The sequence below is a fragment of the Stegostoma tigrinum genome, chromosome 13 (genome assembly GCF_030684315.1).
Source record: "Stegostoma tigrinum isolate sSteTig4 chromosome 13, sSteTig4.hap1, whole genome shotgun sequence".
NCBI lineage: Eukaryota > Metazoa > Chordata > Chondrichthyes > Orectolobiformes > Stegostomatidae > Stegostoma > Stegostoma tigrinum.
The window spans coordinates 79,112,338-79,256,516 of record NC_081366.1 but is presented as its reverse complement, the minus strand read 5'-3'; the positions used below and the strand labels follow the sequence as shown (position 1 = coordinate 79,256,516).

Below are 144,179 nucleotides of genomic sequence, written 5' to 3'. Positions count from 1 at the left end.
AAGAGGGAATCTAATTCAAACTTACAGAATGCTGAAAGGTCTGGATAGAATGGACATTAAACATAGAACATAGAACAGTACAGCACAGAACAGGCCCTTCAGCCCACAATGTTGTGCCAACCATTGATCCTCATGTAAGCACCCTCAAATTTCTGTGACCATATACATGTCCAGCAGTCTCTTAAATGACCCCAATGACCTTGCTTCCACAACTGCTGCTGGCAATGCATTCCATGCTCTCACAACTCTCTGCGTAAAGAACCTGCCTCTGACATCCCCTCTATACTTTCCACCAACCAGCTTAAAACTATGACCCCTCGTGCTAGCCATTTCTGCCCTGGGAAATAGTCTCTGGCTATCAACTCTATCTATGCCTCTCATTATCCTGTATACCTCAATTAGGTCCCCTCTCCTCCTCCTTTTCTCCAATGAAAAGAGACCGAGCTCAGTCAACCTCTCTTCATAAGATAAGCCCTCCAGTCCAAGCAGCATCCTGGTAAACCTCCTCTGAACCCTCTCCAAAGCGTCCACATCTTTCCTATAATAGGGCGCCCAGAACTGGACGCAGTATTCCAAGTGCGGTCTAACCAAAGTTTTATAGAGCTGCAACAAGATCTCACAACTCTTAAACTCAATCCCCCTGTTAATGAAAGCCAAAACACCATATGCTTTCTTAACAACCCTGTCCACTTGGGTGGCCATTTTAAGGGATCTGTGTATCTGCACACCAAGATCCCTCTGTTCCTCCACGCTGCCAAGAATCCTATCCTTAATCCTGTACTCAGCTTTCAAATTCGACCTTCCAAAATGCATCACCTCGCATTTATCCAGGTTGAACTCCATCTGCCACCTCTCAGCCCATCTCTGCATCCTGTCAATGTCCCGCTGCAGCCTACAACAGCCCTCTACACTGTCAACGACACCTCCGACCTTTGTGTCGTCTGCAAACTTGCTGACCCATCCTTCAATTCCCTCGTCCAAGTCATTAATAAAAATTACAAACAGTAGAGGCCCAAGGACAGAGCCCTGTGGAACTCCACTCACCACTGACTTCCAGGCAGAATATTTTCCTTCTACTACCACTCGCTGTCTTCTGTTGGCCAGCCAATTCTGTATCCAAGCAGCTAAGTTCCCCTGTATCCCATTCCTCCTGACCTTCTCAATGAGCCTACCATGGGGAACCTTATCAAATGCCTTACTGAAGTCCATATACACCACATCCACAGCTCGACCCTCATCAACATTGGGAGGATATTTTCACTAACAGGAGAATTTACGGCCCCAGGGCATAGCTTTCATTCTAAAAGGTCTCCCTTTTATCTCTAGAAAGAGAAAACTTCTTCAGCCAGAGAGTAGTGAATCTTTGGAATTCGCTGTCACAGAAAGCAGTGGAGGCCATGTCATTGAGTACATTTAAGACTGGGATAGGCAAGTCTTGATTGTCAAGGAGAATCAAGGATTCTGGGTGGGGGGGGGGTGGGAAGCAGCAGAATGGGGTTGAGGAACTTATCAGTCATGATTGAATGGCAGAGCAGACTCAAATGGGCCAAAATTTCTGCTCCTGTGTCTCATGGCTCTGTCATAGCACCTCAAAATGGATATCTTTTACCACTCTCTTCCCTTTTTGTCCAGAAGAATTTACTTTTATTGTTTCAAGGTGCACTGATTCCAGCATTGGTTGCATTTTAACAAGTAAATCAAGCTAAAACGTTTTGACATACTCCTACCTTGTAGGGGTTTGGTGAAGATCTGGGGAAGGATCAGCAATTGGATTTTTTTCCTAATTTCAGGCTTCCAAACTTCTGGACTACTCTGGAAAGCAGGTTTTTGTAGTGCTGGAAACTGGAGTAAAACCTGCCCCTAATGTGCTTTTTTCTTTGATGCAAGAAAATCTAGATCTTAAAATGGTCTCAAAATTTATCCAAATGCATTCTAATGAAAGATCACCCTGAAATGTAAAGTATTTTTCTTCACAAAATGAAACATGTCTGATCTGCTGAATACCCCAGTCCTTTTCATATTTGTTAAAAATTTCTAAACGCCTTTCAACATCAAGAAAATACTGATTTGGACAACAAAAATAAAAAAACTGCAGATGAAGATCGGAAACAAAAATAGGAATTGTTGAAGAAATTCAGCAAGTCTGGCAGCATCTGTGGATGGAACGCAAAAGGTAACATACCAGTCAGTGACACTTCTTCAGAAGTACGATTCTGAAGTAGTGTCACTAGACTCAAAACATTAGCTTTGCTTTCTGTCCACAGATGCTGCCAGACTTGAAGTTCTCCAACAGTGTTTTTATTTCTGGTTTGGGCAAAACTGACTACATGGCTAGGTTCAACTCAAGTCTGATTTTCTAATCTTTCATGATATTTCCATTCAAGTTGATCAGTTTACTGTCCTTTGCTATACCACAGAAACATTTGTCTCCTTCTGGCTCACAACCAAAGTAATTGCCACATTAGTCAATATTGTAAATGGTTTACCGTCTTCCAAAAAAAAACCCCTTCAAATCTGCCATTTCTGCAAATTATTTCCTCATCTCCAATCTTGCATTCCTCTCCAAAGTCCTCGAATGTGGTATCATCCCCCGATCTTGCCCATCTAAGCATGCTTGTTAAATGGATGCGAGTTTGCTCGCTGAGCTGGAAGGTTAGTTTTCAGACGTTTCGTCACCATGGTGACGAAACGTCTGAAAACTAATCTTCCAGCTCAGCGAGCAAACTCGCATCCTGAACCTCAACCTGAGCTACAAATCTTCTCAAAACTCGCAATGCTTGTTAAATCTTTTCAATCAGGTTTCCAAACCTATCACAGTTCCAAAGTAGCTCCATTATAAACATTATTTTTGTTCAACTGTGACAAAGGCCGTTTCCCTTGCTGTCCTTTTCATCTCCGTCTGCCACATTAACACAATATACCATCATCCTGGTCAACGGGAAGCCCCCAGGATGTTGATAGGGTGGACTCAGTGATGGTAACACCACTGAATGTCAAGGAGCCGTAGACAGATTCTCTTATGTGATGGAGCATGTGTTAGTTGCCGCTTGGCAGCCCAACTCTCCTACAAATTCCTCTCCAAGATATGCACCATCGTAACTTGGAACTACATTGTTATTTCTTGGCTGTTACTGGATCAAAATCCTGAAGCTCCCCAACAGCACTGTGGTTGTACCCACAACCCAAGGATGGCAGTGAATCAAGAAGGCAGCTTACCACTACTTCCTCCACAGTAGACGAGCGAGCATTAAAAGGAGACCAGTAAATGGCAGAGGACGAATAAACAAACTGTATTGGGCTTCTGGTCAGTAGTCACTAATCACATTCCAAAAAAAAAACACTAGGAAAGAGGCGGCGGCGGGGGGGGGGGGGGGGGGGGGGGGGGGGGGGTGGTGGAGGGAGAGAGAAATAAATATTTTGCAAAAAAGGTACTGGAGTATTGGGGACTACCAATGTAACAGCTTTATTCTGAAAAAAAGGGTAAGTTTAAGAAAAATATATGTTACTCTAGGTCAGTCTAGGTAATACCAGTCATTGATTAAATTATGTATTTTAAATTCTTTGCTGTTGCATTCTGTATAATAGATTCTAGCCTTTTATCAGATTCAGTGTGACTCCACGAAGCTGCACAGAATCATGCCCGACAAATTTAGAGGTGGTAACATGCAAGGTAGATTAAGAGGAAGCAATGGATGAAACCTATTTAGATTTCCAGAAGGTGTTTGACAAATTAACATACATTAGGCTACTTAATAAGTGCCAATGGAATTACAGATGGCATATTAGCTTGGACAAATGTTAGCTAACTAATAGAGGACAGTTGAGATAAGAGGAGCATTTTGACACTGGCAAACTTGTAACTAACAGAGTGCCACAAGGACCACAATTTTGATTTTGATATATGTTAATAAATAGGATGAAAGCGTATGTACTATCACAAGGCTTCCAGATGACAAAATCAGAAGTGGCAAGGATGACAGACTACATAGGGATATAAGATAACAAAGTGTGAAGCTGGATGAACACAGCAGGCCAAGCAGCACAAAAGCTGACGTTTCGGGGGGGGGGGGGTGTGAGAGAGAGAGAGAGAGAGAGAGAGAGAGAGAGAGAGAGAGAGAGAGAGAGAGAGAGAGAGAGAATGGGGAGAGGGTTCTGGAATAAATGGGGGGGGGGGGGGAGAAGAGGGGAGGAGAGACAGAAGAGGCGGACCGAAGATGGAGAAAAGAAGATAGGTGGAGAGGAGAGTATAGGTCAGTGGGAGAAGGATTCCCTGAGGTTGGTCCGGAGGGAGGAGGGTAACTTCTTCAGGTTAGGCATCCCTGGAAGAGGCTTCGCAGTGAGGTTAAAATTGTGATCAGAGATAATGGGAACTGCAGATGCTGGACAATCCAAGATAACAAAGCGTGGAGCTGGATGAACACAGCAGGCAAAGCATTATCTCAGGAGCACAAAAGCTGACGTTATAGACAGGTTAAGCAAGTGAGCCAAAACTCTGCAGATGCAATATGATGTAGGAAATCATGGGGTCATGCACTTTGGCCCAAAAAAAGAAACAGCAAGGAGCTGAATATTATTTAAATGGAGAAAGACTGCAGAAGACCGTAACACAAGAGGTTTAGGAGTCCTCATGCATAAATCTCAAAGCTTACGCGTCAAGTCCAACAGGTACTAGGGAAGGCAAATGAAACATTAGCCTTTATTTCCAAGAGAACAGAGCATTAAAATGGGGACCTCTCCTTAATTATACTAATTGTAAAAATAATTGTACTAATTAGACAACTGTAACACTACAAACAGTTTTGGAGAATAAAGATATACTGGTAATGGAGACAGTCCAGAGAAAGTTCACCAAGTTGTTCCTAGGTATGGAGAGATAGTCTTGGAGAGATAGTCTTGAAGAGAGTATTTTGGAACTGTCAAGTAATCTTATTGAAACATTCAAGATTCTTAGCAGCTAACCTGCCCCCTAAGAGGTTGCTACTCTTCATGGAACAGTTTAGGACCAGGGGATCATAATCTCACATTAGGGGCTCAACTAGTTAAGAAAGTCGTCGTCATTTATCTTGAGGAAGAATTCTTTGCCAGAGGCAGCACTGTCAAGGCTCAGTCATTAAAGTATATTCAAGATGGAGGTAGATTTGTAAATCAGTAAGGGAATCAAGGATAATGGGGAATGTAGTAAAGTTGAGCACTCTCAGATCAGCCATGATCTTGTTGAATGACAGATCAGACTTGATGGACTGAATGGCTCATTTCTGCTTCAATAGCTTGTGGAGCATTATATGCTGTGTTAACCACTGGTATGCATATCCCACAAATGAACAAACATTAGGTACTGCTACTCTCACCTGTTCAATTCTTAAGTATTAATCTTATACATAGTACCTCTTGGAATGGCCCACCTCTAAAGGGCAGCACAGTGGCTAGTACTACTGCCTCACAGAGCCAGGGACCTGAGTTCAATTTCAGCCTTGGGTGACTTATATGTCAAGTTTGCACATTCTTCCAGGGTCTGTGTGGGATTCTTCCCATAGTCCAAAGTTGTGCAGGTTAAGTGGACTGGCACAGTAAATTGCCCATAACATCCAGCGATGTGCAGGCTAGGTGGGTTAGCCATGGGAAATACAGGGTTATGGGGACAGGGTACGTGGCAGGTCTGGGTGGGTTGCTCTTTGAGGTTTGGCGTACGTGATGGGTTGAATGGCTTGCTTCCACACTGCAAGGAATCTATATACACCTTTTGACCCACCTCTCAACACCATCATTGCTACATTACCAAATACTTTCTAAACTCCAGTTCCGAATGCGCAGAAATGTGCACTAAATATTCACAAGACTGAAGACATATTTCAATCCCACTCCAAATAGTTTCAACTCCATTCCTCTGCCCAGCAAGTCCAAGATTATACCAGTCCATTTGCAACTTTGACATCACATTTAATCCTAATCTTGACATGATTGCACAGGCACCGAGACCATCTTTATTTTTCATTTCTATAGCATTGTTCAACTTCATTCTTCTCTGCTCATTTGCTGACTCAAGCTCATTCAAGCTTTGGTCACTACACTACCAGAAGGAAGCAGATTGTTGGACAGTGTTCATAAAGGTTTAGCTGCCTGGTGTGGGGAATTTCAGCTATGAAGATAGGTTGAACAGACTGGATTTTTATTTTTTTTCAGTGGACACTGGTTCAAGATGCAGTGGGGCTGCTGGGTGGTGGTGGTGGGGGGGGGGGGGGGGGTCCCTAATTAAAAAAGAAAAAGAAAGAAAGAGAAAGATGTGCAAGGCAAGGTTTACCACACAAAGGACAGCAAATACCAGGAAAGCATTGCCAGGTGGTGGTGGTGGAAGCAGACAACTGCAGCAGTCAAGAAACATTTGGACAAATACATTATTAGGTAGGGAGTAGTGGGATATGGGTCCTGTAAGTGAAGACTGTTTCAATGTGGAAGAGCAAAATATGCTGGCACGGGGTTTGAACAGCCAAAGGCCCTTTTGTTGTGTTATATTGTTCTGTGTTCTTTGTCGTCTTTAGACAATTCCAATATACTTATGACAGTAAATAACATTCATTCAATCTTGCTTAAACTAGAGGCCATTCCAAAACTCTGGAACAAGTGTCCTTCACTCCTCATATCTCATTCCCTCAAGCAATATATAGATTTTTGAAACTCTCATTCTTGCTTTCAAGCCTCTCCATGGCCTCACCTCTCCCCTTCTATACAACATGCTCCAGCCACAGGCTTTTCTCATTAGGAAATCGGTTTCTTGAGCATCTTTAATTTTATTCCACCACTAATGGCCATGTCTGCAGTTGGCTTGGCCTTAAAATCTGAAATTGCATCTTAACATCTTTGTGCTAAGGGGACTGTGACACTGTGGTAGCGTCTATACTATTGGCTGACGTCCCATCTGCTTCAGATGGGAGCCAAAACCTGTCAGAACTCATTGATTAACAGAAAAATCTATTCATTTCTGCTGTATTTTGCCACATTTCATTCAAGTCTCTGCATTTCAGATTTTTTGATTTCTGAACAAGTATCTTTTGCAGTGCAGTATCACTTTCTCCCCTCCATAATACCTCAGTGAAATGCTTTGGGATTTCTTATATTTCATGTCCGTTAAGCCATTGATTATTACTTACTCTACATATGGTCACTCAACAAATAAAAACTTAAAAACTACAACTTCTCGGAAGGAACTCCCTTGCATATTTACAGAGCTCAAATTTCCTATTCAATCCCTAAGTTACATGAATTGCCACACAGCTGTCCAACAGGGTGAATGCAATTCGTGGACCGGCATTAAGCAATGTTTGATTGAGATTGCTAAAAGCAGCCCTTATAAATGTATACCACATTCATTAATTTCTCAATATTTATATCAAAGTCAGACTCTGCATGCAAGCAAAACTCACGGTCTTCCTTCCGTCCACTGGAACAGGTGGTGGATAAAAGGATATCTTGTCCACTTTCTGTTCAGATTCATGGGAGGGACTGTATTTAATGTTTTTCTTTCTCATTCTTTTTGCTCTATGCGATACTGGTATTTCAACCTCTTTGATGATAGACGAATGATCTTGAGAATCCTTTGCATCCTCTGTTTCCACCTCATTACAGATGGATGATTCAAACATCATCTTTCCATTCATAACCAACTTAGTTATCTTTAACTTTAGCTCTGGAGAACCATTTTGGGTAGAATCAGATACTGGAGGAGTGCGTCTGCCTTCATCAATTGCACAACAATCCCGGATAGGAGAGCCCTCAGGTGATTCAGGCCACTGTTTTGTCTCTGAGGTCTCAGAAAACCTTGTAGGAATCATAGAAGCCAGATCTTGAAGTCGGCGCAACGGAATATAGGGCGGTGCTGAAACATGTCCATTAAATGCAGATGGTGCACCATCCTTTGAGTCAGTAGACAATTGAATAGCACTTCTGTCCTGCAGATTACAACATTCTTGTTCACAAATATTCTGTCCTGGCCTGCAACTTCGATCATTAATTTCAGAAACATCAAAACCCAAAGAATTTGGGAACTGCTGCAGATTAGCAAACGGCAAAACACTGCCTGACAATTCATATTCACAGGAACGATCCATCTTGTCCTCGAGATATTCTAAGAGAAGAAAAAGTAATAGGTTATAGGACAGTCAAATCTATAAGCCTTTAAAAATGTTAAAGGACAGTGCACGTGAAATAGCTATTTAGAAGACTTTGAAAGATAACCAGAAATAGGAGACCATTTGGCCCCTCAAACTTACTTTGCCATTCAATAAAATCATGGATTTAATTCTGCTTTTCTGACTCCTCTCATCTCGTGACTCTCATTTCCCCACCACACCCAACCAGCAACCACGGACGTCTCTGTAGTTCAACAATCTGTATAACTTGGTCTTGAATGTATCAGTGTTGCAGGGTTGATTAGTGTGAGCCAAACATCTACAAACTACACAGAACTTGAGTGTATGCCCTCAGTTGTCCTTTAGGGAAACGAGTCTGTTGTTCTTACCTGCTCGGGCTAAGATGTGACTCCAGACCCACGATATGGATGACTCCCAACTGGTTGCCTCAGGGCCATTTCAGGGAGCAGACAGCACAAACAGTTCAAGTGCAACTAGAAATGTACAACAAATGCTGGGCTTGCTAACAATACCCACACCCATACAAGAATAGAAAAGTGAATCAAAATTTACCTCTTCCAGCGATAATGGGAACTGCAGATGCTGGAGAATCCAAGACAACAAAGTGCGGAGCTGGATGAACACAGCAGGCCAAGCAGCATCTCAGAAGCACAAAAGCTGACATTTCGGGCCTAAACTATTCATCAGAGAGGGGGATTGGGAGAGGGAACTGGAATAAATAGGGGCAGAGGGGGAGGTGGACCGAAGATGGAGAGAAAAGAAGATAGGTAGAGAGGAGAGTAAAGGTGTGGAGGTAGGGAGGGGATAGGTCAGTCCAGGGAAGACAGACAGGTCAAGGAGGCGGGATGAGGGGGTAGGTAGGAAATAGAGGTGCGGCTTGAGGTGGAAGGGATGGGTGAGAGGAAGAACAGGTTAGGGAAGCAGAGACAGGTTGGGCTGGTTTTGTGATGCAGTGGGGGGAGGGGAAGAACTGGGCTGGTTTTAGGATGCAGTAGGGGAAGGGGAGATTTTGAAGCTTGTGAAGTCCACATTTATATCATTGAGCTGCAGGGTTCCTCCCAGTCGCGAACCATTTCAACTCCCCCTCCCATTCCTCAGACGACATGTCCATCATGGGCCTCCTGCAGTGCCACAATGATGCCACCAGAAGGTTGGAGGAACGGCAACTCATTCTGCTTGGGAACCCTGCAGCCCAATGGTATCAACGTGGACTTCACAAGCTTCAAAATCTCCCCTTCCCCTACTGCATCCCAAAACCAGCCCACATCGTCCCCTCCCCCCACTGCATCCCAAAACCAGCCCAGCCTGTCTCTGCTTCCCTAACCTGTTCTTCCTCTCACCCATCCCTTCCTCCCATCTCAGCCGCACCTCCATTTCCTACCTACCACCTCATCCCGCCTCCTTGACCTGTCCGTCTTCCCTGGACTGACCTATCCCCTCCCTACCTATACTCTCCTCTCTACCTATATTGTTTTCTCTCCATCTTCAGTCCGCCTCCCCCCTCTCTCCCTATTTATTCCAGTTCCCTCTCCCCATCCCCCTCTCTGATGAAGGGTCTAGGCCCGAAACGTCAGCTTGTGTGCTCCTGAGATGCTGCTTGGCCTGCTGTGTTCATCCAGCCTCACATTTTATTATCTTGGAATTCTCCAGCATCTGCAGTTCCCATTATCTCTGCTAGTCACCTATTTTGCTTCTGCCGAGGGACATTGCTGTGAAAATTGTTGCCACATTTCCCTAAATTGGAAAAATTATTGCAGAAAGAGAAAGACACGTCATTGAAGTGGTTTGCTCTGCACTCCTAAAAGGGCGGGGGGGAAGAAAGTATGAATGCTAAAATTTAAAAACTTGCTGACCAAATTTAACCTGTGGAGGAACAGGGTTGTTGTGCTTGTTTGAAATTTGACCTTCTTGCATGTGTCTTGGAAGGAAGCAAGTCAAAAAACTCCAGCATCATGTTTTGTTTCAGTAATGTTGATTTATTGTTCAGCACTGCTTAAGTTTTGTACTTTAAGAGTTGGTCAGTTCAATTAGCTGGATGATTGGTTTGTGATGCAATGATGCTAACAATATGGGTTCAATTACCACACTGCCTAACGTTACCATGAAGGACTCTCCTCTTCAACTTTTCCACTCAGAGGAGTGATGACTCTCAGGTTAAACAACCATCATGCATCTAACAAGAACAACCTTGTAGGACTTTATCCAACAGCCAGTTGAAAGTACTTCATTGACTGTGAAATGCATTGGAAAAATCAAGTTCATATGTTTTACCGTACAAAATCATTGTCTGGGACTGGCAAACCCACAAATTGTCAAATCAATATTTTTATGCCAACTACACTTCTTTAAATACAAAATTTCTATTCATCCTTTTGACAAAGAAATGATCAGAATCAGGGCTTCTGAATTTTGGAAAAGAACTACTTAAAAAAGATGTCTGCATATACACAGGTCCCAGCAAAGCAACCATGGCCTTGACGAATTTGTTATAAAATATGCAAATCTAATTGGAAAGTATTTTTGCCAAAGTTGAAGAAACAACTTTCCTGATCCATCAGTGAAGGTAACATGTCACGAAAAAGATTTGTGCACAAAGTGATAATGGGAACTGCAGATGCTGGAGAATGCAAGATAACAAAGTGTGAAGCTGGATGAACACAGCAGGCCAATCAGCATCACAGAGGCACAAAAGCTATTTCTAAGTCCTTGCTTAGAACTGCATTTCATAAAAACAATCCGACTGCTTCGAGCTATGGCATATACAAGTTACAGCGTGTAGAACCTCTGGATGGTAGTCAGCATCTTTGTTAATTGAATAATGCTGATTTATTCTCTAGTCACCCAATTGGTTTTCTAGAACTTTTTCACTCAGTAATCATGAATAATTTTTGTACAAAGAATAGTTTTTGAATGACAAGTTGAATTGTAGAGTAGAATTATCTCAGAATCCCTACAGTGTGGAAACAAGCCCTTTGGCCAAACAAGCCCACAGAAACCCTCAGAGCAGTGCATCCAGACCCAGCACGCCACCACCCTTTCTCTGTAACCCATCTAATCTACACATCCCTGAACAGTATGGAACAATTCAGCATGGCCAATCCACCTAGCCTGCACATAATTGGACTGTGGGAGGAAACCAGTGGAACCCTTGCAATCGTAGGGAGAACATGCAAACTCTAGACACACAGTCACCAGAGGGTGGAATCAAACACAGGTCTCTGGCGCAGTGAAGAGCAGTGTTAACCACTGAGCCACCATGCCACCTAAAGGGGCAGTCATTTCACCCTACTCAAATTCCATTATCTTATGCACCACTTTCACACATTCTCTTTGCCCCTCCTGCCCCTCACGCTAACTGTTTTTACTCACGATCTTCCTTTCCTTGGTTCTTGACCAAACTGTATTACCTCAGCCATTGCACATGTACCGCAGCACTCCATGCGACACTTGTTACCACATGCACTAAACTCTGTGCCCTAAGTAAATCCATTAGGTTTCTCCATCTGACTAATCAAAACAGTCCACAAACATTCAAACAAAAAGACACAGTTGGAAAACTCAGATCTGACAGCATCTGCGGAGAGGGAAACTAGAGACCCTTCTTCTGGAGTGAATGCAGCTAGGAAAAGGTTGGTATATGCAAAAGAAGTAGTGAACAATAGGACAAGGGACAGCTTTATTAGACACCACATGGCAAAACGGTCAACTTAATCCAACAAAACTAGGAAGCTTTGTCATTTCAATAGTGCAGCATAAGACTCACATTTATTGGAAATATGCCTCCATTGACAGACTGCACAAAAGATAAATTGGGTGCTTTGACCATTGCCATCAAATCTTAAAAAGAAAAAAAACAAAACTGAAAAAATGCAAGAGTGTGGACTTTCAGAGACCTCTTTTACAGTCAATACAAACCAAATGAACTGAGTATCAGCCAGGCAATCTTATGATGCTTTGAAAGCAGGCAATCATATTGCAAGCTCATCCCAAAAATTGGCCCTCAATAATCAATGTTCTAGGTTTTGTAAACAGATAACCCACAGCAGGGTTGAATGGAAAGGAAGCGAACAATGATCCAGCATTGAAATCTTCAGTACAAGAAAGGGACAATCAAGGCACAACTTAAAAGCCATCATTTCAATGACATCTCCACCAGTTCAATGTTTAGTTCGTGATCAATCTCTATTAAAAACATTCCTAATATGTTTTTAAAACAAAAAAAATTAGCAATAAAACAAAATAACTTCCAAGACTAAACAACTAGTTCAGACTAAATCTGGACAGAACAAAATTTTTAAAAATGCATTGAAGGTTGATAATTTACTTTATAACAGTAACAAATTGCCAAAAAAAAAATCTGGAAAACTCTGGGTACAAAATGTCTAAAAAGGGAGAAAAACCAATATACGTAAAAAAAAATTTCTGTTTGCAGCAGAACCAGTACATCAGCATGTAAAAAGGTTATAAAAACAGAAGTTGCTGGAAAAGCTCAACAGGTCTGGCAACATCTGTTAAGAGAAATCAGAGTTACTGTTTCAAGTCTGGTGACCCTTCCTCAAAACTGTTCTGAGAAGGGTCACCAGACCAAAACATTAACTTTTTCTTCAGATGCTGCCAGACCTGCTGAGCTTTTCCTGCAACTTCTGTTTTTGCATCTGATTCACAGTTCTGCAGTTCTTTTGGTTTAAATTAGTTGGTCATAGTAAGTGATCCGCTGGGAAACAGTAATCATATTACAATGGAATTACCTATTAATTTTGAATACAAAATCTGAGGAGTTTGACAAAGTCAACTGGACTTGACAAAGTCAGAGGCTCCTTTAAACCCAAAATACGTTTGAATAAATATTTTTAAAATTCCATAGAATGATAAAAATTGGCAATAAAGATCTATTACAGTTTACTAAAGTAGCTTAAGAGCAGCATTAGATTAAATGACATAAAAGGTTACAAAGATTAGCTGCAATGCACGAGGACAAATGATTTTAAAAAACAAAAGGGGAGTCACAGTTAACAGGGAAAATAAGTAACAAAGGTAAACAAGCCAGGAACAGAAAACCACATTACAAGGAAAGTGTCTAAAGCAAGCATTAGCCCGAGATATAGAGGCAGCAGGAATTAGTGTGAGGAATGAGGAAATGGCAGAGACAGGCAAAAATATTTATTCAATATCTTCATAGTCAAAGACTCAAAATTATTCAAAGAAGGTAACATACGAAACAGCAAGAGTGAATACATTGGGATATTAATATCAGGTAAGACAAAGTATCAAAAAATTAACAAACTAATATCCAAAAAATCACTAGAACACAGTGGCATATACCCAGAACTCTAAGAGACACTTCTTCAAAGTGGCAAACAAATGTTGAGAGAGAGTCAGGTATATATGCAGAAGTGTTAGATGCAAGCATAACAAGCAAATAGAACTTGACCTTTATTCTAGTACTCAAATCACCTTGCAATAAAGGAGAATTGGTACCATTGTAGACAGCTGAAAAGAGTGTAAACTGAGTCTAGTGACACTTCACGAAAAATTCTGACAAAGGGTCAATGAACTTAATGTTAGAGATAATGGGAACTGCAGATGCTGGAGATTCCAAGATAATAAAATGTGAGGCTGGATGAACACAGCAGGCCAAGCAGCATCTCAGGAGCACAAAAGCTGACGTTTCGGGCCTAGACCCTTCATCAATAACATTCATTAATGTTAACTGTTTTCTCTTTCTCCTACAGATGCTGCCACACCTGCTGTGTTTCTCCAATACATAGTTCTTGTTTAAGATTTCTAGCACCTGCAGTTCTACAGTTAGTTGAGGAAAGCACATCTAGAGCACTACTTGCAATGTTTGTCTCCATTTTTGAAAGGGCACACCCGCAGAGGCAAGGATGTTAACCAGATAGGACAATCTGTCCATCCCTAAGGCTAATACATGGCAGAATAAGTTGGGCCTGTCATTTCTAGAGTTTGAAAGATTGAAAGGTGATAGTGTATCTTCCAAATTTACATTGATGTACATACAATTCTAAATACCTCAGAAGTAGAATTAAAACAGAATTCAATAGCCTCAACATTAAAAATTGAGATCACAAAATGCAAGGAACACATTCATTTTCTAGACTGTACTTGGATATGTACACGAAAACGCACATAATTGACACATACCTGCATACAAAAAACCATTCCTCTAAACATGCCCTCCACAGACTGTCAAGGTAACAGATAATGTGCTTCCATGATTTATGCAGAAAGCTGAAAGATTTTAACCAGGCAGTTACTGCATCTCCAATAACAATTTCTTTTAAGATCAAGCCTGCTTGGTTTTTATTTCACTGAGTATTTCTTTGGTTTAAAACAAACAGTCTTCTGATTTTTGAAACTTCTTTCTCTCCCTCCCTTTCCTCCACCCATTGTAGTGCCTGCTTCTTCATCAAGTCTTTAAAAGATAGTTACACCAAGCTTCCTGTATGGTTGACTGTGCCATTGCACTTTAGAAATCATCTTCAAAAGCTGGTGAAACATTGCAGTTATAATGCAATGGGTACTACAAACATCCTTGGGATCTTTGTTGCATAACAAACTAATCCAACATGGTTTGATCCGAGAAGAAACTATGCTATTTTCACATTTGTTGGAGAAGAGCATACATGATGTTGAGGTTAAAACACACTGCATCTACAAAAGAAGCCAGCTGGAAGAGTTTACTCAACTGATGCCTCATGTGCCCCAAGGTCATCTTCCATCTGGAAACTGTGCCCTCTGACAGTAAGGCTTGAGAATTATAGACTTATCTTGATATTTGTATTTATCCAATGACCTGGCTGAAATCATTGCAGAATGCTTCTTTCATCAGATCTGCACCTAGAATTGTCACTGATGAGTGTTGCATATGGACTTCTACAAGATGTGTTTTAAGTATCATGATGGCCGATGCCTGCAGAAGTGAGCGAAACAGGCATGCCAATTCTATCAATGGCAAAATTTGAATCTCACTGCAGAGGCTGGTCCCTGAACTTGCCAATCCAGCAGAACGTGGAGCTTGTACCTACTTCCTCAATAAGGCTGATTACCCATTTAAAAATCTTAGTGACAAGAGACAACTGCCAACTTTTTCTGGCTTTTGGGGTACCTAGAACTTGCATATACACCAAGATAAAACATGGAAGATATTGTTATTGCATGTCAAAAATCACCTAATACAATAGATACAATTATAAAGTAGTCTTCAAATTTCAGCCTTAAAAATAAGCATCAATGTTCTAGATTGCTCATCCAGGGGAAACAACTTCTGTCTGCCCTGACAAGTTGCAGAGATGCTATGTTTCAACATCACCACGCATTCTTTTAAATTTGAGAAAATACATGGCTCATTTACTCAGCCTCTCCACACAGGACAACCCTGTCATCCCAAGGGCCAATCTAGTGAACATTTACACTGCTGCCTCGGATGAAAGGGTGCCCTTCCTTAAATACAGGAACAAAAATTGCATGCGTTATTCCAGTTGTGCTTACCATAAAGTTCTGAACAACAGTACCAATTGTCCTTTATTGCAAGGAGATTGGAGTACAAGAACAAAGCCCATTATATCATTTCCTAACTGGTTTAATGAGCATCCTCCATCACACAATACAATACATCACAACAACCTCACACTACCCTCTCCCTAATCTTTTGTCTGCAGAGAACAGGCTTCTACTGCAAATGTAATAAAAGCCATTTTTAAGGGTTCAACTGATTATCTTAAACTGGTGTTAGCATACATATTCACACACTTAGGACTACTGACCAAGACCTGCACAACCCAAATAAGGCCCAACAGCACATTTTATTGTGTTTCTCAAGGACAGGCTGGTTGAGTATTGTCTGCACTCTGTTCATTAGTAACAACAAAAGGAAGATGTTGGTTTATTCAATCAGCCAGTGGGATACAAGATCTACGTACGTGGCATCATTTTGGCACTAGATTTCAAAACATTTGTGCTGTAATGACAGAGCAATACGCAGTGCAAAATATTACACAGTGGCAGTGTATGCTTTGGCCTACCTATCCAATGAGCATATGAATTTCCAAAGTACATAAAATACACTGATCAAATTAAACAGTATATTCCTTCTACGTTCATAATAGGCAAAATACAGACCAGATTCAACAAGCTAGCACTTGCAAAACCAATAATAATACTTCTGCTAGACTTGACTAAATTGTTCAGCAAGTGCTGTCTAAAACCAAGTGTGCTAATATTTGCAATCAATTTAAAATGTCAGTCAAGCTCCTAATGATGTGCAATTTCACTTACTAGAAGCAACATACGTTCATACTTGAGGAGCCATTGTCTGCAAAATATAATGCGTTTGAGCCTTTAAGTACATGGAAACTTGGAGTCTGTAGCACCCCTCCCATTTCCTTCTTGGGGAAGCCTCAACCAACTGACTTGGTTAACTACTGAGCATTTCCTACTGCTCCACATGCAGTCAGTTATACAGCATAAAAACAGACCCTTGAGTTTAACCTGCCCATGCTGACCAGGTTTCCTAAACTGAGCTAGTCCCATTTGCCTGCATTTAGACCCATATACCTCTAACCGTCCTATCCATGTACCTGTCTAAATATCTTAAATGCTGTAATTGTACTGCCTCTTTACATCGCTCTGATAGGAGGTGGTGCGTACATGTAACGAGCTGTGTGAAAATGCTGGTCCTCGGGTCCCTTTTAAACCTTTACCCTCAGACGGTAAACCAATGCTCTCTGGTTGTGGATTCCCCTACCCTGGGGAAAGGCCTTGGCTATTCACCTTGTCTATGATCTTATAAACCTCTGTAAGGTCACCCTTCAACATCCAATGCTCCAGGGAAAAAAATTCCCAGCTTATCCAGCCTCTCCTTAAAACTCGAAACCTCCAGTCTCAGTAACATCCTTGTAAATCCTTTTTTGCACCCTTTCCAGTTTAATAACATCCTTCCTATAACAGGGTAACCAGAATTGTACACATTACTCCAACAGCAATTTTACCAATGTCTTGTACAACTGTAACAGAACATCCCAACTCCTGTAGCGAACTCTCTGGCTGACAAAGGCAAATGTGCCAATTCCCTTTTTCACCACTTGTCTACCTAGGATGCTACTTTCAAGGAACTACGTACCTGCATGGAGGTATCCCTGTTCGACAAAGCCTGAGGACCCCACCATTAACTGTGCAAGTCCTGTCCGGATTTGCCTTATCAAAATGAAACACCTCTGATTTATCTAAATTAAACCCTACCTGCTGTTCCACAACTGATCAAGACCCCATTGTATTTAGAGATAAGATGGTACACATATGTAACCAAGCTGTGTGAAAATGTTGCTCCTCAGGTCCCTTTTAAACCTTTACCCTCACACAGTAAACCGGTGCCCTCTTCGTTGTCCACTGTAATGACCAATTTTGGTGTCATCGGCAAACTTACTAATCATGCCTCTTATATAAAGAATTTGGATGAGAATATAGATGACAAATAACAGTGGACGCAGCACTGATCCTTGCAGCACAATACTGCTCACAGGCCTCCAACTTGAACAACAACCCTCTTCAACCACCCAGTCCCCTTACCATCAAGGGAATTTTCAACTCTGAATCCCACTTGATCTAACATTACTAGCCAGTCTACCATGCGAAACCTTGCCGAAGGCCTTGTTAAAGTTCACATAGGAGGCAGAACAGTGTCTATCTTGTTGGTCACCTCTTCAAAAAGAAAAACATGCCACTCAATTTATGAGATATGATTTCCCTTCCACAAAGCCGTGCTGACTATCCCATATCGATTTTTGTCTTTCCAAATATATGCAAATCCCATCTCTCAGAATCCTCTCCAACAACATTATCCAGCACTGATGTCAGGTTCTGTCGTCAGTAGTTACTTGGCTTTTCCTTGCAGCCTTTCTTAAATAATGACAACTTTAGCTACCGTCCAGTTTTCTGGCAACTCGCCTACGGTTGACAATGATACAAATATCTCTACAACGGATCATGCAATTTCTCCCTGGCTTTCCACAATGTCCTGAGATATACCCGATCATGTGTTTCAACATATCCAGCACCACTTCTGTTACGTTGACTCTAAGACATCACTATTTATTTCCCAAGATTCCCTAGCACCCATGTTTTTCTCCACATTAAATACTGACAAAATATTTGTTTAGGATCTTGCCCATCTCCTGTGGTTTCACACAGATGGTCTTGCTGATCATTAAAGAAACCCTATTCTCTTTGTTCCACTTTTGCCCTTAAAGTTGTAAAAATCTCTTTGGACTCTCTATTTGTTGAAACACTCATGTCTACCTTTTGTCCTCCTGATTTTCCTCTTAAGAATATTCCTACACCCACTATACCCTTCAAGGGATTCACTTGATCCCAGCTGTCTAAACCTAACAAGTGCCTCCTTTTTCTCGAGCGGAGCTTCAGTATCTCTAATCATCCCCCGTGTTCCCGACTTCTGCCAGCCTTGCCCTTCACATTAATAGGAACATGCTGTATCTGAACTCTGTACCCAACTTTTGAAAGCCTCCCACTTGACCCGTTAAGAGCCTCCCAGTCAACTTTTGAAAGTTGCTGTCTAACACCATCAAAAATGGCCTTGTCCCAGTTCAGAACTTGAGACTGGAGATCAGGCTTATCCTTTACCCCAACTATTTTAAAAATGACTAACAGAATTATAGTCACTGGTTGCAAAGTGTTCCCTCCGCCACCCCTGCAACTCCTCAGTCACTTGCCCTGCCTTATTTCTAAGAAAAGGTAGTGTTTTGCCTCTTCTAGTAGGGCTTTCTACATATGGATTAAGAAAGTTTTCTTGAACACGAATTCCTCCCCATCCAACCCCTTAACACCATGAAGTCCCAGTTTATATGTGGAAATGTTCTATCAAAGTTAAAATTCTCTACTATCAGAGCACTATCATTCTTACAGCTATCAGTGATTGCCCCACATTTGTTCAATTTTCCCCCAACTACTGGTACAATCCCAAAGTGATCACTCCCTTATTTCTCAGTTGAACCCATATAGCTTCACTGAACGATCTGCCAGTAGTCGTCATGTCGTTTTCCCTAATCAAAAATACAATTCCCCCATCCTCTCTCTTTCTATCCTTCCTATAGCATCTAAATCCTGGGACAGAGCTGCCAGGCCTCTCCCTTCCTCAGTCATGTTTCCAGATTAGCTACAATATCTTAGTCCCATGTTCCCATTCATGCACATATTGATGAGACTGCTTCAAATTTTACACTGATAAACAAGATATTTTAGTAATAGGCCTCTTTACAGCCATACCGATACAGTACCCGTAAAATGAAAAACATCCTGAGGAAAGCAATGGAAAATATGACAGAGCCACAAGGTGAGATAAATTTGTCCAAGCTATTAAAAGCCAAAGACCTCCGGATGCTGTAAGTCAGGAACAAAAAACAGAAGTAGCTGGAAAAGCTCACAGATGCTGCCAAATCTGCTGAAAAAAAAATATCAGCGTTAACATTTCTGGTTTTTGAACGGTCACTGGCCCCAAAGCATTAATTCTGATTTTTTTCCTTTACAAATGCTACCAGACCGGCTGAGCTTTTCCAGTAACTTCTGCTTTTGTCCGAATTATTGCTCATTTAAGTACAGGAGAAAATGCAATACCAGTATTGAATTATATGGACTGGCGCTCCTTATTCTCACATTGAAGCACTTAAACTCCTCTCAGGTCACCTCTCAATCTCCTATGTTCTGGTGGAAAAAGTCCTAGCTTATCCAGTCTTGAGCTCAGATCTTCTACACCGGCAACAGCCCGGTAAATCTCTTCTGAACATTTTCAAGTTTCACAACATCCCTCCTATAACAGGGAGACCAGAATTGAACGCAGTATTCCAATAGTGGCCTAATCCATGTGCTATACAGCCATAACATGACCTCCCAACTCCTGTACTCGGTGCACTGTCCAATGAAGGCAAGCACACCAAATGCCTTCTTCACTATCTTGTCAATTCATGACCCCACTTTCAAGGAACTATGAGCCTGCATTTTGAGGTCTCTTTGTACAGCAACCTTCTCCAGGACCTTAACAGTAAGTGCATAAGTCCTGCCCTGATTTGCCTTTCCAAAATGCAGCACCTCATTTATCTAAATTAAACTCCAAGTGCCACTCCTCGGCCTTTCAGCCCATCCAATCAAGGTCACGTTGAACACACAACCTTCTACGCTGTCCATTATGTAATTGGTGTCATCTGCAAACTTGCTAACCACATCTCCTATGTTCACATCCAAATTGTGACAATGGACTTTAGTACAGCTTGCGTCCATGCCCTATCAGCAATAGAGGTGTGGAGCGAGAAGGCTGTACATGGTAATCAGCAGGAGGTTTGCTTGCCCATATTTGACTTGCTGCCACAACGTTTCATATGTTCCAGAGTTAATGTTGAGGACTGCTCAACCGAAGATTCCCCACCACTGTGGTTGTCAAGTCCTTCAGCTTCGTCCTGACTCATCTCTACACTTTGTCATTGCCTTATTCCCTATTTACTTATTAGAAATTATAAAGGCCTAAATACACAAAGTTGCTCAGCACACAATCACTGCTACCTAGCACGTGCTATAGAATTAGCAACTTTACAAACTTTCCTGGCTTTGATATTTTAATACAATGAGAAGCCAGGCCATAATCACAGCATACACTGAATTTAGCCCCAGAACCACCATATCAGTTGATTAGGGAAGAAAACAGGATCAGCGACTCCATCTTGTCCTGTGCCCCTACATGTAAAAAAAATAGAATCAATGACATACACATGGACAAGGTACTGAAGGGTCTCTAATAATATATTATCACACTATACCATTGGATCAGTAGCTTTGAGGAAAAGTTTGGCATAGCAGAAAAGATGTCCTTTCAAATAGGTTAAAATTGATTGCAACACCTACGTGAGACTTTTATTTCACAATACCTCCAGAATGGCTATTTTGGCATACAAGACATTCTTAAGAAACTCAAATTCTCATTTCACGGTTAAGGTGAAAAAGCATCCATTATCGATCTTTGAAGCAGTTTGCAAAATCACAAATGCTTTTCCTCCTCCTGCAATTTTCATTGAAACATGGGAAAAATAAGAGAAGTAGGCCATTTGACCTACTAAGCCCATTCCACCACTGAACTAGATCATAAAATGATGCTCAAAACCACAATGTCTCTCTTTTGCTACATTTGAAATCTAAAAAAGAGATCAGTTTTCAATATACCATGGACTGAGTGACCACAGCTTTTTGGGTAGAGAATTAAAACGACTGACTAAGTGAAAAAAATTCCCTCCACATATCAGTCCTAAATAGTCTCTCAATAAAAGAATGCCCCCGGTTCTGGGCTCCCTCAGTCAGAAGAAACACTTTTCCTGCATCCTTTTGGACAGATTGGAAAGTTTGAAGGGCAGATAACAATATTGTTTCTCCTAGGGGAAAACAAAAAGGTTAATTGAGAGTCAGAGTTCTGAGTTACCTCAGTTAAACACCATAGTCTGTGAAAAGTCTAGAGCAGGAGTGTTTGGCTAGAAGCCTGAATTGGGTATTCAAAGCCGAGAAAGTAAATAATGTCTGGGACAGAGTGGTCAAAGGAAAAAGGGCTCACAGTTCACTGGACCAGGACTGAGACAAGGCAGTTAAGTCAAGCCTATAGGTTTGACAATGAAGGGAATTTTTCTAAATATTTTCAGTAACTGTAAGATTATAAGTGTTCTGGGTGCATTTTGAAAGAGTCATAAAGTCAGGGAGATATGCAACATGGAATCAGACCCGTCAGTCCAACTCATCTATGCCAACCAGAGCCTATAAATTTAGTCGCCTTTGCCAACATTTGGCCCATATCCCTCCCAAACCCTTCCTCTCCGTATACTCATCTAGATGTCTTAAAATGTTACAATTGTACTTGACTCCACCACTTCCTCTGGCAGATCGTTCTATACACACACCACCCTCTGCATGAAAAAAAAAAGTTGCCCCTTATGTCTCTTTTAAATTTTCTCCCTCTCACCTTAAACCTATAGCCTCTAGAGTTTTGGACTCCCATGTCCTGGGGGAGGGGGAGGGGAAAGATTTTGTCTATGCACCCTACCCATGCCCCTCATGATTTTACAAACCTCTAAAGATCACCTCTCAGCCTCCAACACTCTAGGGAAAATGGCCCCAACCTATTCAGCCTCTCTCAAGCTCAAACCATTCAACTCTGGCAACATCTTCGTTCATCTTTTCTGAACCCTTTCTGGTTTTCAACATCTTTCCTAAAGCAGAGAGGCCAGAATTGCAGAATCTTTTCAATGGGGTTAAGCAGATAGCTTGGTTTGTTACTGTTTCATTGTTTTATTGTTTAATCAACTTCTTTATTGTTGAAACCAAAAAATGCAGCCGTGTGTTTTGTGTTTTTAAAAAAAACCACCATACTGAACAGAAGCAAAAAATATGATCTATTAAGCCAGATTTAATTTTGGATCTGATTTTTGAAATTTGACTTCTCTTTTCTGATAACTTTGAACTGCGTTTCCACCTGATTTCTTACAGGAACCTTTTGCACCTTAGTTGGACATGATAACCAGTACAGTTCAGAAACACTGCTAACAAGAATTGTTGATCTGCTTACTTGCTCATGACTCGAGGGTGTGTGTGTTACCACAGGCCTGAGAGCTTTTGTGCTCCTGAGATGCTGCTTGGCCTGCTGTGTTCATCCAGCCTCACATTTTATTATCTTGTAATTTTCCAATTCTTTGTTTCAGAACAGCTCTTTTCTCCCCAAGGCTAAGTAGGCCATCCAGCCAATCGCGTCGGCTCCACTATTCAATGTGATCATGAATAATCAGAGAATCTTCTACTTCCCTTTTCTGAATGCCAGAGAGATTCACTACCTTTAGGGAAAAGAAACTGCTTCATCTGGGTACTAAAATGTGTAATTCCACACCACAATTCTGAGATTATGCCCTCTGGTCCTAGATTCTCTCAAGATGAAGCAACTTTGCTGCATCTACCCTATCAATTCCCAAGAACCTTTTATGTTTCAATGAGGTCACCTCCAATGCTTCTACATTCCAGCAATTAGAGGCACAATTCACACAACCTCTCCTTGAAGACAGACAGTCTCTCCATATCCAGGATCAGCTTAGGCAATCTTCTGTAGATGCCTCTAATGTCAGCATCTCTGATTAAAGGGATCCAGAGATAGCTGGAGTATTCCAGCTAAGGTCTGAACAATACCTTCCTATTTTTAAATATTCCATTTCCTCTTTAGTCTAGTTAAAAATAGGAGAAAAATAAGAGAGACATGGTCTTTAATAATCAAAAGAATTCTGGATTTTGCTTGTCCAGCTGTGATCTCTTAACTTTAATAAGAGTACATCATTACTTTACGTTGATTTATTTTAGACATTGGTCATAGCAAGTTAGCAGCATTAGCAAAGCTGCCATTTATTGCGCATTGCTACTTGACATTAGGTAGTAGTCATGATCCATTTTCTTAAACTAGTGCAGTCCGTTAGGTTTAGTTATATCCATAAGTGTTAAGGAGCAGTTCAAGTTTTTGATCCCATGACAATAACAGAACAATTATGGGCTTGGGTCCGAAGAAGCAATTAAAATGCTCATGCAATTGAGTTGTGGATTACACCAGTCATGTTGGCCTAATATTTATGATACATATGATTCCCAGACAATGTGAAACTTTTAAGGCATTTGCAGGCGGTGACATTTTAATGTGTGCGCCACCAATATTCTCTCAGGTGGTAGAAGTCATAGACGCAAAAAGGTGCCAGTAAAGGACCCTGCACCTACACCAACTTTATCTACAATGGAATCTCTGAATCCAGCAATGAGTTCAATCTGATTGTAGTCTTTCCATTGGTATTTCTAAGAGTAATTTCAACTTATGTATCATAAATATTAGGCCAACATGACCGGTGTAATCCACAGCTCAATTGCATGAGCATTTAACCTGCTTCTTCGGACCTAAGCACATTATTTCATTTTACAGTTCCCCTTCCTTTTCTTAAAAGCACACCCTTTGATGCCTTTTATTTCTCACCTCTCCAGTATTCCTAAATCTCCTACAAACTATTCATTACCTCAAAATTTCCCCATTCCACTGCCAATCCAGATTCCTTCTTGGATAAACTTAGCTCCACCAAATCTTAAGAGCTCATCTAATCTCATTACTGGCAACAAAATCAGTTCTCAATCCCATTCTCTCACCAAGATGCTCATCACACTCTGCTGGAGCTAAAATTTTACCAATCTTCTCATCAGGCCAAACATGAGGAATGTTCTATTATACTCTCCATACACATATCCAACTCACCTGTAGATTTCAAGCGATCAGAAGTGCTGTCATTTGATCAGCTAAAACGTCATGCACATCACCCCTTTCAGGTTTTTTTTGGGGAAGAGGAGGACAAGGTCTACCTGCCTAGCTATGCCAGCCTCCCTCAGCCCACAACAAGAGGCAAGTTGTGTTGTAACTCTCATCACCAAATCAGATAATGGACTCATCTCTTCATCCATTTCACGTCCTCCGTAAAACTCATTTTCTATTGATCTCTGTTCAATGTGGAATCAGAGGAGTTACGCTACTGCCACCTATCCAAGTAACATTTTTATATTTTTCATTGCCTTCCTTCTTCAACCTGTAAACCATCTTCAGTGATCTCATGCTTCATCTCAAAAAAAAAGTCACACTTTCCATGGTCATCGTTCTCCCTGAACATATCCCTCTGTGCAACTCCTGACTCATTGTCAAAGCTGTCTTCAATCTTGTTATCACAAGAGGCCTTACTAGGTCATTATACCAATTTCCAAATAAGGTCGTCATTGATCATTTTCTGATATCAGTTTCCATTTATATCCCCTTTTGATAGCTGAAGTTTATCTACTTTTGCATCAATCCCCAATTCAATTTCAATGTCCCAATAATCCCTTGAGCCCTCCATTCACATTGATTGGACTTCAGCCTTTTTGAACCCCCTTCCAAACACCTTCACCTCCATCTTTTATCTTTTACAATTCAGATCCAAATAAAACCATTATGTTTTCTTATCTTGCCAGTGTCTTCAATTCTGCCACCTTAGCTGCAAGGAACAGAGACTTAAACAGATATGGTAGAAAACTGACTTCGCAAACAAGCATCAGATCTAGCTAAACAAAGCACAGAGTCTTGCTCTTACTTGCCAAATTGCTCAGTGTGCAAGGATAACGACCAGATTTTCTTTATGCCATTGTGTCTTTTAAATCCATCTAACCACATCTTCATCTCTCAGCTTCAACAAGTGAAAGCAGCCCACGAACCTGTTATTTCGATTGAGGCCACCAATAACTCATGTCTATCATTTACCTTCTTCCCATAAGTCTCCCACCCAACCCTGAATTTGGATCTTCCTTCAGTTTCTTCCCATTCCTGTGAAGGCCTCTCTGCACTCGTGCTATCCGAGACTCACCTCCTGCTACCGCGGTCCTGTTGAAACTAAACTGCTGCCTTACCTGCTGTGTCTTAGCTCATCGTTTGGTTCTCTTCCAAGCTGCTGTCTCTCTCAAATCTCTGGAGATCAGTTCTCTCCTCAAGAAGAGGACCCTTGACCCCATTATTTATGCAAACTGCTGCTCTATCTCCAAATTCCCCATCCCTTTAACATCACTGAATGTGTTGTCGTCTCCCAAATTTGCACGCACCTTTCCCAGCACTCTTTGAATCTCCCCTAATGAAACTGCTGCGCTATCTCAGTACTGCAATGTCTCAAGGCCCCACATGACAGCCTACATAATTGTGACAAAGGTAAACAACTCATCTTTCTCAGCCTGCGCACACCCTCCGATATGACTGACCGCACTATCGTCCTCTAATACCACTCCAACATGACCCAAATGGATGACAATGCATTCGTTTAGTTCAACTGAACAATGTGTTGATAACAAGAGAATTAAGTTGCATTTGTATCTCTTCCTGTCTTTACTTCTGCTGACACTCAAAGAACGAAGCACAAGTCCATAAATCTTAACTTACGCGACATCTCAGCAACATCACATTAATTAAAAAAGCTTGCGATTATTCAACATTTTGATCATTTAACATCTCAAGGCCACTTTACAGTCAATTAAGTATTTGTTTCCCCATGTCACTAAATTGTCTACATGTAGACTTTACGGACAACCTCCCATGAGCAATGCTGCTGTAATGAAATAACCAACATTACAACAGGATTGAGGGATAGAGATAAAGTGTGGGGCTGGATGAACACAGCAGGCCAAGCAGCATCTCAGGAGCACAAAAGCTGATGTTTCGGGCCTAGGCCCTTCATCAGAAAAAGAGGGATAACTATTGACAAAGACACTGAAGCTAACTCCCCCACTTTACAAAATATGGGGTCAAGCAGGCAGACAAGGCCTAGAGTTTAGCATCTCATCTCAGACTTCTCTTCCAAAGTGATATTCTGTAAGTATCAGACTGGAATGTCGGCTTGATTTTTCACAAGTTCTGAAGTGAACTCAGAACCTTGTAACTAATAGGCAAGTGCTCAACCTACAGAGTGTCAGTTCACACTGACAGTACCCAGCTCCAAGACATGATCACCACTTCTCTCAACACCTTGGGACATTAAATTAATCAGATTGCTTAACAAAATCCAATTTAGAGCAAACACAAAATTTTCCATTAAACATTGAAAAGATTTAAACCATGGTCTTTAGTCCCTATCACAAACTCAAATCTGTCTGCCTGGTAAAAGCCCAAGGCTGAACCAAGCCATTCATGCAGGTTACATTTGTCCAAGGTAAGATTCTAAACATGTGCTCATGCCATTATCACCATAAGCAAGTTTTGTTCTGGCAGATATTTTTTGGCATTTTTGTTTTTTTTTAAAAAAACTGGAACAGTAATGTTACATGTTTACAATATTCAAAATGTTTTACTTTTGGCAAACTAGTTTTAATTTGAGAGAGAAAATTGAAAATCAACACTAACTAATGGAATGCTTGCCTCTACAGTATATAAGGTTTTGCTATATCGATAAAAAAGCTCTAATTCGACTACATCTGAAGTACTGTAGTTAGTTCAGGGCATGATACAGAGGATATACTGGCCTTGGCAGGAACGAAACAGAGATCCAAGGGTTAAATTACATGTATTATGATAGTAGGAAAGGTAAGCTATCAAATTTTGACTTTCATCACCCTGAATTTAAAAATCTAGGAACTTGCATGGACTGAAACGGTTTTAAAACATGAAAGACATTGACTTGAGGGGGCCAAACTGATTACGTGTCCACAGGTTGAGCCAGTTAATTAAAGCATCATTTAAGACAACCCAGTCTTAACTAAAATTAATAGGATCTGCAAAATGACTGAAACCAGTCACTTGAACATCCATTTCCTGTTTAGTATACCCCTTCCTGGAAATAACAAATCACCCATTTTTGAGGAGTGTGGAGAATGAAACCAGACACACGGGATAATACAAGTGAGCTACATTTCATGCAAATTTTGAGCTGAGCAGACAAAATGCTGGATGCAGAACTGGAGGCCTCACTCTCTCGCTTTTTTCCCCTCTAAGCTTCAAAGACAAAACCCAACGCAAAGAAACAGTGGGAATGCAGATATCTAGAAATTTTGTTACTGTTCACAATACTCATCTTTTAGCTAACCCTCGTTTCAGCATAAACCTAACAATTTAAAGACTAAGGATTTTTTAAAAACAGATCCACGCTCCATTTTTTTTGCTGCACACTCCCCCCCTTCAACCTTTATACTGTTTGTTTTTGATGATTTTTGTAACTTGTCTTGGTGTTAGTAAGATTATTTTTTCCTCTCTCAGGAAAACCTTATAATCAACTTGATTTGTGAGCTAAGAAATGGCATTTTAATTGAAGTACATTACGGCTGAATGCTAAAAATAATTAATGTTTGCTGTGCTTAAAACATGGGGAACTCATATGCCATCCTCACCCGGGCATAAGCAGGTAGAGAGAATCACTTTTTGTGGCTAGTCTTGGCATGGAGACATTACCTTAAAATCAAAGACCAGCCGCCTGAGTGAGAAGTTAGGCAACACCTCTTCATGAAAAGTGTGGCAAATGTAAAACTCCCTCTTACAAAAAGCACTGCAAGCCAACTCAATTTTAAATATGAATAGTTTATATTTTTGTATCCAAGGATAAGATGATAAGAACAGAGTAGGCCATTCAGCCCCATGAGCTGCCTCATCATTCTAGATTATGGTTATCTACACCATACCAATAGACCTACACTAACTCCATATCCTGGGAGTCAATACAAACTAGAAATGTGCATTTTGAACTTAAATAACTGAGCTCCCATTTCCCACTGGAGATGGGAAATTCCAAAACTTCACCGACCTTGGAGTGCAGGTTCCCCCTCATCTCAGTCTTTAACAGCTTTGCCTTTAACTCTGAGGCTGAGGCTGTGCGTTCTAGACTTCCTAGCCTGGGAAAGCATTCTTTCTGCATCTATTTGTCTAACTCGAAGAGTTTGTACATTTGAAGAACAAAAGTGGATGTTACTGGAAAAGCTCAGCATGTCTGGCTGCCTCTAAAAATCAGAGTTAACATTTTGAGTCCTGTAAACCTTCCTCACCAGGCTTAAAATGTTAACTGATAATTTTTCTTCACAAATGTTACCAGACCTGCTGAGCTTTTCCAGCAACATCTGTTCTAGTTCCTGACTTACAGCATCCACAGTTCTTCTGGTTTTTAAGTTGGTACATTCGAAATTGTGCCTCATTCTCATACAAGACACAGGAGCCAGCATGGTGTCCAGACTCCTTGAGCTTATTCTGCTGGTTAACAGGGTCATGACCAACTTCACCTTTCTACAAGAACCCTTTTTTTAAAAAAAAAGTACTCAAGTCTGTTGAATTCCTCATTATGTATACAGTCATAGATACAGCATCCACAGCTATCTGGGCTAGGGCGTTCTGAGGATTCACAACACTTAGTGCAAACAAATTTCTCATCTGAACCTTAGACCAGGAGCCCCAGTGAGAATCTGCAACCAAGAGATTATAATATTTGAATCTACTGTCAGCAAGCCACTTAAAAATGTTACTGTTTAAACAAGATCATTTTTCAATCTTCAAAATTTTAGTCAGCATAAGTCAACTTGAACTCTCCTCAAACAAAATGCAAAGTGGTTATTGAGACTTTATCACCCGCCTTCAAGAGAATATCATTCCTTTTGTTGGGAGAAGTTAATAGAGCTTCCCAGTTGCAGTGTCAAGACCCTGTAAATTTGCAATAAGGCTTCTTAACCACTACATTTCAGTCTCTTTTGTAATAAAAAGAGACAACATGCCACCTGTTCCGACTGCTCGCTATATCCACATGTCGATCAAGACTCAGACAAGGATTGCCAGATACCTCTCAAGGCCAACATTTCCCAGTCTCAGTGGCTTCATCATTCTGCTTTTTTCTTTCAAACAGCAGATAACTCCACTTCCCCACATCGGATTTCACGGCTGACTTTTTTGAAGGGCAAAGTGGGTTGTCTCGAAAAGAAACATCAACTTTCCTGCTCGGCCTGCTGCGTTCATCCAGTTTCACACTGTTATCTTAGCTTGCTTGTCTAATCCCCTTGCCATCTACGTCTTCCTCACAGCTCGACTTCCCACCTCACTTCACATTATCAATCCAATTTCACACATTCAGCACTCTTGCTCAAAGGGTCCACAATTATTTTTACTGATCTCTTCCTTTTGATGTACTTGATGAATAATGTAGCTCTGGATCCAATATGGAGCCAAAGCAGGTGCATAAAGTTAAGCTCGCTTCAGAGATAGTGGATTCTCCAGCATCTGCAGATCCTGAGATAACAACATGTGGAGCTGGATGAACACAGTAGGCCAAGCAGCATCTTAGGAGTCCGAGGATGCTGCTTGGCCTGCTGTGTTCATCCAGCTCCACACCATGTTATCTCGTATAAAGTTAAGCTGTATATCTTGAAATGCACACAGAATTTACTCCCATTTTGTTACTCTACTATCTTGGATTGATATCCCTTAAATCAAACAAGTGCAACTAAGTTATCTTTGGGCAACGGTCCTTTTAAGGTCTGTAGACACTCAAGGTTACCTCAGCTGGATTAAAATCAAAACATTCACTCCCTCGACCATCGACAAACTACAGTTGTAGCATTTCGTACTATATTTCCATATACAAGATGCATTGGAGCAACTGCCCTAGGCTGCTTTCACAGCACCTTCCAAACTCTGGACTTCTAAAGAGAAGGGTAAGGGCAGGACATGTGTGGGGGAAAGCACTAAATGCATGCTCCCCTCCAGGTCAATTGATCGAGATAGTCTGGTTGCTTTTCTTACGTTATTTCTGAGTTTAAAAACCCACAATTCCCTTCCTAGCAGCTCTGCAAACTTGCCTACAACAAGTTGACTACACTGGCTTGAGAAGCAAGCATCACTCACGTTCCACGCAAGAAAATACTGCACTGTTCCTTGTTCTAAAAGAGATCCAGTCTTTGGGAAAACTACTGTTTTTGTCCGTCCTAAAGAAATAAACCGAGGTACAGTTTCAGCCACCCTTCTACTTTATTATTATTCATTCATGAACCTCTGATTATCAGATCATCTGAAATGCATAAAATGTTTGCTTCCAATCAGAGTCAACAGCAGCTGCATGCTGGAAGTCTGACCATTGCTCTTCTCCTACCTTAGGAGCAAGATGCAGCATCTCTAACTACTACTATTCGAACAGATCAGTTAGTATTGAAGTCCAGAAACTGAACCTCAGCATTTTATTGCTTGTAGAGTGCAGTTCATCACTTGATATCACCAGGGAGACTGCAGATCACTGTATTGCAAATAAGTTAACTTTAATGAAATACAGATCATACCATGTTGTTTAGCTCCAGATAACATATGGAAGACTCAATATTCTCATATCAATCAGGCTACAAGTGATTCAAGCCCAACAGACAGGAACCAAAGTAAAGCAACCACAATTGGAAGTTTTAAGCTTCCTACTTCAAAAAAGGGGAGATGACCAACTACATAAAATGATTAACATTATGCTAGGCGAGCACTTCTGAAACAATGAAAAACAAAATCACAAGATAGCAGAATCTGCTTCCAAAAACGTTTCTCATTAAAACATGCTTATAGAGTCATTTTTCAAAAATAATTCTAACGATAGGTGTACTTATAGGTGATGGGGGAATCTCAAGTCTCATACAAAGTTGAGGAATATTCCAAGTCAGAATTCACATAACACACAAAGCAAATGAAACAGATGGAAAAAGTGGCTAATTAGCAAAGAACTAACCAGATGAAAATGTTGTATCCTCATCATACAATATATAGCATAATTCTACTCAAAGAAATGCCTAACTGCATTTTACTGCTCACATAATTCTAGACTCCATCCAAACTGGTGTTACATCCATTGTAATTTGGCTCACCCTTTTGTTTTACCATCACTGAGAGACCGAGAGTGTGTGGTGGGGTGGAAAGAGTCCAGTGAACAGGTAGGAACAAATGATTGAGATCCTAAAAATATATTTTTCCTGCTGCAATATTCAGTAGTCATTGGAGTCTAAATTCACCCACTTCAAGCAGGCAGTCCAAAGATATGTTGCATCTTTAAATGTGAATTTATGGAACTGTCACATGTCCAAAAAGCAAAGAAAAACTTTTTAAAAAACTGTTGCATGCATTAAAGATCCATCCTGTCAGATAAAATATTCCTGCACTGTAACTACGTTATAAATTATGACCACACTTGCTCCTCCTCCTGAATAACCTTTCAGAAATTCAAGTATCTCAATCTTGAGTCTCACAGGACCTGAAATGACAACAGTGTCTTACCTGCCCATTCATTAGGCAAGCTTCAAATTCCATTGATTTGAAACTCGATTTACAAACTGCAATGTTAACCCTCCTGACGTCAGCCTTGGGCTCCAACTCACCTTAACCTTTTTTCCTCTCGAATGACTTCGGATCCCGTGCTCCTTCCTTTTGCAATGACAGTTCATTTAAATTAACGACATTTTATCATGTATTATTTAAAGACCTTACACCACTTAACCTTCCTCACCAAAAAACAAACGATAATCACGAGTTGGATTAAGCTTTTGCATGAAAAGTTCCTATTGCAACATGGCTGCCCTTCATCCTCAGCTATCCTGGCACATTTGCACTCCTATCAATAGAAGGCGGGTGAGAACGCGGGAGGGGAGGGTTGAACAAAAAAAAAGAGCAGACACAAAACGTGACCACGTCTTTGTGTTTTTTTTTGCTCCAAACCTCAAATGCGGTTCAATACCCCACCCCTCCCCAAATATCTCAGTACCCCTGCATTTCCATGCTGCTCCACAACTCTATTGGCTGCCTGTCCTAGGCCTAGGCTGGTGGGCAGAACCTCCTCCTTCCTCTCCAGCCCCCGCCTTCAAACCCCAGACCTTAAAAAGAGACGCTATTTGCCAAAAAATACTTTCTTCCTAAAAAAAAATTTAAAAAATGGTAGCAACGATATCAGTATTGACCGTGCGGTTCTTTTCCTTTTATACCCCGCCTTGTATCTATCCCTATCTCTCTCTCTCTCTCTCTCCCCGTGTGCAGTGGCTCTCTCATGCACTTACCGACTTGTCTTGTTGTTGGTGACAGCCCCAGCGGCTCTCAGCCAATCCGCGTTCGCTCCGATCCCCTCTCTCTCTCCCCCCCCCCCCCCCCCCCCGTTACAAGTGGCCAGCAGCAGGCGCGAGCCGCCGCTGCCGCGAGCTGCTACCCCCCCCGCAAACCCCCAACAGTCCTCTCGAGCTCCAGCCGCCGTCTCCCAACGGTCAGTAGTTTCTTAGCGCCACCACTGCACCCACAACACCCCAGTTACACACACGGCTCCCTGTGCATTGCAAATAAATCATGTCAAACATTGATAGTATTTTCCCCTTCTACGACTACCATCATCATCAGCAAACACCCCCCCCCCCACCAAAACCCCGATCCACCTACTTACTTGCTTTACCCCCCTCAATTCGCGCCACTGTGCGTCACTTCCGCCATCTTAGTTTTCACCCCAGACACTGATGACTTTCTGTAAATTGTTTTTCTACAATGGCGTGAGCCAAAGGCGATCGTGTAAAGTGTGTGTTTTCCCAAAACCCCCTACCCCACCACCGACCTAATTGATATGCTGGGCCGTCGTGTTGCACGATGGAGGGAGCACCCTTTCACCACAGGGGGTTGCCTGCCATTGTAGGTTCTGACATGTCTGTGCCTCCATTTTCCTCCCGTGATCATATTTAATAACGTGCATGTCACCTTTTGACTTCCATTGGCCGCTCACATTTTAAGAGCCTTGTGTCTGTCAGTTCCTGTTAGCAGCAGGCTCGAGCCAATCTGCCCCTTCGTCTGTTGAAATGCCAAAATCGTGCAAATAAAGGGCTCGACTACATAGGCAATACAAATGGCACCCTGAGGGACTGAGCCATTTTATTTTGGCTTGATCACTGTTCCTTTAAACTCAAAGCAATCCGGCCACAGTGACACGTTTAAAGTGCCGACTGAGGCGTCAGGTCGGCTGCAGAGTTTGGAAAGAATATAACATAATGTGATAATTGAGTGTCCACGGGTTAGAATGCGATATGTGAAATAATAAAAATGAGACAGGATGTAGGGAGTCTCATCTGTCCCTGGGGTTTGTTCGAGGGTAAGGTTTTCGAGAGGCTGCTAGGCGGTACGGGGTTTAGGAGTGCGGGGAGTGTAAATCAAGAGTTCATGTCTGAACGAAACAAAATGGATGAGTTAAGCTTCTGATTTACACATAAACTATACTAGAACAAAATAACTGCATTTGATGCACATATTTGCATTACTGAACCCTGATGGCCCCTCATTCCTCTAATTATTTTATAGATGCTTTATATTTCTGATATTAGCGAGCTCTTTGGAAATGAGAACCTCATTTTCGTTTTTGAAGACTTGCAACTAATTAATAATCGTTGTATCTTTTTTAATCATTTTGGCTCTTTTTGGCTGAAAGGAAAACCCATCAAAAGACAACCCTCGCTGCGCAAAGAAAAACAGCGTTTTATATTTTAAAGATGTGCTACGCAACATAAATGTATTTCCTTTTCTCTTCCTTTCCACATGCAATCAGCCCATAATCTTCGAGCTTCGGTACAGTTTGGCGTATATTGTACTCGGCCAGGACCGGCAAGTTCAGTAGACTCGATCACGCTAGGTGCATTTTGTTTTCATAAGATTTAACTTTTTTTTCGGCAGCAGGTTTTTATTTTCAAGTTTGATCCTTTGATGTTAAAAATGGCACGGAACTTTGGAATGCAAACGCTTGTGTCAAACGTGTGCTGTAACATAATAATTCGTTAAGCCACATGATATATAATTTTATCCCGTCCTGAGTTGACTGCAATTTAGTTGACAAAATGGACGAAGGGGAAATACCAATAAGTCTGATGTACAAATTCAGATCGTCAGACATCTCTGTTTGTAACCTTGGGTAGGCAACATCCACATGTTATGCAGTTATATTCCAACCTGACCTCTTTTCTGCAATTACGTCTAAATATATTAGATTTAGCTTTTTTTTGGTACTGGAATGCACGCGCCAAACAACAACATCGCCTTGCATTTATGTAGCCCCTTTTACGATAAATCGCCCCAAAGTGCTTCACGGGAATACTGTCAAATAATCTTTGACATTAGAACCAAGGAGAAAGAAAGGATGATGACGGCTCGAAAGTCTAAAGACTGAATTAATGCCAAACTTCTGGACAAATGGCACATGCAGAATCTTCTCCTTGAGAAAATTCCTTCAAGTTAGAAAAACTGAACATAAAACTGGGCCATATCAACTCCAACTTTGTCCTTTGCAAAATTATGTTGAACTGCAGCTGTAAAACATTTACGAATGGAGGGATGTGGAGATCTAGTCATTTAAAGTGTGAAGATAATGACTTAATATCATCCCATAATGACTAATATTTATTCCAATGTCATGCAAATTAGTTAGTGAGATGGCTGCATATATTCCACAGACTACACAGAAAGACACTTACTGCATAGGTAGAACACATGGCTACAGCAAGTGAGCCAGCACACTAAGAGCAATTGCATTTCTCCAAACATCCACCTTTTCATTTAGAAATAAAAATATTGTATGCATTATCATTTGTACTTACAAACTATGCACGTTGTCTGATATGGCCCCAAACAATACTATGTTTTACTAGCAAAACAGTGTGCTACCTTTATTCAATTCCATTTTTATCTTTTGTATTAATTATATACTATTTAGTAACATATATGGCGTGCATAGTCTTTAAAGTGTGGTATCCTAATGGTACGGGTGCACGTTGTCATTGGCTGCTCAGTTGGCACTCCTTATTCCTAGTTTGATGTTCTTTCTCTGGAGGGTGTTCCTTGGTAAGTGCTGTTGCTATGGTAACATATTGCTGATCCATTTCAATTGCCAAGCAATGGTAGATATCTCATACTTATAGCGGTACTGTACTCTGTGCAGGTGGTGAATTCACATCTTCTTGATCAGCTGCCTGCAGCGGAGGCACAGCTCTCTAGTTATCTCTACTTGTCTGTAGTTTTGAGAATATATCTAATCATTAACATTCACCACATTCAATCAAGGTGCTAACTGCTTGACACAGTTCCAAAATTTCCACATGGGCTGACTCTTATTGAAAGCATTGAATGTTTGCACTCTGGCTCCACTGTGTTCAGCTCTGTGAATGATTTGGTTGTTTTATCAAAGTGAAATTCAGCTTTCTGTAGTTTCACCTTGATTTTGTCACTCATGCCACTACTTCTGGACTGTATTGACTGAAATGGGAAGAATGTGCTGGTAATCAAGCCTTACTGCTCCATGAATCACACTGTTAGTATCAATGTTTTGATTGAAAATTGTCAATTGTTTCCCTTTTGAACTAGTATCCTGAATAAAAGAGACGTTCACCTGGCTTCTGTAATAAACTCAAAATAATCAGTTTATTATAAAACATAGTTCACTCTTAAAAACAAGTGCCAAACCTGTTATCATCCGGAATTAGAACTATATCTCCTTTTAATCCCAATTCAAACACAATTACAACAACATAACAGACAGCAAAAACTTTGCAGAAATGATGTTTTAAAAAGGACAAATTATAAAACACACACTTGGCCCATGGTCTTAAAACTAAAAGAAAGAATTTGATGAATTCTTATAATCTAACAGGATTTTCATTATCAAAATTGGTGAAAAATCTTCCAAACAAACTTCAAATTGACAGAAATTGAACTAGTTTGAAATCTTCGGGTAGAAGTCACTGTTAAGCTTCTTAGGGTTTACAAGATATCCAAAATAATGAGATGTAGAAACTTTTTCAGGCTCCCCAGTATTTCAAAGAGATGTGCAAATTACAACTTTGGGGACTTTCCTCCTTGTGACTCCTTAGGTTTATGATACAGAAACCAAGTCCAGAAATGGTTGCTCAACAGCCATCAGCACAGGCCTCATAGTCTCTTTCATAGACAGCCTTTCCAACAATTAAGGACAATAAACTCTCCATCTTGTCTCCCTAAAAGCTTTGTTTGGTTATGTTACCATAGCCATTTGACCTTCTATAATCTATAAGCAACCTTTCTATCTGACTTGGCATTATGTAGAAATGAGATATGATGTTGAATTTCCAAATACCTTATGAAAAGCCTGAAATCTTCACTTGTGAATTGTGGACCTTTTTTAGTCATCTCACTGTCTAGAATTCTACAGTCTCAGGGGGGGTCATTGACATAAGCTGGTTTAACTCCCAGCAATCAGAATACTAGTCAACACAGGTAATGAAATCAGTTCCTGCAAGAGTGAAGATGTCCACTCCAAGCTTCATCATCATCTGACTGACATGTCATGTGTCATAAATGGGTATTTAGCTTGCACAGTTTGGCATTCATTACAAGCACTGTATGCCTGAGGTGGACCTTAATCTCATTGCTCATGTTTGGTCAGTAGAACGCTTCTCTTGCCTTCCTCATATGAGGCTCAATTCCTTAGTGATTTATGTTGATGCACTTTAGTATCTCTTTTCTCAACTCTTTTGGGATTTACATTCTATTTCCACTTATTCAAGATTCCACTTAGGCAATCACTTCATCTTTAAATGACTAGTACTCTCATAGCAACAGGTATTTCCTGATGTTTTCAGGTAATCGTTTCATCACTACTGTCTGCAGTACTTAGAGAGTTGTACCTTCTTGCATAGTTTGCTTGATTTGAACACAATGCTCGCCTTTCAGATTCAGTGCTCCTTCTGCATTGATCACTTCCGGGCATGTCAAGCTATTGCTGTTCATTGAATCTGGAGGATTTCCCACTGTCTTAGCATCCTCAGTTTTCTTCACAGTGAATGCTGTTCTTAACAGCAAGTGAGCAATTCGCGTCTGTTTCCCTTGGTTGTATGTCACACCCAGTTGGCATATCTTTGCAATCTGAGGAATATTCTTTGCAGACATTTTGGAGCAGTTTGAAGCGAATTGAGTAGGATGCTTTAAAGCGGCTTGTGGTCAGATTCCTATGTTGTTTGTCCCAAGTATTGATTAAAATGCTCACAGGCAAGGACAATACTCAAGCATCTTTCTCAATCTGTGCACAGTGCTGTTTAGATTGCGATAATATCCTCAAAGCAAATGCAATGGGCTACCTTGCAGCACAAGGTTGCTCTAAGTTCTGTCTCTCAGCCATCTTTTGCAAGGTGACTTCATCATTTACATGGTAGTACATCACTAGTTTGATTCAACTGAAAGCTGCTTCTTGCTTTGTAAGAACACCATTGCACGTCCCTAGCAGCAGGCTTACAGAGAGGTTCATTATCTGATGATAAATTAGGCAATGACTTTGTTAAATAGTTCACAAATCCAACAAAATATTACACTGCTTTTATATCTGTTGATCATCTATCTTCTGGCCTTGATCCTTCTGCTCACTCTTCTGCAAATATTTCTTCTCTTTTCCCCAAAATCTTGTTTGCATTTGGTCTAGAACATCTTCCATTATAATGCAACATCTCATCTGCTGTCCCACTTATATGCTTAGATGTTGACCAACTACTTCAGAGCTTCTGCACATATAAATAGTTTTATTGAAAGTTTCTCTTCTCTCAGCAGACATGCTCTCGTGGCAAGGTATCTTGTGCATAAGGCAATCCTACCTGTGATCAGATTTCTTACATTTACCAAAATTCAGCACTCAGAAAGATGTATCAGTATGAGTACATTCAGATCTTTCCTGTAGTGCTGATGTTGAACAAATACAGTTTAAAAGGAATAATAATAATATGTGGTTCATTGCAAGGCCTGCAAAATCTCCCCCGTCTATGTTATGCTCCTCAGTGAGATCTAGGTTGCAATACAGCTTGTAATACTATTTCACCAGCACTGATGCAAGAGTTTCAACTCATATGCTTAGGTTTATTTTTATTATTTTTGTTGCTGTTTGTAGTTTTGCTAGTGAGAACGGAGGATTTCCAATTCACCCGATATCTCCTTTCATTTCTACAACAGAAGGGAGTACAAACTGCATAGTCATTTTGACTCAGTCAGTAATTCAGAATTGCAGATTGTCTTTATTTAAACTTGTTTTCTTGCTGCTTCTTTCAATAACTGGTTCTCTTTCAGCTATGGAAGTCGACATATTTTCAGTTACTCCACTTTGACACCATGTTCCAAGTCACCTGTGTCTTGTGTAGTCACATACGGGTTTTCCCACAAACTGCAAAGAACATACAGCAGAGATAAAGGTCACATGACTACAACGGCCGGCCACTACGTGGAGTATAATTGCATTTCTCCAAACATAGTAACAGTGTTATACAACAAGTAATCCAAAGGCCTACACTAATGTTTCAATTAATTAATAAGTCCGAAATAAAATTTTCGTCACTTTAATAATGATCATGAAATGACCTAATTATGCTGAAATTCTGGTTCAATGAGGCTCCTCCGGGATGGAAATCTGCCATCCCCATCCTGTCTGACCTAAACTCCAAATCCAAAGCCATGAAATTAATTCTAAAGTACTATCCAATATGGCTTAGCAAACCACTCAGTTCTATCAAAATTCAGCAAAAAAGACCTTTTAGGGTAAGTGTACCTACACCACATTGATTGCAGGAGTTCAAGAAGGGGATTTGTTATCATTTTCTCAAGGGAATTTGGGTATAAGCAATATGCTGGCCTTGTCTGTGAAACCCATAAGCCAAAAGTGACGATAATGAGTTAAATGAAACATGCTGACCTAACCAAACTGGCATTTATTCTGCATGATATTGAGATGTGGTGACCATCACTCTCCTTCAATCATAATTGTAAATGTATAAAAGTATCTGATACTTAATGCAGAATTCCATATTTATGTATGCTGCTAACATCTTTTTGTTTCTTTATTCATTCATGGGATGATGGCATTGCTGGTTAGGCATTATTCATTGTCCATCTCTAATCGCCCAGAGGGCAGTTACAAGTCAACCACATTGCTGCGGGTCTGGAGTCACACGTAGGCCAGACCAGGTAAAGATGGCAGTTTCCTTCCCTAAAGGACATCAGTGAACTAGATGGGTTTTTCCCAACAATTGGCAATGGATTCATGGTCATCATTAGACTCTTAGTTCCAGATATTTATTGAATTCAAATTTCACCATCTACTGTGGTGAGATTTGAACCCGGGTCCCCGGAACATTATCTGAATCTCTGGATTAACAGTCCGGTGATAATACCACTAGGCCATCGCCTTCCCATCTACTCTCAATTAAAAAGTATAAAATATAAATTGTATGGTGTTGTGTGCCTCCGTGTAGAGATCCATTACAGGGACCATTCCCAATGTTTCACTGTGATTTGGGAGTTGGATGAATTTATAATATGAAAAATGTATTTCTGAATATAAAGCATTAAAGCTTACAAGACTTGCTCCCCAGTTTCACATTTAACAACATCCTGGTAGATTATCTTTCTGTGCAAACCTACACCGTATATGTCAATGGATTTCAATGGCTGAACCTGAAATTATATTGAGTCCTACATTTTTTAGGTTGAATCCTACATTTATTGGCTAAGCAACTGTTTTGTTGAGTTTCATGAGGGTTTCTCTCTGTGAGTTTTCTTCGTATATCTTATCAAACTCACCACATTATTTACCTAGAGATAATGGGAACTGCAGATGCTGGAGAATCCAAGATAACAAAGTGTGAAGCTGGATGAACACAGCAGGCCCAGCAGCATCTCAAGAGCACAAAAGCTGACGTTTCGGGCCTAGACCCTTCATCAGAGAAGGGGATTGGGAGAGGATTCTGAAATAAATAGGGAGAGAGGGGGAGGCGGACCAAAGATGGATTAAGGAGAAGATAGGCAGAGAGGAAAGTATAGGTGGGGAGGGGATAGGTCAGTCCGGGGAGGACGGACAGGTCAAGGACGTGGGATGAGGTTAGTAGGTGGGAAATGGAGGTGCGGCTTGAGGTGGGAGGAGGGGATAGGTGAGAGGAAGAACATGTTAGGGAGACGGGGATGAGCTGGGCTGGTTTTGGGAAGCAGTGGGGGGAGGGAGGAGGGGACGAGCTGGGCTGGTTTTGGGAAGCCATGGGGGGAGGGAGGAGGGGACGAACAGAACTGCAGTGCAGGCCATGACATTTGACTATGCCAGCCAGGCCTGGGGTTACCACTTAGCTGAGTGCAGTCTCATCCATCATGAGGAATGCACAGTAGGAAGCAGATCAGCCACTTTCTCCACTCCACCAATGTAAATGCCACCATCTTCTCTTCAATACCTCACACTCACTGTGTCTCTGCTACTGAATGCCGTCCCACCGTAGATCATACCCTACCACTCTAACTATTGCCTGAAACATCTTTCACTCTGTGTCACCCACCCCGACCCTTGACAGCACTAAACCTACATGTTCCCTGCACTGCCTATTCATTCGCTTGGCACCCCTCTCTACCTGCACATAAACTAACAGCTGTGCCTTCCATTTTAATATTTGCTTTTGTCTGATTCCAGGAGGAAAATAGCCCACAATAGGGCAGAAAGAGTTTATCATTTTACTTCTCACTTCTTATGTGGAGAGGGTCCTGACTCTGATTACCACATGCAGCTGACTGACTGGACTGGTATCGGAGGCTGCCCTTACTGAGCAGGGATCCTTTGACCAATGGCTATCTTTGCATTCTAAACAGCCTGGACATACAGCCTGGTCCATCCATGATCTGGGAAAGTATCCCTCAGCGCAAAGTATCCTTGCTGCAGCATTACAATGATAGTTGATGATGCCCACAAGTGCAGGGTTGAAGTATAGAAATATACTATAAGGGGATTGGAGATGCACCATGATGGTTCTTAGGGGCTGGCACATGTCAGGTGCCAATGTCCATGAATGTGGGGTCCATGTGGCCAGTGCCCATGGAGCATACACTGAGATGTTTGTGCCCAGTTTCCAACATGTAGTTCTTTCAGAGCAAGTAATGAGTGAAATCCACTAGGTGCTTGCTGTCATTTACGTGCGAAGTTTTTCCAGCATCAAGTGTGTTTGGTGAGCTTGATCAGATGGGCTGCTGAATATCAACGAGACAATTTGGGCTCTGAAGAAGGCAAATAACAAGCAAAAATCCTCCTTTTCCATGGGGAATCTGGGGTGGAGAGTACTGCATGCAGCAGTCCCATGCACCTGTAGTTTGAGTCATTTCATCAGGTGCCAGAAGATGTGTGGCTTTCATGGCTTGGAGGAAACTGTGTTCCACATTTATGTCATGTGTTCCCATTTCAAGCCCTTCTTTAGTTTTTTTGAAGGGGCTTCTCCTTAAGTTTTGGCTGCACTCCAGCCTCATGGTCACAATCCAGTGCAGGGAAGAATGGACCAGTCGAGGAGTATTCTTGTGGGTCTGCTCCTAGGCCCAGCCAAGGTGGCCATCAACAGGTCCGGGCAGCGGGCTGCGGAGGGGCTTGTCATTCCTGTCTGCCCCTCTTTAATGGTTATGACTGCACTGGGGTGTTCTGTACAGGGAACATGCAGAGCTCACTGGCACAGTGAAGGCCTTTAGAGACTGGTGTGCACTGCAGGGGCTGGAGTGCTTCATCGGCCCAGACAATGTCGTTTTGATCTGATAAATTTCTGTTTAGCTCTGTAAGTTTCCATTTAACTTTCTCATTTGTGTTTTATTTTAATCTAGTGCCCCTGCGGGGGATACTTCACTATTATTTATTTTCAGACTCCTGAAAAGAATCGAGAGAGATTTATCCTATATTTTAGCCCTAGCTGTCCCTGCCTTGGGAGTGCTTGATACAAAAGATGTTGAGGGGACTTTGTATTTGGTTTTTAAAACAAATAGAACAGGCAAAAATGCTCTCCTATCAACAGGTCTAACATTTGGCCCGGTTCACTGCCAAGCACCAAATCCAAAGTGGCCTCTCCTCGTGTTGGTCTATCTACATACTGTGTCAGGAATCCTTCCTGAACACACTGGACAAAATCTGCTCCAGCTAAACTATTACAACTAAAATGTCTCCAATCAATATTTGGAAAGTTGAAGTCACCCATGACTACAACCCTGTGACTTCTGCATCTTTCCAGTATCTGCCTCCCAATCCGCTCTTCTACTTCTCTGCAACTATTAGGGGGTCTGTAAAACAAACCCCAACAAAGTGACTGCTCCTTTCTTGTTCCTGACCTCAACCCAAACTGACTCTGTAGACATATCGTTCTCAAACTGCCTTTCAGTAGCTGCTATACTTGCCCTGACTAGCAATGCCACTCCCCCACCTCTTTTTCCACCCTCCCTATTTCTTTTAAAGCATCTAAATCCTGGAACTTCCGATAACCATTCCTCCATTCCTCTCCCTGAGTTACCCAATTTTCTGTAATGGCCACACCATCTTAGTTCCAAGTACCAGCCCATGCTGTAAGTTCATCCGCTTTATTTCTGATACTTCTAGCGTTGAATTATGCACAACTCAAACCATCTCGGTGTTAGCAATTACACTCCATCGACCGCATTTCTTTATAAGCCACCTCATTCCCTGTTTTTTCTGTCGGAAGGCCGAATACCTCATCCTCTGAATTACAAATCCGGTTCCCCGCCCCCTGCCAAACTAGTTTAAACCATCTCGTACAGCTGTAGCAAACCTCCCTCCCAAGATATTTGTGCCCTCCTAGTTCAGGTGCAACCCATCCTTACCGTACAGGTCCCACCTTCCCCAGAATGTGCTCCAATTATCCACATAATGGAAGCCCTCCCTCCTACACCAGCCTTGTAGTCACGTGTTTAGCTGCGCTCTCTCCCTATTTCTTACTTCATTATCACGTGGCACTGGTAGTAATCCAGAGATAACTACCCTGTTTGTCTTGGACTTCAGCTTCCAACCTAACTCCCTGTACTCGTTTTTCACATTCTCAGTCCTTTTTATACCAATGTCATTGGTACCGATGTGTACCATGGCTGCTGGCTGCTCACCGTCCCCCTTAAAGATCTTGAAGACACGATCCGAGACATCACGGACCCTGGCACCTGGCAGGCAACATACCACCCTTTCAACTCATTCATGTCCACAGAACTGCCTGTCTGTGCCTCTTACTATTGAGTCCCCCACTACAATTTCTCTCCTGTTCTCCCACCTTCCCTTCTTTGCCACAGGATCAGGCTCAGTGCCAGAGGCCTGTCCGCTATGGCCTTCCCCTGGTAGGTCATCCTCCCCAACAGTATCCAAAATGGTCTACTTATTATTGAGGGGAACGGCCACAGGGGTCCCCTGCACTGTCTGCCTATTCCCTTTTCACTTCCTGACAGTCACCTTTTTTCTGTACCTCGGGTGTGACCACCTCCCTGTAACCACTCTCTATCATCTCGTAAGCGTCCCAAATGATCCAGAGTTCATCCAGCTCCGGTTCCCTAACACGGTTTTTGTGGAGCTGGAGTTGGGTGCGCTTCTCCCACGTGAAGTCAGAGGGGACACCAGCAGTGACCCTTACCTCCCACATCCTGCAAGAGGAGCATGCAACTGCCCTAGCTTCCACTCCCTCTACTCTAGATTTCCAGAAGAAGAATAAAGCACTTGACCTTAAATGAAACAAATTACCTTATTCAAACAAAAACAGAGCATGCTGGAGAAACTCAACAAGTCAGGCAGCATCTGTGAAGAAAAAACAAAACAAATGTTTCAAATCCAGTGAGCCTTCTTCAGGACTGCAAAACCCTAGTTCTGAAGAGTCACTGGATTTGAAATGTTAACTCTATTTTCACTTCATAGATATTGCTAGAGTTACTGAGTTTCTCCAGAAATTTCTGTTTTTGGTTGTTTCCAATCTCCATCATCTGTAGTTCTTTGTTTTATTATGTCAAATTACTGCATATTTAGTTGGTTTGGTATTTTTAAGATCTAGCTGTGCATTTATTGACTGCTGTAAGTATCTAGGTAACACTAATAATTATGCTTCATAGGAAATCTATTAGTTTTATACAACATCCAATAATGTGCTCTCCAAATGAGAGTTATTTCTTATATTCTTGGAATTTGCTAAACATTTCTGTTTAATTTATTTATTGCTTGATTCTGCATATTCTGATCTCTCAGCATCTACCCTGTCAATTTCCCTTAGGATTTTATATATTCCATTAAGATCACCCCTCATTCATCTAAATTCCATTGGATACAGGTCCAAACTGTCAGTCGTTCCTCACAGGGCAATCCGTTTATCACAGCAATCACTTGAACTAATGTCCGTGAACTGTTTCTAACTGCATAAAATCCTTTGTCATGTGGAGACACAAAAACTGTACACAGTACTTCACATGTCACCTCCCCAATGCCCTGTACAATTTTACAAAATGTCCCAGGCCTAAATTCTATTCCCTTTGCAATAATGTCAATATTCAATTTGCTTTCCTAATCACTTGCTGTACCTGCATATTAACCTATAGTTATTTGTCTGCGAGGACATCCAAATCTCTCTGCTGAATTTTGCAGTATTTCTCCATATGAATAAAATACTGCTTTTCTAATTTTGCTGCAAAAGTGGATGAGTTCACACTTCGTCATAATATACTCCATCTGCCAAATTCTTGCCAATGCATATAGCCTCTCTAAATTCCCTTGTAAACCCTTTACATTCTCATTAAAATTTACTTTCCTATATATCTTTAAGTCATCAATGAATTTAGCAACCATGCTTTTGGCCCCTTCATCCAAGCCATTTATATGGGTCATAAGAAGCTGAGGTTGTATCATCCTCATGGCACTTCACTGATACAACTTGCCAAAATGGAAATGACGCATTTATCACTATTCTCTGCTTCCTGTTAGCCAAATGCTCCCCTAGCAAAGATAATATGATAAGATAATATTTTCATCATTCTTACAAGACACTGGTCTATTTTTCTCAGTCTCTATCTGCCTCTGTTCAGAGCAATCAACATTGGCACATGTCAGCATTGGTATTTGTGATTAGAAAAATGATAACCCGCAAAACTGTCCTGAACATATGGGTCATGATTCATTTTTCTTCTCCAGTTTTCTGTTCTTCTGCATTGAAGGCTTTGGTTCATACTTCTGTACAGAGCTGCTCATTGGCTCGCATTTATTTTATGTTCTTTAACAATCGGAAATAATTGTTAAGATCATCAGTTCTTTCCATCTTTAAAATTTGAGTGGGCCTCCACTTTGTCAACTAGGAAATGCATTTTAGTATTTTAAATGAAATATTAAACCAAGGTCCTGCCTCTCTCCAAGTGGGTGTAAAAATTACACAGCAGCATTTGAAAAGTAAGCAGAGAAATTCTCCCTGCTGTCCTAATATTTATTTCTCAATTGATGTCACTAGAAAGAGAATACCTTGTCAATTATTTCATTACGATATGTAGGAACTTGCTGTGTTCAAATTGGTTACTACATTTCCTACATTACAACAGTGACTACACAGTAAAGGTACTTAACTGACTGTAGGGTGCTTTGGCACATCCAGAGGTTCGCAAGACACTGTTTTACTGCAAGTGTGACTTTTCCATTAGCCCTAAGCAACATAGACTCAAAATGCACCAAGCTGATCTTGCATTCTGTACTGTTCTCCATTGCAGTGACAGTAAACTCTACAATTGGTTTCGTAAACAAGAACAAGCAGGATTTCAGTTCCTGATTATTTTTCACTGACCTCTTGCTGGAAATTATGCATGGACATTAGGTAAAAATGGATTTGGATGAGTGGGGATACTGTCTGTTTTTTTGTAGCTAAGTTGTGTAATGATTGTAATGAGGTCAGCCAGGTGGAATATAAGTCCCCTGATTGGACCAGATTAACAGCTCCAATCAGGGAACCCAGACTGGGAGATAAAAGCAGGAATGTCAGACATCCTGGTACTCTGAGAGTTGGATCTGATGAAGATGGATCAGTGCGAAGGACTTACCATGTGTAAATAAAGGGTGACTTGGTGACAGGATACCTGCCTCTGTCGAGTAATTTCGAGTCGCACATTTTCTGTGAATACATACACAAACAAAGATACTTGAGTAATGCATAGGAGGGCTGATGGCACCAGTGAAATTGAAGCACAAAATGAATCAGTAACTGTAGTAGTAATGGAGAATAAGTAGAAAGAACTGGAGAAAATATGAATGGTGATCCAGGACGTAAGAGTTTGTTTTAACTTCACGTTTTTGAATGGTCTTTGTAGCAGCTACTTTGTTGTCTTTACTTCCTGTTTCATTTGAATTTATTTATGTGATGTCATTGTTAACCGTATCTTTTATTGACCATCCATTGAGAAGGTAGTATTGAGCTGCCTACTTGAACTGCAGTCTGTGTAGTTTGGGTACAGTTCTACTGGCGAGGTAACATTTTGACCAAAGAGAAATGACACTATATTTTCAAGTCGGGATGATGTGTGTGGAGGGAAATCTACACATAGTAGTACCCTCATGTAACTGTTGCTTTTATTCTTCTCAATGGTGTAGTTCACAGATTTGGAAAGTGCTGTCCAATAATCCTTGGCAAATTACTGTAGTCTCTTTCAGACAGTCCACAGTACAGCCAAGCAGCAGGGAGCAATGACTGTTTAAGATGAATGAGGCGTTAATCAAACTGTTTTGTCCTGTACAGTATCTAAGCTTTAGGTTACTAAGAGAGCTGGGTGAGCCTAACTGGTTTTGGTTGGGTAATAGTGATTTATCTCATTTTCTAAAGATGTGATTGTAATAACAAAAGAAGGATGGCTGGGTCTCAGCACACTGAAGGCTGTGAAGATTATATCTTTCTTTTTCTGTATTTTTGATTGATTGTAAAATGGGAAAGGGACTGTTTTTAAAATCAAGGATTGTGGAAGGGTCTTCTGTACTTCTTAAAAGCCAGCTGTCGTCACTTCTTGTAAGCACTGATTACATTGTTGTTTATTTAACCAGTGAGGGATGTTTAGTTGCAAACAAACTGGCATCGGGGAGTGTGTACAAAACGAGATTCAGCTCGCAGCAAGTAAGTCATTGTCCTGTGGAGTTAGTCAAGATTGTGCTCAGTTCTGTTTGCCTTGGGCATAGGGACCATAAAATTAATTTCAATGACTCCTGGAGGTGTACTGGCAACCAGGCATCCCATTTGCTGGGGTGAAGTCACCTCTCCGTTTGCCAAAGTATGCCTCCCACAGTTTCTACAGTAGTCATTAATGTAAGCAGCCATCTCTGACAAATAACACTGATCTCAGGCAGCAACAGTCATCTTTTCAATGCTCAGTATCCCACTTGAACATGAACTACAACCAACAGTTAACACTTAAAGTTGTCAGGAAGGATGAGTTACTTCACCAATTTCTCATTGTCATGAAGTAGCTGATAGAGGACTCCATCTTTCTCCCTGATCCTCTTCCAGCACCTAAACAATTTTCATGTCTGTTTAGTCTCCCATAGCTAGCATCAGGTTGATGAATCTTAGGCCTTCTAATGATGATGCAGTCAGCTCATGTTTGTGTCAATCAGCTGAAACTGTCTAAGTCCGTCTTTCGGGATAAATGGTAAAGTTTAAATCATACTTTACAGATCTGAAGCTGGGTTGAATCTTATTTGTAAGTACATCAGTGATATTCCACTAAATCTCAGACTGAATGCCGTAAGGAATATTGCTTTTGACTAAGGGTATAGTATCAGTGTACTACAGGATTTAAATCCATGAAGAAGATATTCTTTATTCCACTGACATGAGGAGTTAACAGATATGGAGGGAAATAAACCAGAAAAACAGAATATTAACATGGAAATACACCTGTAATTCACATCTGGTTCTCCCATTCTCCATGAGGCCTTCTTTCTTACAAGGACAGCCTTCCATGGAGAAACCACTCAACTGCTCGAGCTCCCCTTCTTGGTGCCTTCCTTCGCCATCATCAGCTGCAGCTGAAGGCCACATTGCAAAGTGTCACATTTTATCAGCGGTAGGCAGGAATATGGAGTGATTAGAATAGCCATGAGCTTGAATGGCTCAAGGACCAAGTGACCTAACCTTGTTCTTGACTGATAGAATTAGAATTAGCTTTTATTGTTACATGTAGGAATGCAGTGAAAAGTTTACAAGTTACCACTTACTGCGCCATCTTAGGTACACATGTATCTCGGCACAGAATCTTGGTACAAAGCCGAAAAATAAACGCAGCAAGTTAAGAAGTTAAACACTACAGTCCTTCTGAGTAAAGCGTAGAAAAACAAAGAAACATCACAGTTGGTAAGTGTCTGGTCATGCAGGGCTCTCACTCCTCACAAAGGCTTGATCTCATTCTCACCACCGCCTCAGCCTGCCTGCTCCCACTCTCGCCATCAGCCCCTGGGACTGCCTGCTCCCTCACTTGCCACCAGTCCCTGGGGCCGCCTGCTCCCACTCTCGCCACCGGCCTCTAGGGCTGCCTCCTCCCACTCTCACCACCGGCCCTTGGGGCTGCCTGCTCCTGTTGTCATCGCTTTGGGCTGCCTTCTCCCACTCTCACTGCCCACTCCCAGTATGTTCATATGTATTAGCTAAAGGGTGTCACTGAGTAAAGATTAAGGATTGAACTTGCTAATGTAAAAGAAATGTTAAGAAGGTGTCAGATTTCCGAACTGAAGTCACCAGTTTCAGACAGTTGCACCAAAAAATGTGTTTCCTGCAAAAACTAATTGGGGATCCTTGAAAAGGGTTGGCTAGTGGTATATGAGGAGTCATAAGAACATGAAAAGTGCTTTTTGTTTTGTTTTGGTTGCTTTGAGATTCACTGAAGGTACAAACTGCATAAAATCTATCATACAGATACAAGCCTGCTTATGTATGTTATTGAAATGGCGTATAGTATGATATTCTATGGTCTGAGTGAATAATAAATGAGTGAATTATAAATTTCTTTTTATCCAAATCAGCTGATTTTCCATTCAGCCTCCACTTCCTCCTGGGTTACAAGGCAATGTCCCGTAGCCTGGATGTAGCCTGTGGCTGAGATAATGGGAACTGCAGATGCTGGAGAATCCAAGGTAATAAAATGTGAGGCTGGATGAACACAGCAGGCCAAGCAGCATCTCAGGAGCACAAAAGCTGACGTTTCGGGCCTAGACCCTTCATCAGAGAGGGGGATGAGGTGAGGGTTCTGGAATAAATAGGGAGAGAGGGGGAGGCGGACCGAAGATGGAGAGAAAAGAAGATAGGTGGAGAGAGTATAGGCAGGGAGGTAGGGAGGGGATAGGTCAGTCCAGGGAAGACGGACAGGTCAAGGAGGTGGGATGAGGTTAGTAGGTAGATGGGGATGCGGCTTGGGGTGGGAGGAAGGGATGGGTGAGAGGAAGAACAGGTTAGGGAGGCAGAGACAGGTTGGACTGGTTTTGGGATGCAGTGGGTGGAGGGGAAGAGCTGGGCTGGTTGTGTGGTGCTGTGGGGGGAGGGGACGAACTGGGCTGGTTTAGGGATGCGGTGGGGGAAGGGGAGATTTTGAAACTGGTGAGGTCCACATTGATACCATTAGGCTGCAGGGTTCCCAAGTGGAATATGAGTTGCTGTTCCTGCAACCTATGGGTGGCATCATTGTGGCACTGCAGGAGGCCCATGATGGACATGTCATCTAAAGAATGGGAGGGGGAGTGGAAATGGTTTGCGACTGGGAGGTGCGGTTGTTTGTTGCGAACTGAGCAGTGGTGTTCTGCAAAGCGGTCCCCAAGCCTCCGCTTGGTTTCCCCAATGTAGAGGAAGCCACACCGGGTACAGTGGATGCAGTATACCACATTGGCGGATGTGCAGGTGAACCACTGCTTAATGTGGAATGTCATCTTGGGACCTGGGATAGGGGTGAGGGAGGAGGTGTGGGGGCAAGTGTAGCATTTCCTGCGGTTGCAGGGGAAGGTGCCGGGTGTGGTGGGGTTGGAGGGCAGTGTGGAGCAAACAAGGGAATCACGGAGAGAGTGGTCTCTCCGGAAAGCAGACAGGGGTGGGGATGGAAAAATGTCGTGGGTGGTGGGGTCGGATTGTAGATGGCGGAAGTGTCGGAGGATGATGCGTTGTATCCCTCACACCCCGCCCCCGCCACAACCGCCCTAAGAGGATCCCCCTCATTCTCACACACCAGCCCACCAACCTCCGGATATCTTGTAGCCTGTAGCTGTCCAGATTGGCTTTGAGGCCTTCCACTCCTGACCTCCTCCACCCTCCACTATCTCAGTAATGATGGCCGGCTGCAAGAAGCTTTTCTTATTTTTGGATTTGAAGATGTTGAAGAGACGGTGCCCTCTCCTTTACTTAACTGCTATGACTTCCTGCTGTTGATTTCAAGCTGGACACACTTTATGAGCCTATCTGATGCCTTTAATTCAATAGTGAGTCAGCCAATTAGCCATTGATGGGCAAACAGAGGGAAAATAACATTTTCTAACACATTGTAGGAGTCTGATCTAGTTTGAGTCAGACAGTGGAAAATCCAGACTTAATGTTTATTACAATGTTAAAAGAATCACATTCAAGGAGAAAAAGTGTATTGACAAAAGTAGTGTAACTACTGCAACCCCTTATCTCAAAGTGACCATTCTTCATTCTATACTGACATTAAGAAAGAAGATAATGGCAGAGTGACACATTAGCTGGCTTAATACTACTGGTAGTTCAGTCAGGCAAATTTTAACTATACCAATTTTAGGGCTGCAAAAACAGAACAAAATATTATGACAACAACTTGCATTTATATTGTGAATTCAATGTAGTAAAACATCCCAACCATTCCACAGATGCCTTATCAAACAAAATTTGATACTGAGCCCCTGTATGAGTTACCAGGACAAGTGACTAAAAATTTGGTCAAAGTGGTTAGCTACAAGGAGAATGTTAAAGGAGGAGATGGAGGTGGTAAGTCAGATAATTTGAAGGTAACAGTTCCAGAGCTTGGGCAGCTAAAATCACAGTTACCAATTATGAAATAATTACAGTTGGGGCTCAAGAAGATGCCTGAATAAAGAAATGCTCAAGTCTTAGGAAGATAAGGTTACAGAGATCAAAAACATGGGCAATATCGTGAAGGGATTTGAAATCAAGGATAAGAATTTTAAATTAGAAATATTGCCAGGCTAGAAGTCCATATTGGTCAGCGATCATGGGGACAATTGAATTGGGTTGAGGTGCGACAGAATCAGGCAGAAGACCTTTGGAGGATGGAGGGTGAGAGGCTGACCTTACGACAGTTTAAATAAGCAAATCTTCAGAATTCTTGAGGTATCAAAGGCATAGATGAGGGTTTGGTTTCGGATGAGTAGATACAGGAGCTGCCATTGGCAATGTTACAAAGGTAGAAGTCAGTACTGGAATAAATATTCTCAAATTCAATGTATGGTGAACAAAGACGCCAAGGTTGCAAATGACTCAGCCTCTGTCAGTGCGCTGGGAGAGGGATCAAGTTGATTTTGAGGGGACAAAGTTTGACTATTGAGACTCAGGTCAAAAAATGGCTTTGGACTTTTCAGTATCTAGTTTGATACAACTTCTGCTTTTCCAGTATAAGACGATACATCAAAGTAACATGTTAAATCGTAGAGAAGGTGTGGTTGATTTAAAAGTGGGTTTAAATAAGGAGCCTGACTTACTTTTGGATAATCTTGCCATAAGGCAGCATATAGATTAGAAATAACAGTAATGCCAAAATAGATCCCTAACAGACTTTATAGGTAATGGTACTGGAACACAAAGAGACAGTAATGTGGGGATTCCCTGGCTATGACTGGATTTATATGAATGGAATCATGAGGAAAATCACACCCAGCTGAATAACTGAGAAGTGCTGGAAAAGGAGGATGTAATTCATTATGAAAAGGTTTGAAAATGGGTTAACACATGGACTGTCATTTGTCACTTTGATAGTAGTTGTTTCATTGCTGTGCCAGAGGTGGAAGCATGTCTGGAGGGTTCCAAACATAGAGCTGTGGGTAAGATGGGTATGGATGTGAGAGATGACAATACATAATTTGATTTTTAATTGCTTTCTGAAATGACCCAGCAAGTCAGTCAGTTGTATAAATTTTGGGGACTTGTTAAAATTGGGAGAACTATCCACAATCTGATATCTTCAGACTCACAGAATCATACCTTTCAATGTCCCAAATTCCTCCATCTTAATTTTCAGATATGACCCACTTACAGGACAAGCCCATCAAAGTGGCAAACACTGGGTAGGGAACTCTGAACCTGGAGCCTGAAGAAAGTTTTTTGGTATCAAGTTCAACATGGATGGGGAAACCTTGGCTAAGAACTACCTATTGCCTCCCTCAGCTGATAAATTCGTGTTTCTCAATTTCTCAGAATCTGAAAGAAGCACGAAGTGTAGCAAGAGCACAGATAGTGCTCTGGGTGAGATCACTGTCCATCACTAAGACTGGCTCATTGATACCAATATTTAGTGAGTTAATCAAGGCCTGAATGATATGCCTGTCAGCATAGGCCTACACTTGTCCTAACCTTGTCCTCATCAATTTGACCAAATTCTGTCCAAGACATCATTGGACACACAGTCTATGTGGTGATTTAATTCCTTCTCTACAATGAGGATACCTCATTGTGTTGCATAGCACTGCCACTGTACTACTGGGATTGATTAGATCAGGTCTACCAGCTCAAAACTGGATATCTTTGAAATATTGTGAGTCATCAGCAGAATTATATTCCACCAGAATTAGGACTGAGCTGTCATGGACTTTAACTTTACTTTTACCATCAAACCAGGGGATCAACCATGGTTCAACTAGGAATGTAGGAAAGCAAGTAAGGAGCAGCAACAGATGAACCCAAAAGGGAGGTGCCAACCTGACTAAGCTTTGATACTACATGCATGCAAAGCAGTACGCTATGGACAGAACTGAGTAATTCCACACTGATGCTTTGCAGTCCTGCCACATATGTCCTGAATATTTGTGGAGAGTAAATAATTAATGGAAGAGGCTGCACAGACATTTCCACCTGCAATGATGATAGAGCCCATTGCTTTAATGAAAAAGACAAAGCTGAAGCACTAATAACCATCCTGAGCCAAGATTGTTGAGTGACTGATCAATGTGGGACTTCTTCTGAGGCCCTAAGCTTCATGTTTGTTATTCTTCATTCAATTTGATTAAACCAACTATGATGGTCATATCATATATCCATAAAACTTACTGGAAGATGATAGATACTTTTAAAAACCAGCATGGAATATGGACACTGCACCTCGACAAGATGGACTTCAGCGAGGTCAGGTTTTGCTGTTTTTTGTACAAGCAGGAATTAACATCGTGATTAGATAGGTCTCCGGAAAGTCAACAAAATGTAAATGGCCTTCCTAGATGTTGACGACCACCTTATCCAGTTGAACTGAAGAAACCTATGTAACAATGTTTGACTTGTTATCTCAACGAAGATGGGATTTTAAATAGAAAAATTTAGGATGCATCTCCATCAAGTAACTGATAAAGTATAATTCATTCTCCATTATGTGTCAGTTATTTCTGCCATCAACCCACAATTTGGACAGTGGGATATGTCAGTACTGTTGACACACAACAGAAACTGGCTGGAGTGGTGATAATGGGAACTGCAGATGCTGGAGAATCCGAGATAATAAAATGTGAGGCTGGATGAACACAGCAGGCCCAGCAGCATCTCAGGAGCACAAAAGCTGACGTTTCGGGCCTAGACCCTTCATCAGAGAGGGGGATGGGGTGAGGGTTCTGGAATAAATAGGGAGAGCGGGGGAGGTGGACCGAAGATGGAAAGAAAAGAAGATAGGTGCAGAGAGTATAGGTGGGGAGGTAGGGAGGGGATAGGTCAGTCCAGGGAAGACGGACAGGTCAAGGAGGTGGGATGAGGTTAGTAGGTAGGAGATGGAGGTGCGGCTTGGGGTGGGAGGAAGGGATGGGTGAGAGGAAGAACAGGTTAGGGAGGCAGAGACAGGTTGGACTGGTTTTGGAATGCAGTGGGTGGAGGGGAAGAGCTGGGCTGGTTGTGTGGTGCGGTGGGGGGAGGGGATGAACTGGGCTGGTTTAGGGATGCTGGCTGGAGATAGCCAACAAACCACAAGAACAGCCCAGTGAATCTGCCTAGCGTATCGTGGGGAAATCATCTCTAGTCCAGCACAGCACTGGGCTTTGCCTGAAAAACAACCATTACAGGCAGAAAACTGGGGCTAATGTATTTTGCCTGCAGGGTTATAAATTGTTACTGCAGGGTTTCAGTTGTAATTTTGTATGAAGGAGCCAGAAACCTCCAACCTCATTGCCTCCAGTGAACCAAGAGGGAATCCTTCAGGCCTGCAACTATTCAACCACCAACCTAAGAACTGTCTAAAGAAAGGATCCATTTCCTTTACCCTTTAAGTAACCTAAATATGCATTACAGCTTTATAAATCATATTTTCTTGAGTGAATTTGTGCAAGTCTTAAAATGAAGAAAGTGTATTTGTTGAGTACACTTTTCAGGTGGGTGCGGAATTGACATTTATCTTTTCTTTGATTTAAACTTCCAGAAAATCTGCTTCTTTAAAAGTTACACCACTTAAAGGATTTAAGAAAAGCTTCTCAATTATTAAGAATCATTGGACAGAGAAGGAGAGAACTTGGACATTGAGTCCGTACCACTTCTGTATGGAGCAATTCTATAGGCCTGATCTTCCCATGTTATCTTTGTATCTGCAAGTTTATTTATTGTCTATTCAACTTCCTTTTAAATCACTCATGGTCTTTCCTTCTACTACTGTTGGTGGCAGCAAATTTGAAATAATTTTTACTTGTTGGAGAAGGAAGTTCTTCCTCACCTTACCTCTGCATCTCCTGCCAAAGCTTTAAAACTGCATTCTTGAATGTGTAACAGGACTAACAGTAGGACTGAATGGCCAATGGCAGACTGTGTCTGTTGAAAAAGGCCGAGAATGTCACATCAGTCAACCAAGAGGTAAGAAAAGGGAGAAATCATCCCACATCTCTCCCATGCATAACAGCACATAACATCAAAATATGATTGAGTAAGTGCACCAGTACAGCAGTTGCTTTGGACCTCAACAATGTCCTGGATGTATCAAATAAGAATAGTGCTGCAGAACTAGTCACACCTCTAACCAAGCTGTTCCAGTACAGCTCCACCACTGGCATCTATTGACAAAGAAGAGAACATTGTGTCACCAAGTTCTGTCCACATTAGGAGGACAAATCCAAGCCAGTCAATTACTGCCCCACCATTCTTCTCGCAATCATCAGAAAGATAATGGAAGATATCATTGACAATGCTATCAGCTACACATACAAACCAATAATCTGCTCAACAACATGTTCTGCCACTCATCTCCAGACCTCATTACAGTTTTGGTGAAATATAACACAAGAGCTGAATTCCAGAAGTGCGGTGAGTACAACTGCCTTGTGGTGGTGATGAAACATTTGGATGAGTATGGAATCAAAGCACTCTACTCAAATTGAAGTCACTGGGAATCTAGAGGAAATTGCCCCACCAGCTGGAGTTTTACCGAACACAAAGAAATATGGTCACGGGAGTTCCTGATTGTAATGTTCTGACTCCTTTCACCATAACGGGACATTCATTGATAATTGTTCAGTTTGGTTCCATTCACAACACCTTAAATAATAAAGCAATCCTTAACTGCATGGAGCAAGATCAGACAAAATTAATGCTTGGGCTGATAATTGGCAAGCAACATTTGCCTGCAATGGCCATCTCTAACATTAAAGAATCTAACCACTTCTGCCTTAACAATCTCTGTATTCCCCCGGCACAAACCTACTGTTCAAACCACATAAATATAGAAGCTATAAAAATAGATCAAAGACCAGTTATTCTGAAGCACATAGCTCATCTCTTAACTCCTGAAGCAATCCACAAGTTGGGGATTTGAAGGAATACTCTCCTCTTACCTGGGTGAGTATAGCCCCAACAATACGCAACAAACTCGGCACTATCCGGATCAATCTGCACGATCAGCTAACTTCATTAACAACCACATCTTCCTTCATCTCTGGCTACATTGTGCTATCAACACAATGTTGCCTGGGCAGAATTGTGCGTTTTGGATGAGGACCTATCATTGTCATCAAACGGGGATCCCTATCATGTCTTGTTACTAACAGTGATCTTCCCTGAATTCATCAAAGTGGCCAGAGAATGTCCTCACTGGCCAATTAAGAGTGGCAGGCAGTCTCTCAAAACTGGAGGGCTGTTGTGAGGTGTTCCAGCTGTGAAGGAACAATGTTTCAATTCAGTAGAAAGAGAGAAGGGGGGGGGGGGGGAGTCTCAGTGTACTCATTTTTAAATTTAAAAATGTATTCGGAAGCCAGGCCACCATTATGGACAGAGAACGTACAAAGCTCCTGAACCTCTGGTGGGTGAGGAAGGCCTCAAAACCTATCTGGAGCGGCCAGTCAGTTGCTGGATGCCAAACCCAGGCAGCTGGTTTTTCCCTGACGTCTCAGGGTTCCAGAGAATGGGTGGTAAACTCCAGTTGGTCTCTGAGAATCTGCCTGAATCTGCCCAAACTGACATGAATTGGCTACCTTCTGCTTGCCGGTGGGTGGCTGTGCCAACTGAAATCCATCTGCAGGGACAGGAAGCAAACAGTGCCCAGAGAAGTGAACTTTTGCGCTCACCTGCCTCCATACTTGGCCCCCTTGATCCTCAAAAATCTTGCCCACACTTATTTGACAGCGTCTTCCAAACCCGCCTCATTTCCTGTCAAACAGAACAAGGGCAAGGGGCACCTAGGAACATTCCATCTTCAAATTCCCTTCTAAGTCCCAACTAGGAATTATTGACAGAATCTTGTAGGAGTCTGAGCAACGTTGGTGAGATTCATGGCAGAATCAGGGAACCACGGAGTATGGGTGCATCTCAATTTCGGGAGCAACTCGCACCATCTCTCTTGCTATTCACAAACAATGTGACAAGACTCTCGCTAGGCAGTGGCAAGTTGCCAATTCATGGTGATTGTTGCTTTTTTGATGCTTTGTTAACAGTCTGAATTATCTCATTGATGTTCAGTCTCTCATTTTAAACTCAGCAAACAAGCCCTGAAACAAACAACCCCAGTATTACATATTTCCAAACACGACATACATGTGCATCAAAACTATTTACATGGCCATGATACATAATCTATTTGTTACAATAAACAGGAGGCATAATTTCATAAAACAGTCTATTCACAGGTGCCCGTTTTTCATGGGCTGTTTTCTTATTCCAGTACAGGAATCACTTGAGGGATACTGGGAACCCCAGGTAAAGAGGACTCATCCACAATCTCTTGCAGTGCTCTGTACACTCACTGGCTACAGTAGGTTGCTCCAGGGATGATGTGTTTCCTTCAGGAATTAAGGCACTGTGGTGATAGGTGGCCCCAATTCTTGGTGTGTGCCTTTAACAACTGGTCAACACACAGTCGCCATACAATCTTGTCCTCCTTCTGGACCGTGTACATGGGATCTGTCTGGCAGGTACCCACTTGTCGTCCACTTTTGTAGCTCTGGTACTTGCCTATTCTGACGAAAAGAGCATTCTTGGATTCTGGACATCTGAGTTAATTGATGCTTCTCAACAATCTTGTGGGTTTCTTCATGCAGTAACAGATTGAATATGGTTCACAGCTGCCTCTCAAGCAGCATGTATGCCAACAAGTTCTGGGTAGGAGATGTTTCAGTACGCGGCCAGGAAGCTGTTAAATTGATGAAAAAGTGATCTGTCCCTTTTGACACTTTCAATTAGTGCTTTACTAAATCTATCTGCAAGACCACTGGTAGAGGGATGATAGGGTCTTATTGTCCTGAATGTTGTTATAGTTCTTATAATCAGTAAATTCTAGCCTGAGGAACTGAGGACAGGTGTCACTGACAATATGCTCAGGGTTACCAAACCTCAAAACCATTTCATCTAGTTTCCTGATGGTCAGGTCTGCGGAGATCAACTTCATTACTGCCACCTCCAGCCACTTAAAATGAGCATCAACTACCACCAGCAGCATTTGACCCCCAAGAGGGCCAACAAAATTAATACAGACATGTTACTTCAGCATGTTAGGCCATTCCCAAGGGTGCGATTAAGACATTGGTAGTGGATTTCTGATTTTTCACAAGTTTGGCAAAAGATGGCCTTTTGTTTGATTTGAGCACCCAAATTTTGCCACCAAAAATACCTCCTGGTGAACTCTTCCATCCTCACCACCCATGCATACCCATGGTGTGACTGCTTTGTGTTGTAAATTCAGAGGGAAGATCATCCTCATTCCTCATAATAGGTAACATTCTGAACTGACAACCCTCAACTGCAGGACACGGTTGGCTTGAATTCCAGCCCTTCCTTTTAGGACCTGATCCATTACGTACCTTAAAAACTGGATCACTTCTGGTATCATTCTTCACTTGTACTAACATCACCGACACATTTTCTAATTGGTGGAAGTAGAGAGGTGATGGCCTAGTGGTATTATCGCTGGACTGTTAATCCAGAGACCAGATAACATTCTGGGAACCCACCACGGCAGATGGTGGAATTTGAATTCAATAAATATCTGGAGTTAAGAATCTAATGATGACCGTGAATCCATTGCCGATTGTTGGGAAAATCCATCTGGTTCACTAATGCCCTTTAGGGAAGGAAACTGCCATCCTTACCTGGTCTGGCCTACATGTGACTCCAGGCCCACAGCAATGTGGTTGACGCTTAACTGCCCTCTGGGCAATTAGGGATGGGCAATGAATGCTGCCTAGCCAGTGATGCCCTCACCCCATAAATGAATAAAGAAAAAAAACTTCAAACCATGAGTGGCTTTCCCTTCACTTGAGGACAAGGGCAGACTGCACAATGCGTTGGCATTTGTTCGTCATTCTGCCTGCCTGTTTTTTATATCATGTAAGTGTGTTGAGAGGAGCAGCGCCCACCTCCGAAGCCGACTGGGATCCCAGTGTCTGGGCTGAAGATTGCACTGAGGGAGCAATGGTCTGTTAGTAGAAGGATGTGGTTGTTTTAGGAGTAGTGCTCAAATTTCCTCTCACCAGAAAAAATGCTGAAGGGCACCCTTCTCCAAATGGGCATCTTTCATGTTTGCATTTGTGAAAGAGCACAAAGCATAAACAATCATCGTTTCCTCTCCATTCGGTAGCGTATGCGACAGCACTGCACCAATTCCATAGGCACCACATGCCAATTGCAAGTGCAACCTAGCATCAAAGTGAGCTAAAATGTTTGACCCTGGTTCCACATCCATGACTGACCTTTGTATAGGAGATAGTGTGTGAATGTTCTCCCTTATTTTGTTTCGATGCAAGGAATTTTCCATTCTTTCCTCCTCTCTGCCGAACTGTGCCTGAAATCGGTGCGGTTCCAATCTTATTGGTCAGATGTCAGGACACACCACTGAGTGAAGGAATATTTTTTCTCTCTCTCTCACATCAGCCATTTCCACTTGTCATCCATTATTCTATACTGCACGGTTACTATGTTCCAGTCAGAACTAAGAATAGACCAAATCTGGTCAACCCTGGCTGAAGCACTTGCTGAACACTCATCAGTGTCACGTGACTTGTTTCCTCAAGGGACACTGTCCTAACACAACATACACCAATTATAATACATAACAGGGCCACTGACTATCTTTTTACAATACTGGGCATTTCTCTAGACAGCAAGGTTACTACAAGTTGGATGGCAACTTTGCACCAGGCCGGCATGGTTTGGTGTTGGGACTTCTGTTGTTCTGTTAAACATGGAAATCAAGAAGTTGTATTGGAGTTGTGCTGCTCTTCCACAAGTGTAACATTAACAATATCATGCTGGTAAACTCAGCATGCCATTACGTGAGATTATACCACTAAATAAGCCCAAAAATTCAATTGAATATAACCATGTGTTTAGCAATGACATTCAATTGAACAGATCCTATATTTGTAAATAACAAGAACAATGTAATAGTTCTTAATTATTGCCGAATACCTCCATGGTACTGAAAATTACTTTTAAATATGTGGAATCTTATCCTTCTTATTAAGTATTATTGAAGAGTTTTTAAAAATCATTTAAAATCTTTATTTTACTTTGATTTACTGTGCCTTTTATCTCTCTCTGAATCACAATGTTCTTTCCATCTCTTTATTTAACATCTGGCATTGAATTAAATATTCTAATTTATACTCTGATGAAGGGTCTAGGCCCAAAACATCAGCTTTTGTGCTCCTGAGATGCTGCTTGGCCTGCTGTGTTCATCCAGCTCCACACTTTGTTATCTCGAACTTATACTTCCTGGTTTAGAATTATAATTAGCTTTTTTGTCACACACACTCATTAGAGAGTTTATGTACGCAAGTGGAGGTGGGTTTTACCGGCGTGTAGAACTAAATTCCTTGGAATTGATGTCAGTTAAGAATCTCAATCCTGCCTTTTCTGACCTACCCCAGCATAGAATTTGAGTCCAGTAGGGGAACTCCCTTGGGTCAAGGAGAAAGCAATTGAGCTAATTGAAAGTGCAACTAAGGGTACTTTAACACTGGACTCCTGCTTTCCCACCAGTGCCGGGATTCCAACCTGTGCGTATGTCTCACCAAGTTGAAGAAGTGGCTACTTAAAGGGAGTTTGTAATTGACTAACATGGACCCGACAGCAAGGTAATAAAGGCTAAAACTGGAAAATCTGTGCTCATCCACAGTGAAAGACTACCACGAACAGGACTAGAAACCTTCAGCCTAAATTTGTTGGGAACAGCAACTTTTATAAAGTGCCTTGGCTGTTTACATTTGGATGAAGACCTTTGCTCAAGAGGGGCATGTAACCACACAATGTCTAGGGTCGTCAAGGTGAATGCAGCTCTCAATTTCTTTGTGTCTGGGTCTTTCCGGTGATCTGCTATTGGAAAATAATGTAGCATAGTACAATCTACAGACTTTAACAGCATTAGTGGGGTCATAAATCCCTTGTCTGTGTAGGCTTCCCATTGAATTAACTTTGAGGTGAATGACATGAAACAAACACAGAAGGCTGTCCAAGTGGTTTACCTCGCAGGATTTCCATCAGTCCGGGGATGATAGATGCATCATTGTGGCAATTAAGTAGCCCTCAGAATTGCCAGATGCATTTGTTAATTAGAAGGATTTCCACTCTCTAATGTTCAACTGGCTATGAGCAAGTTGATAGTGGCCGGCTGCATCAGGTATCCAGGGAACTGCCATATTATTTCATCCTTCGGCTCTCTCAAGTTCTGCAAGTGCTCCCTGCACCCAAAAGCCTCAGCGGCTGCTGTCTGGTTTTAGAGAGGGCAATCAATGAATGTTATTGGGGGCTCAGTTTTATAGTCAGCCAGGAGTTAGAGTAGGTTTTACTCTTAATGTTTCCTGGTAATTATGAAGTGAGAAAGTCAGAATCCTCTGAAGTCTCCAGACACTCAATGCAGGAGGTTTTTTTGGGAGTGTTCCCGATTAAACAATTTGAGCAATTACTGTAATGTCAGAATGTTGGGACTCTACAGGATCCTGATGTACATCTTTCAGGGTAGATCTGGCCTTCCGCCAGCTGCGAACTGGAAGGTCTGGGCCACAACATAAAGCAATGAGCTCACGTTTGATATTTCCTTCACAACTTCTGTTTTCTAATCAATTTGATATCTCCAATTTGCAGTTTACTTAACCACAGACTTTGTAAGCCTTATTTATTTGGAATTACGTTAATCCATTGAGGTCAAAAAAGTAACTTGTTTTAATGTATCTATAAAACTAAACATAGCTCCATGTGTTCATATGAGCATACAGAATGCTTTTTGATAAGGTCTTAAGGTTTGCATTTCCCTGATTTTTTTGAAGATTAAATTTAAAGTATAAATTTTAGTCAAGCCACCATTAATTCTTTAGTCCAAGCAATTATGTACGTTGCTTGAAAAGAAGGCTACACAGAGTTAACACTGTAACCTGAATTGCTTTTTTCACCTATTGTAAGTGTACAGCAAGTTTCTTTTTAGAAATAAAACCAACTTTAGGGTCCAAGGATGGAAAGGATTGTTTATAATTGCAACAAATTATCTCAGAGGTATTGTGTACGGCAGACTAACAGATAAATGCGTTATAAATTTGCAAAAAAAAAGACAGCTATGGTGTCATTAGATTGCATCTTAAAGATAGGGCTTTCAGTGAAACAATTACAAATTGCTGGCAGTAAATGTCCTTTACTTCCTATTATACATATTGAGCACATGACGGCAAGCCGCGTGAAAGAACTGCTGAATCAGCAAATTCAACAGGCAGCAATACTTCAGAGAACAAATCAATCAATCAGCAAGAGCACCTTCTATTTAATAACACCTTCAATCCCAACCATCACACTGGAGAAACAAATACTGAGCATTATTACTCCAACAGTTAGGAGGGATGACTAAAAGTATAATCAAAGTCGTATTGAGACAGCTTTTACTAATAGAGGCAAATTTTAGAGAAAAACCGATAAGTTTAGAAATTAAATAGGGTTAGATGGCAAAATGGAAGAAGAGAGAAATGTGTTTCAAATCACAAAGGGAAGACTATAGATATATGATTAAAGTAAGGCAAGGAAGAGCTTTATAAACAAGAACCGGAAACAATTTGTATTTAGAGATAATGAGAACCGCAGATGCTGGAGAATCCAAGATAACAAAGTGTGGAGCTGGATGAACACAGCAGGCCCAGCAGCATCTCAGGACCACAAAAGCTGATGTTTCGGGCCTAGACCCTTCATTAGAGCTCTCTGATGAAGGGTCTAGGCCCAAAACGTCAGCTTTTGTGCACCTGAGATGCTGCTTGGTCTGCTGTGTTCATCCAGCTTCACACTTTGTTCTCTAACAATTTGTACTTATCTAGTAGCTTTCATAACTTCATGATGTCCCAAAATGCTGTACAGCCAATGAAGCACTTTTGAAGTTCAGTCACTTGTGTATGCAGGAAATGTGGTGCCCAATTTGCACATAGCAGGATCCCACAAACATCACTGTGATAATCATAGAATCCCGACAGTGTGGAAACAAGCCACGCAGCCCAACGAGTCCACACCCACCCTCTGAAGACCATCTGACCTCGACCCACTCCCTACCCTATCCCTGCAATTTCCGTGGCTAATCCACCTAGCCTGCACCTCCCTGGGCACTACGGAACAATTTAGCATGGCCAATTCATCTAACTGGCACATCTTTGGACTGTGGGAGGAAACCGGAGCACCCGGAGGAAACCCATGCAGACAGGGGGAGAACATGCAAACTCCACACAGACAGTTGCCTGACGGTGGAATCGAACAATGTTGTGAAGTAGAGTGCTAACCACTGAGCCACCGTGCTAACCCAAGCCAGTGTGCCCCCTCCCCAACCAGATAAATTGCTTGAGGGATCAATATTCTCAAGGACAGATGGAGCCTCAGTTTGATATCTTAGGCAAAATACAGTGAAAGTCTCCTTCTATACTGGAGAAGAATGTCTGCCTTGGTTTTGTATTGGCATCTCCCGAGTCTTTCTTTAAGTTCATAACATTCCGAAGAGGATGCCATAAATGAACAATGGGTATGAAATGTTCTAAAGGTTGGAAACTAATGTATATTAGTGAGGATGAAGGCAATGAGGAGATGAAATCCTGTATGGAATATGATGTGAGTGGTGAAGCTTAAGTCAATTTGTGCTAATTGGAGCTTGAGAGAAGAGATTGATTCAAGTCTAATGATAACAATTGGCTTGCTGACAACTAAAGTAGACTTTAATGTCAGGGATGTAACAACATTTCTAAGATCCAATAGCAACAACCTGTACTGACTAGCATCTTTAAGGTAGCTGGAGCTTTAAAGGTACTTGTCAGGAGTGTTATCAAACAAAATGTGATACAAGGTCATTATTATATTATAGTGTGAGAAAATGTGAACTTATTTATGTTGACAAGATTAAAAAAAAGTAGTGTTGTATCTAAATGGAGAAAAACTGCAGAACATCTATGGTACAGAGGGTTCTGTGAGTCCTTATGTGTGGGTCAAATAAAGTTAGTATGAAGGCACCGGAAGTGATCAGGAATACGACTGAAATGCTGACATTTATTGCAATGGGAATGGAATACAAAAGAAGGGGGTAAATCTTGCTGCAACTATGCAGGGTTTCAATGAGACTACACCTAGAGGACTGTATAGATTCTAAAGTTCCTTTTTTGAAAAAAAGATATAGTTGTAGTGGAAGCATTCTGCCTCAGGTTCCCCTCTACTCATTCCTGAGAGCTGGGGCTTGTTTTAGGGTGATGGGTATAGGCCTAATATGTTCAACCCATTAGAGTTTAAAAGAATGAGAGGTAGTCTTCTTTAAGTCCTGACAGGACTTAATTGGGTAGATGCTGGGAGGATGTTTCCTCTTGTGGGAGAGATTACAACAAGGGAATACAATTTAATTAAAGAACATAATTTTTAAAAAGGGGTGAGGAAAATTTCTCTCTCTGAGCTCATTAGTTTGTTGAATTCTCTTGCTCAGAAAGTAATGGATGCTGTTGTCATGCAGTGTCTATAAGCCAGCACTTTTCAATAAAGATCACAATTTTGTGTTTAAACCCTATCTGATTCTTTTACCCTTCAATTTCATATGGGGCATCAAGACTGAAGTAATTTGTTACTGCTACCCAGACTACCATTAATCGAGGAATTTCCTGTCAACTTGCATCTGAAAGATTGTTCTGACTTTGAACCATACCCTAGGATGTCAGTGCTTAATCTAGGTTGATTCATCAGAAATGGACTGAGACAATGCTGCACTTTGAAAGTGCTGTTTTATTGATAAGGTGCAAGAGCTAAGTGCCACCAGGTTATTCAGTGGATTCAACAGCACTGTTCAAAAAACAGCAGTAACATTTCCTGTATTGCTGATCCATAATCATCCATTAATCAGCTTCACCAAAACAGATCCCAAACTAGTTGCCTCATTTTTTTTGACAAATCTTGGGCTGTTCAAAGTTGACTATGACAGTTACCTAAAATATGTGATATCACTTCAAAATGATAGACAATGGCCTAGTGGTATTATTGCTAGTCTATTAATCCAGTCACCCAGGTAATATTCTTGGGACTACAACTTCTGGTTTTGTTTCTGATTTTCAGCATCTGGAGCTCTTTTGGTTTTTATTTAATATTCTTGGGACCTGGGTTTGAATCCTGCCACAACAGATGGTGGAATTTGAATTCAGTAACAATGCGTAAATAAGAGTCTAATGCTGACCGTGACACCATTGCTGATTGTCAGGAAAAACCCCATCTGGTTCACTAATGGCCTTAATGGAAGGAAATCTGCCATCCTTACCTGGTGTGGCCTAAATGTGACTCCAGACTACAGATATGTGCTTGACACTTAACTGTCCTCTGGGCAATTAGGGATGGGCAGTAAATGTCACTCTAGCCAAAGATACCCACATCCCATGAATGAATAAAAAATGTAACTTCCTGTGAAGTGCTTTAGGTGATTATGAGAATGTGGAAGCTGTTGTATAAATTGATTGATTTTTAACAGCCTTCAAAAACCATAGCAAGACATTCAGTTGTATCAAACCAAAAACAAAGTCTAAAAAGATAAATGAGAGCAAACAGAGAACCCAGCGTTAACCTGAACATTAAAAATGGCAATGGCAAACACAGGCCTATCAACCCTGCAAAACACTCCTTACTAATGTTTGAGAGATTGTGCCAAAATCGGGAGACCTGTTCAACAGACTAGAAAACCAACAGCCTGACATAGACAAACTCATGGAAACATACCTTACAAACTCTGTCTTAGACTTCGTCACAATCCCTGGGTATGTCAGGTCCCAGTGGCAGGCAGATCCACCAGAGATGGTAGCAGATCAGTGCAAAAGACATTCTGAAGGATTTCCAAACACACTTAGCCAGAAGTGCTGAGTGGATGATCCATCTCAGCCTCCTCCAGAGTCCCTAGAATTGCAAGTGCTAGTCTTCAGCCATTTTGTTTCACTTCATGTGACATCAAGAAATATCTGAAAGCATTGGACACTGCAATAGCTATGTGCTCTGACAACATTCAGCAATAGTACAGAATTTGCAGGAAAAATCCATCATGCCAATTGCTACTTTCAATCACAAGCAAAGCGATAGAAAGTTTGTCGACAGTGTTATCTAGTGGCACATCTTTAGTATTACTCTGTTCATTGATACTCACTTTGGGGTCTGCTACAGTCAGTCAGCTCTTGACCTGATTCATGCATGAACAAAGGAACTGAACTCCAGAGGCAGAATGTGGATGAATGTATTGGACTAAGTATGGGATCAGGAACCCTTGCAAACATTGAATTAATGGGAATTGTGGTAAAGAGTCCTATTGATTGGTTATGTAGCTAGCATGAAAGCTGGTTGTTGAAGATCAATTATATCAACACCAAATCGTTATTTCAGGAGTTTCTCAGTATAGATATTTACCTAGTCAAGCTGTTCAGAGATGATATTCATTTCTCTGGAGCAGGTGGGAATTGAACCCTAGCCTCCCGGCCCCGAGGTGGAGACACTATCACAACATCAGCAGAGCCTTAAATTCCTCAGTTTGTGTAGATATTTTAAACCAATTACTCATACATGTTTTGACACATCTATGGAACAGGTGGGATTTGAACTCAGGCCTCCTAGCTCAGAGGTAAGCACACTATCACAGCACAAAAAGAGCTCTAAAAGTTCCTCAGTGTAGGTATTTTCAGTGGCATGTTGTGTATTGTATTTACCAATCAAATTATTGGGAGAAATTCCATTATTGGTTAAGTATCTGGTTTGCGGCAGTTTTACACCAGCTGCGTGACCATGTATTTCTCTCTCTGACTGCTTTTTTGGCTGCAAACACTGTATTCACCACTGATACCACAAATAGCATCATGCACCATCTTTCCACTATTCACAGCTCCATGATGGCACCCAGTCATGGTTTTCATCCCAAACACAAACATAGAACATAGAAAAGTACAGCACAGTACAGGCCCTTCGGCCCACGATGTTGTGCCGTGGAATAATCCTAATCCAAAAATAAAATAACCTAACCTACATTCCCCTCAATTCACTGCTGCCCATGTGCATGCCCAGCAGTCGCTTAAATGTCACTAATGACTCTGCTTCCACGACTACCACTGGCAAAGTATTCCATGCGCTCACAAATCTCTGGGTGAAGAACCTCCCTCTGATGTGTCCTCTATACCTTCCTCCTAACACCTTTAAAACTATGGCTCCTGGTGGCAGTCAATCCTGCCCTGGGGAAAAGTCTCTGGCTATCGACTCTATCCATGCCCCTCATTACCTTGTACACCTTGATCAGGTCACCTCTCTTCTTCCTTCTCTCCAGAGAGAAAAGTCCGAGCTCAGTCAACCTCTCCTCGTAAGACAAGCCCTCCAGTCCAGGCAGCATCTTGGTAAACATCCTTTGCACTCTCTCCGAAGCCTCCACATCTTTCCTATAATAGGGCGACCAGAACTGGACACAATATTCCAAGTAAATCAACATCTCAACACTAACTTTAATGTATGTTTTTAATGTATCATTACTATGCTAAATCATGGAACACTTGATTTGTTTTTTGGGGCAAGGTAACAACATAACAAGATCTCCTTGATCTGAGAAATGAAAACCATCATTTGGGCTGCATTTGCATCTTGCCAATCTGTACTGGACTTATCCTCACTGCTCAGACAAGCTGCTCCTCTACACATCCTGCCATAAACAGCAAATCACAACGAACATTGTTATAAGAGATAATGGGAACTGCAGATGCTGGAGAATTCCAAGATAATAAAATGTGAGGCTGGATGAACACAGCAGGCCAAGCAGCATCTCAGGAGCACAAAAGCTGACGTTTCGGGCCTAGACCCTTCATCAGAGAGGGGGATGGGGTGAGGGTTCTGGAATAAATAGGGAGAGAGGGGGAGGCGGACCGAAGATGGAGAGTAAAGAAGATGGGTGGAGAGAGTGTAGGTGGGGAGGTAGGGAGGGGATAGGTCAGTCCAGGGAAGACGGACAGGTCAAGGAGGTGGGATGAGGTTAGTAGGTAGCTGGGGGTGCGGCTTGGGGTGGGAGGAAGGGATGGGTGAGAGGAAGAACAGGTTAGGGAGGCAGAGACAGGTTGGACTGGTTTTGGGATGCAGTGGGTGGGGGGGAAGAGCTGGGCTGGTTGTGTGGTGCAGTGGGGGGAGGAGACGAACTGGGCTGGTTTAGGGATGCAGTAGGGGAAGGGGAGATTTTGAAACTGGTGAAGTCCACATTGATACCATATGGCTGCAGGGTTCCCAGGCGGAATATGAGTTGCTGTTCCTGCAACCTTCGGGTGGCATCATTGTGGCAGTGCAGGAGGCCCATGATGGACATGTCATCTAGAGAATGGGAGGGGGAGTGGAAATGGTTTGCGACTGGGAGGTGCAGTTGTTTGTTGCGAACTGAGCGGAGGTGTTCTGCAAAGCGGTCTCCAAGCCTCCGCTTGGTTTCCCAATGTAGAGGAAGCCACACCGGGTACAGTGGATGCAGTATGCCACATTGGCGGATGTGCAGGTGAACCTCTGCTTAATGTGGAATGTCATCTTGGGGCCTGGGATGGGGGTGAGGGAGGAGGTGTGGGGACAAGTGTAGCATTTCCTGCGGTTGCAGGGGAAGGTGCCGGGTGTGGTGGGGTTGGAGGGCAGTGTGGAGCGAACAAGGGAGTCACGGAGAGAGTGGTCTCTCCGGAAAGCTGACGGGGAGGGGATGGAAAAATGTCTTGGGTGGTGGGGTCGGATTGTAAATGGCGGAAGTGTCGGAGGATAATGCGTTGTATCGGGAGGTTGGTGGGGTGGTGTGTGAGAACGAGGGGGATCCTCTTGGGGCGGTTGTGGCGGGGGCGGGCTGTGAGGGATGTGTTGCGGGAAATACGTTGTTATAAGTTGGTTGAGAAAATTTAGCTGGTCATCAAGTTTTGATTTACATCATATTGATGTAATTTCCATTTCTGCTGGCAGTACAAGACATACAACAATTGTATGAAATTTTCCCCCTATTGAAATTAACATGAGAGATTAAAGGACACTTTAAGAATGAGCTTTGTGTTCTTTAATTACCATCAACTTTCTTTCAATTGAAGAAGTTTCCAATTGGAAAAGAAACATCTCAAGTTGAATTGAAACCTGAATTTTCTCAACTTCTTTCCAATTGAGAGTAAGTTCAACTTACAGTACGCCTACTCTGATGATGCAGTTTTGTATCTTCTTGGCTGTCTGCACTCTGTTCCCAGAGACCTTGTCGCATGTATACAATGTCTCCAGTCACACTCCCACTCCCACCCCTACCCGTCAACTTCCAACACATCAAGCCCCAGTATGGCATCTGAGACTTGGTTCAAAATAAATGAGTGAGTAAGCTCAGAAGAAGGAATATGTCCGGGTAATCTATTTTAGTGAAGTCGATTGAAGGACACTGGGCAAAATCCATCTGCTTTTTTTTCATCTATCCAATGGGGCAGACAGGACCACAATTCACATGGAGAAGATTATGTTTCCAATTGTGCAAAACACTCCCTCCACACTGTGACATTGTCAATGGGATCTAAACCTGCAACCTTATGGGGCAGAGGTGAGCAATCATTGAGTAAAGGCTGCCACCTAGTGCTGAAGATCTGTATACTAGAACATGCGAACAGGAGTAGGCATTTAGCCACCAGAGCCTAGTCCACCATTCAATCTATCATGGCTGACCTGTGACCTTTAACCCTTTACTTCTACCCACCCTTAATATCATTAGATGACAGAAACCTGGCCAATTTCAGATTTAATATTTATAGTTGATCAAGTATCAATTGCAAATATTGGAAAATGTTCCAAACTTCTGCCATCCTTCCTGTCTAAGAAGGTTTGTTAATTTCACTTCCAATGGGCCCAGCTTTAATTTTGGGCTATATTCCTTAGCCCCGAAATCCTTAACCAGCAGAATCATTTTCCCTTCATTCACGCTTAATATTTTGATCAAATTACTGCCTAACCAAGAATACAATCCTAGTTTATATAATTTCTTCTTGTAATGTAACTTTTGGAAAGCAGATATTGTTCTGGTAAGTCTGTTCTTCATTCCCTCAATGGCCCATATATCCTTCTTGAATGCATCCTGGCCTAGAACTGCCAGTATCGAGGGTGTGGTCTAACCAGGGCCTAGCAGCAACCAAAGGATCACCTAACTCTTGTATTCCAATCTCCTGAACATAAAGGCCAACATTCCATCAGCCTTCCGATTTTTTTGTACTTATTCATACTTTTTAATGATCTCTATAACTAGATTGCAAACTCTTCAGGAGCGCTGCTGTTTTTAGTTTCTCGCCATTTAAAAAGTAGTTTATCTCTTTTAGGTGCAATGTCAGGCTTGAAGTGGGTAGCTCTTTTTTGTGGCCTACATGACAGAGAGTAGGTTGAATGGAGATGTACTTCACTCAGAGGCTGCTGTGCTTACATCGAAGGCACTCCCTCCCAAAATATAATCCCCCTGCCCTCCACACTATTTTCCCATTAAAATCTGCTTCACCACCAGTCCCTCCCCTAACCCTCTCCCTGGGATAAAGGATTGCCCCCAAGTCCATAAGCTGCAGGAACAGAATTAGGCCATTCAGCCCATTGAGTCTTCTCCACTATTTGATCATGGCTGATACGTTTCTCAATGCCATTCTCCAGCCCTCTCCCCTAACTTTTGATCCCCTTCCTCATCAAGAACCCAGGAGCGGCTCAGTGGTTAGCACTTCTGCCTCACAGCACCAGGGACCCACGTTCAATTCTACCCTTGGGTGACTGTGTGGAGTTTGCACATTCTCCCCTTGTCTGTGTGTTTCCCCCAGGTGCTCCAGTTTCCTCCCACAGTCCAAAGATGTGCAATTTAGGTGGATAGGCCGTGCTAAGGCGTCCAGGGATGTGCAGGCTAGGTGAATTGGCAGTGGGAAATTCAGGGCTACTGGGATAGGGTAAGGGGATGAGTTTGGGTGGGATGCTGTTCAAAGGGTCGGTGTGGACTTGTTGAGCTGAATGGCCTGTTTCCATGCTGGAGGGGTTCCATGATACTATCTATTTCTAACTTAAATACACTCAATGACATGGCCTCTGCAGCAGTGAGTTCCACAGATTAACCACCATTTCACTGCAAAAAATTTCTCTTCATCAACGCTCTTGACCGCATCTCCCGCATTTCCCGCAACACATCCCTCACACCCCGCCCCTGCCACAACCGCCCAAAGAGGATCCCCCTCGTTCTCACACACCACCCCACCAACCTCCGGATACAACGTATCATCCTCCGACACTTCCGCCATCTACAATCCGACCCCACCACCAAAGACATATTTCCATCCCCACCCCTGTCTGCTTTCCGGAGAGACCACTATCTCTGTGACTCCCTTGTTCGCTCCACACTGCCCTCCAAACCCACCACACCCGGCACCTTCCCCTGCGACCATAGGAAGTGCTACACTTTCCCCCACACCTCCTCCCTCACCCCCATCCCAGGCCCCAAGATGACTTTCCATATTAAGCAGAGGTTCACCTGCACATCTGCCAATGTGGTATACTGTATCCATTGTACCCAGTGTGGCTTCCTCTACATTGGGGAAAGCAAGCGGACACTTGAGGGCCGCTTTGCAGAACACCTCCACTCGGTTTGCAATAAACAACTGCACCTCCCAGTCGCAAACCATTTCCACTCCCCCTCCCATTCTTTAGATGACATGTCCATCATGGGCCTCCTGCAGTGCCACAATGATGCCACCCAAAGGTTGCAGGAACAGCAACTCATATTCCACTTGGGAACCCTGCAGCCCAATGGTATCAATGTGGACTTCACCAGCTTCAAAATCTCCCCTTCCCCCACCGCATCCCAAAACCAGCCCAGTTCGTCCCCTCCCCCCACAGCACACACAACCAGCCCAGCTCTTCCCCTCCACCCACTGCATCCCAAAACCAGTCCAGCCTGTCTCTGCTTCCCTAACCTGTTCTTCCTCTCACCCATCCCTTCCTCCCACCCCAAGCCACACCTCTATCTCCTACCTGCTAACCTCATCCCACCTCCTTGATCTGTCCGTCCTCCCTGGACTGACCTATCCCCTCCCTACCTCCCCACCTATACTCTCCTCTCCACCTATCTTCTTTTCTCTCCATCTTCGGTCCGCCTCCCCCTCTCTCCCTATTTATTCCAGAACCCTCACCCCATTCCCCTCTCTGATGAAGGGTCTAGGCCCGAAACGTCAACTTTTGTGCTCCTGTGATGCTGCTGGGCCTGCTGTGTTCATTCAGCCTCACATTTTATTATCTTGGATTCTCCAGCATCTGCAGTTCCCATTATCACTCTCTTCATCATCCCTTCATTCTGACAGTGTGCCCTTGGGTTCACGTCTTTCTTACTAGCGAAAAACATCTTCTTCACGGCCACTCTATCCAGGCCTCTCAGTATTCTGTAAGTTTCAGTGAGACTCGCCCTCATCCTTCTAAACTCCATCACGTACAGACCCACAGTCCTCAACCGCTTCTCATATGACAAGCCTTCCTGCCCCAAATCCCTGGAATTAAAAAAAAACTCATGGGATGAGGCCATTATTGGATGTGCCAACATTTATTACCCAAGGTTAGATGCCCTTAAGAAAGTGGTGGTGAGCTAACTTCTTGAATCACTGTAGTCTATTTGGTGTAGGGGCAGACACAATGCCAATAGGGAGAGAGTTCCAATATGTTGACCCAACAATACTGAAGGAATGGTGATATTGCTCCACGTTGGGATAGTGAGTGGTTTGGTGCAAATGCGTTTTTACATGTAAACGATCATGTGTTTGAAAGGCACTGTCTGTACAGCCTTGGTGAATTTCTGCAGTGCATCTTGTAGATGTTACACGCTGCTACTATTGAGCAGTGATGGGAGTGAATGTGATTTCAATCAAGCAGGCTATTTTGACTTGGACCATGCCAAGTTTATTAAATGTTGAAGTTGCATTCATTCAGGCTGGTGGGTAGCATTCATCACACTCCTGATTTGTCCCTGATAGATACAGACATGCTTTGATGTGGCAGGAGAGAAATTACTCACTACAGAATTCCCAGCTGCTGAACTGCTCCTATAGCCACAGTATAAATGTTCAGCTTCCGTTCTGTGGTAATTCCCAAGATGTTGATAGTGGGAGATTCAATGCTAGTAATGCCATTGCTTGTCAAGTGACAATGGTTCGATTCTTTCTTATTGGAGATGGTCATTGCCTGGCATTTGTGTGGCTTCAATGTTACTTCTCCCTTTTCACCCCAAGTCTGGATATTGTGCAGGACTTGCTACAACTGTGTACAAGTAAAACAGTCTTGCTAGAACTGTATCAGAGGTAACGGGAGCTGCAGATGCTGGAGAATCCGAGATAACAAAGTGTGGAGCTGGATGAACTCAGCAGGCCAAGGAGCACCTTAGGAGCACAAAAGCTGACGTTTCGGGCCTAGACCCTTCATCAGAGAGGGGGATGAGGAGAGGGAACTGGAATAAATAGGGAGAGAGGGGGAGGCGGACCGAGGATGGATAGAGGAGAAGATAGGTGGAGAGGAGAGTATAGGTGGGGAGGTAGGGAGGGGATAGGTCAGTCCAGGGAAGACGGACAGGTCAAGGGGGCAGGATGAGGTTGGTAGGTGGGAAATGGAGGTGTGGCTTGAGGTGGGTGGAAGGGATAGGTGAGAGGAAGAACAGGCTAGGCAGGCGGGGACAGGCTGGGCTGGTTTTGGGATGCAGTGGGGGGAGGGGAAGAACTGGGCTGGTTTTGGGATGCGGTGGGGGGAGGTGAGATTTTGAAGCTTGTGAAGGCCACATTGATACCATATGGCTGCAGGGTTCCCAGGCGGAATATGAGTTGCTGTTCCTGCAACCTTCGGGTGGCATCATTGTGGCACTGCAGGAGGCCCATGATGGACATGTTGTCTAAAGAATGGGAGGGGGAGTGGAAATGGTTCGCGACTGGGAGGTGCAGTTGTTTATTGCGAACCGAGCGGAGGTGTTCTGCAAAGCGGTCCCCAAGCCTCCGCTTGGTTTCCCCAATGTAGAGGAAGCCACACCGGGTACAGTGGATGCAGTATACCACATTGGCGGATGTGCAGGTGAACCTCTGCTTAATGTGGAATGTCATCTTGGGGCCTGGGATGGGGGTGAGGGAGGAGGTGTGGGGGCAAGTGTAGCATTTCCTGTGGTTGCAGGGGAATGTGCCGGGTGTGGTGGGGTTGGAGGGGAGTGTGGAGCAAACAAGGGAGTCACGGAGAGAGTGGTCTCTCCGGAAAGCAGACAAGGGTGGGGATGGAAAAATGTCTTTGGTGGTGGGGTCAGATTGTAGATGGCGGAAGTGTCGGAGGATGATGCGTTGTATCCGGAGGTTGGTAGGGTGGTATGGCAAACCCGCAGACAAGGGTGGCGCAGTGGTAGTATGGCACACTGATCTCTACATCGCCGAGGCCAGACGCCAACTCTCCGACACCTCCTCCTACCGCCCCCTTGATCATGACCCCACCCCCGAGCACCAAACCATCATCTCCAACACCATTCATGATCTCATCACCTCAGGGGACCTCCCACCCACAGCCTCCAACCTCATTGTTCCCCAATCCCGCACGGCCCGTTTCTATCTCCTTCCCAAAATCCACAAACCTGCCTGCCCTGGTCGACCCATTGTCTCAGCCTGCTCCTGCCCCACCGAACTCATCTCCACCTATCTGGACTCCATTTTCTCCCCCTTGGTCCAGTAACTCCCAACCTACGTCCGTGACACCACCCATATCCTCCACCTCCTCCAGAACTTCCAATTCCCTGACCCCCATCAACTCATTTTCACCATGGACATCCAGTCCCCATACACCTGCATTCCTCAGGCAGATGGCCTTAAGGCTCTCCGCTTCTTTCTGTCCTGCAGGCCCGACCAGGCCCCCTCCACCGACACCCTCAACCGCCTAGCCAAACTCGTCCTCACCCTCAACAACTTCTCTTTCGATTCCTTCCACTTCCTACAGACAAAGGGGGTGGCCATGGGTACCCGCATGGGCCCCAGCTATGCCTGCCTCTTTGTAGGTTACGTGGAACAGTCCCTCTTCCGCACCTACACAGGCCCCAAACCCCATCTCTTCCTCCGTTACATTGATGACTGTCTCGGCGCCGCCTCTTGCTCCCAAGATGAGCTCGAACAGTTCATCCACTTCACCAACACCTTCCACCCCAAACTCAAGTTCACCTGGGTCATCTCCAACACATCCCTCACCTTCCTGGACCTCTCTGCCTCCATCTCAGGCAACCAGCTAGAAATTGATGTCCACTTCAAGCCCACCGACTCCCACTGCTACCTAGAATACACCTCCTTCCACCCACCCTCCTGCAAAAATTCCATCCCCTATTCCCAATTCCTCTGCCTCCGCTGCATCTGCTCCCACGATAAGACATTCCACTCCCACACATCCCAGATGTCCGCGTTCTTCAAGGACCGCAACTTTCCCCCCACAGTGGTCGAGAACCCCCTTGACCGTGTCTCCTGCATTTCCCGCAACACATCCCTCACACCCCGCCCCCGCCACAGCCGCCCTAAGAGAATCCCCCTCCTCCTCACATACCACCCCATTGGAGATGATGGTTTGGTGCTCAGGGGTGGGTTCATGATCAAGGGGGCGGTAGGAGGAGGTGTTGGAGCGTTGGCGTCTGGCCTTGGTGATGTAGAGGTCAGTGTGCCATACTACCACTGTGCCACCCTTGTCTGCGGGTTTGCCATACCACGCCACCAACCTCCGGATACAACACATCATCCTCCGACACTTGCACCATCTAATATCCGACCCCACCACCCAAGACATTTTTCCATCCCCACCCCTGTCTGCTTTCCGGAGAGACCACTCTCTCCGTGACTCCCTTGTTCGCTCCACGCTGTCCTCCAACCCCACCACACCCGGCACCTTCCCCTGCAACCGCAGGAAATGCTACACTTGCCCCCACACCTCCCCCCTCACCCCTATCCCAGGCCCCAAGATGACTTTCCATATTCAGCAGAGGTTCACCTGCACATCTGCCAATGTGGTATACTGTATCCACTGTACCCAGTGTGGCTTCCTCTACATTGAGGAAACCAAGCGGAGGCTTGGGGACCGCTTTGCAGAACACCTCCACTCGGCTCGCAGTAAACAACCGCACCTCCCAGTCGCCAACCATTTCCACTCCCCCTCCCATTCTTTAGATGACATGTCCATCATGGGCCTTCTGCAGTGCCATAATGATGCCACCCGAAGGTTGCAGGAACAGCAACTCATATTCCACTTGGGAACCCTGCAGCCCAATGGTATCAATGTGGATTTCACAAGCTTCAAAATCTCCCCTTCCCCCTACAGCATCCCAAAACCAGCCCAGCTTGTCCCCGCCTCCTAACCTGTTCTTCCTCTCACCTATCCCCTCTTCACACCTCCAGCCGCACCTCCATTTCCTACCTACCAACCTCATCCCGCCTCCTTGACCTGTCCGTCCTCCCCGGACTGACCTATCTCCTCCCCACCTACATTCTCCTCTCTGCCTATCTTCTCCTCTATCCATCTTCGGTCCGCCTCCCCCTCTCTCCGTATTTATTTCAGAACCCACTCCCCATCCTCCTTTTCTGATGAAGGGTCTAGGCCTGTAACGTCAGGTTTTGTGCTCCTGAGATGCTGCTTGGCCTGCGGTGTTCATCCAGCTCCACGCTTTGTTATCTTGCTACAACTGTATAGAGCCTTAGGGAGACTGCACCTAGAATATTAGATATGGTTTTGGTCTTCTTACCCAAAGAAATCAGTACTTGCCACAGAGGAAGTGCAATGAGGATTTATCAGACTGATTCCTGGAACAGCAGGATTGTCCAATAAGGGACATTGACCCCCATGCTTTCTAAAGTTACAAGAATGAGAGGTGATATCATAGAGCACAGAAAATTGTTACAAGGCGTGACAGTGTGGTTGCAGAAAGGATGTTTTTTCCATTGGGAATTTCTAGACCGAGGAGACAGTGTCTTAAAATAAGAGACTGATCATTTAGGACTGGCATTTGGAAGAACCTCTTCATTCAGAGAGTAGTAAAACCTTGGAATTCACAAGCCCAGTGGGCTGTGAAAGCCTAGTCACTGAGTATACTCAAGACTGAAATTAACAGTAGAATATCTGTTAAAAGATATGAAGGGATGTGGAGTTAGTGAAGAAAATGGCAATAAGGTAGGATGGCACAAGTTGTGGCAAAGATCTGCAGCTTGGGTGGTGGATGAGGTTACTGACTTGCTCGCCAAGCTGGCTTGTTCTTGTTCAGACGTTTTGACGCCATGCTAGGTAACATCATCAGTGGAGTCTCGGATGAAGCGATGTTATTCTACTCCGCTTGGAGTTTATACCGTCTGGTCCGTTATGGTGAGTGGTATTATTTCTGGTTTTGATCTGTATATAGGCTCCAATTCTATATGTTTGTTGATGGCATTATGAGTGGAGAGCCATGCCTCTAGGAATTTTTGTGCATGTCTATGTTTGGCTTGGGCTACCATGCTTACCTTGTCCGAGCATGTTGACGAAATGTCTGAACGAAAACTAGCCGGTTCAGCGAGCAAGTCAACAACCTCATGGTGCAATCTTTTGTGATCTAATTGAATAATGAAGTAGGCTTGATGGGCCAAATGGCCTAATTCTGCCACTCTATCCTATGTTCCTGTGGGACATCCTAAGATAGTGAAATGTGCTATTTAAGTGCAAGTCATTTCTACCTTCTTTCTGAGTTCGATTCAGACATATTTCCCTCCCCTCTCTTGTCAGCCTTCCGGAAGGACTGTTCCCTCCGGGACACCCAGGTTCACTCCTTCGCTCTACTCCCAACATATCCTTGTAGCCCCATGGTACCTTCCCCTCCGACCACAGAAAGTGTAACAACTGCCCATTTACTTCTTCCCTTCTCATTATCCAAGGCTCCAGACACGCTTTCCAGATGAAGAAGTACTTTGCCCGCATTTCACTCAATCTCGTCTACTGTAATCTGTTATCTAGTCACAAAGCGCTCTTCTCTACACCAGGGAACAAACTGCAGACTGGGCAACTGCTTTACAGAACACACAAGTTCTGACTGCAACCATGACCCTGAGCTCCCGATTGCCTGCCATTTCAACACACCATTGTGTTCTCTAGCCAATATCTCTTTCTCGGGCTTGCTCTAGTGCTCCAGCGAAGTTGAGCTCAAATTAGAAGCACAACACCTCATTTTCCACTTGAGAACCCTGCACCCCACTCAAAATGGAGTTCAATAATTTGAGGGCCTGAGCACCTTCTGCTATATCCTTACCCAAACCCCACACACCAGGCCTTGCAATCAAATGGACTGGTGCCACACACAAAAAAAAATTGTCAGTTACCAGTGGACCCCTGGTCCCCAGCAGCAGCTGTTAATTCTCTCAGACTGACCTTTACCCAGTCCTTTGTCTGCCCAACTGTTTTTTTCTGTCTTGACGTTTCGGGCCTGGACCCTTCGTCAGAGCGTCTAGGCCCGAAACGTCAGCTTTTGTGCTCCTGAGATGCTGCTTGGCCTGCTGTGTTCATCCAGCCCCACACTTTGTTGTCTTGACACCAAGGGACTCTGGTTTCCAAAGGTGAATCCAGACCCCAGCACAAACACAGGTGACCAACAACTCAGTATAGAGGCAACTATGAAAGTCCTAAGCAAATGTATATATTTTTTAATCAATGAGGTTAAGATCAACTAAGTGGAAGGCAAATCTCAGAAGATGATCAAGCTTTCCATATTTTTAACCTCACACACCATGCTGACAATAGGAGGAAATCAGCAACTTTTACAACCATTATTGTCATGTATCCTGAAAAGGCTTATGACACATCCTAAAAGTTAAAGTTAAAACAACAGCTAGTGTCTAACCATTAGCGCGACACATTCTGAAGAATATATACCTCAGCAAATTCTACTCCATGGTACATTTCACAGTTTATGCTGAATCACTAATTCTGAGCATTGGCAAGATCTCACAGCAGTACCAAATGCAAATTCATCTTGGCTTCTCAAAATCTTCTGTCACGTAGCAATCAATAATCTAATGGTGGCTGGGCTATGGGGATGCATAAATCTTAGTACAAGCCAGGAAAAAAGATTATTACATTAGTGACTCTGGGCAGATGAATCACGCACAGAAAGATCAAGATATCTTTCTTGATACACGCATTATCTTCAATATCACAGTCTGGAACATCACCCTCATGGTTGATGTGATGCACTTTCACAGGAGCCAGTATAACAGTTGCAGTTGATGATAGATGAAGATGAGCAATTTCAAGAGTTGCAAAATATCATTATGCAGGGATGGGCCAATAGTATTCGTTTATTTTGACTGTTCAGAGGCAAACTTGGTATGCCGCTAGGTCAAGTTATTTTTATAGGGCAAATGAATCCTAATACTAAAGCATTACACCAGGATATCATGTTTACTTTACACTAGAGACACATCGATTCTGAAGCACAAGATGTTTGCTTATGCATCAGTTTACTGGCCAGGGATCAGTCAGGTTATTTGTTGACTCTTGAATGCACATGAAAATTCCAAACATACCAAATTCAAAGGCAAAGAGTGTTTTGATATCCACACGATATTCCATCTACTCCTTGGATGATGTGTTCACGGTGTACAGCGAGGATTAGGTTCAAGGGCCATTACCTCTTTAAATTTTCCATCATCCAACAACTTAGCAACAAAATGAGCAATACCACTGCTTGCACAACAAATGCGTATTTCAGTTTGCTTTGTATCCTGGAACAAATAGTGTTTGACAAACCTGTTGCAAGATACATGTGCAGAATGGGGAATGACCCATGCCACATTGTCACTCCACTATTCATGCCAAAACAGTTTAGCAGAATGAATGGTATGCACTAGCAATTCAGCTATCATTAAATGTCGGTTAACAAAACTAAATTTTCATGTTGCATTGCTGCATTTTTATCAACACCAATGCAGAATTGTTTACCAGCCCTGGTATAACTTAAACTCGGAAGGCATGTACAAGTGACCTTTGCCCAGGAACCAATTGCCTGCCTGTTCCACGTCACGAGAATATTCTTCTTCAAGGTTTGGAAAATGAATTTAATGTTAGCTCAGAAACTTAGGTGCCTGAAAACTATGTTTGTATGGGATAGTTAACTGTAATAAATGTTTTTTGGATTTTTCAATATGATGGTACACACAACCAGTTTCTTACGCTACTGGAGATAACATAAATGTTACTGCTGGAGATAAAATACCCAGTCAAATGCAAAATCACATCACATCACATTATCCTAGAATATTATTGGCAAATTTAGTTTTTCGTGAAGATTAACCTGGATATTGGAAAATTGTAGCATTACATTTTACATATCAATGCAGCACCATGGATGAAGGTAGTACGTCCAAATTGCAGGTAACTGAATCCTAAATAATTCCTTTGCTTTATGCAACACCTCACCCACAGACAGGCAATGACACAGCAAAACAGCTACTGAACCACAAACATCCACACAATAGATAAATTTTGAGATTATACAGGTTCTGCAGCTCTTTCAGATCATCGCACAGTGCAAGACAGTAAGTCACTGATTTGAAGTGTTTGTAGGAAAATAAGGATGGAATTGTAGACAACAATCCCAAAATATCCATGAATATTCCCACGAAATTCCATGACCCATATAATAGAAGCAGAACTTAGTTTACTACAGCTTAATTATGACCTTTAAAATATCATTAAAGATACTGGAATTTAACTTATTATATGCAATTTTACATACGTACGTTCCCTACGGAAAGCTTTTCCCATAAGGAGTGCAAATTTTATTCAAAACAAATTGTCATTTTCAACCATCATTAACCCAGTGGCTTGCCTTGTTTCTTGGATAGTCGGATGACAATGAACAGCAGGGGGCAGCATCTCCACACTATACCTGAGTCAGGAATTGCTCCTCTGTCATTCTGCTTCTTAAAATCATCACCTCATGAAAAGGGCGTAGATTAAAGCAAATTCAAGCAGCAGGCCTGCACCCTTTCATTGAAATCACACAGAATATCTCCGTGTTATTCAGTTCCTTCAGAGCATCTCATTCACTGTCAAAGATCAATTCACCAGACCAGTCGCAAGGCAGCAGTCTTATCATACTATACTGTCACTGCAGAGAATATTGCTCTGTTATTCAATCCTCACACCCACTCGGACACCCAGGCAGATCAGAACTGCTAGGGGGCAGTACCACCACACAGATAGTCATTTCTTCCTCAATCCCTAAGTGGAGTAAAAGCAACCACCAGATGTTTGTGTATTAGTTAGTTATTTGCACCTAATCCCTTTTACATCATAAGTATCCCATAGTTTCATTTCAATATAATGCTACTTTGGCTTTATACTGACCAAAATGAGGCTGAATAGTTCATATCTGCAAGGAATTGAATCGCTAAGTGATGTGATGTGAGAATAACTCCAGGAGGTTGTTTTAACATTGCCCTGGCTTCAGAGTTACTGTAATATAATCCTAAAAACAAACAATCTAGTGTAACATTTTACATGTAACTGTTTATGAATGACAATTCTATGCACCTTTTTGAGAGCCAAAGTGCGGCCGAATTTAAAAATTCAGGTCACTTAAAGACTCAGAAACAGAACACTTTGATAATTGTTTGAGAGCAGGTGATGCACATTGAGGAACTGAGTTCTTGTTGTGCCAGAAACTCTCAAAATATGAAGAAAGAGTTCTTAATTTGGGCGATTGTGTAATTGGTTGGTTGGTGGTTGGTTTAAAACAAAAGCTGAGCTTTTTACACTGCATGATAACAAAGTGTGGGGCTGGATGAACACAGCAGGCCAAGCAGCATCTCAGGAGCACAAAAGCTGACGTTTCGGGCCTAGACCCTTCATCAGAGAGCAGCTTCACACTTTGTTATCTTGGATTCTCCAGCATCTGCAGTTCCCATTATCTCTGATCACTTCTTTATACTGGATGTGAGTTTGCTCGCTGAGCTGGAAGGTTAGTTTTCAGACGTTTCGTCACCATTCTAGGTAACATCATCAGTGAGCCTCCGATGAAGCGCTGGTGTTATGTCCCGCTTTCTATTGATCTGGTCTGGGAAACCCAAGGAAACCTAACCAGATAAATAGAAAGCGGAACATAACACCAGCGCTTCGTCGGAGGCTCACTGATGATGTTACCTAGAATGGTGATGAAACGTCTGAAAACAAACCTTCCAGCTCAGCGAGCAAACTCACATCCAGAACCTCAACCTGAGCTACAAATCTTCTCAAAGCTCGCTAACTTCTTTATACTGCAATTAGTGAGCACTGCTTGTAATGTACTTAATTAGTTAATATGGTGATATGGTGGTGGGTTTTTTTCAAAATAAAACGTACAGAGGGGCTTTTGTAACATGATAGTAGAAAAGAAATAAAGGCTAAATTCCTGGTGATGTCTTATGGTGTAGTGTTAGTATCCCTTCCTCTGGACCAGAAGGCCTGGTTTTAGTCCCAACTGCTCTGGAGATGTGTTTGAACAGCCTGATGAAAAATATGTCTGAAAAAAGCCAAGTTCTGATTATTTAGGGATAGGTAGGTATCCCCACCCCCCACGCTGTTTTGATTTAGTTTCCCACTGCCTACTATCATCTTGTTTTCATACCTTTTGATTGCACATTTTCACCACACTGCCCTCGTCCTTCAATAGTGCGTGATTTATTATTGTGGTGGTGGGTTTATTACATTTTCATTGTCAGCAATGATGGGATTCAAACCCATATGCTCAGAGCATCAGCCTGAAGTTCTGGATTACTGGTCCACCCTGTCACCTCCTCCCTCTCTGCAGTTTTGTCTTGTGACTGTAGAACCATAGAAATGATACAGTGCCAAAAGGATGCCATTTGATCCATCTTGTCTATGCTATCACAAATGCCCTTTCTGATCTCACCTTCCAGCACACCCTATAGCCCTGCCGCTTACAGCACTTAAAACGTAGATCCAGGTACTTTTTAATGTCTAAATAGTTTGTTAGAATTTGCACTCCTGTTCAGTTATTTAGAAAATCTCCTATTATTCTTGTGGTTTCACTTCAGCCCCGAGCTCCTGATCTTTGGGACCAAGTGTGAAGGGGTGTGGCAGGTCAGAGGACCTTCACTAGTTCCTGTGAAATAACTCCAGAAACTGGTATTCCTTCACCAAGTCACCCTTTATTTAAGCATGGGAAGTATTTGCTCCTGGTCCAGCTCCCTCAGAGCCTGCTGTCAGAGTGAACAGGATGTCTGACACTCCCGCCTATACTTGTCAGCCAGGGCTCCCTGATTGGACCAGATTAACAGCCCCAATCAGGGAATTCATGTCCTATGATGTCCACCTGGTTGACCTTGTTAAAAATCACTGCATCCTGATCTTGGGCCTGGCTAAAGGAGCCATCCACAGGTTCAGGCAGTGGGCCATGGAGGGAGTCTGACTACTTTCTCTCTCTCTCTCTCTCTCTCTCTCTCTCTCTCTCTCTCTCTCTCTCTCTCTCTCTCTCTCTCTCTCTCTCTCTCTCCCTCTCCGTTCACATCTGTGCCCAGAAGCCCTTGGAGAGGAATACCACAGTGTCCCATGAAGCCTTTTGGGATAGGGGGTGCTTCGGGGCTGGGTTGCATTAACTTCCCTTCTAACCCTATTTTGATTTAGCTACCTTTATAGTTTTCTCTCTTTGATGTTTGACTTTTGTTCTATGGTTATTGTCACAGTAGCCCTGGAGGATAGTCATTGATATTGTCTAATTTTTATTGAAAATGCCTGAGTTATTCCCCAGTTGATGTGGTTTTCTGGACAGGGAAAGATTCCAGAAGTGAAACTGATGTTTCTGCTATACTAAAGGTTTACAATAAACATTTTTTAATGCCTAATTCAACCTTTTGATGTCAGTATATGAAACTATTGTCCCTGAATAACGGCCTGGCCATTTGACACCAAGATGAAGATGACATCTTCAGTAAGGGGGTGTGAATCTTTGCGCCTCTCTACTGCGGAGAGCTGTGCATGTTTACTTGCTGAATATATTTAACACTGCAATCCTTCAATTTTCAGGTACTTGTTGATTAAGCTTTTTTAAAATACTATCATGTGATCTAATCTTTCATAGCTTTGCTTATAAGTGCCATATTTCTAATTGTTATTATTCTGCCCGATGAAGAATATAAAAGTGTATTTCTCAATTTGACAAGAATGGAATGGTGTTAGTGACACAGGCATTTCTGTATAATATACAAGTTGTCTCTTAGGGTATACAAACTTAGCTGTTTTCTGATTTGTATGATATGTACTGCAACAGCAGGCCAAATGTTATTCAGTTAAGACCTGGATTACTTCTGTGCAAATCTAATGGATTTTTCATAAAGCCAACCAACTTTCTGCTTTTTCCAGCACCGCACCATTCACCTCTAAACCATTTGTAATTTCCAGATTGTCAAAGTAACAATGGGTGTCAGTCAGTCACTGATACTCAAAGGCTGTTCTCAAATTCCATATGATGCTCTTCTCAGGAGGGTAGCTCATTATATCAGCTGTTAACGTAATTGCAACTGCAAAAGAAAACCACGGAATCACTGCTAATTCTCTGATGTTCCACTGAGGGTCACCAAGAAAGAAATAACTTGCACTTTTATAGCATTTTCTCATTCTCGGATTATTAGAGTCATAGAGCTTTGCAGCATGGAAATAGACCCTTTGACCCAACTTGTCCATGCTGAACAGGTTTCCCAAAACTAGTCCCATTTGGTCCACATCCCTCTAAACCTTTCCATTCCATGTACACTGTCCAAATGTCTTTTAATGTCTCTAACATTTCCTCTGGTAGCTCGTTCCATATAGGAACCACTCTCTGTGGTACATATGCAATGAAGCACTTGCAAAGTGTAGTCACTGTCATAATGTAGAAAAATACAACAGCCAACCTGTGTATTATAAGTTTCCCCAACAAATGGAAAGATAAATCACTCGGTAATCTACTTTAGCTGCATTGCTGAAAATTATGGAAATCACAACATGATTCCTGATATTCTTTATTATCATACTTTAGAAAATGTTGCATCTACTTTAATGGCTTAGTTTATTTCTTGTGAATGGGAACCAAACATGATCCTCCAATTCCTGGACTTGAGTTCAATTGACCAAGTTTATTCAGAATAGCTATAATGGCTCTCTTTGAATTTCCCATTTTTCAGATGCCTTGCTAAACTGAGGTCCTACATGCCCTCACAGAACAGAAAAATTTCATTGTGTTAATTCACACATTCCCCCCCTCCAATGCCAATCCATGTTGCAGGAATGTATATCACCTACAAGATGTGCTGTAGAATTTCACTCAGAGCCCTTTGACAGCATGTTCTCCATCTGAAGGGCATGGGCAGCCGGTACACAGGAACTGAGCCACCTGCAAGCCACTCACCGTCCTGTGTCAAAGTCCTGGAATCACCGCCGCATCCCCCCACCTCCCCACCACCCCCACCTAACAATACACAGAACAGTACAGGCCCTTTGGCCCACAATGTTGTGCCGACCTATTATCCTACTAAGATCATTCTACCCTGCATACCCTACAATTTACTGTCCTCCATGCGCCGAACAATATCGTGTGTCTAGCAACACCAAAAGGACTGCATCAGTTCAAGAAGGCAGCCCAAAACTACCCTCTCAAGGTCACCTAGGGCTGGGCAGTACATAATTGTCCAGTCGGTGACGTCCATGCCCCCTGAGCGAATTAAAAAGTATTGAATGTGGACGTTCTTCCCTCACTAAAATCATTAACCCATTGATTGTCTGGTCATTATCGCATTGCCTTTTGTCAGGAATTGATGTGCACAAAAATAATTGTCACACTTCCCGTTTGGTAATACTGATCGCACTTTAAGCAAGTACATCAGTGGCTGTAAAGTGTTTTGAGATATCCTCTGGTCACAAGGCATGACATGATTGAGAGGTTTTGTTTCTTCTTCATTTCAGAGTAAAGTGCCTCGGTTGTGTGACACCATTTTATAATGCAGTGTTGTGCCAGAATGGAAGAAGTAGCCATGGGAAAAAATTGGAATAGATTGGAAGAATTTATGTCGGTCGGAGCAGCAGAACAAACGCTGATGGATGCCAATGAAGTGGTCAGCTATGACGACAGTAAAGAATTTAAATGTAATTAGATTAATAAAATGGTTGCCAATAATTTCTGTGGGATTTCTTTTCTTAAAATTTATTTCTGGGTTGTGGCTGTTTGTTTCAGCGTTGTCAGTTAGTGCTCAATACTGAGTCATCCTGAGGAAATGGTGGTATAACAACCTCTTGGATGGAGATAGGTAAACCCTCAACATTAAGATTTTTGCAAAGACCTGTAGCTCGGGTTGTGGGTGAGGTTGTAGACTTACTCACCAAGCTGGCTGATTGTAGTTCAGGCGTTTCGTCACGACACTAGGCAACATCACCAGTCTGGCCTCCAATGAAGCGACGTAGTTCTACTCCACTTAGTATTTATATGATCCAGTCTGTTGACGTGGTGTTTTGTGTTATTTCTGGTTCTTTTTTGCAAGGATTTGTATATGGGGTCTAATTCCACATGTTTATTGATAGCATTATGGATAGAAAACCAAGCCTCGAGGAATTCCTCTGTGTGTCTGTGTTTGGCTTGAGCTTGGATAGTCATGTTGTCCCAGTTAAATTGATGGCCTTCGTTGTCTGAGTGTACTGAAATGAGGGAAAGTTCATTGTGTCCTTTTGCTGCTAGCTGGTGTTTGTGTAACCTGATGGCTAGTTTCCTTCCTGTGTGGCCCATGTAATGTTTTTGGCAGTCATTGCATGGTATTTTGTACACTACGTTGGTCCTGCATGTCATGGGTATGGGGTCTTTCGTTCTTGCCAGTGTTTGTCATAGTGTGGCTGTGGGTTTGTGTGCCACCATGATTCCTAGTGGTCGCAGGAGCCTTGTTATCAGTTGCGATATATTCTTGACACATGGTAGTGAGGCCTCCAAATGTAGAAAATCTTGATTTGCCATGCTTGTAATTTATTTGATCAATTTATGGCCTGAGCAATAAAGTTCCCACTATGCCTCAGTGGGTAAATTACCTGCTGTATTCCTCAGTCCTAAGACCAGGTTTAAACCACTAAATCTGTATTGGGCAGCAGCAGTGGCTGAGGACAGAATTTGGAATCAGCAGCGGTCACTCACTCGCCCTTTGGCTAAATATTCATGTGTAGTCTTACATGTGAAAAATTACCTCTTAGGTAAGGATTTATTTAATAAATGCTGAAGGTTTTAACAGTTGTGCCCTGGTATATTTTGACATATAAAACTTGTGCTAATCTTTTGGCTGGATATTTAATAAGTTATTGGCATTGATTTATTTACTGCTGAGGAATAGTTGCAGCATTCTGTGAACCAGACCAAGTTGGAGTGGAATTGCTCTGTCAGTGTAATACCTCAAGCAAGAGAAGCAGGGAGCTGGTGGTCAGATATAATTAGGTCAGTTGAATTAGCATATGTTCCTTCTATATTTGCTACAAGCGCACAGAGTACCGTCATTGCAAGAGGGAAGGCAAATGAGGAAAGTAGTAGGAGTCAACATACTGTATTCTCCCTCCATTGAAATATTGTTGAAATTCTCAGTAGCAATGCACGGTCACCAAAGGATAGCAGGCATGACTATCTTCCTCAATTATGAAATATTGCATAATATAATAAAAGATGAACAATAGAAGCAGATAAATATATCTGAAACATTTATATGAACAACTGTGCACAGTAGGAAGTAGCAAATAGAATAGGTGCTGTTTCCCATACTCCCATATTGGAGTAGATGCTATCATAATGGAGGCATTATCCTGTGGGAAGAAAATGCAAAATTTGAGAAATTCAATATGCTCATTGAAACAAATAATGGAATTTTGGTAATGGTACATAGGAAGCCGTGGTTAACTTCTTATGTTAAACCTTCATGCTCACGTGCTTTAACAGAGAGGAATGCTTTTATTGCTATACAGATTCATTGCATATTGTATCACTAAGTCAAAATGCCAGCTGAAATTGCTTGCATGCAGTTACCCATTAAAATGAGATGGGATGAAGATGGGTCTCTTCATGATGATTTTCAAAAGTTGAACACAGCTATTTCATTTACATTTAGAAGAGGTAGCAATGTACAAGAGAAAGGAACGTGTCTACTGATAAACCCAGCTATTGATCTATCACAAGAGGAAACTTTCAAATAATGTAAATTGAGGCAATAAAGGGTGCGTGCCAAAGAGAGGAAATAGGGCAGTGAAAACCCGACCTCAGCTAAACAAACAAGCCACATACAGGCAACATTGCCCAGCAAATGTTAACATTGAGACCATATGTTGCATTATTTACTGTAAAAAGCTAACACCACCGTGGTCTTGCTTGTTCATTAGACATAGTCAACAGGTGGGGGTTTAATCTGAGGGTCACCATACCTCAGGGAAGGAAAGAGGCGACCTCAGCCAACATAGGAATTTAATCACACTGTTAGCATTATTCAGTTTTAGAAATCAGTTGTCTGGCCAACTGAGCTAACCAACTCATGCTAACATATATAGGAGCAAATTATTGCAGATGCTGGAACCTGTAATGAAAACAACCAATGCTGGCGATCACAGCAGGTCAGACAGCATCCATGGAAAGATGGCTCTGATGAAGAGTCTTCCAGACCTGAAACGTTAGCTTGCTCTCTCTCCATGGATGCTGTCTAACCCGCTGTGAACTCCAGCGTTTGTTGTTTTCAGTCATGCTAACACATCTTTCTGGTCTCATTGAGTGAATTCCTTCAACGTGAATGTGCTTCCCACTAAATCTTATGATCATGCTGACCATCTAGGCTTACAGTCAAAGACACATCTGTTTTGGAAAACCAATTACAGTATCTCAGGAACGACAACTGAATAAAGCACATAAAAACCACCATAAAAGCTGAGGAACAAACTGAGCAGGTAGCAGCTGGAGCAATGCAAACAAAGGGCTATTATAAAAATATTCCAGAATGTTACTTCATAAAAATGCCTACACTGAACAGCGTATTATCGAGAAGAACAGTTTCGGGAAATCCTTTGAAAATGTTCTGAGCTACTAGAATAAAATACCAGAAGCTGGAAAAGGGTCTGGCTATCATTTGTCCAGTCATGTCAATTCATTTAGGGAGTGTGCAGTCCACCGCAGAATGAGCGAGACATCAATGGCCCAGGATAGAAGCCCTAGGCACAAACATTTCTGCTGTTATGTCTTTGCTGTCATTTTGACTTCAGGCTCCAACTGACAGGCCTACCTCATTTCAGGTTTGGGGCATTGAGGGACTCTATTTGAAGAAGCTTTGATGGCAGGCATGACACTGCAAGCCATTTCAGCACATATCATCGGCTGTAACCGAGGGATACTCTGAGGACTCAGAACAGTGAAGTACAGCACAGAAGTCATGCAAATAGATTCCTAGTGAAGAGCAAAAGGCTACATGAATGTGCAAAATATTTAGTAAAAACATTAATCGCTGAATGTTTAAGTCATAATGTCAAACAGTACGTGTTGCTATGTTTAAAAAGTAGTCCCTCCAAGTTGCAAACAACAGTGTGGATTAAATAATGAACTACTGACATTTCAGAAGTGTGGCACCATTAAAATAAGTGGGTTGTGTACGAAGACCCAAGACAGAGTAAAGCTCACTGCTGCATTCCAGAATATAGCTAACAAGCGCAAGAATTTCACATCTGAGCTGTTGAGTGAATGAGGCATTGCAGCTTAAAGGAAGCCTACTGTGTTGCATTTTACCACACTCTTTTTACAGTTTACCAAAATGTAACACGTAACAGATATTTTAAGCATTAACAGTTGTATTGATATGACAATTGTGCTATTAATATTCAATATTCAGACAAGATTTATGATGTGATTGTGTAGCCTATCTATTATTTTTGACAGTACATAAAGTTTTCCTGGCGTTTTCATTCTTTATTTGCACACATTTGGTGCAAATTGCCAAGCTGGTAGATAGATTGTTTGTTTCCAGGGCACCATTAATATTATTCCTTAGGCGCTAAGAAGTATATGCAGAAAGTAACTGTGCAGCAATGTGATATTATCTCGATGACAGATTGGAACCCTAAAATACATATGGGTGTACTAAACTTTTAATTCCAACATCTGCTTTTAAACTAGAACTGCTGCAGCAAAAAGGTGACTACAAATGTAAATTCAGGGACTGTTTGGTGGAATTTTGTGTGGGCCCATGGAATGTCACACTTGAACAGAGTCAGGAAAACTTCACTCAGAAAAACGAAAAGCATAGCCATTGCCTTCACTCAGTAGCAGCGGTGTGTACCATTTACAAGATGCAGACTGAAATTCACCAAAGATCTTTAAATAGTGCCTTCCAAGACCACTTTCATCTGGAAAGACAATCGGGCAGCAGAAACGTGGGAACACCGCCTCCTGCAAGTTCTCCTCCAAACCATTCGCTGTCCTGACTTTGAAATGTATTGCCATTACTTCATTGAGACAAACGTTTGAATTTCCCTCTCTAACAGAATTGTGGGTTTACTTACAGCACACGGACTGCAATGGTTCACCACCTTTTCAAACGCCAATGGGGGTTGAAAATAAATGCTGGCTTTGCAAGTGATGCCCGCATCCCATGAGTGAATAAGGAAAGATAACAAGAGACTGGCTAATGCCCCCTCCCGGCGTCTGGTCAGCAGGATGACATATTCAGCAGGCATGTTTATGTTTTATCTTTCTGGGTATGTACAAAAAAAAGGCCGCTATAAGTGAGTTGCAATCCTAGTCTGTGTGTATCAGTGGCCTGATATATTAATTGTGGACTAACTTGCTGTGAGAGTCAGAGCTTGAGAACAGCCAATAATCACCCCCTCCAATCAGGTAAAAGAGAAACTTTCTTGCTCCAAGTTCTTCCAGCAATCAACAAAAGGAGAGCTTGGACACAAGTGTTTCAGTCAACCTGCAAATATGGTAACAATCTCGAAATCATTTGCTCAAGCTACCAACGTCAACATTACTGATAGCATCCAACGTGACAGCCATAAGTTTTACAACCTACTCTTCACACATGACTCAAAGATTGATTTGTATATCATTTAAAAAACATATATCTATTTCTGAACTCACTTCTTATTTCTAATTTTTCACCCTGTGTGTTGCATTATTATTTCTTCTCACAAACTCATATTTATGAACTTAAGAAAACCTGGTTAAATTGGCTCTCTTTAATACATGGATTCACTTAGTCTGGGAGAAAGGCAACTGCAAACTGCAAGTGTGGGGGATCTTTTATAAATTAATGTAGTTGTGACCAACTAAGAGGGTGGATGAATAAAGAAAAGAACCAGTTCATACCTCCTCATTTAGGAGCTTAATGATTTTGAGTATCCTTCCTGAAACTGTAACAAACCTGGGGACTGGTCATTACAATAAGATGACAATTCCGCCACAATTCTTGTTGATATAAAATACCAAATATTTTTTATGATGTTAAGACCAAATTAACCTTTCACTCTGTTTTTACATTTTTGTTGAAAAACAAGTTAATTCATAGCTACTGTTTTAGTTGTGATTTCTTAAGCTTTTCATATCATTGATAAGGTTTCGCAGTGCTTGTCAGTACTAAGTCCTAACATTATCTATAAATAAAGTTATAAATATAGGGTGGACAGTGAGAGTCTTTTTCCTAGGTTGATGACGTTGGCTGATACGAGGGGGCATAGCTACAAATTGAGGGGTGATAGATTTAAGACAGATGTCAGAGGCAGGTTCTTTACTCAGAGAGAGGTAAGGGCGTGGAACGCCCTGCCTGCCAATGTAGTTAACTCAGCCACATTAGGGGCATTTAAACAGTCCTTGGATAAACATATGGATGATGACTGGATAGTGTAGGGGAAGGGGGGTAGATTAACTCACAGGTCGGCGCAACATCGAGGGCTGAAGGGCCTGTTCTGCGCTGTATTGTTCTATGTTCTAAGTCTTGCCATCTAAAATAAACCAAAACTCTGGAGTGGTCCAGCTGCTATCTTTACAATTTTGCCTTCAACGTAAGACTCAGAATACAAACAATCTTCATTTTATACTGGGAGTTGTAGTGCATAGAATTTTACATGTGGGTCGCAGAGAGTGACATTGATGCATTCTGGAGTTTTGTCTTATTATATATTTTTATATATTCCTGAAGCTCTAAGTCCCATTTGTTTTCAAGGTAACAGGTGATACATGATAGTAACGACAGTGGAATTGGCTTAGAAAGCCGGGGACCAAAACTCGTGCTAAATTTCCCTTTGAATGCCCAATCGTGTTCTGCGGCTGTGAATGCTGGGAAATGCTGCGAAGGCATTAACTTTCATTCTGAGATTTGGTGGGACAGTCCTACTCTTTGTGGTCTAACAAGGGACCTAAAACAAAATAAATTTAGAATCTTCCTGTCCCGCAGGCCCGACCAGTCACCCTCCACCGACACCCTCAACCGCCTAGCCAAACTCGTCCTCACCCTCAACAACTTCCCTTTCGATTCCTCCCATTTCCTACAGACAAAGGGGGTGGCCATGGGTACCCGCATGGGTCCAAGCTATGCCTGCCTCTTTGTAGGTTGTGTGGAAAAGTCCTTCTTCTGCACCTACACAGGCCCCAAATGCCACCTCTTCCTCCGTTACATTGATGACTGCATCGGCGCCACCTCTTGCTCCCAAGAGGAGCTCGAACAGTTCATCCACTTCACCAACACCTTCCACCCCAAAGTCAAGTTCACCTGGGCCATCTCCAACACATCCCTTACCTTCCTGGACCTCTCTGTCTCCATCTAAGTTAACTAGCTAGAAACTGATGACCACTTCAAGCCCACTGACTCTCACAGCTACCCAGAATACACCTCCCCGCACCCACCCCCCCTGCAAAAACTCCATCCCCTATACCCAATTCCTTCGCCTCCGCTGCAAATGCTCCCAGGGTGAGGCATTCCACTCCCGCACATCCCAGATGTCCGCGTTCTTCAAGAACCACAACTTTCCCCCTGCAGTGGTCGAGAACGCCCTTGACCGCGTCTTCCACAACGCATCCCTCACACCCCAGCCCCGCAATAACCGCTCTGAGAGAATCTCCCTCGTCCTCACATTCTACCCCACCAACCTCCGGATACAACGCATCATCTGCCATCACTTCCGCCATCTACAATCCGACCCCACCATCAAAGACATTTTTCTATCCCCACCCTTGTTTACCTTCCAGAGAGACCACTCTCTCCGTGACTCCCTTGTCCGCTCCACACTCCCCTCCAACCCCACCACACCTGGCACCTTCCCCTGCAACCGCAGGAAGTGCTACACTTGCCCCCACACCTCCTCCCTCACCCCCATCTCAGGCACCAAGATGACTTTCCATATTAAGCAGATGTTCAGCTGCACATCTGCCAATGTAGTATACTGTACCCACTGTACCTGGTGTGGCTTCCTCTACATTGGGGAAACCAAGCGGAGGCTTGGGGACCGCTTTGTAGAACACCTCCACTCGGTTCGCAATAAACTACTACACCTCCCAGTCGCAAACCATTTTAACTCCCCCTCCCATTCCTCAAATGACATGTCCATCATGGGCCTCCTGCAGTGCCATAATGATGCCACCCGAAGGTTGCAGGAACAGCAACTCATATTCCGCTTGGGAACCCTGCAGCCCAATGGTATCACTGTGGACTTCACAAGCTTCAAAATCTCCCCTCCCCCTACTGCATCCCAAAACCAGCCCAGCCTATCTCTGCCTCCCTAACCTGTTCTTCCTCTCACCTCTCCCCTCCTCCCACCCCAAGCCGCACCCCCAGCTACCTACTAACCTCATCCCACCTCCTTGACCTGTCCGTCTTCCCTGGACTGACCTATCCCCTCCCTACCTCCCCACCTATACTCTCCTCTCTACCTATCTTCTTTTCTCTCCATCTTCGGTCCGCCTCCCCCTCTCTCCCTATTTATTCCAGAACCGTCTCCCCATCCCCCTCTCTGATGAAGGGTCTAGGCCCGAAACGTCAGCTTTTGTGCTCCTGAGATGCTGCTGGGCCTGCTGTGTTCATCCAGCTTCACAATTTGTTAACTTGGATTCTCCAGCATCTGCAGTTCCCATTACCTCTGATCATAAATTTAGAATTAGCTTTTCAAGTCCCTCTTTGCTGGAACCCACTTCTTTGCTGTTGGGTCTCTAACTTTCACTCCCTTTTTTTTCTTAATTCAGGAGATTTGGGTTTCACTGGCTGGGCCTGCATTGATTACTCATCCCTAATTGGTCTTCAGAAGCTGATGATGCGCTGTCTTCGTAAGCTGATGCAGTCTATTCAGTGGAAGTCCACCTTGAATGCATTTAGGGGAGGAGTTCCAGGATTTTGACTCCGTGAGGGAATGATGATATATTAGCAAGTCAAAACATTGATTGATTTGGAGGAAAGCTTGCAGCAGGTAAAGTTTCCATGTGCCTGCTGTCCTTGTCTTTAAAACAGTGCGGCACAGGAACAGAGCTTTTGGCTCTCCGTGCCTGTACTGACAGTGAAGCCATTCTACATGGTAATGGTTACAGGTTTGGAAGGTGCTGCTGAAAGAGTTGAAGTGAATTTCTGCAGTGTGCCTTGGAGATGGTACAAACTGATGCTACAGTGATTCAGTGGTGGAGGGAGTTAATGTTATTGGATGTGGCGTCAATCACGTTGGCAGTTTTGTCCTATCTTGTTTTTAGCTTCCTGAGTGTTGTTGGTGCTGTACTCATACAAGCCACGTGGAGAGTATCCCTTCACACTCTTGAACTGTGCCTTATAGATGGTGGACAGGATTTGAGAAATCATAGTGTGAGTGGCTAGGTTTATAACATCTGACCTGTGTGTTGTAGGCACAGTATTTATATGCTTAATCCAGTAAAGTTTCTAGTTTCTGATAGTGACACCCAGGTATCAAGGTGTGCTAGTTAGATTGCTTGCCAATCATGTAGCACAAATGTTATTTGATACTTGTCAGCCCAAGCCTAGATATTGCCCAGGTCTACCCACATTTGGACATGGACTGCTGCGAATATTCCTGAACATTGTGCAATCCACGGCAAATATCCTACTTCGATGTTATGACGGAAGTCATTGATAAAGCTGCTGAAGCTGGTTGGCCTTGGGACACAACCCTGAGAAACTCTTGTAGTGGTCTCCTGGAGCTTAGATCACTGACTTCCAATAGCCACAACTATCATCTCCTAGATATGACTTCAAACTAGAGAAAGTGTTCCCTGATTCCCATTGACTTCAGTTTTTCCAGCATTCTTTGATGCCATATTTGGTCAGATGCAGCCTTATTGCCAAGGGAAGTGATTCTCACTCTCCACTTGGTTGCAGCTGGTCCATGCATGAGCCAAGGTTGGAGTGAAATCAGGAGGTATAGCCCTGACAGAACCTCAAACTGAATGTCACAACAGTACTGTTGATGACCCTTTTTGTCACAGACAATCTAGAGTATGCTGATGGGTTGGTAATTAGCCTGGTTGGTTTTGTTGTATTCTTTGCGGACATAACATACCTGGCCAATTTTTCAAATTTCCAGGTAGATGCCAGTTTTGTAACTATGCTCGAACTACTTGGCCAGGAACACAGCAAATTCGAGAGCACAAATCTTCAGTACTTTTGCCAGAATCCTATCAGGGCTGATAGCCTTTGCAATGTGAGGAGTGAATCGAATTGACTGAAGACTGACATCTTTCATGGTGGGGACCTCAGGGGAATGCTAAGGTGGATCATCTACTTGGCACTTCTCACTACAAATTGTTTTGAATGCTTTAGCCTTATCTTTTTGTACTGAGATAATGGAGTCCTCTATCATTGAGCATGGGGTTATTTGTGGAACCTACTGCTCCAGCAAGTTGTTCTATTACCATTCAAAACTAGACATGGCAGCATTGCTGAGCTTAGATTTGATATGTTGGTTGTGGAATTGTTTGACTGTTTATCATTTGCTGCTAATGCTGTTTGGTATGCAAGTAGTTTTTTGTGGTTGGTAGCTCAATTTTAGGTATGCATGGTGCTGCTCCTTTGACTTCAATACACAAACGTGTTCCCTGGCCAACCTTTCTATTGCGGGGCTCATTGCAAACTGGAAGAAAAGCATCCCACTTTCCGCTTGAGGGCCTTGCAACCTTCAGGACTCAATACCAAAAAGCAGCAGTCCTCCTGGAGATCAATTCATGTTAACTCTCGTGGTTTGGCAACGCTGGATGCAAGACCTTACATGATGAGAAAAGATATTGCCATTTTGAACATGGATGTCAACTGGAAAGAGAAATATGATCTATTAAAATATCTCCAGATATTTAAAACATAAAGCGCAATAGTTTCTTTTTCATACGAGTAGACTCAAACTTCATTTCGTTTTCTAGCCTGTTATTATCAGAACAGGTTTAATGCATCAGTGGTCTATAATCTCTCTAGCAGGCTTGATGTATATATTGTCAATTTGCCTCCACGGTTGTTTATTAGTATGAATGAGTTTGATTTATTTATTTATTGTCACGTGTACCTCAGTAGAGTGAAAAGCATTGTTTATGAGCAGTACGGGCTGATCATACTAAGAAAGGATATACAGATCATAGGGTTAAAAAATACCAAGAAAGAAGCATATAGATTACAATGCATAGGATGTGCACTAAGCAAGGTTAACATTAGCAAGATGAGCATTAATTAAATTTAGACATTCCATTCATCAGCCTAATAATGGCTGGAAAGAAACTGTTCCTGAACCTGCTGGTGGGTGTGTTTAGGTTTCTGTATCTTCTGCCTGATGGAAGACGTTGTAGGAGAGCATTAGTGGAGTGTGATGGATCTTGGATGATGTTGGTAACCTTTCCATGGCAATAAGCTGTGTAAATAGAGCCCAGGGATGGAAGGTTGGCTTCCACGATGGTCTGGGCTGTGCACACAACCTTCTGTAGTTTTCTATGGTCTTGGGCAGAGCCGTTGCTGTATCAGGCTGTTGTACACCTGAACAGTATGCTTTCGATATGATTGAATAGCATTTTTCAATCCTGTGAATAGATTCATAGATGTTATGAATCTATTTTCAGTTTGTTTTCTGATCACACAGGAAGTGTATTAGTTCTGGTGTCTGTAGTCTGAACAATCTCCTCCAGAATCACATATTAGTTCACGTTTTTCGCTGATAAAAATGTGCTCATTGCTAAAATAACCAGACAATTGTCTGAAAGATCGTTGGCAAGTTTTACATTTCAGTTTTAATCAATTCTGAGTATTCCTTATCATTCCTAACATGTGCTTTGTGGATTGTGGGCGGGCTTTGGGGAGTCAGGAGCTGACTTACTCACTGCAGTATTCCTGCTCTTGCAGCCTATAATGTTTGACAAATTCATTTTTTCACTAATGGTATTCCCCCAGAATGCTGATAGTGGAAGATTGAGTGATAAGAGTGCCCCTGAATATCAAGGGCTGATGGTTAGATTCTCTCTTGTTGCGATGATCATTGTCTGACGTTTACACGTTGTAAGCATTGCTTGCCAATTGTCAACGAGTACCTGTACATTATTGTCTGTGCATTGCAGCATAGGGCTGCTGCGGTATCTGAGCAGCCACTAATGGTGCTGAACAATGTGAATTGTCAATGAAATCCCTGCTTTGACCTTATGATGGAGGCAAGTTTGTTGTTGAAACAGCTGGAAATGATTTGGCCGAAGACATGATCCTGAGGAACTCCCACAAAGATGTTCTGGAGCTGAAGTGACTGGCTTTCAACATCCACAACCACTTTCCTTTGTGCGAGATATGGCTCCAAGCACTGACTGTTTTCGCAATTTCCATTTACTTCAGTTTTGGTAGGGGTCCTTGATGCAACTTTTGGTGAAAAGCAACCTGATGTCAAGGCTGCCACTCTTCCCTCACCTCTGGAATTCAGTTCTTTTGTCCTTGTTTGAATGAAGACTGTAATGAGATCAGAAGTTGAGATGCACTGGCAGAACCCAAACTGGGCGTCACTGAGCAGGTTATTGCTGAGCAGGTGCTGCTCGATAGCCCTGTTACTGACACCTTCCATCATTTTACTGATGGTCGAGACTAGATTGATTGGGGCGATGATTGGCCAATGTGAATTTGCATTGCTTTTTGTCCAATGGTATACCTCGGCAAATTTCCCCACTGTTGGGTGGATGCCAGTGTGTAGCTGTAAAGGAATAGGTTTTCTAGGGACAGAATCAGAGGGTCAAAGGTAGACATAGTCATTTATAATCTTTCAGCAGAATATTGGAGTTTTACCATATTTAACATGATCAACCCTCAGCACATCCCGGTTAAAGGAGGTGGTAGTTATAGTGAGGTGCAAAGTGGGTCTTGATTGGGAGATGGTAGTGAGTTGGGTCAAAGGTGAGAAGGGGAAGACATCTGACCACTTTATCAGATTTCCTGTAAAATGCAAAGGTGCCTACAGTAGAGGTGGAATAGGGTCATTCACTTTTGTAACCTTTGAATTCTTTCATACTGAGTTTACACTCTAGAGACTCATTTCAAGTAGAAGTATCCCTGCCAGGGTTGATTCTGGTATAATTAAACTATTTTCTGTTTATGTTGAGGGGTGGATTGTGTAACTCCAATGATGGCACAAAACAAAACTGCTTATATATCCAGCTGGTCTGAATGGTTGGGTTGAACACCAGCCTCGCTATAGGCCGAAGGGATGCTAGTGAGTGATGGCTAGCTTTTGGCAATACTCACATTGCAGTATGGGATCTGCTGTTGCTGAGGATATGGCCAGTGAAATCCTTCTCTGACCAATGGTGACACTGCCACGATCTCCTATTTCAAATAAAACTGTGACCAAATTTGGGGTAATAGTGAAACAAATGCAACAGGACAGCCATGTAAATTCTGTCCTACCCATATAGAGTGATGGTGCCTGCCATTGAACAGTCTCCCACAAGCAAGGGCTTTCAAAAAGGAGTACACACAAAAGTAACACTTAGTTATTAATCACAAAAGTGATGTGTTTATAGTTTGGTTATAATGTTGATTCATAACAGTACATATTGGAAGGGCTATGGGTGTACAAGAGTATAAACAAGAGAATATACATGTGCAAAAATATCGGAAAATACCGAGCTATGAAGACTGTTTCATTTCATATGGTGCAATTAACAATGGATATGGGTTGATATGGTTGCATGAAAAGATGCTCATATTTGAACAATATACCATATAGAAATGTCAAACATGAATTGTGGATTTACAGGAAGCTACATTGGTATACAGGGTGACAGATTTTTTTATGTGCGTATCATTAGTTGCCCTTGAGAAAGTGGTGGTGAGCTGCCTTCTTGAATTGCTACAGTCCACCTGCTGTGGGTTGATCCATGATGACATTAGAGAGGGAATTCTGGAATTTTGACCCAGTAACACTGAAGCAACAGTGATATATTCCCAAGTCAGGTTGTGAGTGGCTTGGAGGGGAATTTGAAGGTGGCAGTATTCCCATGTAAATACGTGGGAATTAAATCTCTAACTTAACTAATTCATCTAGCTTACTTTGAAGAGTTTGGAACAAATAATAATATATGTTTAGAATCATTCTTTTATGCATTTAAAATTTCAGGGTTTGAAAGAACTGTTAATGGTATAACAGTAGCTCTCAGGAACAAACTTTTCTCTGTTTGACCGAAAGGCTTTGCATTTTCAATCTTTCCTTAGCAAAATTGTATGGCCCATGAATTAACAATCCAGATGAGTAGCCAAGTTACACAAGAAAATTCGTTAACTTTCTGCATTGTCTAGTTATTGCTCCTTTGACATTTATAAATCTGTGTACCCTTTCCATGGGATAACACTAGATACTGCTATTTTAATCTTTTTCTCCTCTTGCTTCTTTGCTGGATACATATTTGCAGTAAATGTTAAATATATGATATTTCTGTGGAAGAACTAAATGCTGACTGAAATCTGTTGTATTATTCAGGTATTGTTAGTCTTTTAGAACAAACTAGTCAAAATTAACTCATTAGTAATGTTAATAGAGTAAACTATTCACAATTTGTTTTATTTTAATTTCTGGAAACATTCTAACATTGTATTTTGTGAGATAGAATATTGCATTAACAAGATGTGGAGGCATTTTGAAGTTCATTTTGCAATTTTCCACTTGATGTTATAATTGTAAAAATTGACAACTCAAATAATCCCCAAAGTGTGCTGTTAATTATGGTTGTCCATTAACAAGGTGATATGCTGTGATCATCATATCCATTGGTCAGAAGCTTTGGGCTAGTGAAATCACTAAAGATTAAATGATAATACTTATCATTTTTAGCAGTTTGATAGAAATTATGGCAATGATATTTTCAACTTTTTAACATTTGCCAGCAAACAGTGACATATCTTTTAATAAGATTATGTTAATTGAGCACTTTTGACAGGACTTGTATTGCATAATATCTATATGGCTGCCACAAACTGGATTGATTGTATAAACTCACTCTTAATTGGAAAACTGGCTAGTTTACTGAGCTGATGTTGTTACAGGTGGTACTAAATCTCTGGTTTCACAACTGAAAAATGTCCTTCCCCTCAGAATTATGAAGGATTACTTCTAATTCCTTTGTGACAGATGGAAAAAGAGGGGGGGGGGGCAGCAGTGGTAGAGGGGGCCTTATCCACTCTTCTAGGGCAAGGACAAGCCTTGAGTGTTCTGTAAACATGTTTAACACCGAAACCTGCACCTGTTTCGATACCCTTGCCAACTGACTGACTGAACAGGCAAATGAGCCGGGAGTGACTGCACAGAACGAAAGTCTGCACGTGCATGTGCTTGGAAAGCATTGAACAGGAGGCGCCCCACTGCTGAAATGTGGGTCAGTGCTTGAGTGGAAAGCAACAATACCTTTTATACAGGTTCACTATCAGTGCTCACTCACATTACTGGATAGGCATTATTTTGATAATTAGTACTTACAGTGTAACATTTCTGTCATAAGAACACTTTGATTTTCATAAGGCATTAAGACCGTAAGACATAGGAGTGGAAGTAAGGCCATTCGGCGCATCCAGTCCACTCCGCCATTTAAATCATGGCTGATGGGCATTTCAACTCCACTTCCCTGCACTCTCCCCGTAGCCCTTGATTCCTTCTGAGATCAAGAATTTGTCGATCTCTGCCTTGAAGGCATCCAACATCCCGGCCTCCACTGCACTCCGTGGCAATGAATTCCACAAGCCCACCACTCTCTGGCTGAAGAAATGTCTCCTCATTTCAGTTTTAAATTTACCCCCTCTAATTCTAAGGCTGTGCCCACGGGTCCTAGTCTCCCCACCTAATGGAAACAACTTCCTAGCATCCACCCCTTCAAAACCATACATTATCTTGTAAGTTTCTATTAGATCTCCCCTCAACCTTCTAAACGCTAATGAGTACAATCCCAGGATCCTTAGCCGTTCATCATACGTTAAACCTCCAGGGATCATCCGTGTGAATCTCCACTGGACACGCTCCATGGCTACTATGTCCTTCCTGAGGTGTGGGGCCCAAAATTGGATCTGTAATTGATGTTATGAACTCACAGAATACCCAATAATATTATTGAAGCTTTATGTTTATGTAAAAGAGGCAGTCTTATTTTAAATCCTTGTCTGAAAAGCCAATACTTCCTGTACAAAAGTAGTGTCAAGACCATATGGATGGTTTCATATGTTCAAACTTCACAAGAGATGAAAATTAGTGAGTATGAGAGATACACCAGGGAGTACAGAGCTGGATGCCTGCAAAGATTAGAGATAGGGAAGAAAATGAGAACAAATCTTGAATCTGATGCTGAGGACTTGGCAACATTACCACAAGAGATTTTAAGATGTCTCCCAAGTGGCCCAAGTCAGATAATATGCTGCTAAAAGAATCATATTGACTGCAGGAACAATATTTCATCCTGCTCATTGTTCCGTAGCCTATTACTCACCAAGTGGCAGTCCCTGGCACCCAGTAGCCAGGCCCCAACATGTGGCTACTCTACCTCAGACACATTTTAAAAATGTCAGCCTCGCACCCCAGCTCCCACTGCTTCTACATGCTGACCAACCATGGAAGGCATATCACCTAAACCTCATTGCAAAGAGCCACAGTCATTCTACCTCTCTCTTGCAAGACTAGATTATCCATAACTACTAAGAACAGAGCATGAGCAGTGGAGAGCAGGTGTTTATCACAACTATTGGGGAAGAGATAGCTGTTTACACTTTGGCTGCAATAGATCCCAGGATATCCACTGAGAACATTTAGAATTATGGCATGATCCTGCCTTATGCCTCCTCTTATCTCCCTGTACACCTTTGTCTTGCCATCAGGCATTTGTTGGAAACCATTGATTGTCCCTTCTCTGTTCTCCTTTTGACTTTCTGCTTTCAGTTTCAGCCAGCTTAACTACAGGCGATGCAGGAGGGCGGAAAATCGCAACACCACAGTGTGAATGAAGAGACTCCAGCACTTGATCTGACATTTTCAGCAACCACTTCAGATCTTGACAGTTCATCTTGGAAACTGTTATAGAGTTAAGATCCAAAGTGAAGAGTCAACAGAGCAGTGGATTGCAGTTGGAAAGGCCAAAAAGATAGAGGCAGCTCACCAGATGTCAATGTTTCAGGCATCCTGTATTACCGGGAACTCAGTAAGGCTTAGTTGGAGTGGCATACAGGACAGTACAGATATACCTGTACTCTAAGGCATTGGGTACATTTGCTGGCTTCCACACAAGTTCCTAACATTGTCAATGAGTGAGGAGGAGTCCAACTCCAATTTAGATAAAGTCCTTGAATGGTTTCCTCTCTCGGAAGGCTTAATCACACCCCAAAAATCTCTACAGTATTTCTAAAAGGTTTGCAATAGCATCACACTATTTTAAATCATCTTACCTGTAGTTGGAGCCTATCTCTTTAAATATTGTTAGTTGTTTGCCTTTTACAGCGATGCGAATGTCCTTTGGTATTGATAAGTCAGTATGTTGACTGGGCCAGGGTGGTTATGATTTGGCCAGCTATGAGGCTTCTGGTGTGTGCTTGGAATTTCTGCACAAGCACACATCCCAACATGTTGTTCCACATGGGCTATGCTGGAAGTGGCCAGAGTAACATAGACGAATGTAAGAGGCTGGAACAGGAATAGAATTTTTATCCCACCAACTTGCCCCATCATTCCATAAGATAATGGCCGATCTGGCCACTGCCTCAACTCCTCTTTCATGCTAGCCCCTCATAGCCCTCAATATTTCAAAACTCTACCTTTTTTAAACACTTTCAGTGATCCAGCCTCCACAACTGCCTGGGGTTGAGAATTACACTCTGAGGGAAGAAATTCCTTTACGTATCTGTTTTAAATGAGTCTCTCCATATTCTGTAACTGTGTCTCCTAGTTTGAGATTCTCCCACTCGTGGAAACTTCCCAACATTTAGCCTGTCTAGTCTCCGCAGAAGCTTATACATTTCAACTGAATCACTCCTCATTCTTCTAAACTCTGAATAAATAAAGGTCTGAACTGTTTAGCCATTCTTGATTAGTTGACCTCTTCATTCCAGGACCCAGCTTCTTGAATCTCCACTGCCTCCTGTCCCAGTATGTCCTTCTTTAAATGCAAGGATCAAAACTGCACAGGGTTCCAATTTATAAATAGCTGACTTATAAATGCAATCCCATACAGGGCTGTAATTTTAAAGAAATGACATATGAATGTTTCCTGTATTTATGAATGGCTATTTTATGTTGTCCTGTGTTGTGTTCCAACTTGCATACAAATTGCCGTACAAACAGACTCAAGAATGGAACCCATTTGCAAACCAATTGTACACCGTGCTCTAGGTACAATCTTACAAAAACCCTGCACAATTGCAACAAGGCTTCCCTGTTTTTAAACTTCAAATCCCTAGCAATAAAGGCACAGCCCATTTGACCTTCTAGTTATTTGCTACACCTGCGTGCTAGTTTGTGTTTCATGCACAAGAATATTTAGATCCATCAATACTGCACTTTTTTGGACTCTTTCCCTATTTAAGTAATAGTTTGCCTTTTGATTCTTCCCACCAAAGTGCATGACTTCATATGTTCCTACCTTAAACTCTACCTGTCAAGTTTTGCCCATACACTCAATCTATATATATTCCCTTGCAGACTCTTTGTGTTGTCATAATATGCCCTTCCATCTATTTTTGTATCATTAATAAATGTTGATACATTACACCTGCCCCTCCTCCAAGCTATATGGGTGGGAAGTAACTGTAGTCTTGAACTGACCCTTATGGTACTCAACTTGTTACATGTTTTCAACCTGAAAAAGACTTATTAATGTTGATTATTTGTCTTATGTGTGGTAAGCAATCTTCAAAGCATACCTCCAATATTATGAATACCTATCTTGTGCACTAATGTCTATATGATACCTTACTGAATGCCTTGCTCAGATAGCCTCCATCTTCCGTGATACTGTTGGTAATGGCATTATTAAGCCCAATATTATGGCCAGAAAGTGCTGGGGGAATTGTGCAACATTCAAGAAGTTAAGGTTTGGATGGGGATTCTTGTCAGAAACTTTGTAAGATCAAATTATGATGGCAGAAAGCAGCTAGAATGAGCTGTTTGAGATGGCTGCCATAAATAACCTTTATAACTTTGAGAAAATGAACTATAAAAAAGTTATGGTGCCCCTCAGCCCATCATGTCTGTGATAACTGAATAAACTAGCAATGGAGAAATAAAACATTGACAAATGTTTGGGTGTAGATCGGGTAGATGAATGGGCCAATTTTAATTTATGAAGTTTAGACTGGATAAGTATAAGGTTATACATTTTGGTCAGACAAACAGAAAACCAACTTATTACCTAAATAGAGAGAAACTTCAGAGTGCTTTGGTGCAGAGGGATCTGGGCATCCTTGTGCATGAATTGAAGAAAACTAGTATGTAGTTACAGCAGATAATAAAAAAGGCAAATGGATATTTGGCATTTATTGTTAAAGGAATAGAATATAAAAGTAGGGAAGTGTTGCTGAAACAATGTAAGTCATTAGTGAGAGTCGTGGAATATTGTGAACAGTTTTAGACCCCTTACTTGAGAAGGGGTGTAGTTGTATTGGAAGCATTTCAGTGAAAGTTCAATAGATTGATTTCAGAGATTAGGGATTTATCTTATGAAGAAAGATTGAGCAGATTAGGCCTGTACTCTCTGGAGTTTAAAAGAATGAGAGGAGATCTAATTGAGGATAGAAGATGCAAAAGAGGATCGACAAAGTTGACTTAAACAGGATATTTCTTCATGTAGTCAATCTGGAATGACAGGTTATCTTTTTAGGAGAAGCGGGTAGCAGATGAGGAGAAATGACTTCTCTTGAAGTAAGCCTGAAGCCTGTGGAATTCAGAGTACATAGAGTGCTGGGACATTGAGGAGATGGATTTTTAATTAGTAGTGGGACGAATGGTTATGGAGAGTGACAGGAAAGTGGAGTTAAGACCAAGATGAGATCTGTCATGATCGTATCAGATGATGGAGCAGATCCAAGGGGCTGAATTGCCTATTCCTGCTCCCATTCTTTAAATTCATCCTAATTCCACACTCCAGCAATTGGTAATTAGCCTTTCAGGTTATAGTGCTTGAAGTGCAATACCTCTTCCTGTAAATCCAATCTTTTTCCATTCTCCTTTTTCATTTTCTATATCTGATCTATCATGGAATTCTGTATTCTATCTTGTGCATTCTTGTTCAGATTCTGTGCCAGACATTAACAATTCTACAATATCATTATCAAAGATGTTACACTGCTTGCCCTGTTAACACAAGTCCCAGATGCCCTATAAAGGGCACTGTGCTGTTTGGATGATGGCACATAGTTAAGTGAAGTGCGTCTGAAATGATAGGCAAGTGCAAGTCAAATGAATGGCTGATGTACGTTGTTCACCACTCACAATCCAGTCCAATATATTATAAGAATAAGAAAATAATTCCCCCCAAGATGGTTTTTAAAACTAATATTAGTGAATTCTTTGCCTTAAATTCGTCAACAATAATCAACAAAACTAACTATTAAAACTGCATTGCCAACCTGGAAAATACAAATAGCTCTGGAATTCGTGGTGCTTCTATAACCGTCACTTCAGGTAAGCAAAGCCCAGAGCAGTATATGTAGATTGGGCAGAAAATCCTACAGGCTTCCATATAAATTAAATTGAAAATAAACTTAATTTAAATTAAGTTATGCTTCCTTTTTGGTAAAACTGTTTTAGATTTCTCTAAAACGCCTGACTGATTATTGAACTTGGCAACAAAAGTGTGCAGATACAGCCTTTTGAGCCTTAGACAGATTTCCCAGTTCCACAGCACCTGGTCACCAGTCTTAGCAACCGGAAAATACAGCCTGTTGCCCTTTAGTATTGGTTGAGCTTTGTGCTTAAATAACAACACCAGAAAATAACACTGTCCCCAATATTGACTCTAATCTGGCTTTCACTTGTGCTTGCAGCAGATGGCACCTCAGAGCACATCGGATGATAATAATTAAATGGAGCTTTAACGTTTGCAATGCAGAAATGCTTTTCCTGGCACCTTAAATGAGTAGCTGTAACACAATCGTTGTGCAATAAATCCCTCTTCCTGTCCCCTTCCTCAATAGCCTTCAGATGAATGTTGAGTGCTTGATTTGTCTCAAAGATCATTTTTCCACTCCACTTGTTTCTCTGTATATGCTGAGGCTGAATGCGTGTGTGTGTGTGCATGTGTGAGCGACAAGGGCACAGGCTGTACACTGAAACTGGTTTCTCTTTTCAGACGAAACAAGGCAGGAAAATCATAAGGAGCAGAAATGCCTTTGTCGGCTTGGCACAAAAAAAATCATCATGCATTCACTGTCTGAAAGGGAGGTCAATGTGGCTGTCGCTAAGGAAAGGAAACCCCATGTTTTCAGCTGGAGAGTCTCTGCATTCTGCAACCTTCTATTCTTAATGTGCAGTTATGGAGTTCTTTCAGAAGTAGTTAATAAAGCACTAAGCGGAAGGATCATTCCTGTCTGCAGGGAAAAGCTTAGAAGGTGAGCATGAGTTCAAAGACAGCTTTAGTCTATGCAGTGCAATGGGTCACTCAGAAAGCTTGGTGAGATCAGAGCAAACTATTTGTTTATATCCCACTAATTCCCAAATGAAAGTTCAAATTCACCTGAAAATATTGAAAGCGAGAACCTTGGTCATTTTTTATCCCCTCTGATTAACCCATTCACCTGGTTCCATTCCTATCTGTCTAATAGTAGATAGAATACAATTTTGCAAAGACCAGTCTCTCTATTCCTGCAATGCATCCCTGGTGTCCTTCAAGAATCCATCCTTGGTGCCTTCTATTTATCATATATCTGTTGTCTCATGGCAATATCATTCAAAAGCATTATTTTTTATACATATGTTGATAACAACTACTTTTGATGACTCTTCCAATATTGCTAAATTATCAGATTGCTTGTCTGGACACCCACTATTGGATTAGCAGAAACTTCCACCAGTTAAAATTTGGGGACATTGAGGCATTATCTTCAGTCCTGACTACAGACTATTTTACCAAAGCACAAACAACATTCCCATTCGGAACATAGGAACATGAGAAAGAAATAGGCCATTCAGCTCCTCGAGCCTGTTACATCATTCAAAAAGATCATGACTGACTTGTGGCCTAACTATAACTTCCTTTGGATCATATCCCCTAATACAAATGCTTGACAAAAAAAGTTGCCTATCACAGATTTAAAATTAACAACTGATTCATCGCCCATAGTCATTTGTGGAGGAGATTTCCAAACATGCCCCAACCCTTGAGTGTAGAAGACCCTCTTAACAACTCTCCTGAACAGTTGGGCCCTAATTCTTAGATTATATCTGCTAGTTCTAGAATCCCCAAACAGTGGAAATAGTTTATCTTTATCTATTATGCCTTTTCCAGTTAATATCTTGAAGACCTCAAACAGATTACCCCTTAACCTTTTAAATTCTAGAGAAAACATGCCTAATTTATATTAATCTCTCCTTATAACCTAGTCCCTGAAGTCTAGTATCATTCTTGTAAACTGCATTATACTCCCTCCAAAGTCAACCTATCCTTGCTAAGATCTGGTGCCTACGTCAGCTCATGGCACTCTAAGTAGGGTCTCAACATGATTTTGTTTAACTGCAACATAATGTCTGCATCCTTATACTCTAGTCCTCTAGATATAAAGGCCAGTATTTCATTAGCTTGCTTGATTATTTTCTGCATCTGTTCATGGCATTTTGAGCATCAATGCATGTGAACCCTAAAGTTTCTTTGGATATCCAAATTTCACATCATCTGCAAAGTACCCTGATCTACACTTTCTCAGTCCAAAATGTATGAACTTACACTGGATTACATTGAACTTCATCAGATACAGTTTTGCCCATTCACTGTTGATATCCCTTTGTAATTTTATACTATCATCTACACTGTATACAATGCCACCCAACTTTGTGTTAGGTTTGTTTTGTCTTGCTGATAACATCTGAGACTACATTTGTAGGTTCATAGAGATATGCACCACAGAAACACTCCTTTCAGTCCAACTCGTGCATTACAGCCAGATATCCTAAATAAATCTAGCCCCATTTGTCAGCATTTGGTCCATATCCCTCTAAACCCTTCCTCTACATGTACCCATCCAGATGCCTTTTAACTGTTGTAATTGTACCAGCCTCCACCACTTCCTCTGGCAGCTCATCCCATACATGCACCACCCTCTGCGTGAAAACGTTGCCCCTTAGATCCCTTATAAATCTTTCCCATCTCACTTTAAATATATGCCCTATGATGTTGGACTCCCCTACCCTGGGGAAAAGACCTTCCATATTTGGCCTGTCAATGCCCCTCATGATTTTATAAACCTCTATAAGGTCACCCCTCAGACACTGACGCTACGGGAAAATAGCCCCAGCCTATTCAGCCTCTCCCTATAGCTCAAACACTCCAACCCTGTCAACATCATTTGAACCCTTTCAAGTTTGACGATATCCTTCCTGTAGCAGAGAGACCAGAATTGCACACAGTATTCCACAACTGACCTAACAATGTCCTGTAAAGCTGCAACATGACCTCCCAACTCCAATATTCAAGAAATGCAAGCATACCAAACACCTTTTTCACTACGCTATGTACCTGTGACTCTGCTTTCATGGAACTATGAACCTGTACTCCAAGTTCAGAGACACTTCCAAGGACCTTACCATTAAGTGTATTAGACCTGTCCTGATGTGCCTTTCCAAAATGCAGCAGTTTACATTTATCTAAATTGAACTCCATCAGCTACTCCTCGGCCCATTGGCCCATCTGGTCAAGATCCTGTTGTACTCTGAGGGGTTACCCTTTTCACTGTCCAATACACCACCAATTTTGGTATCAGCTACAAGCTTACTAACCATACCTCCCTTACATCCAAATCATTTATGTAAATGATGAAAAGCAGTGGACCCAGCCCCGATCTTTGTGGCACACCGCTGGCCTCCAGCCTGAAAAACAACCCTCTACCACCACCCTCTGTATTCTGCTTTCGAGCCAGTTCTGTATCTAGATGGCTAGTTCTCCCTGTATTCATGTGATCTAACCTTGCTAATCAATCTTTCATGAGAAATTTTGTCGAACGCCTTACTGAAGTCCATATGGATCATATCCACCACTCTGTCCTCATCAATTCTCTTTTTTACTTCCTCAAAAGATGCAATCAAGTCTGTGAAACATGATTTCCCACGCACAAAGCAATGTTGATTATCACTAATCTGTCCTTGCCTTTTCAAATACATGAAAATCCTGTCCCTCAGGATTCCCTCCAACAACTTGCTCACCACCAATGTCAGGATCACCAGTCTATAGTTCCCTGGCTTTTCCTTACTATCTATCTTAAACAGTGGCATCACAATAGCCAACCTCCAGTCTTCTGGAAGCTCACTTGTGGCTATCCATGATATAAGTATCTCAGCAAGGGGCCCAGCAATCACTTTCCGAGTTGTCCACAGAGTTCTAGAGTATACCTGATCAAGTCCCAGGGATTTATCCATCTTTATGTATTTTAAGATGTTCAGCGCCTCCTCCTCTCTAATTTTAGCATTTTTTCTAGATGTTGCTATTTATTTCTCCATGTTCTCTATCTTCACGCACTTCTCCACAATAAACAATGCTGCAAAATACTTGTTTGGTGTCTCCCCCATCTCATGCGATTCCATAAATAGGTGGCTTTGCTGATCTTTAAGGGGCCCTATTCTCTCCCTAGTTACCCTTTAGTTCTTAATGTATTTGCAGAACCCTTCTGGGTTGTCCTTAACCCTATTGGCCAAAACTATCTCATCACCCCTTTTTGCCATCCTGGTTTCCCTCTTAAGTATACTGCTACTGCCTTTATGCTTTTCTCGGGGATCGCTCAATTTCTGCTGTCTATGCCTAACGTATGCTTCCTTCTTATACTTGTCCAAACGTTCAATTTCTCTACTCATCCAGCATTGCCTACACCTGCCAGCCTTGCCCTTCACTTTAACTGGAACACGCTGCCTCTGGACTCTAATTATCTCATTTTTGAAGGCTTCCCACTTGCCAGCCGTTCCTTTACATGTGAACATCCGCCTCCAACAAACGTTTGAAAGTTCTTGCCTAACATCATCGAAAATAGTCTTCCTCCAATTTAGAACTTTAACTTTTAGATCCAGTCTATCCTTTTCTATCACTATTTTAAAACTAATAGAATTACGGGTCACTGGCCCCAAAGTGCTCCCCCACTGACACCTCATTTACCTGCCCTGCCTTATTTCCCAAGTGTAAGTCAAGTTTTGGACCTTCTCCAGGAGGTACATCTACATACTGAATCAGAAAATGTTCTTGTACGCACTTAACAAATTCCTTTCCATCTGAGCCCTTAACTCGACAGCAGTCCCAGTCTATGTCTAGAAAGTTAAAATCCCCTAGCATAACCACCCTTTTACTCTTACAGATGACCAAGATGTCCTTACAAGCTTGTTTCTCAATTTCCCACTGACTATTTGGGGTCTATAGTACAATCCTAATAAGGTGATCACCCCTTTCATTTTTCTCAGTTCCATCCAAATAACTTCCCTGGATGCATTCCCAAAAGTATTATCCCAAAATACAGTTGTAATGTTAGCCCTAATCAAAAACAGTACTTGCCTCTTCTCTTGCCCCCTTTTCGATCCTTGCTGTCACATCTATAACCTGGAACATTAAGCTGCCAGCCCTGTCCATCCCTGAATCATGTCTCTGTAATTGTTATGATATCCCAGTCCCTAACCCAGATCATTTATAACCTTGGTGTCATATTTGATCCTACAATGAACTCTTGATCAAATCTGCTCCATTATAACATCACCTGACCTTCCCCCTGCACATTCGCTTCTTCAGTACACCTGCTGCTGAAGCACCCATTCATGCCTTCATTACTGACAGACTTGTCTAATGCCATGCAAGATAGCCTTGCACATACTACACTCTTCCACATTGAAGGCATCGAAAATTGTGCTGCCTCTGAATTTCCTCACACCAATCCCTGCTCGGCTATCGCCCCTGTGCTCACAGACCTCCCTTGGCCAAGCAATGTCTTGATCTTTAAATGCACATTTTTGTTTTTGAATCCTTTTATGGTCTCACGTTCTTTATCTCTGAAATGTCCTCCTGCCCACACCACTCAAATATATCTGTGCTCATCAGATTCTAGGCTGTTGCACACCCTAATTTTAATTGCTGCACCCCTGGTGGCCACACCTCCTGCTGCCGAAACCCTAGGCCTTCCCTGAAATTCTCTATCTTCAAGTTTATGGCCATCTGCTCCAATATTGCCTGATATGTTTTGCTGTCTATTTTTGTTTTTTAATGAAGCCCATAGAATACCTACAGTGTGGAAACAGGCCATTTGGCCCAACAAGTCCTCATTGACCTTCCAAGGAGCATCCCTCTTCCCCCTACCACATCCCTGCAATCCTGCATTTCCCATGGTTAACGTAGCGAACCTACACATCCCTGAACACTACGGGTAATTTAGAATGGCCAATTCACCTAACACGCACATCTTTGGACTGTGGGAGGAAACTGGAGCACCCGAAGGAAACTCACGCAGACACTGGGAGAATGTAACAAACTCCACACAGACAGTCGCCTGTGGGTGGAATCAAACCCGAATCTCTGGGGCTGTGAGGCAGGAGTGCTAATCACTGAGCCACCGTGCTTCCCATATTTGAGGCACGACATAACTTGTTGTTATGGTGCAAAAAATCTTAGCATTTTACATGTTCATTTAAAATTCACCTGACAAGGTAATAGTGAGCCTTCTTCTTGAACCACCTTCCCAAGTGTGCTTAAATCATATGTTGGTTCAGTGGTAACATAAGATGAATTATATGATGCAGAGTAGATTTATCAGAATGAAAAAACTTTAATTAATTGATAATGACCACTCCTAACACTGATAGAAATGAGCACCATTCGCCATTTAACTTCAGGCTACTTTCCAAAAGTTATAGAGCCATGGATTCATAGAGTCATACAGCAGAGAAACAGACCCTGTGTCTAACTGTTCCATGCAAACTGAACTAGTCCTATTTGCCTGTGTTTAGCTCATATTCCTCTAAACTTTTCCTATTCATGTACCTGTCTTTTAATGGCTTTTTAAATGTTATAACTGTGCCTGCATCTACCACTTCCTCTGGAAGTTCATTCTACATATGCACCACCCTCTGCGTGAGAAAGTTGCCTTTCGGGTCCCTTTTAAATCTTTCCCTTCTCACCTTAAAGCTATGCCCTCTAGTTTTGAACCCGCCTACCTTAGGGAAAAGATCTTTGCTGTTCACCTTATCTATGCCCCTCATGAATTTATAAACCTCCAAAATGCCACACCCCAACCTCCTGCACTCCAGGGAGAAATGCCCCAGCATATCCAACATCTCGAAACTCAAACCCTCCAGACCCGGTAACATCCTTGTAAATCTTTCCTGTACCCTTTCCAATTTAACTGAAATAAACTCAATCTGCCACTCCTCAGGCCATTGATAATTCACAGATGTATTCAAAACTAACACTACAACTCTCACTTATTGTATGCCTCATGTTTAATCAACAGCTCCCACCCCGTTCATCTTCCCAAACTATTAACTCTTTCTGCCTTCTGCATTTCTTGCTCACTGGGCCACCTTACAACTTCTCCTGCTCCTGTATTACCACTAGCTGCTCTTCCATCCACCTCTCCCATTCTCAATCCCTCACTTTTGTTGAATAATTCTTTCATATGCTCGGAACCAAACAACATCAGAAGTGAAAGGTGACTGTGAGGTGAGGGACTCCAATTTCAGTTTTATAGGTTAGGCTGCAGACATGGCAAACTGTTTACCATATCTCCGCACTGCACGCCCCACCCCCCCACCCCACCACCCCCAGGCTGTGTCGGTGAACTGCGGCCTGGTGTTTGTCGATGAGGATTGCTACTTCCCTGCCTGATTTTGTGCTCCTAAAATGCTGCTTGGCCTGCTGTGTTCACTTTGTTGTTTGTACCACATAGTGTTTTGTGCAGTCAATGCAAGGTATCTTGTAAACCAAATTTATCCTGTCCATGGTATCTTCTGGGACAAGCCAAACAGAGGACAGCCAGGGAAATGTTGGAGGCTTGGCATTCATCTACAGACTCCATCAACAAACACGTGGAATTATACCCAATATACCGACCATTACAATGCACAACCAGAACTGGCACACGCTGGAAAAAGCAAAAACCAGACCATATAAATTCAAACTGGCATAAGACAACAGCACTTCACTGGAGGCTGCACATTACTGAGGATGTCACTTCGTACGGGGGCCAAACGATTGCTATCAAACCCCCCAGCTCGGCGAACACACCAACATCTACAACCAGCACCCGTGTTGCAGATCTTCACTCAAACCCTGAAGAGATTTTAAATATTTGTAAGCCAGAGGTGACTTGAAGTATATTTATTCAAGGGGTTCAAAGATATTTAGGGCTGGGCATGAATGTGGATTTATGTTTACAATCAGTTCAACCATGGTCTGAATAAATGGCAGAGCATGGTTTCAGGGCTGAGTGTCCTATTCATGCTCCTTGTTCGCACCCTTGTATTTTTAAACACCATCCAAAAGTCAGCACCTCATCCCATACAGCAATCCCTCAATATTGCATAGAATACCAGCAGACACTAGGCATTCACATTCTGATGTGAGGTTTGAATCTATTTGTTGAATGCACATTCTAACGTGTCAGTTTTACACTGGGGATGAAATTTGTTTCCTGGTGGTGCAGGTGCTCAAACAGGGGCAGAAAGCTGATTTTCCTTGAGTCTCTTGTACGCTAGCCTTGGGTTTTCCACAGCTCCTCTTCTATGAGATAAAGCGCTTTACGTTGGACCATGATCGCTGATCTGTAAATACCTGCGATTGGTGGCATGTTTTGGTGTATCCCTCACATGATCCCTCCCCATTAAAAGCTTTAAATTGAGGGGTGAAAGATATAGGACAGATGTCAGAGGTAGTTTCTTTACTCAGAGAGTAGTAAGGGTATGGAACGCTTTGCCTGCAACGGTAGTAGATTCGCCAACTTTAGGTACATTTAAGTCGTCATTGGATAAGCATATGGACGTACATGGAATAGTGTAGGTTAGACGGGCTTGAGATCGGTGTGACAGGTCGGCACAACATCGAGGGCCAAAGGGCCTGTACTGTGCTGTAATGTTCTATGTTCTATGAGCAAAATGCCATTGCAGTGTGCAATTAGAAGTTGGACGGCAATGTCTATGAGCGGACAACCACTGGAAATGAATAAAAATGCACAACTTTATTTGACTTCCTTATATGAGGCATTGCCTTTTCTAACTCCTGCTAGTTTTGTTTTCACTGGGATAGTCTGTGTGATAGTCTGTTCATTTGAAACAAATCACTGATTTAGAGATGTCTATTGATGCAGCAGACACTGCCCAATCCGGGAACATATATTTCCCGAGAAAGACCATTTCCAAGAAATTGCTGAGGAGTTTGTCAGAAAGTTTGAATTGGGTCTCATCTTGTAAGAAGACTAAAGGCGACTCAAGCACAAGGTGGCTTCCTTACTCTACCTATATATAATTGGCTCTTTATAAAGACCCAGGGAGAACACTGATCAATAACTCAATAGTCACTCCGCCATTTCATTCGGCAGGTTATTGAAGCAGTGTTGCAAGGCTGAACAAATACTTACATGTCAAAAGGAAAAGTAGCAGTGAAAGACTCAGTAGGTTTGTATTTGGGGCATTCTACAATTCCAATGTAAGATTTTCTAATAATGTATTCAATCAACCACAACTAGCTCTCCTGCTATGCGCAAGCAACCAAACCACCATTGCTTTGCCTTAAAGTATAAGCTACCAACTTACATGGCAAGTGAATAGACACAGTGCAGTGGCTCGTGATTTGAAGCTCAGTTCTGGTGGGAATCTCTGGCCTCCAATGCTGGGTTATTTAATCAACATTAGTACATGTGGGAGACATAACATAAATGAAAAGCGTGTCAGTACAATACCTTTCTGTGTCTCAGCTTGTTGGTTTGTGTGTGTGCTCCTGTTGCCTCTTGTTTGTGTTGGTATTAATGAATGAAATGTGTGTGTGTGTGCTCAGGGAAAGGCTGAGTTGAGTTTGTTTTCCCACGAGAGTAAGTAACACACACCTCCTCATTCATTACTCAGTACATCAGATTACAGGTTTTTGTGGTTACTCTTTGCTTATTTTAATTCTGCCTTTGCTGTCTATCTTTCACTCTCCCTAAATTACAGCACTCACAGCAACCGCTCTGATAGAGAACAATGAAAGTGGGTGAGGCAGAGTGAAACTGTGCAGATTACACTGGTTTCACAGAAACTATCGACCAATTGATCATTCCATTTGTTGGTGTTCCAGTTATTACTGCCTGTCCAAGATGTGAATTTGACTTTGAGTATCTAAGGTCTATTGATTCTAATTCCAAAATCATGTCCTGCCCTGGTTGAACATGAGTAAACACTGCACTCAAGTACAGAAATTGTCTTGTCATAATCACCATAACTATGACCCTAGAGTGAATTAATGTGGAGTTGGAAAAACACAGTGGGTCAGACAGTATCTGAGGAGCAAGGAAGTCAATGTTTCAGGCCAAAACCCTTCATCAGGTCTAGGGAGGGCAGTGGAAGGGAGCCCAGAAATAAATAAAGGGAGGAGGGGATGGGGCTGGGAGGAGGGTGGGTGAGTTGGAGATAGGTGGATGCAGGCAGGGGGCTATTGTGGTTGGTCAGTTGGAAGGGCAGACCGGGTAGGTGAGTAGGAAGATGGAAAGGTTGGGGGCGGAGAGATTTTGAAGCTGGTGAAGTCAATATTCAGGCCGCTGGGCTGTAAGCTCCCAAGGCGAAATGCCAGGTCTTCTGCCTCCAGTTTATGTTTGGCCTCACTCTGATAGTGGAGGAGGCCAATGCTGGACGTGTCAGCAGGGAGGGGGAGGGGGAGTTAAACTGGAAGGTCAGGTTGGTTAATGCGTGCAGAATGGAGATGCTCTGCAAACCGATTCCCGAGTCTGCGTTTGGTCTCAGCGATATAGGGGAGACTACATCAGGAACGACGGATACAGTAGATGAGGTTGGATGAAGTGCAGGTGAATCTCTGGCAGATTTGGAAGGATTGTTCGGGGCCTTGGAAGGAAGTGAGAGGGTGGGTGTAGGGGCAGGTGTAGCACCTCCTGTAGCTGTAGGGGAAAGGCACCAAGTGCAGTGGAGGGGTTGGTGGGGAGTGTGGAGCTGACAAGGGAGTCGTAGAGTGAACAGTCCCCGCAGAAAGCAGACAGGGGTGGGGAGGGAAATATCTTTTTGGTGGTGGGGTCTGATTGTGGGTGGCAGGGTTTGAGGGCAGATGGGCAGGAAATGGGTGAGATGCAGTTGAGACCTTCCTTAATAACAGAGGAGGGAAATCTACAGTCTTGAAAGTAGGAGGATATCTGGGATGTTCTAGAATGGAATGCCTCATCCTGGGAGCAGAAGCAGCAGAGACGGAGGAATTGTGAGCAAGGGATCGCATTGTTACAGAAAGGTGGGTGAGGGGAGGTGCAGTTGAGGTAATTGTGAGAGTCAGTGGGTTTGGAATGGATGTCAATGGTGAATCCGAGATGGAGACAAAAAGGTCCATGAAGGGGAGGGAGGTGTCAGAAATAGTCCAGGTGAATTTGAGGCCGTGGTGGAAGGTTTTGGCGAAGTTGATGAAGTGTTCGTGTTCCTCGCGGGAGCACAAGGCAGCACTAATACCTTCATCAATACAAAGGAGGAAGAGGCGAGGGATGGTGCTGGTGTAGTTGTGGAAGAGTGACTCTTTCACGAATCCTACAAAGAGGCAGGCATAGCTCAGGCCCATGCGACTGCCGGTGGCCTCCCCTTTGGTTTGTAGTAAGTGGGAGGAATTAAAGGAGAAAGTGCTGAGAATGAGGACCAGCTCTGCCAAGCAAATGGCAGTGTCGGTGGAGGGGCACTGGATAGGTCTACGGCAGAGGAACATCCCACTTCTGATCTTACGACAGAGTGAAAGTTATTGGTGAAACAACAGATGAGCCTTGGCATTATAGAACATAGAACATAGAACAGTACAGCACAGAACAGGCCCTTCAGCCCACAATGTTGTGCCGACCATTGATCCTCATGTATGCACCCTCAAATTTCTGTGACCATATGCATGTCCAGCAGTCTCTTAAATGTCCCCAATGACCTTGCTTCCACAACTGCTGCTGGCAATGCATTCCATGCTCTCACAATTCTCTGTGTAAAGAACCCACCTCTGACATCCCCTCTATACTTTCCACCAACCAGCTTAAAACTATGACCCCTCGTGTTAGCCATTTCTGCCCTGGGAAATAGTCTCTGGCTATCAACTCTATCTATGCCTCTCATTATCTTGTATATTTCAATTAGGTCCCCTCTCCTCCTCCTTTTCTCCAATGAAAAGAGACCACGTTACTCTTTCCCTTGGAACCAGGAGTTGTGTACCAGGTAAACAAATGTTAAATCTGAACAGGAACACTTTATTGACAATCCTCCACAGATGGTCCCAGGCTACGACCAAATTCTGCCCGTCCCAGTCACTTGGCCAGTTCTCTTAAAGGGGGCAGCACCATCAACTGCATACATAACACCCCTCCCCCTTTATTTTGAAACTTCCATTAATCAACATATATTCAACAATTGTAACGACTATCCAAGCGTTGTAGCTAACACATATACACTCTCACAAATATACACAAAAAACTCATAGAAAAAGAAAACAACCCTCCCTTAGTATACAATGACATGATCAGTCTCTTGGAGGCTGGTGATTCCTTGAAGACCATCTCCTTAACTCAGGAACCTTTTCCAGTGCAGTCTTGCAGGCTTCAGGAAGCTCCTATTGTTCCACAGACAGATCCATCTCTGACTGACTGTTGTCGTCCTATGATGCTGCTGTTGTCTCCTCCCTGGGGATAGCCAGAGACAGATGACTGAGTCAACATCACTGGTCCCATCCTTCAGTGAGGTTAAGTGACTAGCTGGTCCATGGGTCTCCTCCAGACTAGTGCATCCCGAGTCAGCGTCATAACTGAGCCACCAGCACTGGGATCCATTTATCCCCAGATATACAATTCCAGGCCAACACAAACTCTCCTCTTTGGAATATTCTCAGCTTTAAGGTTCCCACCCTTCTGGCCATCTGTCCTCCTTGATTTCTCTGTATCACCTTTCTGGTGTCTTCCGCCTTCAGTAAATCAAACATGGTTCTCAGCTGGTGGTTAAGGACACCAGCAAGCACTGAATCGCTGTGTGTGGTGTGTTTCTGTATGCGCTAAGGAACTTGTTGAGTCACTGTCCTAGCGGCCCCTCCCCTTGTGAAGCTTTAAGGCCCACCTCAAGGTTTGTACAGATCTCTCCACCTGGTTGTTTGTCACGGGGTGATGATGGAGTCGATCTCACATGTCTGACTCTACAATTTTCCGGATACTCCACAAACTGTGCAGGACAAACTGTGCACCATTATCAGCCATGACTTGTTAAGTGTTTCTGAACCCGCCAAATATTTTATCCAGTCAGTCTATCATTACTTCTGCTGAAGCTACCTTCCTGACTGCCACCTCGGGCCACTGGATTGATCACTAGTAACGCCATCCCTCTACCAGTCCTGCGTAATCAATGTGAATCTGCTGCCGTGGTGATTGAGGCCATTCCCATGGGTGAGAGGTGACAATGTCAGTGCCTCCCCTACCGATCTGCACGATTCACATGATCCCATTTTCTCTTTCATCTGGAAGCCTACGTTCAGCACCAAGCGTAGCTCCTGGCCATCTCCTACATTTGCACCACACTGGGGCCTTTGTTCCAGAAACTTTCCCTTGACTGGGGAGGAATAACAGCTCTTATCCCCCACATTAAACACCTGTCCGATAGGGACAGCTCCCACCTTCTGGACAGATAAAGGCTAAGTAATTCTGGATGGTTTCCATGACTGGTCCTCCCTCACAAGACCACACCCACCACTCAACTCAAAACCAAGTAGAACTCCACAACTGATTCACTGACAACAGCACCTTGTTACCCTGGGAAAAGTACATAATTTTCAGGTTCCAGTTGGGAGCATCTTTATTCCCCAGTAATAAGAGCCTTGACAGGGTATCTGTATCGTTGTGCTTCTCCACCTGTCGGTACCTGATTTCATGTGCGTAGGCTAACAGCCAGTGCGCTGCCACCATTAACAGAATCTCCTTTTTGGAAAACGAGAGCTGGCAGGTTGTGGTCTATCAGTGGCATGAAGCACCTGCTGGAAAGGAAATGGCTGCACAGCTTAACATCGAATACCACACCCAACCCTTCCTTTTGTACTTGGGGGTACTTCTCCTCCATCTTTGTTAGTGATCTGGATGTGAGTACAATGGGCCTTTCCTCTCCATTCTGCAGGATATGTGACAGGACAGAGCCAACACCATGAGTCAAGGCATCACATGCCAACTGCAGTGGCAACTTTCAGATTGAAGTGCATTTACTTTTCCAACCTTTATAAGGATTGCTTCACCTCCCAGTAAGCTACCTCACATTGCTGAACGTAGACTTCCAGGGGGTTTCCGTTTCGTGGGGCACTGGCATCAGTTCTGGGACAGGAGGGATCTATACTGCTGGGATGGACTCCACCTGAACAGGGCTGGGTCCAGTGTTCTGGCGAAGAGGGTAAATAGGGTGGTTAACAGGACTTTAAACTAGTAAGTATTGTGGAAGGGAGGAGTGAGCGTAGAGTGAGCGTAAAAATTAATGGAAGGTAAAGCAGCAGGTTAGCAGGTGACGAGGAAGCTTCAACTCCATTGAATATTAGGAAAAATGTTAAAGGGAAGGAGAACTCAAGAGTTGTTAGTAATGGAGGTAGTAGCACCTAAAAAGAAGGTGCAAAAACTGGCATAAGGGCACTTTATCTGAATGCTCGGAGCATTCAAAACAAGGTGGATGAGTTGATGGTGCAAATCATGGCAAATGGGTATGATTTAGTGGCCATTACAGAGACATGGTTACAGGATGGTTATGACTGGGAGTTAAATATTCAGGGGCATCAAACTGTTCAGAAGGACAGACAGGAAGGTAAGGGAGGTGGTGTCGCTCTGATTTTTAAGGATGATATCAGGGCAGTAGTGAGAGATGATGTAGGTTCTATTGAACAAAATATTGAATCCATTTGGGTGGAAAGTGAAATAGCAGGGAGAAGAAGTCATTGATAGGTGTGGTCTAGAGGTCACCAAATAACGACATCGTGGTAGGGCAGGCAATAAACATAGAATTAGCTAATGCATGCAAAAATGGTACAGCAATTATCATGGGGAATTTTAATCTACATATTGATGTCAAACCAGGTTGGTCATGGCAACTTTGAGGACGAGCTTATAGAATGCATCCACGATAATTTCCTTGAACAATATGTAATGGAACCTACAAGGGAGCAAGCCATCCTAGATCTCGCCCTGTGTAATGAGACAGGAATAATTAATGATCTCACAGTTACGGATCGTCTCGGAAGGAGCGATCACAGTATGGTCGAATTTAAAATACAGGTGGAGCGTGAGAAAGTTAAACCCAGTACCAATGTGCAGTGCTTAAACAAAGGAGACTGTAAAGGAATGAGGAAGGAGTTAACTAAGGTAGAATAGGAGCAAAAACTTTATGTTGTGTCAATTGAGGAGCAGTGGAGGACTTACAAAACAATTTTTCACTGTGCTCAGCAGAAATATATTCCAGGGTAAGGAAGAACTATAGGAAAAGAGAGAGCCAGCCATGGATGTCTAAGGAAATAAAGAAAAGTATCAGATTGAAAAAAAAACACACATAAAAAGCAAAAGGCAGTGGCAAACTAGTAGACTGGGAAATCTTTAAAGACCAACAGAAAGCCACAAAAAAAAGTTATAAAGAAAAGAAAGACAGATTATGAGAGTAAACTAGCTCGGAATATAAAAACAGACAGCGAAAGTTTCTATAAATATGTAAATTGTAAAAGAGTAGCGAAGGTAAACATTGGACCTTTAGAGGATGAGAAGGCCAAATTAATAACTGGGAATGAGGAAATAGCCGAGATGTTAAACAGTTATTTTGTGTCGGTCTTCACAGTGGAAGACACAAATAACATGCCAAAAATTAATAGCAGGAAGGTTGTAGCAGGTGAGGACCTAGAAACTATCATTATCACTAAGGAAGCAGTGCTGGGCAAGCTAATGGGGGCTAAAGGTAGCCAAGTCTCCTGGCCCTGATGAAATGCATCCCAGGATACTAAAAGAGGTGATGGGGGAAATAGCAAATGCACTAGCAATTATTTAGCAAAACCCATTGGAATCTGGACTGGTTCCTGCAGATTGAAAAACAGCCAATACGACGCCACTGTTTATAAAAGGAAGTAGACAAAAAGCAGATAACTATAGGCCAGTTAGGTTAGCTTCAGTGGTGGAGAAAATGCTTGTATCTATCATGAAGGAAGAAATAGCAAGACATCTGGATATAAATTGTCCCATTAGGAACACCCAGCACGGGTTCATGAAGGATAGGTCATGTTTAACTAATTTGGTGGAATTCTTTGAAGGCATTACTTACATGGTGGACAATGGGGAACCTGTGGATGTGGTGTATCTGGATTTCCAGAAGGCCTTTGAGAAAATGCTACACCAAAGGCTGCTACATAAGATAAAGTTGCACGGTATTACAGATATGTATTGGCATGGATAGAGGATTGGGTTGGCCAATAGAAAGCAACGAGTAGGGATAAGTGGGTGTTTAATGGTTGGCAGTCAGTGGCTCGTGGTGTGCCTTGGATCCTCAATTGTTTACAATTTACATGCATGATTTGGAGTTGGGGGCTAAGCGTGATGTGTCAAAATTTGCAGATGACACTAAGGTGAGTAGTAGAGCAAAGTGTGCAGAAGATGCTGAAAGTCTGCAGAGGGATACAGATAGTCTAAATGAGTGGGCAAAGGTCTGGCAGATGGAGTACAATATTGATAAGTGTGAGGTCATCTATTTTGGTAGGAATAACAGGAAAATGGACTATGTTTTAAATGGTAAAAAATTGCAGCAGGCTGCTGTACAAAGGGACTTGGGTGTCCTTGTGCATGAATCGCTGAAGGTGGGATTGCAGGTACAGCAGGCGATTAAAAAGGCAAATGGAATTTTGTCTGGCATTGCTCGAGGGACGGAGTTTAAAAACAGGGAGGCTACGCTGCAGCTGTATAGGGTCCCAGTGAAGCCACATTTGGAGTACTGTGTGCAGTTTTGGTCTCCTTACTTGAGAAGAGATATACTAACACAGGAGGGGGTGCAGAGGAGATTCACTCAGTCGATTCCGGAGTTGAGAGTGTTGGATTATGAGGAGAGACTGAGTAAACTGGGCTTAGTCTCATTGGAATTCAGAAGAATGAGGGGAGATCTTATAGAAACATATAAGATTATGAAAGGAATAAATAAGGTGGAGACAAGGAGATTGTTTCCGCTGTCAGGTGAAACTAGGACTAGAGGGCATTGCCTCAAAATGAAGGGAAGTAGATGTAGGACTGAGGTCAGGAGGAACTTCTTCACCCAAAGGGTTGTGAATCTGTGGAATTCTCTGCCCAATGAAGAGGTTGAAGCTACCTTACCGAACATTTTTAAGGCAAGACTAGATAAATTTTTGAACAGTAAAGGAATTAAGGGTTATGGTGAGTGGGCAGGGAAGTGGAGCTGAGTCTCAAAGATCAGCCATGATCTTACTAAATGGCAGGACAGGCTTAAGGGGCCAGGTGGCCTACTCCTGCCCCTAGTTCTTATGTTCTTATTCCTGGGTACATTTCCCTGGTTGCCCTTTTCCCACCAGCAGATGCAGGATTTTTAGCATCCTCTTATGTAACCTCACCATGTCAACTGCTCATTTTTAGGTAAGCTTGCTGCTGCTCCCAGCATCCCTTCCTGCACTTTCCATTGAAGCAAGAATGTGTGACTTAATGGCAATGATAGAATGTGGGCCATGAGGTTACAGATTCTATTTAATTTAATTCTGTTGTTGCTAATGGTTGCTACAGCCTTATGGATGCCCAGTCTTGAGTTGATTGATCGGTACATGATCATCAGCAGGATGTTTCTTTTTCTATATTTGATCTGATACCATGGGGTTTCATGGAATCTGGAGTCAATTTTGAGGACTCCCAGGGCACCTTCCTTCCAACTGTAGACCGTTAAGCTACTGTCTCTGCTGGGCAGGCCCTTTCAGTGGGTCAGGACAAACCCAAGGTTAACAATGATTGTATCTAGGTCGCTGTATGGTATGATTCTGTTAGTATGGCCGTTTCACTCTGTTGCTAGATTCATCAATGGGACAGCTCTCTGTGTTGCTAGATTCATCAATGGGACAGCTCTCTCAATTTTGTCACATTCCCTGATGTTAGTTAGGAGAACTGGACAGGGTTGACATAACTGAGTTTGCCATTCGTCGCTGTGCTTAAGTTAGCACTAAGTCATCTGTTGAATTTCATTCCTTTGTTTAGATTTTTTAGCGATTTGTTATGACTGAACAGAATATCAGATTAGGCCATATCAGAGGGCAGTTAAGGGCCAACGACATTGTTGGTCTGGAATTACATATAAGCGAGACCAGGTATGGATATCAGATTTTCTTCCTTTTAGAACTTTAATGACCGAGATGGGTTTTTTATGACAATTGACAATAGTTTAAATATTATTATTAGACTTTTAATTTATTGGATATACATTTCACAATGGGATATGATAGACATTGTTACAGGGAGTTTGAGAAGGGTCTGCTGTTAGGTCTCACTACTTTCAGATCTCAAGTTTTTCTCCTCACAAGTCCATATGACATCCTCATGGTGAGTGGTGCTTATCACATACTTTGGTATTAACTCTTTCAGATACGTATGCAACAAGTTATGCATGCATTTCAACATTTTCCTTAAATGCCTCTAGAGTATTCATCTCAACCAGTCTTTCTGGCAGCAAGTTCAAAATTTTAATCAAATGCTGGGTAAATAATTCCATATTGGATTGATTGAAGACTATCCTCTAGATATCGCCCTGGTTTTTCTCCCTTACTACTCCACTTGCCCACAGTCATTTTGACTTGGGGAGTTGGGGAGAATATTGTTGCCAACTTTGTGCCAATCTCTATCCTTGTGTATATTGAAATCCATAATCATTTCCCCCAAAGAATCACCATGAATTAGTTGAGAAAATATCAATTTTTTTTCTCCACAGTTAGCTAATTGTACAACTGCAAATGCCCTTTAAAACAAAACTGTTCAATTTTCATCTGGCCTGTGTGCCTCAGTGCTTCAGACCTGGTGCTTCAGTTATTGGATGAGTCATTGCAGTACCTACAGGATTATTCGTTGTAACTTCTTGTCTAGTGAATATTCCTAATAAACATTTGCGGGAAATATGTTATAGAACAGTTCCCACAAGACTGCTCGCAAGTCAGCTCTTGAAAGTTAAGTCTTTTTATCATTCGTAGCACAAATCGTTTAGGTTATGTGCTAAGTCCTGGCCCCATCAGGAATTTAAACTCATTTACTGTTCATTTCTGTAAGACACTCCACAGAAGAAGATAGGCATTACATTCTGAACAAAGACATCACAATGTAGTTACTGCTGTTGTGGCATGATCCACTGCATTAATGAAGATTATTATTGGCCCACAAAAGGTTGTTTCTTGTGAGACTGACACTGGCTTGGGTCTGCTTCTATTCTAATGTTAGTGGATGAAATGTCTTTTCTTTCTTCAGTCTTGATTCACAAATTGTGTCAATAATTAAGACAAAGTACAATCTGAAGTGTATCATGTTTCATGTAGCAATTCTTTGAGCTAAAATTCACCATGGTCCATACAAAGGAGCTAAGGGTACAAAATATTTCCAATGAAATAGTAGTACAGTAAGTGCTTTTAGCTTTCCTTTAGACTACCACACGTTTATACATTGTCAGGTTCAATCTAGTTAAAAAAAACAAAAGAACCACAAATGCTGGAAATCAGAAACAAGAACAGAGGTTGCTGGAAATTCTCAGCAGGTCTGGCAGCATCTGTGGGGAGAAATCAGAATTAATGTTTCAGGGCCAGTGACCCTTCTTTACAACTAATTAACCTTGTTAAAGATCAGCTAATATCTGGCAGGTGAAGATTACAGTAACCTAGTATCTGCCAGTGTGGACTGGATCATGCAAGTAGAGAATGTATCTGTGTTTGGTAAAGTGTTCCACACAGTTCACCTTCATGTACTCTCCCGGGGACTCCTATTCTGATGCAAATGATTGGGTAACTGGGTGCAGTGTAAAAAGTTTCCATAACTGTACTTGCATAGTAATCTACTTGTGTTAGTAAAATTCAAGTAATTCAAAAGTTCCATTCAAATTTACAATCCTCTAGGAAGCTGGCTTAATGAAGCATGCACATCAATGGCTGAGGAACTTTTGAATATTTCCAGGAGCCACTTAAACTGAAACACTCTTGTGGGCAACAAAAGAGAAGGTGCCTCAGTGATAAAAGTAATCTCTGGTTGTATACAGTACCATACACTCTATCCCCCCCCATCCACCCTCAACTCCCCTTTCTGGTAGACAATAACCACTGATGCTCACAACTAGGAAAGCAGGAAAGAGGACAACAAAAGATGTCCCAAAAGACAGTACAGTCCACAAACTGATGCAGAAAACCTCCAAGGAAATGTCTGGTATGGTGGTTACTACCAGTAACACCCAAAGGGCAAAATCCAAATATACAACCTGGCAGACATATAGGAATCTGCCAAAGTAAGGTGAGAGTAAGTTGGCATAAAAATTTCTTTTGCTGCAAGTAGCAACATGCCATAAAGTATTCACAACCTGACATTTTTATTACTGCCTTTTCCTAAATATTCATGAAAGCTTACAGTCCTTTCAATATGTACCATGCATGGATTTACTGCAAATGGGCACAAATCAGAAAATGCAGTCTGACATCGGAAACTGTTCTTTCATTAATCCGTAAAGGTGCTGCACAAAAATATTTAATACAATATAACTGCACAATGCTACATTTTACTGACACACTGAATAGACTACAGGTTGGCTTAACATTTGTTACAATGTGTCTTACTTAAACTAACAGAACCTGAAAGCAACATTTTCTTGTTTACAAGATGTCACACAAAGAAAAGACATTGACCACTTTGAGAAGGGAGGCCCAGACATTACACATCCTGACTTCCCTTTGAAGAAGTTTTACTAGGTTTGATGGCTATGAGGGGGATTAGCATAGGATGAAACTAGAGTCATCTTCAAGCTGAGGGCAAACATTTCTATTATGTCTTCTTCTTCTTTTGTTGTCTTTTCTCTGTCTTAGTGGTCTTTTTTCTACTTCTCTCCTGACTCTGATGACGACTCCTGGCGTCCGATGATTCCCGGCGTCCGATGTTCCCCGGCCTCTGACAATTCTCAGCCTCTAGTGACTCCCAGACTCTGGTGACTACTGGCCTGACAAACTGGCCTTCAGGTATGGCATAGCAACCTCCCAGCGTAACGACATCCCCAGCCTGGCACAGTGTCCTCCCAGCGCAGCATGGTGACCTATTGGCCTATTGTAGCAGCCTTCCAGGGCGGTCTTCTGGCATGACATCCTCAGCTGCGCATGGCAGTCTGAAGCAAACTCCCAGCTTTGTGATTCTCAAGGCAAAGCCTGGCACAGTGTGAAGCTAGGGCCCCATGCGGTCTGGAGGATAGGTGCCATGGTGGTCTGTTGTTCTGACCTATTATTTCTGCAAAGATGTACATTTTATTTCTCTATTATCTTGTAAGTAAAGAAGCTGTATCTAATTATCTTTGTGCTGAAGATGGCACTGTAAGTGGTGATGTATAAACTTTTCATCCTACTCATTGAGCCTATGTGAATATAAAGCTAATTAAATTCAATTCAATATAAAGTAGGACGTACAGTATATTATCATTCTTTATAGTGTTTATAAAGAGATTACTTCCTGAATAGGATCATCTCCAGTAATCAATGGAGTCAGTCCAAAACTTTCTGAAAAGTTGAGAGATGAGGAATCCACCATCTAGGCCTTTTGCCTGGCACTGCGAGAGCACCCGATTCAAGGGACATCTACACTAGGGCCACACATAGGCTTATCCCAGTTGGAGAGCATTGTATGAATGATGTAGAGCACTTGTCTTCATTCTCTAAGAGGGTTAGATGCAATGAGCACAGATTTTTCTGTGCTTTAGATCTCTATGGCTGTATAACTCTATCTCAAAACATGTGGGAACATTAGAGAGAGACAGCCTCCGAGGAGGACTTTGTGAATCTCATTGCCCTCACGTCTGCTCTGCACACCTCTTCTTGGATGAGTTGATGATAGGTTCTAGCAGCAAGGGCACTGCTAAAACGTTGGCTAATTTCAGCCTTTCCAGACACCCCTCCATGAGGGAAAGTAAACATATCAGAAAGGGGGCCGAATCAACAATAGTAGAAGCAAATCTCAGGGAATTCAGGGCCACATGGAACCCAATCGCCTCTCACAAAAACATAATCACTTATATCACCCACTGGAGAATCATTTTCTAAGCACAGAACTACCAGTTAAAAGTTGCATACTGAGAAGTAGAATTAATGTCCTTGCAATAGGACACAAGATAGATGAATAAATTGGTCTCACAGCACTCAAACATTCAGTGTTTTGTGACTTTTTCTAAACAGTGCAATTCAGATTCTTCACTGAATGCATTTTAAATGAGGAACTGCTCTCCCCAGATAACTGTGAAGAAATGTTTAGGTGAATTTTATGGCCTCCTGTTGCATATTTGAAGGTGGAGAAACTTGTAAGTAAACTAAGTGTCTGTCCACCCATGAGCTGTCATTCATATTATGGCGGGCCACTTGGTAGCAGTGTAATTGCCTCATTCAGCTTCTGTCACAATAACGTGTCAGGGCAGGAAGGGACACACCCCCCTACATTCTCCAAAGATGCCACACCACCCCCGCCCACCCCATTGTAGACCTTGCCACACACCCTAGGCCTCTAAAACATGATGCCCCAGCTCAATGGAGTCTGCAAGGTCGACATGTTCAAAATCCCCAGACTTACCTGAAGTCCACAGTAATTCCATCAACCATGAAACATCTTTTGGGGACCTTCCAGTGGCCACTACTCAATCCCAACACTGCTGGGACTACAGAGTACAGCTCAGGCTGGACTTGCTGTCATATGGAGATCGAAGTCCCACTCTGAACTTAAGACATTCCCTCAGCATATTATTGCTGTACACTACTAGTACAAGTATATTGCTAATCAAATAATTAGGAGAGTGGAGTTTACACAAGTAAGATTTTCGGCGAAGTTGGTTTCACATCATTTTGCCATGGCAGCTCCTATTGTCACAGGCTGATCCTGCCGACACCATTCCCAAAGAAAGTGCAACAGTCCCGACCCAAAATGTCAACTGTCCTGCTCCCCTGATGCTGTCTGGCCGGCTGTGTTCCTCTAGCTCCACATCTCTGACTCTGACTCCAGCATCTGCAGTTGTCACTATCTCCCAGCAGTACAGACGCCAGTTACAAGACAATTCATTCCATGTGATATCAAGAAATAGTTGGAGGCAGTGCATAGTTGCAAGAACTGTTAGGCCTGACAACATTTCAGAAATAGTACTGAAAACTGGCAATTCAAAACTTGCCATGCCAATAGCGAGCAGTTCTAGAGCAGCTACAATACTGGCATCGACTAACAATGTGGAAAATTGACAAGTTATGCCCTGTGCAAATAAAACAGTATAAATCGACCCGGTTAATATAGGAAGATGATTGCGAATTTTGGAGGTCAATCATCCCAGCTCCAGGATATCTCTGCAGGAGTTTCTCATGACCAAACCCGAGTCAGTTGCTTCATTAATGACCTTCCATCCATCAAAAGGTCAGAAGTGGGGATGTTTGCTGATGGTTGAACTGTATTCAGCACCATTTGTAACTCCTCAGAAACCAAGCAAGCATGTCTAACTGCAACAAATGGACAACATCCAAGCTTGGACTGACAAGTGGCAAGTTATATTCATGCCACATACATGCCAGGCATTGACCATGTCCAGGAAGACAGTGTGTAACTGGAATTCCATGACATTCAAAGGTGTTACTATCACTGAATTCTCCACTTTTGAAATGCTTGGAGTTACCGTTGATCAGCAATGGAACTGGACTAGCCATATAACTTCTGTGGCTACAAGAGCAGGTCAGGGGCTAGGAATACTGCGGTGAGCAACCCACCTCCTGATTCATCAAAGCCTGTCCACTATTTACAAGACACAAGACAGGAGTGTTATGGAATATTTCCAACTTGCCTGGATGGTTGCAGCCCCAACAACACCCAAGAAGTTTGACACCATGAAGGACAAAGCCCATTTGATCAGCACATCATCAAACTACCTCCACCACAGACACACCAAATAAACAATATGTGCCATCTGCAAGATGCATTGCAGAAATTCATTAAGACACCTTACAAAGCACCCTCCAAACCTATAGCCACTATCATCTGGTAGGATAAGGGTAGCAAATACATGGGAACACTACTCCCTACTAGTTCCCCTCGAACCATGAGCCATCCTGATTTGATAATATATCGCTCTTTGTCAATGTAGCTGATGACCATTTGTTTTCTGCACAAAACAGACACCATGAAAGAAACATCTCAAAGCCATCAAGAGGAGACAGAGGAGGCAAACCAGGCAAATGAATGCGATACTGAGCCAACCTACCAAAAGCCAGAACACGCAGTGACACAATAGTGAAATGTAACAATCATCACATCCACCCAGGTCCATTTCTGGAAGTAAAAAGCCTATGAAAAGGGAATTATATAAAAGTTATTCAAATTCATAGATCACTGAGAGTACATGCCTGGTCTACTTATGACATGATGATCCATATGTGGTCCTGTTCAAGAAGCTGATTATGCTGAATTCATTTTACTTGGAAGTCAAGATGAACGAATTCTGTGAAAGAATTGAACAAAATTGTATAAATTTGTACATATGGGTTATGTTTGTGATGAATTTAATAACTTACTTAACTCAGTGCACATCAATTAATGCCTAACTCCATGGAGTTTATTGTTCATCCATAAATGTAAACACTGAAGACTGGCATCTGTGATGTGGATGAGGTTGAATTGGATCCTCCACTCAGCACTCTTGGCTGAAGATTGGTGCAAATACTTTAGCCTTGCCTTTTGCACTGACAATGCTACTGAACCACTTTTGGCCCTGGACAATGAAGCCCCTACCCAAAGTGCACTCTGTGCATTGCCACCCTTTTGCTTCCTTGAAATGGTGCTCAATTTGGAGAAGTACAAGTTCAGCAACAAAATTAACATCAAATTTGTTTTTGTTGACGTTCGGGATAATTGTGGAGCCTCCTCCTTCTCTAGTGTGTTGCTTAATTGTCCATTGCCATTTGTGACTGAATATGGTCAGACTGCAGACCTTAGAATCACTTTGCCTTGTCTATCACTTGCTGTCTGTGTTATTTTGCAAGTTGCCCTGTGTTGCAGCTTCACCAGATCGACAACTCCTTTCTAGATGTGCCAGGCGCTACTCCTGGTATGCCCATCTTTACTCTTCATTGAGCTGGTGTTGATCCCCTGGCTAATGGCAGTGGTTGTTTGGAGGATATGCTGGGCCACGAAATTGCAACTTGTGTTCAAATACAATCCTGCTGTTGCACATGGCTCACAGCACCTCATGGATGCTCAGTCTTGAGCTGCTAGATCTGTTTGAAATCTATTCCTTCTAACACAGTGATAGTGCTGCACACCATGATGGAAGGCGTGCTTAATGTTGAGACAAGACTTTGTCTCCAAAAGGGCTGTGCAGGGGTCAGTCTTACTGATACTGAGATACACCGCAGGCAGATCGGAGAGTGTGTTTTTCCCTCTTCTTTTTTCCTTCATTACTTGCCGCTGATCTAATTTAGCAGCAATGTCCTTTAGGATTTGACCAGTTCAGTCAGTGAGCCACTAAGTGAGTCCCTGCTCTGCATCCTTGCTACGCCCCTTGCTTCCTTGAAGTGGTGCTCAACTTGGAGGATTGCAAGTTCAGCAATAGAGTTATCATTAAAATAATCTGAACATATCCCAGATGAGACGTCTTTCAAGACATAATCTTCCCAATCAATACTTTCTTCAGACATACTTCCAAGTCAGCTTCAGTCATTCATTTTTAACATGAATGTGGATGACAAATACTTTGTGGGGTAGAGATAGCAGGAACTTCTAGGAGGAGCCTTCTAGGCCCGAAACGTCAGCTTTTGCGCTCCTCAGATGCTGCTTGGCCTGCTGTGTTCATCCAGCTCCACACCAGCCAGGAATTAGCCTTGACTGCATGTGTTGACTGTACAGAGGTGAGAAGCTGAACAGCCATATTTAATCAAAGCAAAATACTGCAGATGCTTGACGTTTGAACTAAAAACAGAAAATGCTGGAGAAACTGAGGTGGTCTGACAGCGTCTGTGGTGAGATAGTCATATTTTAAGTTCAATATGATCTTCTCCAGAATGGCTGCCTTTGATCATGTTGTTTTCTATGATTCAGTCGTCAGGCTATACCAGGATGAATATGACACCAGCAAAGTGAGTGGGTGATTTAATATAAGGTATTTTTTGGCTCAAAGCTGGAAATTGACTTACACACAAGGTATATGAAAATGATTTTTCTCTTCATCAAAAATTAGTTGATTTGTTGCTCAAATGTATACAGTAATAAGATTTTCAAAAATCGTTGGCTCCCCAACATTACAAAATTATATGAAAATGAATAAGAACAGGAGATTCCCAGGAAGAATATAAATAGAACTTAAGCATTAGTGGTTGCTGTCTTGCCAAGTCTTTCCATGAATTGTTTTAGTTTTTTGCCTAGATTTAATTTATAACTTGAGCCATGTGCATACCATGTATACAAGCGGATTTGGCCATTGTGTTGCATTCAAAGTGGCTGAACTGATCATCCAGTGCTTTGCCACTTATTAATGGAGCAAGAATGATTGAAATGTGCTTGAGATATCATCTAGAATATGCTTACTGACATGTGGTCTACCAGACAAGGGTATTCAAGCCATGACCACTACATTGCCTATTCAAAAAATTAAATAACAGCTGTCTAATGACGTGAACACGATAAAGTATTTTTTACTGGCCTAACTCAGTGATCATATAGCTGACTGATTCCCCCACACATTCCACTGCATGTAATACATTGATAAACCTTTCGACCCCAATCAACACCACTCCCCACAAATACCAGAGCTGTGAGTGGGGTCAACACCTTTAATGTCAGTACCTTCCTTTTTCAAGAAAATATGCCAAAGGTGAGAACACTGTGCCAGAGGTAGTAGGAACTGCAGATGCTGGAGAATCTGAGATAACAAGGTGTGGAGCTGGATGAACACAGCAGGCCAAGCAACATCACAGGAGCAGGAAAGCTGACGTTTCCTCAGACCCTTCCTCAGAAAAAGGATCTAGGCCCAAAACGTCAGTCTTCCTGCTCCTCTGATGCTGCTTGACCTGCTGTGTTCATCCAGCTCTCCACCTTGTTATCTCAGAGCTCTGTGCCACTCAGCTTTCCAATACAGCTTCAATAATGCCGCACAGAGAGGAGATGAAACAAATCGACTTCAACGTGTCAGAAATCATCTCAATTATTTTTTTCAATCAGTGATTTTGAACTGTAAACAGCTAGTTTTAATGATAAGCAATCTTAAACAAGCCATATTTCAGCCTTTTGTGCATGTGCATACATCTAAATAAAAGCCTTATTTTCTCATCTTTGTCAACCACTCTACAGGTAACTTCATTCTTATCAGCTCTGAATAGCAAATTGAGAGTGAATGAATGCTTTATTTACATTGTGGAGCCCAGAACAAGGAAATACATTACTGAGCATGGATCTCACTGTGCAGACTGTTTGACTTTTTAAATATGAAATTCAACACTGTGCACTCTTTCCCTGAGTAGGTAGGAAACAAGAAGAATGGGTTCCTTAAGGGAAAGGGATGTTTGGCATTACATTTTGCCCATTGATTCTGCAAGAAAAGGACAATGCAGTATCAACATCCCTCTTGTGTATTGGTAACGCTCACACCAATGGTATAAAATCAAAAGAATTGTCATGGATTTGTCAGACTGTTATTTTTATTCAGCTCCCATATGGTTCTGGTATAGATGTTTTTAACCGACCCGTTCATATGCGTTATGGCACACCTCTAAAATAAGTAAGACTTGAATCTGGGCCTTTTGGCTCTGAGGGAGGGACACTACCATTGTATTGCAAAAGCCCCTAAAAGCAATTTATATGCCAACCTCGTCAAACATGTGATAACACACCTCTGATGTAGGTGGGACTTGAACCTAAACCTTTTAGTGTGGTCCAGGACACTGTATTAACTAGCTTCTCATCAAACAGATGTGGAGATGATGTGTGCAAAGGATATCCAGTACTAAAACAGACTACTCAACAAACATATAACATAGCCAATGAAAGAACCATTGACTCTTACTTTGCTAATCTTGGAACCATTGCTTTGGGTCTGCAGTTTCAGGTCAGATAATAAATTCGGTTTGTTTGGAATAATAAAATGCTGTGTAAATGAGGCACTGGGTTATGGTAATGCTATGTGATTTTCCTAAGCTTTCAGTCAGTAGGGGAATGTAATACTTTCATTGTCAGTAGTACTCTATAATATAAAACAGATGAATTCCCTGATTTTCGTAACGCCACGTCCCAGCTGTTTATGGAACTGGAAGCAGTGGTTGGAGACACTGATGTTGACCAGCTCTTTTCATTGCTCTCCAGAGGGGGACAACCAGACAGTGTTGGTTGCTACAGTCTTGGAGACAAGATAACAGTGGCAAAGTGAACTTCAATCTCATTTTTCAAATCCAAGCCAGACAGGGGAGTTGATGAAGCTTCTATCACACCACAATTATATTCTGCTGATCAGGATTTGTATCACACTGTAATCTGCTGTCAGCCTTTGAAAGATTGGTGCAGTCCTCCATTTTTGTTGGGTGTCTCACTCACTTGCTCAAAAGGGACATTTTATCCAGTCTGCTATTTTCCTAATCAGACAGGGGTCTTTTTCCAAACTCAGAAGTGGATGGGGCAAGGGTGTTAATGTGGGGTGCTGGCCCAGGAAGAGCTTCCAGTCAATTAGTGACCAACAGCTCCTGCTTCTGGCAGTGACCCTGGGAAGGTCGTGGTTGTTGTAAGAAACAACCAAGAACAGAAGGTCCAAGTTGTCAGGCGAATATATCTTGGAAGGAGTTTCTGGAGTTGCGGGTCACCGGGAGAGGCAGACACAGCTTTGGAAGCAAGTGTAGTTACCATCGTGTTATTATTGCGTGTTTGTATCACTGTGGGGGGAGCTGTAAATTAAGTTTATTGGACAGCTTCAGGAGATTATTAAGGGATTAAATGTCGTTGATGTAGGGCTATGAATGAAAATGTTTTTATGTGAGCTTAAGTGCTTGAGGGATTTAAATGTATTGAATGGGCTTCAATGAATGAGAGTTTTTTCTGAAATAGTGAAGTTTTCAATAGATAAATAGAAACATAGAAAAAAGCAGCAGGAGAAGGCCATTAAACTCTTCGAGCCTACCATTCTATAAGATCATGGCTGGTCATCCAACTCAGGAACATGTTCCCACTTTGTCTCCTTTGATCCCTTATGTAGACCTTCATGTATTTCATCTCAGTTTGGCATTTGAGGTCTGTCCATTGTGAGTACTGGGTGGTGTGACATGAAAACTGTAAAAGCAGAGGCGAGGGGATGGGGTAGAGAGGATACGAATGTTAATTTGAGTTAGCACTAAGTTGGCATGGCAGTATCGGACCCATGAGGGTGACTGTTGGGAGTTGTCAAGTGCTGGTATGAGCCAACATTAATTTGGCATTGGGGCTATGAGGGATCATGGAATGAGTGACATGTGGGACATATGGGGCCATTGGGGTATGGTGAGGGCATGAATTGTTATGGATAAGGCATGGAGAGTGGGTGAATAATAAGGAGAACAAGATGTGAAGTTTAGAAAGCCTCACATTCAACCAGGATTGGGATGACCAAGATGACAGGAACATAGTTAGTGGAATGAATGTCACGAATATTGTAGTAAGGAGATGGGGTCTCAGTGCTGCATATTTTAAGCAGCAACCGGGGATGCAGATGGTACAAGGCTGGTGAGAGAGGAGGGGACGTTCAATGTACAAGGGGAAAGGCTGGTAGTGCATGGATGGCCATGGGATGAGGGGCGATTGGTGGGCATCACCACCATGGCCCTAATGGAGTGCATCACGATGGAGGGCATGATCAGGCCATTCTAATAGGACTCAGGAGGTAAGGCAGAAAGTTTGAGCCTCAGTTTGAGATGGTGTGTGGGAACATGTCGGGGCTCAGTAGAGATAAACTATCCAGGCAGTGCTAGGTAGAGAGAGATGTGCAGGTTCAGGGGGTCGGGTGGGAGGGTTGGGGTGGGGCTGTGGACTGGATGACCTGAAAACCAAGTCAAGCCATTCCATCAACGTGCAAAGCAGGTGAACTTCTTAAAAGTTTTGCCTAGTATCTGAGCTTCTCCCACAAATCTCTCATCCTTGGGAGAATTCATATTGCTGCTGAGTTAGAGGATCCAGATGGTTACTGGGAGACAAGGACTATCCTCTGCAGCTATGGCTGAGGACTCTGTTATACAGCCCCTGACTGAGGCAGAGCACAGACACAATGCATCCCATACTTTGGTCAGAGTTAGAATGGAACAGGCATCAGAACAGCGAAGATGAATTGCACTGTTTAAACTGAACAGGTGGGACCTTCACTTTGGACACAGTGTGCCACAGAATCTTAACATACTCCGCTCTGCAAACTGGAGCAGGCAACAAGGAATGATAATAGGAACTGCCGATGCTGGAGAATCTGAGATAACACTGTGAGAAGCTGGATGAACACAGCAGGCCAAGCAGCATCAGAAGAGCAGGAAAGTTGACGTTTCAGGTCGAGACCCTCCTTCAGAAAATCTGAAGAAGGGTCTCAACCCGAAATGTCAACTTTCCTGCTCTACTGATGCTGCTTGGCCTGCTGTGTTCATCTAGCTTCACACTGTGTTATCTCGACAAGGAATGATATTAGGTCATGAAAATGGGACAGCAGGAGCAGTCTGCCAGAGAAGCGAATGAGGACACAGAGCACTGCTAAGAGCCACGGAGTTATACAGCGTGGAAACAGGCCTTTTGTTCCAACTCCTCCATGCCAAACTGGTTTCTCAAACTAAACTAGTTCCATTGACCTGCATTTGGCCCATATCCTTCTAAACCTTTTCTATCCATGTACCCATCCAAATGTCTTTTAAACATTGCAACTGTGTGTGCATCTGCATCAGGCACTACATGCTAGGCAGGAGTTAATTGAAGAGATAATGGGAACTGCAGATGCTGGAGACTCCAAGATAATAAAATGTGAGGCTGGATGAACACAGCAGGCCAAGCAGCATCCCAGGAGCACAAAAGCTGACGTTTCGGGCCTAGACCCTTCATCAGAGAGGGGGATGGGGGGAGGGAACTGGAATAAATAGGGAGAGAGGGGGAGGCGGACCGAAGATGGAGAGCAAAGAAGATAGGTGGAGAGGGTGTAGGTGGGGAGGTAGGGAGGGGATAGGTCAGTCCAGGGAAGACGGACAGGTCAAGGAGGTGGGATGAGGTTAGTAGGTAGCTGGGGGTGCGGCTGGGGGTGGGAGGAAGGGATGGGTGAGAGGAAGAACCGGTTAGGGAGGCAGAGACAGGTTGGACTGGTTTTGGGATGCAGTGGGTGGGGGGGAAGAGCTGGGCTGGTTGTGTGGTGCAGTGGGGGGAGGGGATGAACTGGGCTGGTTTAGGGATGCAGTGGGGGAAGGGGAGATTTTGAAACTGGTGAAGTCCACATTGATACCATATGGCTGCAGGGTTCCCAGGCGGAATATGAGTTGCTGTTCCTGCAACCTTCGGGTGGCATCATTGTGGCAGTGCAGGAGGCCCATGATGGACATGTCATCAAGAGAATGGGAGGGGGAGTGGAAATGGTTTGCGACTGGGAGGTGCAGTTGTTTGTTGCGGACTGAGCGGAGGTGTTCTGCAAAGCGGTCCCCAAGCCTCCGCTTGGTTTCCCCAATGTAGAGAAAGCCGCACCGGGTACAGTGGATGCAGTATACCACATTGGCAGATGTGCAGGTGAACCTCTGCTTAATGTGGAATGTCATCTTGGGGCCTGGGATGGGGGTGAGGGAGGAGGTGTGGGGACAAGTGTAGCATTTCCTGCGGTTGCAGGGGAAGGTGCCGGGTGTGGTGGGGTTGGAGGGCAGTGTGGAGCGAACAAGGGAGTCACGGAGAGAGTGGTCTCTCCGGAAAGCAGACAGGGGTGGGGATGGAAAAATGTCTTGGGTGGTGGGGTCGGATTGTAAATGGCGGAAGTGTCGGAGGATAATGCGTTGTATCCGGAGGTTGGTAGGGTGGTGTGTGAGAACGAGGGGGATCCTCTTGGGGCGGTTGTGGCGGGGGCGGGGTGTGAGGGATGTGTCGCGGGAAATGCGGGAGACGCGGTCAAGGGCGTTCTCAATCACCGTGGGGGGGAAGTTGCGGTCCTTAAAGAACTTGGACATCTGGGATGTGCGGGAGTGGAATGTCTTATCGTGGGAGCAGATGCGGCGGAGGCGGAGGAATTGGGAATAGGGGATGGAGTTTTTGCAGGAGGGTGGGTGGGAGGAGGTGTATTCTAGGTAGCTGTGGGAGTCGGTGGGCTTGAAATGGACATCAGTTACAAGCTGGTTGCCTGAGATGGAGACTGAGAGGTCCAGGAAGGTGAGGGATGTGCTGGAGATGGCCCAGGTGAACTGAAGGTTGGGGTGGAAGGTGTTGGTGAAGTGGATGAACTGTTCGAGCTCCTCTGGGGAGCAAGAGGCGGCGCCGATACAGTCATCAATGTACCGGAGGAAGAGGTGGGGTTTGGGGCCTGTGTAGGTGCGGAAGATGGACTGTTCCACGTAACCTACAAAGAGGCAGGCATAGCTGGGGCCCATGCGGGTGCCCATGGCCACCCCCTTAGTCTGTAGGAAGTGGGAGGAGTCAAAAGAGAAGTTGTTGAGTGTGAGGACGAGTTCCGCTAGGCGGATGAGAGTGTCGGTGGAGGGGGCCTGGTCGGGCCTGCGGGACAGGAAGAAGCGGAGGGCCTTGAGGCCATCTCCATGCGGAATGCAGGTGTACAGGGACTGGACGTCCATGGTGAATATGAGGTGTTGGGGGCCAGGGAATTGGAAGTCCTGGAGGAGGTGGAGGGCGTGGGTGGTGTCACGGACATAGGTGGGGAGTTCCTGGACCAAAGGGGAGAAAATGGAGTCCAGATAGGTGGAGATGAGTTCGGTGGGGCAGGAACAGGCTGAGACGATGGGTCGACCAGGGCAGGCAGGTTTGTGGATTTTGGGAAGGAGATAGAAACGGGCTGTGCGGGGTTGGGGAACAATGAGGTTGGAGTTAATTGAACCCTGGTTCTGGTAGATGATGTCTAGGTGCACTGATAAATCAGTGACAGAGATCCGATCGAGGATCTGGAATTGGCGCAGGCTTGGACGGTCGAAGGGCCTGTTCCCGTGCTGTAATTTTCTTTGTTCTTTGTACTTTGACTGTAAAATTGTGTAAAACAGGTTTTTCATTTGTGCTCTGACAGGCAAATGCAGCTTCTGTTTGTTTGATTTCTGTTCAACGTTGGAGCCTTCCTGTAAGTGATGAACCCACATCTATCATTGATAAAACGCTGGCCTAGGCTGGTGACTTTGAAAGGCTTTTAAGAGGGGATGTGGCTAAGGGCTGGCCAGTTGCCTAGCCTAGTGATTCAACAGCCCTAGGTATAGGAACGTGCAGTGGTATGTGCAAGAAGCATCAGCCATGCCACATTTGTGCTGTGAGAAGCATTGGTTTGTGGCTCCTGTGGAACTATGTTGGCAGTGAAGAGCAGTCTTGGGCTGGCAATGCTTGACTGGGTGCATGCTTGTGTTCCAAGATGGTGCTGGCATCAAGGATTCCTGTATATGTTGGTATATCCTGACAGCGACAATTACTTCTGGCGGCAGTGAGTGGGCGTATCAAGCAAGCAGTGGACGTGAGGAATAGCGTAGGGGTGTGGCAAGTAGTTGTTGTGGCAGATTTGGGACGATTGCTAGAGAAAACTCATTCAGCCTCTCAGAAAGAAACCCTCTATGAAACTTGATGAAAATGACACTTTGCCAAAACATGGAACCCCATAATAATTATTATTGATGTAAAAACTGATCTGGCTCACTAATGCTATCTCTACCAACATATGGCCTAGAATGCTACTCAACTTTAGGACAAAACATTTGGTAGCAAGTGCTGGCCTTCCCACTGTTATCCACATCCCATGAAAGTTGATGCAAAAATAGACTCTTTTGTAACGATGGATGCTAATTTCCCTTTGTCTACATGTCCAATCGCTAACTAAGTACCTCATTGTAGAATGAGCGGTGTGCTCGTTGGAAACTAAATTCCAGACTTCACGCTGTGCTCAAAGTGAAAGGATCTTTGAGCCAACAATGTCAGCAGTTGACAGTGAGAGAAACCAAGCTTGCTGCAGAATCTGAGTCCATCAAGGATATGTTTTTCACCTGAGTGTAGGAGGTTGAGGACTGAGCTTATAGAAGTTTATAAAATCATGAGGGCTATAGATAAGGTGAATGGCAGGTGTTTTGGGGATTTCAAGACTGGGGACACATTTTTAAGGTGAGAGAAGAAAGACATGATGGGCAACTTTTTAACGCAGGAAGTGGCTAGTGTGTAGAATAGACTTTCAGAGGAAGTGATGGCTACAGGTATAGTTAAAACATTTAAAAGACATTTGGGTAAGTATGTGAATAAGGAATCTTTGGACGTCTATGAGTCAGTTCCTAGGATGGTATGCTTTGTAGAAATATGGGGTCGATGCTATCAGGAGTGAACAAGATCAGTCTTTATTAAACACAAACAGCTAGATGCACCTGTTCGGCCATTCATTAAGATCGCAGCTGATCTTCTCACTAGTTCAGCTCCTCTTACCCGCCCACTCACCGTAACCCTTGATTCTTTTACTGTTCAAAAATCTATCTATATTTGCCTTAAAAACGTTCAGTGAGGCAACCTCAATAGCTTCGCTTGACAGGATGAAGAAGTTCCTCCTCAACTCAGTCCTGAATTTGACCCCCCTTTTTTTGAAGCAATGCTCCCTAGTTCTGGTTTCACTCCACATCGAAAGCAAACTCCCTGCTTCTATCTTACCTGTTTCCTTCATAATTTTGTATGTTTCTATAAGGTCCCCCTCCATTCTTCTATTTGCATTGAGTATGATGAAGAGTCATCTAGACTCAAAGTGTTAGCTTGCTGTCTCTCCATAGATGGTGCCTGACCTGCTGTGATCTCCAGCATTGTTGTTTTCAGCACATATTCCAGCATCAGCTCCGCCAATGATTATAGTCCTCATCTACCAATCTCTCCTCATAAACCAACCTCTCAACTCCAGAATCAATCATCCTCCTCTGCACCCCCCTCCAACGCCACGAGATCCGCTCTCAAGTGAGGGGACCAAAACTGTACATGGTACTCCAAGTGTGGTCTCACCAGCACCTTATACAGCTGCAGCATAATCTCCCTGTTTTTAAACTCCATCCCTAGAGCAATGAAGGACAATATTCCATTTGCTTTCTTAATTACATGCTGCACCTGCAAACCAACCTTCTCTGATTCATGCACAAGGACACCCAGGTCCCTCTGCACAGCAGCATGCTGCAATCTCAAGTTGCCCAAAGTAGTTCTTTGGAAAGACTCTACAGTGTGGAAAGGGTCATTCAGCCCATCGAGTCTACACTGACTCTCTGAAGAGCAGGCCACCCAGGCCCAGTCCCCACACTATCCCTACATTTCCCATGGCTAATCCACCTAGCCTGCTCATCCCTGGGCACAATGGGACAATTTAAAGCATGGCCAATCCACCTAACCTGCACAACTTTAGAATGTAGGAGAAAACAGGAGGAAACCCGTGCAGACGTGGGGAGAATGTGTACAAACTCCACAGTCACCTGAGGTTTGAATCTAACCCGGGCCCTTGGCAGCGTGAGGCGGCAATGTCAACAACTGAGCCACTGTGTTGCAGGGTTTTAGAAATAAAAGTTGGCTTTATTGAGATTGTGTTTTGTTCGCTCAGATTATACTTACACACTAGCCTGCTGACTAAATCTGTGCACTACATGCGGAACCAAAATTTTGGTGAGTGATTTATGGGTTAAAATATATTTTGAGGGCCCTTGGCTGAATGTGGAAGTGACTAAGACTCTTCTTGGCAGCTTGCACTACTTTGTGGTCAGTTCCAGCTTTACAGATTGTCTCCTGAATGGCATCATTGACGAGCTTGACTAATGCTCACCAGTTCCTGCTATGGCTGCCGTCCTGATATCACTTATTACACATGGACATTTGTGAATGAAATGTCACTCTGTGGGGGATGATGTCAGCGTCAGCTGTCGAACCTGTATGAGAAAGCTGTTGTTCTGGGTTAATGAGGTTTTCCATGAATAACTCAATTGATGGGCTCTGTTCTGCTGTGCACAATCCGTTAGTTCTAGCACTTCATCTGCAGATGGTTTGAATTACTCACATTGCAGAGTTAGTGATCATTGTGAGGCTATCTTCTGCTTAAGAGGTCTCTTCAACATCCGGAAAAAGAAACTGATGTTTGTGTATAAATTATTTTGGACTAGTTTTTGTACTAATATGGATTCAGTTACAAATACATGTAGTCAACTGAGAGCTATCCATGTACTTAACATTGTACTAATAATAACCTATTGTATCTATGCTGACCTATGTGGACCTATGCTGACTTCCACCAGGCTGTCTGAAGCATCTTATTCTGTGCAAATTGCCTGCCCAATTTCCCAAATAACTTCTGAAGTACTTTGAAGTATTGTATTAATAGCAATCTCTTTCTGTGTAACTTGCTGTATTTACACGAACAATGATCACACCAACAGGACTAACCTCTGTCAGCTTACTATTGCTTGCTGTATATATATTAACTTTAACCAAGCTGCAACTGGCTGCCAGACTTTTATTTGCATATTGCACGTTATGCAAGCGATATTGGTAGTAATTTGCATTTTGGCAGTGACATTTCCAGATGGGTAAGGGACATTTTGCAGTGACAGGACGAACGGTCAGTCCTAAACAAGGGGCTCACCTTTGTCCCCCGCCACCCACACACCAACGAGTACCAGTTACATTTGGACATAGAGCAGTTTTTCCGCCGCCTTTGCCTCCACGCTTACTTCTTAAAACCGGGAGCCCAACCCTCCCTCCACTGACCCCTTCTTCCACCTCCACCACAGGTCCTCCTCCTGGACACCACTCCCAGGCCTCCTACCCTCCCTCGATCCCTTCATCTCCAACTACCGTCGAGATATTAACCGCCTCAACCTCTCCACCCCTCTCACCCACTCCAACCTCTCCCCCGCAGAACGGGCAGCCCTCCGCTCCCTCCGCTCCATCCCCAACCTCACCATCAAATCCACAGACAAGGGTGGCGCAGTGGTCGTATGGCGCACTGACCTCTACATCGCCGAGGCCAAACGCCAACTCTTTGACACCTCCTCCTACCGCCCCCTTGATCATGACCCCACCCCGAACACCAAACCATCATCTCCAATACCATCCATGACCTCATCACCTCAGGGGGCCTCCCACCCACAGCCTCCAACCTCATTGTTCCCCAACCCCGCACGGCCCGTTTCTATCTCCTTCCCAAAATCCACAAACCTGCCTGCCCTGGCCGACCATCAATAATACCCTTTACTGGCATAACATTCACAAAAGAGGAGGAAAACAGCAACAAACTGCCATTCCTAGATGTCACAGT

The 144,179-nt window shown here is 42.8% G+C and overlaps 1 protein-coding gene and 1 long non-coding RNA gene across 2 annotated transcripts in view; both read right to left on the bottom strand.

The window, feature by feature from the left end:
- Positions 1–32,720, bottom strand: part of LOC125458162 (uncharacterized) — a 166,763-nt gene extending 134,043 nt beyond the window's left edge. The window contains exons 1-2 of the mRNA XM_059650811.1: positions 32,094–32,720; positions 7,419–8,119 (exon numbers count right to left, since the gene is read on the bottom strand). Coding sequence (XP_059506794.1) covers positions 7,419–8,102 — 684 coding nt within the window. The 5' untranslated portion in view covers positions 8,103–8,119; positions 32,094–32,720. The remainder of the gene's footprint in view (positions 1–7,418; positions 8,120–32,093) is intronic.
- Positions 32,721–38,671: 5,951 nt separating this feature from the next.
- Positions 38,672–116,292, bottom strand: LOC125458125 (uncharacterized). The gene is made up of 3 exons (XR_007248767.2): positions 116,237–116,292; positions 46,576–46,646; positions 38,672–38,902 (listed from the first exon to the last, which is right to left on the bottom strand). It is a non-coding gene; the product is annotated as an uncharacterized LOC125458125 (long non-coding RNA).
- Positions 116,293–144,179: the final 27,887 nt, after the last annotated feature.